Here is a 121896-nt window from a genome sequence, read left to right as displayed (position 1 = left end):
TATTTATCGACGATAATGCTCTAGAAAAAAATATCGATATTTAAAATAAAAACGTAATAACAAAATTATATATTTAATGAAAAATAAAAAAGAATAAGAAACCACGAATTGGTGAAATTTTAGTGACAAGAGATATGAAACACTGACAAGATAACCTGGCAAACAAGCCGCACCATAAAGATCGATGCTTATGTCTCGACCTTGTAACATCACTAAACATTATTTCGACAAAGTTATGTAATTCGGCAAAGTCAAAGCCGTGTAGATAATTGTTTTAAACTTTAATTATATTAGAGTGTATTATTAAATTTAAAAAAATATTATTAAATATATTGTTTAATTTCTGCAACACGCTGCTTAATTAACTCGGAAACCGTATCTAGAGCACTGGATTAAAAATAATACTTTATCCAAGATTAAAATTACATGTTAACACGTTCGGATGACGTTGCTAAGTAATTTTTGCAAAATTATTAAAAATAGACTTCCTTTATGTTTTCCAGTCTTTAAATATCGACTTGCATAATGTATATCATAATATATATGTTAATGTGTTTCAATCACCGGGAGCGATATTGGTCAGATGATTATAAAAACAAATCTTGGATGGTCCGTGCAAGAAGAACTTTGTGACGTGAGTTTTCTCATTATCGGGACGAAGGAGAAAGAGAGACGTTTTACCGCGCCTATTTCTCGCGAGTATATAGTATATAGTATATAGTATAAGAAACAACTTTCCCGATTCCATTCTGTTTTTTTTCTAATAATACAATACGTGTCAACGTGAGGATCGTGTTCGCGGCTACGAAGGTATCCCGTAGACGATGGGCTATTATAGACAATTGCGCAGGCGTCGCCGCTGGTGGGCTTTTTGTACGACAGACTAACTCCGGAGAAGGGAATTTCGTGAGGGAGAAACCGACAGTCGGCGTCGAGCCGCCCTCGTGCGATCTCGCGTTCTCGCAATCATGTGATGGAAATTCGCTGGGGAATAAGACTCGTAGTACGATGACACTCCTTGTTGCTTACGACTTTCGTCGAACCGCGACGTGAGAAATATTTCCTAGTTCAATTTCGTCGAGAGTGCAAAAATCTGTGGCGCACGTTTCCTACAAATTTAATTTTCATATATATATAAATATATATATATATATACATATATTAGTCAAAATTGACCAATTTAAAATTTCGAGAAAATCCATGTGCTCGCAGCATGGCTATTTTGCAATCCTGTTGCTGTTGGCAATCCGTACGCAAAGGCAGCTACGCCTGTGCCGTTTATACTACAGTAAGTAATGCAATGTTTGCGTGTTGTTATACACGTCAGAAAAAAATAATCATTTTCTCTATGTACATTATCTTCCATGCGTAATTTAGCTGGACAAAATATGAATTTTAAAACTTTGCCGTGTTAAAAAATCTCACACGTATAATAGCTATTTTGCATATTTTATATTTTCGCATAGAGATTTAATTTTTAATTTGTTTTTAAATATTTGATTCGATTTTGTATGTATATTATAGTGCTTATTTTTTTATATTATCTTTACTTAACGTCCGATATTAAATTAATTTAAACTTTATTCTATATATTTATCTTTACTTTTTGATAAAATTAAATAGAAAGAATAAAATTTTAGATTTTGCATACATATATATATATATATATATATATATATATATATATATACACACATTTATAGTAAAAAAAATTTGATTAATGCGATAATACCATTATCTTTCATTTAAGGACTTGTACGATAGCTCCGCGTACGCTTAATGATTGATTCTTCCACTTACTCGTTTGACGACTAGACGAAATAGTGGTACGAGTCAATAACAGATGAGGCAATACGTTCTAGAAGACATTATGATTAATGACATTGTATTAATGATATTAGAAATGACATTGTATTAAAATTTTTTTGTTTAAATATATCTCTTTCTGCAATTATATAAAAAAGTAAATATAGTAAATCCACGCAGACTTTATAATATATTTATTCGCGATTTTTTTGATAAAAATATGTCGACACGTTGCGCGCAAATATACCGTATCAAATGTGTGTTTCGTAGAATGTAATATTACGTAAAGAAAATTATATAATATAAATATTACGTAAAGAAAATTATATATTATAAATATTCAATTTATATTATATAGTAATGCAATATTTTATATCGCATATTGCGATATAATTTGCTTCATCGAATTTAACAAATTTAAAATTTATTATTTATTAACATAATAAAAAAGTATTAATAAAAAATATTAATGAAAAATAACAACACATATGTACATAATTAGATCTGATGATAGTTATATCTGATGTGACGACATGATTAAACAATTTTAAAGCTTCCATTCCTAAAGTTTAAATATCATATAAAATGATAAAAATTTTATAGAAGTTTTATATAAAATTTTCCTATTGTTTGTGATCTAATTCTTTTTATTGTATTTTTAAAGTTAAAAAAAATTAAAGTTAGATTATCTGAGGTTAAATTATTGAAGTTAAATTATTTTACATTTGCAAAAATTGACTTAAAGATGAAAATATGTTTAATTATTTTGATTAAAATTTTGTTCTATACACGTCACACACTTTACGTATTTTAAAAAATTATTTAAAACTTCTTATAAAAATACATTTCTTAAAATAAAAAAAATTATTTGCAATAATAAATTCTTAGAATAAGATAATATATTTTTCTCAAGAAACTGCGTTGTACATTAACCTATGATATTAACTGTGATATTTGTTCTTCATAAAATAAATAACTAAGAATTACATATAAATAGATAAAAATGTACTGTAATAAATACTGATAGCTAATATTGGTTGCGTTCAGATGTTCACTGCCAGTTTTGAAGATCTATATATAGTATACATGACAAACTATAGAATTTTAGTACTGGTAGTGAATATCGGAACTTTCATTGCAGTTATATAATTCATGAAGTTGGAAGAGAACTATGCGAATATAATAATAATACGTGACAGATGATCTAAAGTATATTGTTAATGCATCGGCAAAACGCAGTAACGTAATATCGACCTGTTGTCATTATCGCAACCAACAGCAATCGTTAATAAAGACACAATACATTTTAATTGTATTACCAAACCGGCTAACTATAGATCAGCATATTCTGGAAACGTATCTGTTCAATCAAAATATGCATATCTGTGGTATGCGTATGTTATTGCACGCATGCACAAACACACACATGCACGCATGTTCGTACTGTTTGACACAACTTTTCGATTGCATTCTCCTGTCGAAAAACTAGCGACACAATAAAAAAACCAAAATAAATAAAAGTAGCTTTATTTTGCAATAGATGTGCATATATGTGTATCGGTAAAAGTTTTCGTTTACCAACAGGATCACGTTTAATTCAAACACTTTTTAGCTTTCCGGTTACGAAACCATCGCACTGTGCGTTTTAAACTTCTTTTTTAAATCGTTTTATCTCGTAAAAAATGGAATCAACAATGCATACGTATATGCCTATTTTATTAACGCAATTAGTTAATTTTAAAATTTAGTTAAAGTGCTTTTATCTGAATAGGTATAATGAGCTTTATTTTTTAATTAAAATTTTACGACATGCCTGATAAAAGTAAAACATTGTTATATTTCTGCAAGACACAAAAAAATAAACTCTCCATATTTCCAATATTCTGCGCAAAAGTATTAATTTATATAACTATACGTTTTGTGGTAATATATAAACTATATACATATATTAAGTATGACATAAAACGTGTTTATTGTAAAAATTTTGATTGTTTCAGAATTATAAAAAGCGTGAAAGCAAATAGACCGCGAAGACACAAAATAAACTTTGTTAAACTGTTATCGAACATGGTTTGCGTAATTGTGTAAGGGGTTGGAAATTAGTGGTATCTACGAAACCTTATAGCACGCAAAAGTTACATGAAAGTCATTTGTGAGTTTCTATGGGGCTTTAAACCGCAGGAAATTAAACGTATCCTTTAATAACCTTTCTCTTATAATTGCCAAAGTTTCAGTATCTAATCTAATTATCTTTGTTAATTTTTTCATCTCCGATCTCTGATTATTCTTCGGACGAAGAAACGACTTCTGTTCTGTTTTGCTGCTTATTTAGCTTAGTTTTAGAACTATTCAATACCAGCTCAATTAACTTTTGCAGATTTTATTTCGCGGCTACGTAGTTATATCGCTGTTTTATCATTATTGCGAAATGTTCGGCAAAATCCCCTCCAAAAAAACACGCTTTAATTACCTGACTCCGTTAATTATCTCGTTAGTTCCGGAACATAATTGTAGCAACCTCATTACATACTCTATAATGCCGCATCATTGATTCTCTCCATGGCAGGTTTAGAGTGATATCTGATTATATTGTTTATCTATAATATTATAATTTGATTGATACGAAAAATTCAAAATGCCTTTATCACATGAACCCTCTAATTTTATTAATTTTTGATTAGATTTCAAATTTATTTTTAATGATTTTCTCCATTTCTTAGAAATGTGTCACAAATATATTTATAATCATATTTTTACAAAATACATAATAATTGTAAATTGCAATTCAATGCAATGAAATTACATTTTCAGCTAATTTTTGCAGAAGATTAAATTAATTTTTAACTTACAAGTTTGATAACAGTTTGGCACACGTGTGCTCTAACTCGGTAGATCTAATAAAACAAATTTCAAGTGTCTACCATAAATATAGGCCTGAAACGAGGGTTGCGAAACGCTCAGTCAGCGTTTCATGGATATCAGATGGCGACGAGGAGAGAAAAACGTAGCTTCGAGGCGCGTTTTCACTTTTTTCCCTCTTTTACCGGTCTCTGGTGCACAGTTTTAGCGACCCGGCTTGCGAGCCCTTTTAATTGTGTACAGAAAGTGACAAAAAAAAAGAACGTTCAAAATTTAAGGACCTATGGACCAAGAAAATTCAATTTAAAACTTTATCATGTTGAGAAAATCAATAACGCTTATATACATATACGATGATTACGTTGTATGTTAGCTAAGAATAAAGTTCCAGGTAAATATTTGAATAAGACACATTTAATATAATGTGCTTACAATAACTATTTATATTATAGAAAATATAATTAAATTATAATTAAATTATATTAAATTGTTGATATAAAATATATTTATATATGCGAATTAATGATTTATTTATAACTGTCAGAGTATAATTTTAATAATTTTTTACAAAACACACATATATTTTAATAATAATATGCTTTTAAATTAGAGCAATTAAGTAAATGAAAAAGTGGAATAGAATATCTCATTCTCGTAATGTGCATTTTTAGTTTTTATTCTTTTATTATAAAAAAGTATAAATCAGCCTAAAAGCAATTATACAATATTTTGCTCAATTTTAATGCAAGATAGAGAATGCGGAAAATAGATAGATGCGGCAATTGCCGCGCACTTTTATTATTTTTACATAAATTACCATAAAATAATGATATTCCAGAGCAAGTGAATGGATCGAATTATAATAGAGTTTTCCTTGCTATTTACCAGTCTTCTTGATTCTATATTTTTTTTTTATTTTCTAAGTAAACGTCAATCTTTTTTCTTCTTCGTGAAACGAAAATTAACGCAAATGCTTCGTCTATGTGAACTTATAATTAGCCTTCAAGTTTTAATGAATTAAGTTCTCAATGTAGAAAATGACAACAATTTTTTGTAATTTGTAATAATAATTTTATTTACGGTCAAAGCTATAAAAAATATGGAATTTTGAAAAAATAAAAAAAATAAAACAGTTTGCAACACATTAAAGGATCGATTTCATATGTTTATCTAATTTTTTTTCCTGCGATCGATATAAGAAATGAATTTCTATGATTACGAATAAAAAATTAAATTTTAATATTGTTGAAGATAGCATTATGCTAAATTAATGTTAGACCAATCCTAATAAAATTTGCTACTTATAAACAAAGAGAGAGAGAGGGAGAGAGAGAGGGACAGAGAAAGATATATATAGTAACGCAAATATTAATGTAAATTAATGCAATATAATATGAAAGTGCAACGACAATGAATTATCCGACTTTGCATTTAATTCACAGTACCGAATGCGCCGTGATATGCTTACGCAACTTGTTGCAGCATTAATTAATATAGTTTCATGTTTTTACTGTGTGCGTGCTTCTATGAACAAACACTTCGAGCGAACTCAGACCATAAACCCTTGGGAAATTTGTTTACCTAATAAAACATATCGCTCTCCTCCCTCATTTGATCCTTTTTTTTTCAGCTATTTTTAATTTTGATAAAAAATATTCGAAGTTTGCATTTTTCTTTATATAAATATTTTCCTTCATAGAATTTTTAAATTAAAAATTATATAAATCTCGCCTTCTCGATGTTTCAATCTTACATAAAGATGACGTGAACATATTATTTAATAAGTAAAATTCTGTTTCTTTAAAAATAAAAATTACAAGTCTCTCAATAAATTAATATTTTTTAATAAATTTAATAAATTTAAAGTTAACATACATTCTAAATTTCATAATATATTATTCACATATTTATATTATACGCATATTTGTTATTACTTTGTATATTAAAAAAGACAAGCACAATATATTTTAAATAAATTTTCGCGAATAAATCGACACACACATTCGCGTCTATTTCATAAAATAAATATTACTTTTCACATCGGTTCTGTGCAATTCTATCGCAATTTCCTATTTCTTGTTGCCGGGATAATTTACTTCTCTGACTATGTTCACAAATGCATGTTTGATTATTATCATATATACACACACACATATGTAAAATCACAATAATTGCTCATTATTTTGCAATCAGTACTCCCAGCTATTTTTTCGTTGCTGTCTTTTATATTACGATGCGCTGTATATATTCATAAAAATCAGCGATGGACCAATTAAATCACTTTACTGTTTTTTACAAAAAACGATGATCGCCCGATTGTGTACTGTGTACATACATACAATATGGAAAACGGAATGAAATCGCCGATAAATTCATTCGGCTCACCTGTTACACTGGCGATTGGATGGTAAAAAGTTACAAAAAATTACGGGAATGCAGCAAATACGGACGCGACTATTATGACCTTTATCATTGTCTGACGTCAAGGGAAAATCTCTCGTCTTCAGTAATTCGTCTCTCAATAATCCTCCCGATTCTCTCTCGATGTTTGATTACGTTTGCGATTATCATGAAAGGCATATTGATCATCGGAAAACGTCGCTTACGTCAACATTAAAGCAATCTAATGTGCTAATTGGACTCAATTAAGACAATTGCATTTTCCTGTCTCGCGCGTTTATATATATATATATATATATGAAATTTGTTTCGGAGAACGAGATTCGGGAGAAATGCGAAAAAATAACGATGCTTCGATTCGACGAAGAAGTTCAGGATGGACATTTGTTACGAATATTATCGAAAGACACAATGATTGTATTCGCCTACACTAATTAACGCGCTAAAACGATTGACCATCGCAAAACTCAACACTCAGACACTCGTTTTAGTATGCAAAAGATTCGCTCTGGACGAGCAAACGAGATACAGAGCGAACTCGAGGTTTTAAAAGTCCTTTATGATGAAAATCGTGTGGTTTGTAGAAATTTTTCTGGGGAACGTTACGCGCAACTGTGATTTATGAAAATAATTTTAAAACGGAGTTAAAGTGAAAAAAATTCAGAGGAGATTTAGAGTAAAATCGCGGAATATTCATCAGAAATCGATTTCCACAAATTTCAGAAGTAAGATTTCTCGCGCGCACGGAATTTTAATTTAAATGCATAATAACAGTTTAATGTTTCTCGATATTTCGAATTCGCGATTCGCTCTCCAAAGCAAAATAATTTTTTTGTCTTCTTTCCAGAATATCACGTAATAAATGAAAAAAAAATATAAATTTTAATTAAATTTTATTTTAATCATTTATCATAGAATTATTTATGATAGAGAAATAATACCGTAGATCTTAAAATTAAAAGTTCTGAAATCTTTGTTTTTCAAAAAGCAAAATTTGCAAGATTATTCCATATGCTTTTTTATATAAATAAAATATTAAAATTGAATTTACGGCGGTACGTAATTAGTTTCGCAAAAAGAAGAAGAAGAAAAAGAAGAAAAACAAGAAAATGGAATGAGAGGAAAAGGAGATATTTGTTTAATGTCGATGAATTACGATAGCGATAGCGACAATATCATACAATCCTATACGGACGATATCTCCTGCTGACTCTCCCAGAATTAAATGCTTGCTAACGCGAAATCGAATTATTCTCCGGATATTGAACTCATGTCGCACATGCCTGTTGTTTTTCTATCGTGCTTTTATAAAATCCATATCTAGATATATCGAGAGAAGTAAAAGCTGAAAAATCTAAAGATTAAAACAGATCCTAAATATACAACTTAATGGAAGAAGAGATTGAATTACACGTTAAAATATTTTGTTAAAACAGGCAGCTTATCCGGTTTATCAAATTATTCAGAGGCATTACCCAGAATGACCCGTTTAAATAACGATAATATATGAATATTCCTAAAGCTAAAGTTAATTGGAATGCTAATGAATAAATTATCCTTAATTAATAATTTTATCGGAAAATAAATTACAATTCCCTCTCTCATCTCTCTCTATGTACGTTAAATATGTTTAACAGTATAATTTATAATACACTTAATAAGATGCGTGGTTGTTTGTCTAATAAGGAAAAACAAAATTCACAAAAAAATTGAATCTGAGTCTTGAGAATGTCATTAATCGATCTCGATTGAAATGATGTATTTTGTAAAAAAAAAAAAAAAATTAATGGCATTCTTTCTGTCTATACTCGCGGTTCTAGATATACTTTGCTCTACTAGTATTAACTACCGGCACGGTTCTTCGAGAGGAAAGTCAATATCTCAAGGGGAACGTTTCTCTACCGGAGTCATCCAGTTTTCTAGAATCGGGGACCATATCGCCAAGTAAGTGAACAATAAACAACGAATAGTGCTCTAGTGAATTTAATGGTATTTGACTTTTCTCCATTGTAACAAAATTTTCGGTCTTACGCATCATCCTCGAAATTCGTCTCTATCTGAGTAGTCTTTGCTTCTCGCTTAAGAGGATCCTAAACGTTCTTGAGAAGTCCGTTGTTTTTTCCTGTTTTATCAACAAAGTGTGAGATTAGATAAATTATCTTAAATTCTTGAATTCATACAGATTGATAAATCTTTTTCCTGTACAAATTGAAGTATTAATATTAACAAAGAGCAAAGCGCTCTAATTTCAGATAAAAAACACTCCATGTAGCCAATAAATAGATTTATAGTTTTATCCGTTGTTTTTTCCTGTTTTATCGACAAAGTGTGAGGTTAGATAAATTATCTTGAATTCATAATTCTATAAGCTTGATAGATGAGGCTATACAGATTGATAAATCTTTTTCCTATACAAATTGAAGTATTAATATTAACAAAGAGCAAAGCGCTCTAATTTCAGATAAAAAACAATCCATGTAGCCAATAAATAGATTTATAATTTATCTAACCTCACATTTTGTCGATAAAACAGGGGAAAAAACAACAGACGTCTCGAGAACATTTAAGGCTATTGCACATAAAAAAGTTTCAGTTGTAACCATAGGATTCGGCCAATCACGTTGCTACGGTTAAGGATGGCAAATCGAGCAACGTGATTTGTCGAATCTTACGGTTACGACTAAAACTTTTTACGTGCAACGGCTTTTAGGATCCCCTTAAAACAATATTGTATTGCTTGTATTGCTTCAGCCACGGTTTATTTCAACGGAATGCTGCTTGTCTGCTCCTGCTGCGGCGTGTTGTGCAGCCTCCTTCTTTTGTACGGCTTGTACAAGGTAGGGCAAAATTCCAGAGTAAACATTAAAGCGCCGTATTATAATTTCCACTCCTTCATTTCTAACAATTAGATACTGCAGGAGAATTACTTTCAAAATATAGAGATGTACAGAGATAGCGTAAAAGTCTAGATTTTAAAATAGTATAATAATTCCATTCCTTCATTATTTGTGAAAATTAAAAATTGCAAGGATTGATTTGAAAATATAGCTGTAGAATCTCTATTATTATTACCATTATCTCTATTAGATTATTATATTAGATACTATTATTATATTAGATAGGGAAAAGTGTCATCCTACTCTTTTAGATGTCATCATTGTTTTTTATTCTTTCTTTGAAAAGACAACATAATTTGTACGAGTACCTCTTGTAATACTTCTTAGCGTATATTTGAGCAAACAGTTAAATTTGCATTGTACTATCTCTCTCTTTTCGCCTTTCTCAAGACGTAGATTTTCATGTTCTATTACATTTACCACTCAATCCCGTGAGAATGCAGTAGAAGATACTTTTGCTGTCACTTGGAATGTGATAAAATAGTATTATCGCTACTCCCGAATGGATGATATGAAAAGCTACTGGTGTAATATATACACGTTATTCCCGAGAGATACGTGTCATTAAACATAACACAGAATGGACAATTGAATGAACAATTCAAATACGCTGTCGTTAATAAATATGTATGTATCTACTTTTTAATTTAACTCCTAATGGAAAGTATAATCTTGCTAATTAGTTTCAAAATTTTTTATTTATAATTTTAATGTATCCTTAAATAGAGAAGAAAATCAAAGATCTAAGTTTGAAGATCTGTTCATACAGCTATTATTTATTGCCAGACTCAGACATATAGCAAAACATGCGTATTGATTTTTTATTTTTGTTTCTTTCACTCTATGATATATAGATATAGTGGTTTCTTATATTGACTGACAATGAGTGAAGTTTTCATGCAGTAACATATATGTATATATAAGTCGTCAATAAACGTATATAATTTACTTTGCGTGCGCGATATTATTATGAATGATAAAAATCATAAATGCATGAGCGGTTGGCAAAAGAAAAAGAGAAAAAAAGAAACATGGAGCGGAAACGCATTAAAGACCTTCATTATTCTGAGTACCTACTTGACTGTAACTAATATCATTAATAAAACAAATTGTGGCATTCACGCAATATAACGTAACGTAAAGTAATATATTCATGAATATTAATAACTGAACACTGATAACACAGCGAGAGAAAGCTTTTTGCAAGCATTACAAAAAAATTTGATGAAAAATACTTGCTGCGTTTCATATATTCTATCGCTTTACATTTACAGATTTTCCACTACGCTTCGTGTTTTATTATTTTAATATCAATGAATCATTAAACTAAACCGTATAATTAAAATCGTCGGAATTCAGAAACGTGATATGAAGCAGAAGTTCCTGAAAATTTTTTCGTAGAAAATTCTACGTATAATTTCTATATGAACTATTTTATGAATGTTACTCATTTTCCGCGTAAATTTTCAGGATCACAAAATATTGCTGCTTCCATGGATTAGCGTAATTATCACATGTAGCATCGTTGACATAGCACATTCGCTATACTTATTTATTGTTACAGTGAGTATTATAATGTATTCTTTTTTATATATATATTTGTATAATAAAAAAATTTTTTCTAAATTTTTCTTACAATTATATAGAACTTAAAATTGTTTTTTTATTATTTTAAATACCTTGATATATTTAATTTAATAATTCATAATTAAAAATTTATTATTAAATCGGATATAGGAAACTAGTGTATTTTTTGTGTTTCATAATGTATTAATTGATAAGATAATATTTCTTACGTAGAGAATTTTCTCTTAGAATTTACCTTAAAAATCATGGTAATTGTGAAACAACATGGTATTGGAAGAATAACAATTTTGCTGATTAATATTTACCACAGTAAAAAATATTATTTACCACAATAAGATATAAAATATGTTCAATTAATTTTACTATGTACATATACTAAAATTTATTATGTACATATTGATATTTTTTATTGTAATAAATATAAATCAGAGAAACTTTTATAAAAATTTTTGCAATACCTTATATTGTTCCGCGATTATCATGATTTTCAGGGTATATTCTAAGAAATTCTCTCCGTGCAGTTTGACGAAAATTTTATAAAAGCAAAAATTGATGTGAAAATTTGATAGAAAAGGGGCGTAAATATTTGAAAACAAGAGCAATCTTGTAAATATTCTTTAATTACCTTTCTTCGAGCATATAAAATTTTCTAATTGTCAATATCTGTTTCATATTTTATTTGATTTATACAACATTTCTTACTGAATTTATAATCAAATCGATGGTCCAAGAATCCTGTAAATTTGATAATAAATTTTTTTATTTTGTTTGATGTAAAATATTCCTGTATTTTTCCTTTATTCTCATTCTGCCATATTTGAAATTTACGAGTATCGGCTGCTTGAAAGCTTCGTAACTATTTTAGGCAGCTCCGTCCTTTGCGAGAGAAATATCAAAACTAAACTTGGCAGTCTTTTAAAATAAATCATAGAAAATCCAAATATGCATCCAAGACACGAGGACAGACATAAGTATATATTTTACGTCCCTTTTCAAATGTTTATGACATTTTTCAAACGCATTTACATATATGAGATAAGATATTTTGTATATATAAAATGTTGAACAATTTTGATCTATTACAGTCCGAGTTTAATCCAGCAAGAGTTATGCTCTACACATTAAATTTCTTTCTACTCTGTTTAAACGTGAGTACATTCGACTAAGTTTAATTGCCAAACAATTTATTGTAATAATTGTAATTGTTTTATAGTCATTAGAACCTATTAAACTCGTTTAAAGAGATTTATACGTACAAGGTCTTATTACACCAACGTCATTTTGACTTTAAACGAGACTTAAATATGTGTTTGCTTTATTTATTTAGAGAAAAAATAAAGATACATTTTTAAGTCTTGCTTAAAACTAAAATAATGTTGATGCAATCGGACCTGAGATACATATTATAAAAATTATAGTTGTATAAATCATATAAAATAATAATCATATTATATGTATATGATCCTATCGCGCGCTCATGAATAATAATAGGTAATTGAAAAAAAATACTTATTTTATATAAAATAATAATAAGCAGAAAAAATAAAGAATTAAATAATTAATTAAAAATACAAAAATTATTAATTAAAAATAAAAAATTATTAAATTCTCTAAATTGTGTTGAAAACTTATATGCATTTATACGTTGCAAATATTAAAATAACAACGCAAAACAAATCTTGTTACAGATATATTCGCTTTTATGTGTCATCTCGCAGTATCAAGAGTACTCAGCTGGTCGCGGCACAGCTGCGCATGACTACGAATATAGGGTCAGTATTCCGAAAATTTCGCAGAGGAAAGAACAGTGGGATGAGGGACAAAAAGTTAAGTGAATTATTCAGTCGTACTGCTTTATTCACGAAGCTTATTCTCAGCTTATTTGACAAGATGCTGTAAATATAATATATTAAACGCGTGTACATATAATCTGCGAACAATTTAAGATATATATATATATATATATATATATATATATTCTGTAATACTAGTAAATGATCTCTGATATCATTAGACAACAAAACAACAAGGGAGACTAACGAGAAGTCTCTGAAAAAAAATACGACAAATGTTTCCTAAAAGCTAAGAAAGTAACGAAGTAAAAAGACATCCGTAACAACTTTGTTACGTCAATTAGCTCATAATCAATGTCACAAGGGACATCGATCGTGCGTCGGGAATTCTGTTACATTTGCAGTCTTCTTTACGTCGGAGATATCTCGAATTCTTCCCTCGTATAAATTTATATCCCTCTATGTATATACAATGTCCCCCTATATAACTTTTTAGCAATATTCTTATAAAAGCTGACAGTATCGATCAATGTACAAATTTTAGCAAAAAGTTTCTCATTTTTTTGTAAGATGTGATTTCTATCGTCGATTCGCTAAATCCCGCAACCCACGTTCCGAAAAGTTTTCCATTTGCGCAATATATTATTTATGTCTCATAGAATATCTCTCTTGAAGGTTCCAGTAGTCAGATACGTAACGCAACCGCCGACTACGACCGCTACCACGTCGTGTCTAAGTTCGCGAAAAGGTGTCACTAACAATGAAACAAAAGCTACGCCGACTCAGAGTCCCACGACATGTCACAACCCTCTGTTATCGGAGAAAAGTCCCACGGGGGGCCGGTTATCAAGGAAGCACGTTCAATTTCCAGATACAACGACAAGTCAGAGACCAGGTGAGCTCATATATACGCATTTTGGAAGTGCGAAATGACTAAAAATAAATTTATAAAATCTGGGACAACGCGCGAGAAGAAGAGAAATGTCACGTCCTCGATATCAGTTTACCTCGATATCACGTCGCGCTCTCACACATTTCATCACATGTGCCATTTTCATTAATCTGCGCTGAAGCTCGGTACCAATTTTCAGTTGTCACTGCCTGCATCGTTTGTCATTGAAAATTACGTGTGAAACTACATATATTCATATATTTTGACATTTAAATAATCATCAAAAATGCAGCGCACAAATTATTTTATGTAAAACATTACATCTTCGAAATGAAGTTGTCACACGTCAAAATATTTAGTTATTGAGAAAATCAAATTATTTTAATGTTTTTTTTCCTGAAAACTCGTGTTCTAAATAATTCGTAACAGAAGACTCTGTGAGCAAAATATAATAAATAATATCACGCAAATATGTAAAATAATTATACTATTAACTTTTTTGAATAAAATTTATCGAAAAAAATAAAATATGTATCAAGCCAACTCGTGTATTCATGTCTATTGAATTTTGAATGAACGAATGAGGAATGTTTCGAATCTGTTATACAATGTTTCAGAGATACCAATAGCAATGGACCAAACGAAATGTTCGCCGAAAATTGATCGAAATAAGGATCGTTCGAGAACTTGGCTGAAACCTAACGATATAACGATCCTAGTTAGTCAGTCCTCACCGTCAAGCGACGAAGAGCATGTCGATTACTCGTAAACAATATGATTACTCGATACACACACACACACACATACAATGCAATTGTTAACAATCAGTAAATATGTACATATATGTGACTCCTATGCGCGCATCCAGGGAGGACGTGTATTATCAATGTGTAAATACAAAGATCAATTTTTTTATATAAAAGAAAAGACAATCTTTTATAAATGTCATTAACTTATTTATCCTTCTCTTATTTAATAATAGCGCTTGCTCGACAATAATCTCTCATTTTCAGTTTTTGATCGAATCTGAATCGAGATCATATATATCCATATATATCTATAATAAAAGAAGTCATGAAACGCGTGAGGTTTGTATTTTGAGTCGCATGTATCGTTGCCACTTTTCCGCGTGTCTGATTGATAGTCGAGTTGCGCAAGATGTCTCGCAATATATGTGTGATAAAAAAATTAAAATAATATTAATAGCGCGCGCGAAGTAAATGCAATGACAGAACCTATCGGTGTCGCGGAAAAGAGGCAACAATCACTTCAAAACTTTCGATTATCGATATAACATATTTTTTAGAAAGGGACTAGCAACACTACTTCGTTTGAACGTTAGCATATCATTAAATGTTTTCCAAATTTGAACAATGAAATTTTATAGATCTTGACGAGTTCTACAGTTCTGTAGCATAGTTCCGACCGTAGGCTGTCACTAAATATATATTTAACGCAAAAAACTCGTAATTTTAAATATGTGATATGCTAGACGTATTTCGAGCATTTTGTTTATTATAAAATAATTCTCGTACAGTCCTGTGGGCACGTACATTAATTATTTTCGGAGTAATACTAATTTTAATTTACAAATTCATGTTTTACACATAAAAATACCCGGGAAAAAATGAATTACATCTAAGTAGATTTATTACTTTAGATTTATTTAGATCTAAATTTTAGAATAGATCTAAACATTTTAGATCTACTTAGATTCATTTAGATATATTTAAATAAATAAAAATTTAATTAATTATTTAAATATAAGATGTAAAAATCTCTGAAGTCACCAGATGATTATTTAAATATATTTTATTTATTAAAAACGGAATGTATATGTGAGAATTTACGAAAGTACAGTAAGTAATTTTAAAAATAACATAATTTTTATCACAAAAATATTGAAACGTTATTTCACATTTATTAAGTCAAATTACAATGTTACATACATGTAGATCTACTTAAATATACTTATAAGTACATATATAAAGTATTTATAAATGTTTATTTAAATACTATTAATATAATAAATATATTTATAAATACTAATAAATAATATTAGTATTTATAAATATATTTCAAAACCAAAGTATTTCAATAGTATTTATAAATACAAGTCAAAACAAGATCTTGTATCTTAAATATTTTGTTTCGAACTATCTGCCCAACCCTGTATGTATATAATTATATATACATTTATCTGCTGCAACGATTTTTTATTTTCTCAATCACTGCAGTCGTTTCCGCATTAATAAACTGAATAATCATGCTCGTAATAAATAACTATGTTTGCTGGATTCGGCGTAATTTAGATAATGTCATGTCAGCTTTATATGAAACATGCCGACTTTTTGATACGAATTATACATTATTATCGCGAATGTTTGACATGAATAATTGCAAAGTCGCTTAAACATTACAACATATACGGTTTATCGTAGAAAAAAACGCTGCTGATTAAATTTTTTTTTTATTGCATCATCAAGGACATTTCTTAGCTTTTACATTATATTTATATTATAACATACATCTAACAAGATAAATAATAACACACACAGTAATTACAATTAGTAAATATATTACATAATATTCTTTATCATAAATGTCAAAATGTCACGATATAAAAATATTCGCTAATTTTTGTACATTAACAGCATTGCTGCATTTTGTACTTTACAATTCTTTACTTAACAAAAGTAATAGAAGATATAGTTTGCTATAACTTATTATTACAGATCAATTAGAGCAAAACAATTGCAGGAATAATTATAAGATTAACTTACAATTACAAATAAAATTTTAATTATACATAAACTAACTATTTATTGTCATCAAAAAAATTTAACGTAAAAATAATTCTTTTTAGGTTTTTGCATCTGTACTCGACGAGCAGTGCAAAATATTCTGGATCTCCTGCAAAGTCTTGCCTTTGGTTTCAGGTACGTAGACAAATGTGAATAAAGCACCAACAAAACTACATGCTGTAAATATCCAGAATGGTACGTGTATGCCATAATTAGCAACTATAATTAGGTACAAATTTGTCACACCGAAAGCAACAACACCGGATGAAAGCATAGTTACCATGCTGCCAAGAGCCTTCACATTCGTGGGAAATAATTCACCAATCAAGACAACCGGTAACGCGGACAAACCTACAGAAAACATGATTACATACATGATTACACCAACGGCAGGCAACCATGTTAGATTGCTCATGTTCACATTATCATGCTGCAAATGAAAATATATCGCGACCATGGCGGTCGAACAGGCTGAACCGATTAAAGAGATCATCAACAGCGATTTCCTGCCGCTACGATCGGTGATGAACATACAGACGACGGTGCTAACCACTTGTACCGCGCCCAGTATCATGGTTAAATATTTGCCCTCCAAATTACTATTTGCCTGGTCGAAAATTAATTCAGCGTATTGCTCCACGGCCTGAACGCCGCTCATATGGTGAAAAGATCCTAATATTATTAGTATCAAAAGGGCTCTGAAATCAAAATCATCTTTTAAATGCTTGTATAATCAGGATGATAGCTTCAAAATTGTCATAATGATTTTGAGGATAATAAAAAAATAATTATTATTGAAGATTAAGTTGATATGCGAATATCGCTTATATCAAAATAAAAATTAACATACTTGCGATTTCCGGATACACATAAGAGTTCACGGAAACCACTATTATTTGCCAAATCAACTTTTACAGACTGTTCAATCTCATCTGCCTCTTTATAAACATCGTTTTTATCTCTTAATTGAACGAGAGAATCTATGGCCTTTTCTCTGGCGTTGCGTCGCATTAAATGATACGGAGATTCTGGTACCCAAATAAAAGCTACGAAAAACATGCAAGGCCCTGCCAAGGACACTAAAGCGAGATTTTTCACTGATAGGAATGAACCTATCACGTATTCGAGTGTGGTACCAATTTTCGAGACGACTGTGAGCATGGATGCCAAATTACCACGAATATCTGCTGGTGAAATTTCACAAATGTACATTGGTGTAGCCATATAAGTGATGCCTGTACTAAATCCGGCCAAAAATCTCGATATATAAAGTTCCTACATAAGAAACAGAGAAAAAAGTAAAAAAACATTAATAAACAGAATGTGTCAAATTGATTCTCATTCTAATAATTTCCAAAAAGAAAAAAAATTTATATTTAAATCGCAATGTTTTCAAAAAATCTCTAAAACAAGCAAGTTTTATATGTAAAGTGTGTAAGTTATATATATAACATTGTATTAATTAAATTCTTAAAATAAACCCGGAGAAAAATATATGTGAAGTGAAACGAACAAACGTCTGATTCTTAATTAATTCCTACTCTCTTCATTCCTGTTAATTTCAGAATATATTTAAAAAAGACGTTTAATAAATCATTGTGTTCTTGAAGAAAATGAACAAATATAGAAGTTGAATTACCCACGCTGATGTTGCGAAGACAATCATCATCCAACTAATAATTGAAGGTGCAGCAGCGAATAACATGGTGTTTTTTCTACCAATAATATTCACTATAAATGCACAACTAATAACACCAATCAATGTACCAAACATAAGTAAAGATGCCACCCAAGATGCTTCTTCTGAACGCAAAAGCACAGGATATGTTTCATCTTTTCCTTGCATCAGTTTAGGCAAAGATGGCGAAGTCCAACCAAAATATTGGCCGACTGTCAGCATACCTAGATTTCCTGATAAAATAAGTTCACATAGAATGGAAATATGCCTTATTTTAGACATATACAATAATTTTTAATATTACATTATAATTGAAATAATAATATGTAAACAATTGTTGTAATTATAATCTATGAAATTACGATATGTACATCTAAAAATGCATTATATCTATAATTAAATTTAAATGAGAGCAATAAGAATTGTTTTAAATATCATAAGGAATTAGAATTATTATATACAAATTATTATATAAAAAAGAATTAGTAGATACAAAAATTAGACTATATAATATATATTCTCTTAAATACTTTCTATAAAATATTTATGAAAATTATTTATTATACAAACTCAATATAAAGAGAATTTAAATTATTTTAAATACTTACACAAAATAATTTTTAATTTAATATCAATTTAATTATATATATATATATATATATATAAAGAGAGAATTCGTAGCAATATTATATCATAAAATTTATTTATGTGTTTATAGTTAATCCAAGACACGTTACCAACCTGCTACAGCAGCAAGATATATTTTCTTCATCTTTCACAATACAACCGCCTTCACTTCCAAACGTTAAATGACTGAGAGAATTCATAATTATACTAATTTAATTCCGTTTACTTATTACTCATTGTCATATCAACTTTATCTTCAGCACAACTTGCAATTTGATCCATACATACACAATTTGATGTAAACAAAGTATATAACCGCAGAAAACAAGGTTAAGAACAAATTTAATCTTAATTTGAAAAAATTTTGATATCTTATCTTAAATTATATACTATTTAATCTACATATTTTACAGAAAACTTTTTCATGATTCTATATATTACCGAGAGATTTTCATATAAAAGGCATGCTCTATTATTAAGGAATTTAATAATATAACAATATAAATATTTAAGAACAAGATTATAAACTATAAAATAATATGTAAACACATTGTAATTGTATTACCATACTTGTAATAGCAAATACAGTTATATGAATCGTTCAATTTTGAATTCTGATTTATTGTAAAATAGTACTCTCATTATAGTATATTCTTGTATTTTATAAAGAATTTGTAGCATTTATATAATTATTAGCGTTTATATATTATTTGATTTAATCGAGAAAGTCATATCACATATATATGTATGTTAGAAACTAATCGATTATCGTGAATTCTATTTTATTCTAAAATAATTCTTTTATATAATATATTCTTTTTTATATGATTCCTTTATATAATAATAATGAGCATATTCTAGAAATTTCTAAAAAGTTTTAATGCTTAGCAATGGTAATTAATTTTTTAATTAATGCCAGTTTACATGCATTCTTCGCGCGCTCCTTTGATGTCAATTCTATTGTTTATTTTACAACTGTCAAATTGTTAATCTTTACAATGATAGTTGCTTGATGCTATGACCATAATTTTAATTTGCCCAATTTCTATTATATACATAATTTTCATTCGCTGAATTTCTATTACATAATTCTATTACTTAATTTTAATTCCCGAATTTTTATTCTTCTTTACAATGAACAATGAATCGGTCCCGACAAAAGCAATTTTCTCTTCCTACAGCCTTTCCATCAGACTAATACATCCCATACATCTGTAACGCTGCGCGGCTCACGCGAGACTGATTCTCGTGCGAGTATCACGAACGCGGGACCGATGATCACATGACCAACGGTCACATGACCAGCGGTCACATGACCACTGGTCCTCGGACCTCGGTTTCGCGCTCGCGGTATCTCGCACGAGAATCAGTTTCGCGCGAACCGCGCAGCGTGATGGATGTATGGGGTGTAGAGTCTCGCGCGAGTCTAATGAAAGCGCGGATATTTGATTACAGAAGTTTCTTATAGAACATTTTATTTCTTCATTTGTATTTTTTGTTAAAGATTTAAATATTGAATTTTTGTGCGTTGCATAATTAATTAATATATTTATATGCATTAATTGCAATAATAATTTTTGCATGCATGCGTCCTAATTTTTTAGATTTTATCAAAGAATAATATAACTTCACTGTTCGTGCATAATTATATTTGATTAGATTAAACGAATACATCTGATATACATATACATATATGCTACATAAATTTAGTATTTATAAACAGATTTATTAATACAGTAGGAAGTTACAAGTAATTATGTCGATTCATAAATCAAACTCAGTGTTTTGCTATCAAGCTTAATTATAATAGCAAATTATTGTTAGTACAGTAAACTGATAGAATACTAATACAAATTTGAGAAATACAACTCAATATTTCATTAAAAAATAATACAGATATAAATAAAGGTTATATATTAAACAGTTATATTTTAATTTTATATTTTATTATATATTATATATTTTAATATTAATTCTCGAATGTCTATTACGTACATAATTTTATTTTGCCAAATTTTAATTATGTATATAATTTTTATTTCTGAATTTTTTTATATGTATACCAGATAACACAAGCGCGCGCGTTATTGATATTGTAATAATTTTTTATTTTACAACTGTCAAACAATTAATCATTGCAATGGCAGTTGTTTGATACCATTATATATATAAATTAATACAACATACAACGTTAATCGAGACAACCAATGACTTATTTGCATGCCTCTTTTAGAAAGGGACATAGCATATAACTTCTCTTAAAAATTTGTCATTCTAATTCCTTAGCACTATATATATATATTATATATATATATAATTATTATAATATATTTATTTCAATATTTTTAACAATAAAGTAAAAATAAATATTAACAAAGGAATATCACTAATTTCATGCAATATATAGAGTAAGAGTATATTTATGCATAAAAAATTGTTTACAGTTTATTTCCAAATTTTCACAGAAGCAGTACAAGATTAGCCTACTATAGCCTCAACAATACAGATCATTTAAAAATATTGTGTTTGTAAAATAATTCGAGACAGTTGTAAAGGCGACTTCAACAGTGATTGTTGTTCAATTGTAAATATTTGACTAACTGATCGAAAGAAAGTCAACATAAAAATATGCTATCGACACTCATCACTGCTTCGACGAACTATGCAGCATCTCTTGTATCTGTTTTAAAGTCTTGCCTTTGGTTTCAGGTACGTACAGAAGTATGAATAGAGCACCAGTAAGACTGCACGCTGTGAATATCCAGAATGGCACATGTATGCCATTATTCGCAGCTATGACTAGATATAATTTTGTCACAGCAAAGGAAAAGACACCGGCTGAGTTCATAGTCACCATGCTGCCGAGAGCCTTTACGTTTGTGGGAAATAATTCACCAATCAAGGCAACCGGTAACGCGGCTAAGCCTAAAGCAAACATGACTACATACGTGATTACACCAACAACAGGCAACCATGTTAGATTGCTGGTATTCACATTATCATGTTGCAAATGAAAATATATCGCGACCATAGCGGTCGAACACGCTGAACCGATTGTAGAGATCATAAGCAGCAATTTCCTGCCGATACGATCATTGATGAACATACAGACGATTGTGCAGAACACTTGTACAGCGCCCAGTATCATGGTTAAATATTTGCCCTCCAAATTACTATTTGCTTGGTCAAAAATTAATTCAGCGTATTGTTCCACGGCCTGAACGCCGCTCATTTGATGAATAGCCAGTAGCATTATCAGTATTATTAGGGCTCTGAAATCAAAATCATCTTTTAAATGTTTGTATGATTAGAATGATAGCTTCAAAATTATCAAAAATTGTTATAATGATTTTGAGAATAATAAACAAGTAATTATTATTGAAGATTAAGTTTATATGCGAATATCGTTTATACATTATAAATAAAAGATTGACATACTTGCGATTTCCGGATACACATAAGAGTTCGCGAAAACCAGTATCGTTTGCCAAATCAACTTTTACAGACTGTTCGATATCAGCTGCCTCTTTATAAACATCGTTTTTGCCTCTTAATTGAACGAGAGAATCTATGGCCTTCTCTCTGGCGTTGCGACGCATCAAGTGATACGGAGATTCCGGTACCCAAATAAAAGTCACGAAAAACAAGCAAGGTCCTGCCAAGGACACTAAAGCAAGATTTCTCACTGATAGGAATGGACCTATCACGTATTCGAGTGTGGTACCAATTTTTGAAATAACTGTAAGCATGGATGCCAAATTACCACGAATGTGTGCAGGTGAAATTTCGCCAATGTACAATGGCGTGACCGTATAAGTGAAGCCTGTACTAAATCCGGCCAAAAATCTGGATATATAAAGTTCCTTGATTACAGAGAAAAAAATACAAAAACATTAATAGTTAGAATATGTCAAATTGATCTCATTCTAATAATTTTTAAAAGAAAAAAATTTGAATTTAAATCGTAATGTTTTCAAAAAATCTCTAAAAAAAATAAGTTATATATGTAAAGTGTGTATTACAAACATTGTATTAATTAAATTCTCAAAATAAACCCGGAGAAAAATATATGTTAATTAAAACGAACAGACGTCCGATTCTTAATTAATTCCTAAAGCTCTTAATTCCCAATAATCTCAGAACGTGTTTTAAAAAAACGTTTAAAGAATCATTGTATTCTTGAAGAAAATTAGTAAATGTGGAAGTTGACTTACCCACGCTGATGTTGCGAAGACAATCATCATCCAACTAATAATTGAAGGCGCAGCAGCGAATAACATGGTGTTTTTTCTACCAATAATATTCACTATATATGCACAACCAATAGAACCAAACAGTATACCAATCATAAGTAAAGATGCCACCCAAGAAGCTTCCTCTGAATCCAAATGCACAGGATATGTTTCATCTTTTCCTTGCATCAATTTAGGCAAAGATGGCGAAGTCCAACCAAAATATTGGCCGACTGTCAGCATACCCAGATTTCCTGCCAAGATATTTTCATATAAGACCGATGTGTATGTGTGTGTCATTTTATACGTATGCAATATTTTTTAATATTATATTATAATTGAAATTTTATTATATAAACAATTGTTGTAATTATAATCGATGAAATTATAATGTGTGCATCTAAAAATGCATTACATCTTAAATTAAGTTGCAATTAAAGCAATAAGAATTGCGTTAAATGTTATCAGAAATTATAATTAATGCATACGGAATATTTAAACTATGTACAGACAAGACTATATAATATAATTCTATAGAAAAATATGCTTCATAAAATATATGAAAAAAATATTTATTTACAAACTTAATGTGAAGAGAATTTTAATTACTTTAAATACTTAAAAAAATAATTTTTAAATTAATACAAATTCAATTATATATTAATAAATAAGAGAGACTTGAGTCAAAATTATATCATAAAAATAATTTATGTGTTTAGTTAATCCAAGAATAGTATTCCTACCTGCTACAGCAGCAAGATATATTTTCTTCATCTTTCACAATACAACCGCTTTCACTTACAAACGTTAAATGACTGAAAAAATTTATAATAACTAACTGATTTAATTCTGTTTATATAAAAATGATATAGATAATGTTGTCAACTTTATCTTCAACATATTACACAATTTGATGCAACTTATTATCGAACAATATTATCGAAGATTAAGAGAATAGATTTAATACGATCTTAATTTTTTAAAAATCGGTATCTTATCTTAAATTGTACTTTATCTAATCTCATATTTCACAGAAAACCTAAATTAAACATTTCTTGATTCTATTATTGAAAAAGTTGCATATAAATAAGCATGGTATTTATAAAGTATAATAAAAAAGAACGGAACCAGCATGCAGTAATTAGAGAGAAAATATTTTTTAAAATATATTTTTCTTCGATTTCCGATGGTTTAAAAATAGCATAATTTTTAAGATGGAAAAAGTGTTCCATATTTCTTCTTAAATTTGAGTAGTATATATACCTTATTAGATAACTTGTATTGTCAAGGAACATTTGTATCGGAATTTATTCAGCTTATATATAACTCTAACAATAATATAGATCATTTTAATTATTTTTTACATATAATAAATATTTGCAAAATAATTACAGAAGCAGTTGCAAATGCAATTTTGACAAGTAATTGTTCTTCAATTGTAAACAGTTCATTAACTCATCGAAAGAAAGTCAACATAAAAATATGTTATCGACACTCATCACTGCTTCGATGAACTATGCAGCATCTCTTGTATCTGTTCTAAAGTCTTGCCTTTGGTTTCAGGTACGTACAGAAGCGTGAATAGAGTACCAGCGAGACTACACGCCGTGAATATCCAGAATGGCACATGTATGCCATTATTCTCAGCTATGACTAGATATAATTTTGTCACAGCAAAAGAAAAGACACCGGTTGAGATCATAGCCACCATGCCGCCGAGAGCCTTTACGTTTGTGGGAAATAGTTCACCACCCAAGGCAATCGGTAACGCGGCTAAGCCTAAAGCGAACATGATTACATACGTGATTACACCAACAACAGGCAACCATGTTAGATTGCTAGTGTTCACATTATTATGTTGCAAATGAAAATATATCGCAACCATAGCGGTCGAACAGGCTGAACCGATTGTAGAGATCATAAGCAGCAACTTCCTGCCGATACGATCATTGATGAACATACAGACGATTGTGCAGAGCACTTGTGCAGCGCCCAGTATCATGGTTAAATATTTGCCCTCCAAATTACTATTTGCTTGGTCAAAAATTAATTCAGCGTATTGCTCCACGGCCTGAACGCCACTCATTTGATGAATAGCTCCTAACATTATCAGTATTATTAGAGATCTGAAATCAAAATCATCTTTTAAAAGCTTGTATGATTAGGATGATAGCTTTAAAATTATCAAAAATTGTTATAATAATTTTGAGTATAATAAAAAAGCAATTATTATTGAAGATTAAGTTTATATGCGAATATCGTTTATACATCATAAATAAAAGATTGACATACTTGCAATTTCCGGATACACATAAGAGTTCGCGAAAACCAGTATCGTTTGCCAAATCAACTTTTACAGACTGTTCGATCTCATCTGCCTCTTTATGAACATCGTTTTTGTCTCTTAATTGAACGAGAGAATCTATGGCTTTCTCTCTGGCGTTGCGACGCTTCAAGTGATACGGAGATTCCGGTATCCAAATAAAAGTCACGAAAAACAAGCAAGGTCCTGCCAAGGACACTAAAGCAAGATTTCTCACTGATAGAAATGGACCTATCATGTATTCGAGTGTGGTACCAATTTTTGAAACGACTGTAAGCATAGATGCCAAATTACCACGAATGTCTGCAGGTGAAATTTCACCAATGTAAATGGGTGTAGCCATAAAAGTGAGGCCTGTACTAAATCCGGCCAAAAATCTTGATATATAAAGTTCCTACATAAGAAACAGAGAAAAAAGTAAAAAAACATTAATAATCAAAATGTGTCAAATTGATTCTCATTCTAATAATTTCCAAAAAAAAAAAATTTATATTTAAATCGCAATATTTTCAAAAAATCTCTAAAAAAAATAAGTTATATATGTAAAGTGTGTATTACAAACATTGTATTAATTAAATTCTCAAAATAAACCCGGAGAAAAATATATGTGAAGTGAAACAAACATACGTCTGATTCTTAATTAATTCCTACATCTCTTCATTCCTGCTAATTTTGGAATGTGTTTAAAAAAACCTTTAATAAATCATTTTGTTCTTGAAGAAAATGAACAAATTTAGAAGTTGAATTACCCACGCTGATGTTGCAAGGACAATCATCATCCAACTAATAATTGAAGGCGCAGCAGCGAATAACATGATGTTTTTTCTACCAATAATATTCACTATAAATGCACAACTAATAACACCAGCCAATGTACCAAACATAAGTAAAGATGCCACCCAAGAAGCTTCCTCTGAATCCAAATGCACAGGATATGTTTCATCTTTTCCTTGCATCAATTTAGGCAAAGATGGCGAAGTCCAACCAAAATATTGGCCGACTGTCAGCATACCCAGATTTCCTGCCAAGATATTTTCATATAAGACCGATGTGTATGTGTGTGTCATTTTATACGTATGTAATATTTTTTAATATTATATTATAATTGAAATTTTAATATATAAACAATTGTTGTAATTATAATCGATGAAATTATAATGTGTGCATCTAAAAATGCATTACATCTTAAATTAAGTTGCAATTAAAGCAATAAGAATTGCGTTAAATGTTATCAGAAATTAGAATTAATGCATACGGATAATTTAAACTATGTAGACAAGACTATATAATATAATTCTATAGAAAAATATGCTTCATAAAATATATGAAAAAAATATTTATTTACAAACTTAATGTGAAGAGAATTTTAATTACTTTAAATACTTAAAAAAATAATTTTTAAATTAATACAAATTCAATTATATATTAACAAATAAGAGAGACTTGAGTCAACATTATATCACAAAATTTATTTATGTGTTTACTTAATCCAAAAAACGTATTCCTACCTGCTACAGCAGCAACATATATTTTCTTCATCTTTCACAATACAACCTCTTTCCCTTGCAAACGTTAAATGACTGAGAGAAATCATAATAACTAACTGATTTATTTCTGTTTATATAAAAATGATTTAGATAATGTTGTTAACTTTATCTTCAACATATTACACATTTTGTTGCGCGTAATATTATCGAAGACGAAGAGAATAGATTTAATACAACATTAAATTTAAAAAAATCGGTATCTTATCTTAAATTTTATTTTTAATTGTATTTTATCTAATCTCATATTTTATAGGAAACCTATATTAAATATTTTTTGATTCTATTATTGAAAAAATGGCATATAAATAAGCATGGTATTTATAAAGTATATTAAAAAAGAACGGAACCAGCAGGCAGTAATTAGAGAAAAAATATTAAAATATATTTTTTGCCGAGTTTCGACGGTTTAAAAATAGCATAATTTTTAAGATGGAAAAAGTGTTCCATATTTCGTCTTAAATTGAGTAGTATATATACCTTATTAGATAACTTGTATTGTCAAGGAACATTTGTATCGGAATTTATTTAGCTTATATATAATTTTAACAATAATACAGATCATTTAATTATTATTTATATATAATAAATATTTATTAAATAATTGCAGAAGCAGTTGCGAGTGCGACTTCGACAGTAATTGTTCTTCAATTGTGAACGCTTCATTAACTCATCGAAAGAAAGTCAACATAAAAATATGCTATCGACACTCATCACTGCTTCGACGAACTATGCAGCATCTCTTGTATCTGTTCTAAAGTCTTGCCTTTGGTTTCAGGTACGTACAGAAACGTGAATAGAGTACCAGCGAGACTACACGCCGTGAATATCCAGAATGGCACGTGTGTGCCATTATTCTCAGCTATGACTAGATACAAATTTGTCACACCGAAAGCGAAGACACCGGATGAAAACATAGTTATCATGCTGCCAAGAGCCTTCACATTCGTGGGAAATAGTTCACCAATCATGGCAATCGGTAACGCGGACAAACCTAGAGAAAACATGATTACATACGTGATTACACCAACAGCAGGCAACCATGTTAGATTGCTCATGTTCACATTATCATGCTGCAAATGAAAATATATCGCGACTATTGCGGTTGAACAAGCTGAACCGATTGAAGAAATCATTAACAGCGATTTCTTGCCGCTATGATCAGTGACAAACATACAGACGACAGTGCTAACCACTTGTACCATGCCCAATATCATGGTTAAATATTTGCCCTCCAAATTACTATTTGCCTGGTCGAAAATTAATTCAGCGTATTGCTCCACGGCCTGAATGCCGCTCATATGGTGAATAGCTCCTAATGTTATCAGTATTATTAGGGCTCTGAAATCAAAAACAGCTTTAAAATGTTTATATGATCAGGATGATAGCTTCAAAATTATCAAATATTGTTATAATAATTTTGAGTATAATAAAAAAGTAATTATTATTGAAGATTATGTTGATATGCGAATATCGTTTATATCAAAAATAAAATTGACTTACTTGCGATTTCCGGATACACATAAGAGTTCACGAAATCTACTATTATTTGCCAAATTAAATTTTATAGACTGTTCGATATCATCTACCTCTTTATGAACATCGTTTTTGCCTCTTAATTGAACGAGAGATTCGATGGCCTTCTCTCTGGCGTTGCGACGCATCAAATGATACGGAGATTCTGGTACCCAAATAAAAGTTACGAAGAACAAGCAAGGCCCTGCCAAGGACACTAAAGCGAGATTTCTCACTGATAGAAATGGACCTATCACGTATTCGAGTGTGGTACCAATTTGCCAAGCAACTGTGAACATAGATGCCAAATTACCACGAATGTCTGCTGGTGCAATTTCACCAATGTAGATGGGTGTAGCCGTATAAGTGATACCTGTACCAAATCCAGCCACAAATCTCGATATATAAAGTTCCTAAAAAGCAGAAGAAATAGAAAAACATTAATAGATAAAATGTGTCAAATTTATCTCATTCTAATGATTTTTAAAAGCTTTAAAGTAATGTTGATCTTTCATAGAGAGTATAAATTATAATAAATAAAATTAAAATGTTTAATTATTTAAATCGCAACGTTTTGAAAAAAATTTTTAAATAAATTTTATAAAGTATATATATATATATATATATATACATTACAAAAGAGGGATATATCTAAAGCTATTAATTATAACGATATAAAAACCTTGTTTATTTATTTTATGTTATAGAAACTTGTAATCCTTATCTGTTTCATGTTTAGTTCTGACTTATCTTAAAGAGGATAATAATAAAATTATCACTTTGCATTAAATAATGTAGACCTCAGATAATTTTAAGTTAACAAGTAATTAATATTTTCTTTCAAGAACATAATCACAATCTATCTAATGGTATACTTTTAAGTTCTTATAGATAATTTTAATCGACCACTCTTTGTAACTTCGCAGAGAACAATCGTAAAGAAAAATGTTTCAGGCAAAAGTTGTATGGCTCCAAGGGGAACATAAGATGGTGATCTTGGCCTTGATCTTGCAATCAAAGATGTCTGAAACATTTTTCTCTACAATTGGTCCCTGCAAAGTTACAAGGCGATCGATTAAAATGGGACACCCTGCATAGCTAAAATATCGTATCAAAGTTTCGATATAAAATCTGACTGTGAGATAAATATATACCAAGTAAAACGAACAGACTGAGTCTTAATTAATTCCTAATCGCAGAATGTGTTAAAAAAAATTTAATGTATTATTTTGTTCTCAAAGAAATGCCAAATATAGAAGTTATTGAATTACCCATGATGATGTTGCGAAAGCGATCATCATCCAACTAATAATTGAAGGCGCAGTAGCGAATAACATGGTATTTTTTCTACCAATAATATTCACTATATATGCACAACTAATAGAACCAAACATTATACCAAACATAAGTAAAGATGACACCCAAGAAGCTTCCACTGAATTTAAACGCACAGGATATGTTTCATCTTTTCCTTGCATCAGTTTAGGCAGAGATGGTGATGTCCAACCAAAATATTGGCCGACTATTAGCACTCCCAGATTTCCTGATAAAATAATTTCATATAAGATGTTTATGTGTGTATTATAAAAAATAATTGTTAGTTTAATATAAGTTTTAATTATATCTAGCCAGAAATGATAGTTAAATCGACATCGAATCGACGTCGAATTAATGTCGAATCGGTGCCAAATTGATCGAATCGATATCGATTCGACGTCTTTCGACCGATCATTTCTGACTGGGTATATTAATAATAGGGAGAAAGTTCGACGCAATATTATATAAAAATTTATTTATATGTTTAATCCAAGAAACGTATACTTACCTGCTACAGCAATCAGATATATCTTCTTCATTCTTTACAATACGACCACTTTCATGTACACACGTTAAATGATTGAAAGAATTTGTAATCTATAGCTGATAAAATTCTGTGTAGATAAAAATGATTCAGATAATGTTGTCATATCAACTTTATCTTTAGTACATGACGCATAATTGATGCAAACATGATCGCAAAGAATAAATTTGATATAATCGTAATTTGCAATTAATTTGATATCTTAAATTGTATTACATCTAATGTTGTATATATTTTACAGAAATCTTATTAAATCTTTTCTCCATTCTATATTATTGAGAAATTTTCACATAAAAATGTATGGTATTTATCATTAAACAAATTATCAGAAACGTTTGTCATCGAAAAAGTGAAAAATTGTTCTTGTATAAAATATATAATAAAATAATATATAATAATTATATCATAACTTAATATATAATATAATATACAAATATCAGATTTTGATATAATATAATCCTCATGCGATTTTAATTTGAAAAAGATTAAATAAGCCGCAAATAATTGCAAATTTGTACATTGAATAATCATTGTATTTTCATTAAGAGACATTTGCATCAGGATGTTTATACGTACGTATATTTATTTGTCTCTAAGAAACTTAAGATAATGTTTTGTAATAATAATTTTAATAATTTAATAATTATAATTTATACACAAATAATTTTTCATTATACGAAATTTTAAATAATATTTCAAACATTGCATTAAATAAAATTAATATTAATTATAATAATTAATACATATAAAATATAATAAATACATAAAAATATTATTTTACGTACATTATAATTATTTAGTAATGTTTATAATAAACATTAACATAAGAATGTCCACTAATTTTATACATTAATTATAGTCGCTATATACATTATTTTTGTAAAATCAAATATTTATATTAATTTTATATTTTTAACGGAAGCAATAGAAGACGAATCTGCTACGACCTATTTACAATACAGATCATTTCAAGCAAAATAATTGCAAAGTTAGCTGCGAACCCGACTTCGAAGGAAACTTTTATTCAATCGTAAACAAAATTCGCGAACTCGTCGAAAGAAGATCAACATACAAATATCCTATTCTCGATTCTCACTGCTTCGACGAGGCATGCAACTCCTTTTGTATCTGTTCCAAAGTCTTACCTTTGGTTTCAGGTACGTAGAAGAGCACGATTAAAGTACCTACAAGACTGCACATAGTGAATATCCAGAATGGTACGTGTGTGCCATAACTTTCGGCTATGACCATGTACAATTTTAACACGGTAAAGGCCCACAAATGCATGAATGTTAAAATGGTAGTTATGCCGAGAGCCTTCACATTTGTCGGGAATAATTCGCTGGCCATGGTGAAAGGTAACGGGGCCAAGCCCAAACCATACATGATTACATACATAATCGTACCAATAGCAGGCAACCAAATTATATTGCTAGTATCTATATGACTGTATTCTAAATTGAAATATATCGCGACCATACAGGTTGACAATGCTGCACCAGCGGCGGAGATCATCAGCAGCAACCTCCGGCCGCTGCAATCGCTAAGAAACATACAGACGATTGTAAAAATCATTTGTATGGCACCTATTATCATAGTTAAATATTTGCCTTCCAAATTAGTATTCGCTCGGTCCAGGATTATTTGACTGTACTGTATAACGGCATTAACACCGCTGAATTGTTGAATCCAGACCAGGAACAGCAGTATTATTACAGCTCTGTAAAATCAAGTGTATTGATTAAACTCTTCTAATTTAATAGCTTCGATGTTATCAGTAATTTCGAGTCGTTTTTATTTAAATTTTATTATAAGCTGGATCATATATAAATAAATCTAATAATATAAAATAATAGCAAAATTTTCCAATGCTTAACATTTTTATTTACTTAAAACCCCAAATATAATAGAAAAATTATTTTAAAAAATTGTATATTTATTTTTATTAAATTCTTATCGATGATAAATATTTATGTATGCATCGAAATTTGATGTCTCACCTGCGATTTCCCGGCACAAATAAAAGTTCTCGAAAACCAGATTTATTAGCCAAATCAGCTTTTACGTACTGCTCAATATTGTTTATTTCTTCGTGAATATTCTCTTTATTATCTCTCAATTGAATAAGCGAGTTTATGGCTTTCTGCCTGTTATTGTGGCGCAAAAAAAAGTGTGGAGATTCCGGTAGCCAAATGAATACAGCCACAAACAAGCATGGCCCTATTAAAGATACGAAAGCGAGATTTTGCACCGATAGAAACGGGCCTATCACGAATTCTATTAAAGTGCCGAGTTTCCCAGCCACTGTGAACATGGATGTCAAATTACCGCGAATGTCTGGTGGTGAAATTTCACCCAAGTACATCGGCATGGCTAAATAAGCAATTCCCGTACTCAATCCGGATATAAACCTTGATATGTATAGTTCCTGTATAGCAAAAAAGAGATGGAAAGATTAAATGTATGCCAAATTAATTACTCGGAACAATATTATATATTTTCCGAAAATTGAAGCAATAGCATAAAATTTTTATGATTATATTTGTATTTAGATATATTTTTAAAAACCATATGATTTTTTAATTTAAAGGAATAATTTTTTAATTTAATTTATCAATTATTTTTTATTTAAATTTCACACATGCAATAAATTTAAATAAGAAATGTAATATTCAATTAGAGCTGGTGTAATGTTGAAAATCTTTGACTATAAAACAAACAATATAATTTAAATTATTTTTGTACTTACAAGTTACTTTTTATATGTACTTTAATTCAACAAATCTGTAAAAGATAAGTTTTCTCAAAAAATATCATTTGTTAATATTTATTCAATTAGATAATAATTATTTGATAATATATGTTGATAAATATTTCTTTCTCTCTGTACAACAATATTTTTTTATTTCAATATAATCGCATCAAATGCAAATCATTTATCGTACTTTAACACTTTAACTTATCAGATAATATTTCACTTATTAAAAAGAGGGGAGAATTATATCTTTTATAGATAAAATAAATCTTATACAGACTGTCCAGTAATAACCGCACAATTTGTCAAGTGCAGGAAAAGCAGATTAAATGAAGTAGAAAAGTTTGCGACCTTCGCAATAATTAATGAGAAATTAATTTAAAACAACTAAGAAATTAGTAAAACTTTCAATTTAAAATACAAAAATTTTAACCAGTAAGAGCTAAATACGGATATAGTACTATGTTGGCTTAAGTAAAAATTAATGTTTCACTGGAACTGATTTATTGTGCACAAAGCATAAATTTTTCTTGGTGTAATATTAAATAATTAAAATAAATCTCAGTTTTAGTGAAAAATTAATTTTTATTTATGAAAAGTTAATTATCGTTGAAAGCTAAGCACTACCATTTTTGCTTTTACTAGCTCGTTAAAATTTAAAGTTATATTTCAAATTGAAAGCTTTACTAATTTCAATTGGTTTTTAATTAATTTCTCATTAATTATTGCGAAGATCGCGAAACGGTAGAGAACGTTCCTATTCGATTTAATCTGCTGTACCTGCACATGAGAGGTCGTGAAATTATTACTAGACATCCTATATACTGAAGACTGTCTAGATTGGAAACTTGATTATACAACAAAATAGAATGTTATAGCGAAATGAAATTTAAACTAGAAATGGTATTGAATTTAATCAATTTGTCAAGAAAGATTGTATTAGATTGATAACGCCAAAGTACAGTAATAAATCTAAGATTCTAGCCAAATTAAAAATAAAAAATATCGATATTGATAGCTAAAGATTTAAAAAAATACAAAATCTCCCTGATTTTAATTTTTAATTTTAAAATAATATTATATACATATGGTTTTCTAATAAATATTCTTTTGATATTCTATATCTACATATATCTAGCAAAAAATTATTAAATTACCCACGGTGACGTTGCAAAAGCTATCATCAACCAGCTGATTATCGAAGGCAAAGCTGTGAATAGCATCGTATTTTTTCTGCCAATGACATTGACCATAAATCCACAGATAATGGAACCTGCAGTCGCACCGAGCGTAAGAAAGGATGCCACCCAAGAAGCCTCGTCCGCAGTCAAACGAAAGGGATATTTGGCATCGCTACCTTTCGTCAATACAGATAAGGATGGCGATGTCCAACCCGAAAATTGACCGATTGTCAGCATGCCCAGGTTTCCTTCCAGACAAAATAATAGAGAAGACAATTGTAATGCATACTAATCACCTAAATTATTTATCTGATCAATTTCTTTATTAGTATTAAATATAAACGACATTTAGCAGTAAAAATTATAAAATAAATAACCAATAAAAACAAGTAAAAAATTTCCAGATTGAATCTTATGTTATGTATATTACGCGAAAAATTGAAAAAAATCAGATACAATTGATGTAACTTTTAATTAATTTATTTTAGCTGATAATAATCTAACAGTACAGTTTTATCTTGCATTTTTGTATAATTATCAGTTATACTTTCTAATATTAAAGTAGGAAATATAACATAAAATATCTTAAAATTGTATGATTTAAACAACTTTCCCCTAAATAAACAATGAATTTTATTTATTGTTTCTCTCATAAAAGTATCATAAAAAACTTTTCTTTATTTTCTTAAATTTTACTATAATTTAATAAATAACATATAATAAAAGTTATATTTAGATATTATAAGCAATTAGAATTATAAAGAATTTAATATATAAGCTTCTAATAATTAAATTTCTGTTGCATAAAATTATAAAAAAATAAATATTTATTTTTAAAAATTGAATAAAAATAGGAATTATATAAATTTAATTATCGAAAAAATAATTGCACATACGTTTTAAAATCATAATTATAGGCTAATTAAAAAGAAATTTCCGTATTTAATTATGTCGAGTCAATGTACGTATACGTACCTGCTATTGCAGCAAGATATACCTTCTTCATTTTCACAATACAATTGTTTCCGCGTGCAAATATCAAATGATTATTGTAAATAACAGTTGAAAGAATTCTATCTTAATGAAAGCGACTTCGATAATAACATCGTATCAATTTTATCGAAAGCAAAATTTTGATATATTTGTTATCAAACAGATTTTAATAACTTATATGATCTTAATATGGGAAAGATTAAATATTTCGTATGAATGATTGTGCAAAATATATATATCAGATATCTTATGATTTATGACATATATATATATATTGCAGAAAAAAACAAACTATGTTTTATTAAACTTTTCTTATTATTAATTGAGACCAATTCAAAAATATTATAATATGTTATTATTTATCTGTCTATTAAGAACTTATTATATACTTTGTTTTGCATACTATAAACAGTATGCACATATATTATGCATATATATTTATATGCGTCTGCTACGCTGCATGGCTTGCGCGTAACTGATCACGTGATCATCAGTCTCGCAATCGCAATATCTCGAACGAGAGTCAGTCTCGCGCGAGACGCGCAGCATGACGGACGTATGGGATGTACTAATCTTCGATAAATAATTATATACATATATATTATTTATATATATATATATATATATATATGCTACATAAATTTAGTATTTATAAGCAAATTGTTAATACAGTAAAAAGTTATATATATGAAAGTAATTGTGATGACACATAATCAAACTCAAGTTTAATTATGATAGCAAATTATTGTTGGGATAATAAACTAATAGTCGAATACTATAATACAAATTTGAGAAATATAATTTAATAATTTTCATTTAAAAATAATGCAGGTATAAATGATGCTACAGTATTATATTAAACAGTCATATTTTAAATATTTTATTATATATCTTATATTTTAATTTCAATTCCCGAATGTCTATTATGTATATTATTTTAATTTAATTGCCAAATTTTAATTATGCGTATGTAATTTTAATTTCTGAATTTGTGTTATGTACCAAACAACACAAACGCGCGCGTTAAAATGATATTATTTTTATTTTTTATTTTACAACTGTCAAACTGTAACATATCAACCGTAATAAATTGTTAAATGAGTATTTAAGCGTGTACGTGCGCGTATATGTAAATATCTACTTAAGCGAAACTCTTCCGGGCTTTGTTTATTAACGAATTAATTTTTTTCTGTCAGAAATAATCTAAGAGCATGTAACCCAGCTCGTACTTATTGGGACCAAAGACAAAAATGATCGTAATAAATTGTTAAATGAGTATTTAAGCATGTATGTGCGAGTATATGTAAATATCTACTTAAGCGAAACTTTTCCGGGCCTTGTTTATTAACGAATATATTTTTTTCTGTCAGAAATAATCTAAGAGTATGTAACCCTATTCGTACTTTTTAAGACCAAGCACAGGGATGATCGTAATAAATTGTTAAATGAGTATTTAAGCATGTATGAGTGCGTATATGCAAATATTTGCTTAAGCGGAATTCTTCCGGGCTTTGTTTGTTAACGAAATAATTTTTTTCTGTTAGAAATAATCTAAAAGCATGTAACCCTACTCGTACTTTTTGAAACCAAGCACAGGGATGATCGTAATAAATTGTTAAATGAGTATTTAAGCGTGTATGGACGCGTATATGTAAATATCTACTTAAGCGAAACTTTTCCAGGCTTTGTTTATTAACAAATTAATATTTTTCTGTCAAAAATAATCTAAGTGTATGTAACCCTACTCATACTTTTTGGGACCAAACACAGGATCAACCGTAATAAATTGTTAAATGAGTATTTAAGCGTGTATGTGCGCGTATATGTAAATATCTACTTAAGCGAAACTCTTCCGGGCTTTGTTTATTAACAAATAAATTTTTTCTGTCAGAAATAATCTAAGAGCATGTAACCCTACTCGTACTTTTTGGGACCAAGCACAGAGATGATCGTAATAAATTGTTAAATGAGTATTTAAGCATGTATGTGCGAGTATATGTAAATATCTACTTAAGCGAAACTCTTCCGGGCTTTGTTTATTAACAAATTAATTTTTTTTTGTCAGAAATAATCTAAGGACATGTAACTCTACTCGTACTTATTGGGACCAAACACAAAGATGATCGTAATAAATTGTTAAATGAGTTTTTAAACATGTATGAGCGCGTATATGTAAATATCTACTTATACGAAACTCTTCCGGGCTTTGTTTATTAACAAATAAATTTTCTTCTGTCAGAAATAATCTAATGGTAAGTGTATGCAACCCTATTTGTATTTTTGGCACCAAACACAGGATATATTTGTGTTATCATTTAATTAACATATCTGTATTATGTTAAATTAACACATTTGTAAAATATAACAAATTTTTCAACTGGTAAATAGAAAATATTTTTGAAAATTATTATATAAAAATACAATTATCCTATAAAAAAGAGAGAATGGAGATTGGTGCATAATTATTCCCCGCAAAGTTAACTCTATAAATGAATATAATATATAGAAAAGATATTTTTGAAAATATTTTTTATCGATTTATTAATGACAGTAAATGAAACTTTGATATCTTACTTTGATAAAAAAAATTAACGGCGCCAAATTAATTGTACACAAGAGCATTAGATGCTTAGATTCAATTTGCATTTGAATGATATTTAGATAATAATATATATAAGCACATATATATATATATAGGTACGTGAGATAACGCATATCAGATCAAGACGTAATGTTCTTACGTCTTTTTCCACACGTGTGCAATCTAAGAGTTTATCATTAATAATTAAAGTGATATCATAATTATGCGTGCTTTATCAATGCTTATTTTAATATGATGCATGAGGCGCTTAATAAGATTTTGTTAACTATACATATACAACGCATTAAACATGTTAAGTAATTTATATATGCACAACAAAAATTAGAAGGAAAATTATTTAAAATATGTTTAGCACTTCTGTATTTGCAATTATTGAAGTTTAATTTAGCAAATGAGATATAGAATAAATAAAGAGTTTTTTCTATTTTAAGCTCAGCAATAATAATTGTATAATACAATAAGATCAATATAAAATGCTATATACCTAGACTATTTGATAAATTAGAATAAAATGGAATTTAAAACAGATAAACAGCAGCATAATATAACACAATATACTCAATATAATTTTTTCGTAATGTTTTATGGTAGCAAATTTATTATAATAGATACAAAGATTATATTAATGTTTCAATGAGCGATATTTCACACACAAGTAGTATTAAATATTGTACAATGCTAGATATTGACAATGAATGTAGATCATTTAAAATATTTAACTACCCAAATTTTAATTTAACATTAACTGTATTATTAATATATTATACAATCTTAACATAAATGGTATATTTATATTACAAATAAAACTCAATATTTCGTGAGCTTCTACCACAGTGAATACTGAGATGAGAAAATTAATATTTTATCAATTTGATATAAGATTATCACAGTTTAAAATGTTTTTAAAGAATGTATATAATATATACACACGTGTATGTGGGGAGGTATTTTTTATTAAAATAATTAATATTTTATTTAAAAAATTATTTAATATAATTTACTATAATGAACAATAAATTCGTTTTCTTAATTGTAATTTTGAGTGCTCTTTTTAAACTCTATGTGTTAATATAAATTTTAAAAGATTGCCACAAGTTTTAAATAATAGGTTCTTTATTAAGGGTTCTTCGAAAAAAAAATTTTAGACGTAAATATCGCATTAATAAATAAATAAAATATACAATGTATGGCATACTTAGACAAACATTGCATATATTGTAAAAAGATGTATACGTTTATATACGTATATATACTTGATTTTATATTAATTTTACTTTATAAATTACATCTTTACAGCAAAGTGCGTTTAGTAAGCTTATAAGCAACGAAATATAACAACTATAACAGTGTTATATCAGATAGTCTTGTATTTATTAAATACTGTTTCTTCTCTTTTTTTCTCTCATTCTGTGTGTAATAAAACAACAAATGTACAAAAACCACAGCCGATTAAGTCGTATTTCTCTTTTTTTTTCTTAATATTTTTGTAACAAGTCTTGGTAACTTTACACAAGTACTCCTTAGATGCGATGTTCTTTAATAAATATTAATGTTCTAAGTAGTAAAATTCGTGACATAGTATTATAAAATTTGCAATAATTGTCGATTTTCTAGTTAACGACAATGTCACGATGAGTCTACTCATTAACATCAACAATATACTGTAGTAATTATTTAAATTACTTATAGCTACGACAGGAATTCACTTTTACAACTCATATGCAGAGTGTGTTACAAAACTCTATCAATATAGAGATACTATATATCTATTGATAAGACACATATCGAGAAAAAAAATCTATTATTTTTGACGATAGAATTTTGTAACATTCTGTATATATAGAGTGAGGCACTTGCTTTTTATTTGCTCACCCTTAATAATGTATCTGATTAACGTTTCTAATATCTAAAAAATAATTCAGACAAAAAGTTGTCTTCGAAAAAAAAGATCAACGAGAAGCAGTTTTTTTTCTTTTTTTTTCCATCACACTAGATATTCAAAATAAGACAACTGTTGTCTGAATAACCTTCTATAAAATGTAATAAATAAATAGCTGCTTTAACAAAACAAATACGAGTATATCTTTAAAATTTACTAAATAAAGTTGCTTAAAATTTTAGTTTTATCGAAAACGTCAAACATTTACTGAGGGTTTTTAAAGGAGTAATTTAATAATGTACACACATACACACATGTCCATACATATACACACTCACACATACGCACGCACACAATTAATGTAAAGTTTTATAAAAATAACATTGTGATAAGAAAAGAAAAGCTTAAAATGTTGAAGAGTATATCGATATTTTCTTTAGTGACATATAAAACTATTGGATAACACATAAATTTAAAAACCACTGGAGATAATGCATAAATTTAAAAACAATTGAACACAGTCTTTTATATACATTATTAGTGAATGGAAAATAGAAACATGAATTTGTTTAGCCTTAATACATACACTTATCTCTCATGTACATAAATGTATCTGCTTGCGTTTATATAAATATTACTCTCATATATTCATTTATATTTTATGTATATACAAATCCGTTTTGCACAGATTCAAGTTCTGGATGACGTTTACACTTCGTACTCTAATTCGTATAGCTGTAAGTTTTTTTTTCATAGCTATCGTCGAGTTACAGTAGTATGATGAAAATGTACAGTGATGTATATTCCGCATTGTAGATATAAAATGCAAACTAATACGAATTCTCGAATACAAGTTTCTTCCATAGCGATATGATATGGTGTAAAACCATAAAATGCGCCTTTCTAAAATTACTTCGTGATGATTGAATTCTTTTATCTATACATATAAAATACTTAAGGCTCCGGACACCTCATTGACCATGTTGGAATTATGATGGCAGAGGCGAGAAAACACATGCTAAAAATTCTTAGGTGCCATTTCGAAATAAAAAGATATTTCGATAAAACAGCACTTCTTATTGCTTTAGCACACTCTTAAAATACCTCGAAAACTCCTTTTCCCTTTATATTTAATCAACAATTATAAAACGACTGTAATATAAGACCCAGTCCGTCTGATCTTTGCACATGTACAGTCATTTAGCATGACAAAGTCTGATCTCAAGATTATTTTACAATTGTTGATTAACTATCAAAGGAAAAGAATTTTAAAAATATGCTAAAGTGATCTGATATAATGTTTTGTCGAAATAGCTTTTCATTTAAAAATAGCGCGTAAGAATTTTCAACGTGCGCTTTCTCGCCTCTGACGTCATAATCTAGCATAGCTGTGACGAAGATCTAAGAGCCTTGAGAAACAAATACAGAGTTATTCGCATAATTTGCAAGATTTTCACCGTCTTTTCATGTAATATAATCTCTAGTTTAATAAAGAAAACGATTCGCCGGGATGTCGATCGTACCACGACAGCTACTAGGTGGTGGATTATCATCGTCGGAATTGTTATGCTGTCTCAGAGATCTTGTTGGAAGTTGGCTGCGTTGTGACGCTGTCGCTTGACGTCTCAGTTCCTCTATGTAATCCGTGGTATCGTTCGCTATCAGGTTTTGTATGCGTTTACTCAGGGTCGCCAATTCGGGTTTGTCGTCTTCGTAGATCCCGTCGTGGGCCCCCGACTTTTCGTAAAACAATATGTAAGGGGTGTCGGGAGGTTTCAGACTCTTGAAATCCTCGAACGTAGTCTGGGTCACGATACTGTCGTTAAATTTATACCAATTCTGCTTAGAATCACAAGCGTACGTGAAATAGTGTCCGTAATCCATACTATAGCCAGAGTGTACGACGGCGGCATACAAATGATACGTCTCGGCTGCGGTACAGGGTATCGCCGACACTGGCAATCTTATGGTATCGTTATACGTGACTTTGTGCCGAAGTTTCGTCCTCAGCCTGGTATCGAAATCATACCGGAAGTGTTTCAACGTCAGAACCAGGTGCCCAGGTGCCTGCAGAATAGTGATAATCCTCTGCGCGTCGCACAACTTTGTACATTTGTCGCATCGATACTTGTTCTCGCCCGTCAACTTCTCCGGCGTGAGATAATAATTGATGAGATCCTGTACGGAAACTTCCTGATTCTCCTGTATCTCTTCAGGGAAGCACAGTTGCAGATCGCGAAATTTGTCCGTGTTGCGAGAACTAGTGTCACATTGTGCACACTGATACGTGATCTGACACTCTCCGCCGAGTACTTTGTGTACGAGCGATGTATACCCGCCTGTTTCCTCACCACCTACAGATTGTATACCGCTGTCCGTCGAATCGGAATGAGAATCGCTAAGCCGCTGTCCTAGTTCTTCGCCTGTTGGAAGAATTTTTATATAATATATATATTCTAATTTATATATTTATTCTATTTCTAAAATTCATAATATTGTTATATTAATATTATTATATTTATTATATTTCTATAATTTATAATATTGTTATATTAATATTATAATATTTATTATATTTCTATAATATAATATATATATATATATATATATATATATATATATATATACATAAATATATATTATAATAAAATAGCATAATAAATAGAAAATCGAGCTACCTGGAACATAATCTATTTTGATGTAAATATAGAAATAAAATATATAAATAAATAAGAATAATAAAATAAAAATATATAATAAAAATTATTACCTCGTGTAAAATCCGCCAATGACTGCGTTTTTCGTTGCAACGCCAAACCTTCCGTTAGGTCTTCCTCAGTCGTCCAACGCTTAATGTGCCTTTGCATGCCTTCTTTCGTTTCTATCGGCAACATTACATTGTCTTCTTGCTTCTCAATCTTATTGACAGTTGCTGTGTTATCATTTCCTCCACAATTTGCATTAGCGGATTTTTCTTGTTCATGTAAAACATCCAACAGATGACTATAAAGGAAACAAATTTATTAATTATAATTCATGTAATAAAATTGCACTTAATAATAATTAATTGCTGTAGAATTGTATTTAGTAATAATTTCTAAATGTGTATCATTTTGTTACAGAGATGGTAAATACAAATTTTCCTTCAACTATATGTTGTATTAAAGAGTACAAAAAATATTCTTATAATAGAAAAAAGTAGTACGCTAACCAGAGAAATTCTGAACTGTCCTGCTGCTGTCCATGTAGAAAATATGTAGGTCGCGAGGCTCGCAACACTTCAGTAGGCTCCAAATATATTCTCTTAGAGTATAATAATAATGCAAACAAGTTTTGCAACCTCTCGAGCAAGGGTGTCTTTCCTGCTTCATTTAATGGATAATTCAATACTTCCTGGCAAAATTGTCTGGTCATTAATAAGGCTTGCAGCACACTGTTCATATAGCAAGTGTTTCCAAGATTAAAGAGTCCAACTTTTCCAGACAGTGGTCTTTTCGGCTCCACAATCGGTTCAAACTCTTTTGTTTCGTCAATCCATACCGGCTCCCTGTAAAGTTCCTTAACAACCTGCATCCGTGGCAATACAGGATAAGGATAATTCTCCGTGCCTCCACAAGCCGGTATACACGTTGAAAATCTTTTACTATATACTTTCATAATGTCGACTAAATTCTGTATGCATTCCTTACTGGAATCCGACTCTTCCTTCATCAAATCTTTTATCAAACCTGGTATCCTTCTAACTATATTTTGAACAGTTGACAATGAGCTTTGCCTCTTCAAGATGTAAAATATAATATTGGAAGCATTCTGGCGGATTATCGGTACCAGTAATACTTTACACATCAACATTACTATGTCCACCGAGGATTCTATGAGCTCAAGAAGGGTGGAATATTTGTGCTGTTTCTCCAAACCACGTATAAACTCCATTATCCAAACGCTAAGTCGATCTTCACACCATTGCGGAAGCCAATTGCACAGTACTTTCAACGCCTGTACCAACTGATGATCGGAATGGGATTGGGACAGGATCCAATCCACTGCCTGTGGAATAACACAGGAGTCTACCAGCTGCAATATAGCAGCGAGGCCTGGACCCGGCTCCGGCTTTCTGTTTGTATCCGAGATAATATTGTATAAGGTTTGGAGACAAGTAAACATTAGAATGTCACGCTCTCCGTTTTTTGTGTTCGAGCATAGTATTTTGAGAAAATGCTGAATCTTGGTGGTGTTGTCGTAGAAGTCTAGAATTTTTTTCGGCTCCAAGGGCATTTGGAAGGAAGACAGGCTCGTGACGATAGCTTCGCAGAGCTTCGTGTGATTCGCCGATCTGGGTAGGTACACTCTGTTCTCCGCCAGTGCGTTCAAAAGCTCGGTCAGACACGACATGTCGCCGATGTCGGTGTTTCGCAGTAAAATCGCAACGTCGTTGGAAATCGGACTGACGTTAAAGAAACGTTTCTCGATCACGTAAGGCGACATCCACGTCAGGATCCTCGGCACCTCGGACACGTTGCGTATGTGACACTTGAGGAGATCCCTGATCATATCCTCGCAGTCGATCAACTGACCGAATTCCCGACTGTCACGCAGATTCCGCAGCATCATCCAGCTGTCGTTGACGGCCGCGTCGTTTCCCGAAACGATTAATTTCAAACAACGTCCGATATCATTCTTCAGTATGTGTTCGGTATCCATTTCGTTTCCACGGCAATCCGGCAAAAGCTCGAATCTCTCCGTTCTTTATCCTTCGTTTTGAACTCTCGGGATATCTCGACAACGGAGAATTACCATTAACCTTCAATCGATGATGATTCGCGTGAAAATCAAAATGATTTCATGGTGGTGAAAAAGTATGAAGAAAAAAAAATAGCAAGTACTGCAAGCCATAAATCATACATGTCAGTTGAGATGATCCTTAAATGAAAAAAAGACGCTCCCTAATGGAGGATGTTTATGCATCTGACAGCCAATAAAAGAAGTTGTTTCCTAGGGACAAACATGTCGGCTTAGATTCCTCGTTTTCTATTGGATAGCCGAAATCAGTGCTTCGGATCAACCTTACTGTCATTTTATTTTAACAATAAATTTTATTTAACAATAAATTTCAATGAACAATATAAATCCACACAAAGAAATATATATATATATATAATATTTATATATAATAGTATATTTTATATATTATTTATATATATTACATATATAATATTATTTATATTTATTATATGTATATATATTAATTATATATATATATATATAATTTAAGGTTGCTTTCCTTTTAGGAGACACAATATATTGACACAAGCATATATATCATTCTATCTTTGTTCTCATCAGAATATGATGCTTATGTCGATTAGTGTCTCCTACCCAGATAGCCACAGTAATTATTATGACATCATTTTGATGTCAAAATGCATCATTTGATGCATTTTGATGTCATAATAATTACTGTGGCTATCTGGGTAAAAGGAAAGCTGCCAAACTAATTTTATAAGCAACTATAACTTTAAGGAGATCCTTCAACAAATGACAATAAACTCCGACAAAATAGCAGCACACATTTCCAAAACATATTATGCACAACGCACCCGAATCGTACGTCTAATTACAAATTTTTATTAGACTTCTAATCTACGTTTAGAGGATAACAGACCGATTTCTTTCGTGTCCTCTAATCCCAGGAAATGTGCATTTTTATTCGTACAAAGTGCATATATATGTTTTATATCATAATAATTATTATGATGAGATTGACAGTTCGTTGCAATTCGAGATGTCACATCGAGATGAAAATAATAGATAAGAAAAACTGTTATTTCTAATTTTTTATGTCAAATCAAGTTTTCCTGGGATTATTGATGCATGTATTGCAATCGTAGAGAAGCATTTTTAATTCTATCAAATTAAGAAAAAGATATACTAAAATACGAAAATCTACTGTGTTGATAAAACAAAAAATCATTAACTTACCCAACCCTGATTATTAAATACATATTTAATACATTTAAATAATATTAAATTAATTATAACACAAATAAAAAATATAAACAAATTTTGACATTTGCGACCACGTGACTTTCTTCCACCGAAATTGTCCACCAATCGCAATGGCGCGTCCCAAAGAGTCTTCTGGCGAGGCGGGAAAACTCCCTATATCATTCGGGAACACTTTCGCTGGACGAAGTTGGCAGACCTGCGATTCGAGTTTCGAGCTCGACATGGAGCGCGAGAGAGGAGCGGCCAGGAATAGCAGAGAGTACGCGAGTCTATTCGTTCCGTTAAATGAGTGTTTCGTTCTCGGCGGAGGAGGTGTTCGACCGATTGTAGTGCGTGCGCTCGCTCGCTCCGGTCAAACTTGAAGTCAAACTGAAGAACCCGGGGGTCCGAGGACTCGACTCGACGAATCAAGGATCCGGACGACGCGGGAATACGCGGTCGCGCTCTCTCTCTATCTCTCTCTCTCGCTCCTACATCTATATATATGGAGCAGACTCACTCAGGGAAACGCCTGTTTCACGTGCCGAATCGCGCGCAGTGAACGCGAAAGTGCGCGTATATGTGTGTATATTCCGTCTATGTGTGCGTATCGCATAGTGGAGTCGCCGCCGTCATCGACGACGTCCTCGTCGTCTACGCGAGAAAGGGCGGCGAGGAGATAAGATAGAGCTCCGAAGGAAGGACAGAGAGCGAAAGAGGGAGTGAGCTGTCAGTGTGTGCGTGTCAGTCGTCCGTTTGCATGTGTGCGCGGCCGCGTGTGTGTGCCAGGCAAGAAGACGAAGAAGAGGAGGAGGAGAAGAAGAAGAGAAGAAGAGGTGATTATAGGAGAGCTGCTCCGTTCGCCGCCTTCCTAGAGGCGGAGCGCGTCGTCGTGCTCTTTTCCCGTCGTCGTCGTCGTCCTCGGGGCAATGTCTATCGAGACACGCTCGACCTCGGCCCTGTTCAAGCGCGCCGAGCAGCTCAAGCGCTGGGAGCAGTCCGAGACGAATCGCGAGCCCGCGCAGCCGCGCCAGGTCGCGCGCAAGATCAAGTTCTCCGCCGACTGCGTGTTCCTGGCGGCGTGCGCGGCCAGCGACAAGGAAGAGGTCGTGCGCCTGCTGCAGAAAGGGGCGGACATCAACACCGGGAACGTTGACGGGCTCACCGCGCTGCACCAGGTGAGGAGGGGCTTTTGACAGTTTTCTCCTCTCGACGCGTTCTCTGTTTCTTTCTTTCTTTCCTGCGAGACTGGAACTTCGCAAGATGGCTACAACGAGCTCCAGCTGTCTAATTGGAGTATTGTTTCGTCGATATCTCGTGGATTTGACATGTGTCAAATGAGAAGGGTTTTTTTTTTTCCTTTGAAAAAGGATACTTGGGTAATGGAGGTTTTTTCATTGTCAGTTTGATTCGACGAATGGATCGCTCTTAGGATGTAATTAATATTAATTCACTGTTATATTTGATATTAATTACTATTTACGTGTATGAGTGTAAAGGCAGACTACAATAATAGATTGTGTAACGAAAACACGTTATTTTATAATGATACTTTGCGTGTGACACGGCTTTGAGTCAGCTAGTGTGATTCAAAAGCATCCGTACAGTATCTGAAAATATTTTGCTTATATTGATGTTTAATCTGTGTAATTAATATTTTGTTAATTCAATTTCTATTTAATTGCACAAGGAAAAATTATTATACATCAATTGTCATTCATTTTGTTTATCTCGACAATAGTTTAATGTTTTATAAACTATTTGCGCAAATATAATTTATTTTTATACATTTAAATTATTTATATACATTAAAACTAAATTTTGTTACACTAAATTCTTTAAAATTCATGTTGTTTTATGTTGAATGTAAATGCTGCAAAACAATTTAATTGAAGTCAGAATAAGATGATAAAATCTGAAACACGCTATACATTTCAGAAAAAATTCATTGAGCTTTATCTCAGAAATATTTATTTATTTTCTAAAAGTTATTTTTAATTATATTAAAAGCGATATGTCATGTCAATTCTTTAGAAAATATTTATTTCTCTGCATTTAACAAGATACTTACATTTGATAGATATTTGATAATACACCTACAATTCTTGAGTAAATTTTCAAATTAGAAAAAGTTTAATTTTTTTATGAAATAATAAGAAATCAATAAGAAATTAATAAGACATAATAATTAATTAAGAAGACATTTTATTATTATTGTGTGAATTTTGTTATTTTATTTTATTTTAATATTTTTATGCTTATTGAGATATTTGTTTCATAAATCACAATTTGTTTTTATCTTTCTGAAACATGCTAATGATTGAAAATTTTTATTGTGTAAGTGTCTTGTGCAATCAACATGTTCATATATTTTTCAACTTATGTTTTAAATGTCGGAGTAAAAAATAATTGCTAAGCCCAACATATTCTGTTATCACTTTGAAAATTGAATGCATATTATACAAATAGATGTATGTAACATTTGGTTATTAATAATTTTATTTATTATTATAATTTACTTAATCATTTAAAAGTTTGTTAATTATCTCAATATTTTTCTAATTTTGCAAAGGTTTCCTAAATGAGTCAATTATGAAAATTATTTTCTAATTTGGCTTTAAATATTAAAAATAAATTCCCTAATTATTTTATTACATATTTAACGTTGAAAATTATTAAAAAATTTTACCAAATTAAATTTTAAGGGTCTAAATTGCTAATAAAATCACGATTAATTTTATGCTTAATTTTTATATAAAAAAAATTAATTTTTTATCTATTGATTTTCGAAGATTTCTAATGGAGCTCTCTGACAACTCACTGTATAGAGCTATTTCCTTGCCACACTGGCAACGATTTTTTTTGCGAGTAGTAAGCTTTTATGAGCAGCCTATTTCTGGATGTTTCTGAAAGCTGGCGCAACTGGGCAATCCGGGACAGCTTGTACATACATGCCATAACGGTTATTACAGTATCTAGGTAATTAATGAGGATACATTAACGAGAAGACCCAAGAAGAATTTCAAATGTAGAAAAAATAATCGTATCATACGTCGAGAAAAAATGATTTAGTTCAATAAGAAAATTTTTTTGGGGAAAGAGATCATATTTATTTAAAAAAAATGATAATATGACTATTAAAGACGATTGTAAAATTACAAGACAATTATAAAAGATATATTTGAGATACAATATGTGTATAATTAAATCCATTTAATTTTTATCATTAAAGTTTTATATTTTTTTCTAAGTAATATATTTTTAAATCCTTATTTTTTTGTGTCAATTCAATTAAGTAACAATTATAAGTATTTAAGAAAATAAATTAAAGTTTAATGTAATATAATGTGATGATATGTATTGATTAACTTATATTTTTCAGCTTATTTTGAAATTATTATATATTGTTAATTAATTTAACTGGCAAATGGCATCAGAAATATATAATTTAATAAATAAATAAATAAATATATATATGTGATAATAATAGTCATAATAATAGATGAAGAATTATCCGGGTCTTATTCAATGGAATAACATTTTCCATAAGGTGAACCGATATTTATGGCCGTTATTTAAGTAAGGAGGAAGTTAAGGCATTTCATGGATTTGCGAAAATAGAATGTGAAAATACATCAGGCATCAAATGCTATTTATAGCTCTCTGTTAGAAGTCACAGGCTGCAGCATCTGTGTTCAGTTTAAATCCTCTATGTCTAGCAATGTGTTGTAATATGTATTTACTTTTTTTTCACTTTGGTAATATATGTCAAAACCGTAGGAATTTGTGCACATTGATGCGAAGAATGATTTACAAAAATATTTTTTACTATATATATATGTATATATATATGCAGGCTTAACAAAGAAAGATAATTTAATATTAAGTAAATTTATTTTTGTATAATAAATATATTTTATATTTCTATATTTTGTTCCTGAAAAATAATTCTATGTACTTTAAATATTATATTTAAAAAAACTTAATTTTCTACAAAATCTTTTTATGAATTTTATCATCTAAATTTGTCATATATCTTATCGCAAAATTTATTCAATATCATATATATTGCTATATATGGAAATGTGTGATATTCGTGATTAATAACATAATCGAAACTCTAGATTTGTAACATCGATTCAAACCTTGGATCTCGACCAGACCGAGCAAAATCGGCGGTTCTGATGTCGGGATCTCGAAATACATCTTGCCAATCGCGCACGCTTTTCATCCTTCTCGTTTGACTCCATGCATATCGATATATAATTAGCATACAATATCACATTCATAGTACATATTGTATCGTATGACTGTAATCGTAATTGTGTTAACAGGCCTGCATCGATGATGATCTGGATATGGTGGAATTTTTGGTGGAGCAAGGAGCGGATATCAATCGTGGAGATAACGAAGGATGGACACCCTTACATGCTACAGCATCATGTGGATTTATATCTATTGCCAAGTGGGTTAAAGTTTTTACACAATAATAAAAAAATATTTATATATATATTTTACGCTTATAAAAGCATTAAGATTTTCTAATCATAATTTTTCGTTCATATTTATTATAATAAAATATTGAGAAAAATGTATATTTTTTTTACAGATACTTAATAGAACAAGGATGTAATCTGGCAGCAGTTAATAACGATGGTGAACTGGCGCTTGATATTGCAGAAAGCGACGAGATGGAAGACATGCTCCAACAGCATATAAATAAAGCAGGTTTGCATTTATATATGTATATATTTGCAGGATGTATCTATGATGAGGCCTACTGCGTAAAACTTTTAATTATAGATCTCTTCGAGGAAAATCGGTGCTGGAAATCGTAGTAGTACCGAAATATCCGTGCTGCGATAATTTAAGCGAGCAATCTAATTGCGCAATTGGCAAAAAAATTAATTATTCGCGTTTTTTCTCTATCTATTGATACGATTTTTAAACATGTGTAAATGATAAACTACACATCTGAAACTCATTGTCAATAATTTTGCTTAAAATTCGCGCTCTCAGACACAGCATATTGGCAAAGATTCCTTCTTTCATTGACCTCTTTTCGTAATGTTGATATAATTTCACATACAATGCCGAATACCAAAATAGATTCTTAAACGATGTCTGCTTATATATGATTTATTCTTATTTTGCATATTTAAATATTAACTCTTCAAATAGAAATATTGGATATCAAAAATCAAATAGAAATATTTGATATCTTTTAAGGTATTTTTTTTTCTATAACATCTTACAGTTGAATTTGTCAGTAAAATTAATTTTACTGAAATATATTTTTAAAATATAAAATAGAATTTAAAATTATTAGATTATAATACAAGATCGTTGAATATAAATTATATAATAAATTTAATTTTGCAGGTATCGATTGTGACCAGGCTAGAAGTGAAGAGGAACAATCAATGCTGACCGACGCGAAAGCTTGGCGTTCAGGCGCGCCAGGTAAAGATTCTGTACATCCTAGATCAGGAGCTACTGCACTTCATGTTGCTGCTGCCAAAGGCTACATCAAAGTTATGCAGTAAGATATTATTTAAATTTAAAAAATTATTTATATATAATGTGACATATTGCTTAAAGAATAACAAATTATTACATATACTTCTTACATCGAAAGTATTATGTATGCAATGCAACAATGAAACAAAAGTTTCTTTTTATATTATAATTGTATTACATTATAATTAATTATATATAATTATATAATATTAAAAACAGGTTTTGTACGTGGAATCGAGTTTTGTTATTGAGTTTTTTTTAATACTTCTGTGCAGCATATTACTACAAGCTCGATGCAATGTTGATGCACAGGACTTTGATGGGTGGACGCCTTTGCATGGTGCGGCACATTGGGGTCAATTGGAAGCTTGCAAACTTCTTGTTGAGAATGACTGTGATATGGATATGAAAAATTATGCCGTAAGAGAATAAATGTTTATAATAATTGTGTAGCACAGATTAAATCTAGATCAGTTCAAGTTGGTTCTAGATTGATTAACTTCGGGCTAATTCAATTTACATCTAAACTGGTTTAGGCTGTACAACACAATTATTATTATAAGATATCTTTCTTATTATTATATACTCTTATATCTTATCTTGTTTCTAGGGCCAAACTGCTTTTGATGTTGCTGATGCAGATATCCTCAAAGCTCTTGAAAATCTAAGAGAGCAACAAGCACTTATAATAAAAGAAAATCCACAAACAAATAATAAGAAGCAATCATCTATACCAAAGAAACGGTACGCGACACAATAATCGTAAATTTAAAAAAATGTGAGATATAATCTTTTATTTTAATGTATTTATTTATCATTACAGTGTCTCAACGAGTGCTGATAGTGCAGTAACGGCGCAAGAATCTACGGAGATCTTTGAAGAAGAAACACCAAATAAAGTTAAAAAGGTTGAATTGGAAATTCAATCTGACAAAGAAGATTCCAGCACTAGTACAAACAGTGATGTTGGTAAGTTTTTGTTTGGATATTATATCTACATATTATCTAATCCGCACGTTTTTGTAAAGAGGTGATTACATTAATAACTATCTACAACTCTCTGTAACTTCCATATTTATTTTTTATGTGGAAAAGGGGAAAAGAGAATAATCATGTTTTGTGCAAACTATTTTCATGCCTCTATATTTCTCCTATTGTCTAATTCTACGAATCTAATCTTTATGTACTGTTAACTGTAATCTGTATTTCTTATAACATTTGCTGCATGGACAGAAGCAACGCGTGAAACACACATGGAAGAGAGTGATGGTGAAGGTGAATCTGAGACTAGCTCAGAATCACACTCTTCCACTTTCTCCAATCAATCTGATAAGTCTAACCACGCGACATGTCTTACAGATGACGGTAAGTTTGATCTGTAAGACCGTTTTCTTTTTTTTTATATAGAACACGAATTATATTGCTTACTATTATATATTGCATGTATTCAAATTTTTATATCGGAATATCTAAACAAAATACTGGATTTTGGTTATGGTGTCACAGAGAGTCAAAAACTTCAAATATTTCTTCTAAAATTTTTTTCTAAAATTAATAGTGTAATAATTTTTAATTAATTATTTTGCAGAGAAGAAAAATAGAGTAAACAAAGATGAAAATGCACTCCACAGTCCAATATCTCCGGTTGAAACTACTAAAGTTCCTAATCAGGTAAAGTAAACTGTTTCTACAATAAATTGTTTGCTATATGATAAATTGTTTTGTGTTCTCTTAAATAATTTTCTACTTGTTTTTCCAAGGCTCCAATATTGCCACCAAAACAACAGACTGATAATAATGAAGAAGGTGTTGTACCATCTTGGAGACGTTCAGGTTCCTTTCGAAATAAAATGCAAAACACTGAAACTACTAATTCTGTATCTACAAGTAAGTTTCTTTAATATTATATTTTCAATTACATTTCTTAAAATTGTGTTTTTTTAATAATCTTATATGTAATTACTTTTTAGAACTCGAAGATAAGGATAACAACATTAAGATACCAACAGTACCAAATAAAGTTAGTGGAGAGCCTGATGTGGTGTTAAGAAGAACACATAGTTTTGAAACAGACGAAAAGTGAGTATAATTAAATCTTTGCTTAGCGTGTCATTATTATTATTGTTATTATTATTTTTTATACACAAGTCTGCAGCTTTATATTTTTAGAAATATTGAGTGTTTTTTCTTCTTTTTTTTTGTTAATAATTAGCTGATACTTAATGCTATTAACAGCTGTGCTGCATTCCAACTAAGATATTGTATTATATATCCACACTTCATATGTTTGCATTTTAATTGCGAATCTTAGTGTCTCTTTGTAACGTATGTCCCTATACTATCATGAAAATTAGTGTAGAGATATGCATGGCACGGTAATGCATGTGATGCAGGTTTTATGAACAATATTTGGCATTACGTGCTCGCATCAAGGCGTTCTCGTGCCCTAGCCTCCATCGCTGCAATGCAGCTGCTCCTACTTACACCAATTCTACGACTCGTTCTGCATCTCTACGCGAAACACCCAGGTATATGCCGCGTGCTTCTAATCAATGTGTTACAGTTTTTAATTTTTACAAAAATTGCAATTGTGTTAATTCTATATTTCAAGTTACCTAATATAATTATTCTCTCTATAATATAGGGGATATACTCCTGGGAAAAATCTTGAAAATCTGATATTCTCGGAATTTGATTGGAATTCAAGGAATTTAAAAAAAAAATTTTTTTTGTTAATTTTATTCATATTGAGCACTTAAAAAACATATCTTGACAATATTTAATTTTTTAATAGATAATATTTAAATAAACTAATATTCCTTATTTATTTATTAAATAATTAAATAAATAATAATTTAATCAATAATTAATTTTAATCAAGTTTCCTTGAGGAGGGAGATATTTATAATAAATTATTTTTGTTTTATATTTTTATCTTTTTATTTTATTCTTTTATTTTTATCAGGTAATTTTCAAGAAATTTTTTTACAAAATTTGAGTAGATACCCTGTAATATGTAAAACATTGCAACACATATTGTATCATTTGTATTATTTGAAAATATGTGTAAACCTGTAAAAGATGTGATTTTAATATTTTTTTTATACATTTTTGTATGGAATGGGCTTTTAATGTGGCTTGCTATTAATTGTCTTAGAGCTTGAAATATTAAAATGCTTTAATTGAAAACGTATATAATAGTGTTAATCAAATTAAAATCTTAACTCTTAACAATTTTTTAATTATTTATAAGAACTTAAATGTATATAAGTTTAGTAGAACTAATTTTCTTTAATATTACATTTATATTAATATTATATTAATATTACACTTATAACCCTATCATAATTAAAGTAAATATAATTAAATAACTCAAATACAAAGATAAAAACTTGAAATTTTGTATACTTCTTACATCTTTTTGAGGTATAAATCTTAATATATTGATCAAATAGAGAACTTTCAAAATTTTTACTGTAATATATTATTATTATTATTAATTATTATTATCATTATTATTATTATGTATTATTATTACATGTTTAATAGTTTATTATTATATATTATTTCTTTTTAATTATTTATTTTGTTCTTACACTTCAGAAAAAAAGACGTGAAATTAAATTTGGAATTATCAAGACTGCCACAAGGAAGCAATACACTTTCACCAACATCTGCATCTAAAACATTGGCCTCGAGTTTATTGTCATCCATCACAACAACTACCACTGCCACTACAACAACAAGTCCTATTCCAGTCAATCAAATTCGCAGGTAAATACATTTTTATATTAAATATATATAAATATATTTAAATATAAATATATATAAATATAAATATATATAAATATAAATATATATAAATATAAATATATATATAAATATATATATATATAAATATATATATATATATATATATATATATATAAATATATATAAATATATTCTTTATATATACATCTCTAAATATATATTTTTAATTTTACATATCTTAAATTTTTTTTTATACAAGAGGTTGAAAATGGATTGCAATATTTTTTACGAAACGTGTAAAATATTTGATTTAAAGTTTTTTTATTACAATACTGCGTTAACTGTTTGATTAAAATGGATTATTTTCGTGAGATTTTTTCATAATTTTGATAGTGTTATAGATTAATTTTTTTATATACCAAGTAAAAAATTATGCAATACTTTATGCTCCAGAGTTCTTAATATGCCTTAAGTTGTAAAGATTTCAAGTATATGTATATTTTTTGCCACATAATTGATATATAAAAATTCGGGTATTTCCAAAACGACACACTTATTTACAACATCAAACATTATTACATACACATAATTGACATCTATATTTTTCCATTTTGTATTGTGCGTTATATAATATGAATGTGGCTGGATAGTGTTCAACCAATGGAAGCTGCATCTACAGTTGTATCAAATACAAATAATGCAGTAGCAACTGCTCCTGGAACTCCCACTACACCAGGCGGGAGCAAGCTAAGTCCAGGAAATATCTTCAAGAATTTCTTCAAGTGGGTACTCACTCTGCTCGGAAGATCCTCCTGAAATATGACTTTTGCATACATATATATCTCTTCAGATGTTTACGTGTAATTTACGTTAATTTGCTGGCAGTAGCATGAAGTTTTGCTTTTGCAGTGTGATTATTCCTTTTATTTGCATATTAATTGTTCTATATATTTGAATTTTACGATAGTTGTCTCATTCACAAGCAATCACACGTCTGAATTCACCAAAAGCTGAAACGTTACACACGATTATAGTCGATAAATGGATTCACTACTACATATAAATGCACATTATTTGATTTTTGTATCGTTAAATATGTAAATTTGTGAACGCACTGTGATACTCGCAACAATCCACTAATTACACAAAGGTCCATTAATATTCTACAGAAATAATTAAATTATAATGGAAATAAAACTCTATCATTTGTAACGTTATTACATAACATCTTTATTCTGTTAATTTTCTAATCAATCGAAAAATTAATACTCTACTGCAGGGAAAAAACTGAATTCTCATATAATAATTATACATGACACCAAAGCTACATCTGGAACATACAAAGAAGATATATTACAGGCATATTTTATAGGGATATATATACATATATTTTTGCTGTTTTCTGTGAAATTTTTGATATTGCTTGATATTGATATAAATTGCAATTGAATATAATGCTTACTAAAAGTTTGTTCCTACATTGCACAGATAAAACGACCTGACGATATTGTATTTTTTTCTGTTGCAACTTGTAAGCTCGCGAGTATATTTTTCCATTTAATGTATTATTGCGTATATATGTACAGATCCTTCGTTCCGCCGGTACGCGATGAGGAGAGCGAAACGCAAAGGAAAGCTCATGCGAAGAGAGTGAGAGAGACCAGAAGATCAACTCAAGGTGTGACGTTGGACGAGATCAAGAGCGCGGAACAATTAGTCAAGAAAAAGCAACAGAACAACGAATCGCCAGCAGTAATACCATCCACGCAGGTAAACATCGTATCGATGATTTTTATCATACATGGGGGAATCGTCTTATCAACTGATTAGAGAGGTGACTAATCGCGCGAAGCGAATCGTCTGGAAAAAATTTTCTCAAACAGTGTATAATAACGTTAAGAGAGAGAGACGTCTTTTCGTACTTCTAGTATAACTGAGAACATTGACAGTGAATATTAAAACGCAGTGCGGCATATTAATTACACAGTCAAGAAAAAATATTTTTTTTCAACGCAAGAAAGAGGATTATTATTTCTCACAGTGTTTGTTGATGATGACTATGTTTCCGGTTTTTAAATTTGTAATTTGGATACCGGAATCATATTCAGGGTAAAAAAACTATTAAGAAAATGATTATTCTTTTTCTTATGTTTGAAACAAAAGTTATTCTTGAACTGTGCGTAATAAATTAAATGACGATCTGACGTAATATTAGATGGCTTCCAAGTACCTGTGTTGTTTAAAATTCAAAGTCCATGTAATATTTTATTTTTTATTATATTCTTATATACAAATATAATGTAATACGACAATTATGTAAAGTCGAGACGAGTAGTACGAGAAGTCGATATATTTCTTCATTTTTTTTTTTAAATAATATAGCCTACAACTACCGTCAGCAATACAGCTTCGATCACAGCTACGATAACAACCGCAACTTCGACTACCGCTACCGTGACTACTGCGAATAAAGTAGAAGAATCTAATTTGCCTGAAAGACGACCATCTTGGAGATTAAGGGTAGACAATGGAAGCAAGGTCTGTGCGGTATTTCTTACGAAATTTATTATTTATCTATGTTTATTCGCGCGATTATTTATCCGATTACTATAGTCGGTGCTACAGGATACAAGGTGTAATGAAATTCAATCGCGAATTTAATGGAAGCGAAGCATTACAAATGAGGTCATTGATGGAAAAAGGGCACATACGCTAAAACTATTTCGACTTCAAAGTTTTTATTAAAGTATTACTTAATGAAAAATAATGCATTTAAATCAATTTTTTAAAGATGTAATAACCATGTTCTTCAAACGTTCTAAAAACAGAGATTGTGATTTGAAGATATTTGTTTTTTCATGAGTTTTAAAAAATTGGTGCCCTTTTTCCATAAATAGAGTGGTCTTTTTTAAATTAAATATAATTAAATTTATTAAATATAATTTTATTTAATTAATTAATTACTTAGTTTACAATTTTTTTATATATTATTTAAATAAATATTAAAATAATTATATAATATAATATATTATTATTATTATTTATTATATAGAATTGTTACATTAGAGGAATAAATACATATGTCCTTTCTATATTATATAAAACATGTCTGAGTCGATTTCAACGATTTATGGGAAAAGGGCATAAGCCTATATCAATGGCCATAAATGTTATCATAAATCAAAATTGATAATAACATTACATTTTGTCATATAGTTTCAGTTAGAAGATGCTAATAATAAACCTACCGATAATACTACGGCCTACATGAGAAGACCGTCTGCTGGAACTGGTATACCTAGACCATCATCAGCGCCAGTAGAGACTATTGCTACCAGTAGTACAGAAACCACAATTACTTTACCCCTTAGGAGATCGTCAAAGCAACCTGACGACAAAGGTAAAGATCTATAAAATAATTAATTAAACAGCATAACTCGTTATGTGTTTTTTTAATGAAAAATTTAATAGTAATTGATTTGTGCAGTATTGACAATTATTTATTTTAAAAAATCGCAATTGTGTTATGTTATAGAACAAGATAAGGAAAATGATAGTAGAAACGCACAAGCTACACAGGCGGTTATACAAAGGAGGCGTAGGCCTAAGAGAAGATCGACAGGCGTGGTTCACGTAGATATGGATGTTAGTAACAATTTTGATAATAATAAAGAAGTTATCAAAGAAGTTACATTTCTCAATGAAAAAGAACTATATTTTGAGAAAAAAACGCATAGATTTCAAAATGATAGCATTAAAACCAATCAAAATGTAATGAAATTTCTTCTATAAAAAATAAATAAATATATTTGAGAATACATTTAAAACGACATTTTATCTTTTCTAGGAAATCGATCCAGAAAAACAAGATGTAACTGCTGGTGGGGACTGCGACGATTCCAAAATTAATCATAATGAAGTAAGTAATTCATCTTTTTCTATAGATTTTTGTTTAGATTTTTTCTTGCACTGTCTGTTAACTCTAACTTTAATAGATTATTGTCGGAAATATATCAAACATTTCTTTAAATCGAAATAATTCAGTTCAAAGTATAAAATAATATTACATATGCGCGAATAATAAACGCTGGCTGCTGCATGATGAATGGATATCGTGATCTAAAATATATCGTTTCTTCGTTTTATCGATTATCTTCGAATTTTTTATTTATCAAATCCTTCTGACGCCAAAGTGTCTGTCCGAATTTCAATTTACGAGTCTCTTGTCGGATTTACTAGAGTAGCCAAGAAGCCAATATTGGATAACGCGCAGTTATGTGACGCAGAGGAAAACAAGAAGCTCGTAGAAAAGAGAAACAGAGAGGGTATATGATGAGGCATCATCTCATTTTGACCTAGATTTCTGGAGCTTCGATTGTTGAACAGATCGGATAATTGTATCTGTTCCTGTTGAAGCCTAAGCAAAAAGACGAGCAGATAACGAGAAATGAATAGGTGTTCTCCAGTATTTAATGTTAAATATATTTTTGTAATTCTGGAAGAGAGAGTTCGCTCTCTCACACAGTTCCAGCGTAACTTTTTTTTCATTCGCCGGGTATAAACGGTTTTAGTAGGCTACCGGTGCTTGGTGTTATTTTTAGTTTCTTGGAAGAATAACTTCTATATTTCGTACGTTTATCCTCGACAAAAATAGTTCAAGCTTTGTTTGTTCTGTCATCTACGCGTTTGATGTTCTATATGTGAAAAAGTACAACATATAACTTTGTTCAATCTTCATAAATATTTCTCTCTCTCTCTCTCTGCTCTTTTTTTTTAATATAAAATTATCGAGTTGACTCTAATAAGGTAGCATGGCAAAGTTTTATTCAGGAAAGTCGATCGGTAATTGAAGTAAAAAGAGATGATCGTGAACATGATCCGACCGTGTCTAAAAGTATTCTATCAATCCGGAAGACAATTCTAAACGCTTTGACATTTAGAATCGTTTGTTTGCTGCTGATGAACATCGCTAAACGCCTTTCAATCTTTTATCGATGACAGATAGATCAGCCAACGCGTCTATATAAATCTTGCACACGAGGTTGCTAAATGTTATGAAATTTATACTCCCTTGCTTTTCGACTCTTAGATTTATTTTCCCAGTATAAAATTAGATGTATATCATATATACAATATACAGGGTGTCCCATAGGAAATTGCTGAAATTAATCAACTGTCATTTTTTAATGATTATATGATTATTAGTACTTTTTTCATTACTTTTTTTCAATAAAATAAACTAGTATATAAACATTTTATTTATATCCATTAAAAACTGTCTTTCCTTTTTTTAACACAATTTTTGTTTTCTTAATAACTGCATGCATTAAAAAATGACAGTTGATTAGTTTCAGCAATTCCCTATGGGATATCCTGGATTTGCGCTTATAAACTCAAATCCACTTAAATTATTTTTTTTATCACGAGCTATCACGTATTAAGATGCGCTTAAAGCGCGATACAAATTGCATTTCTTCTCTGAAACCTTGATATTTGTGTGCGTCTTCGCGTGCATTCCAAAAATAGCGCATAGTAGTGATGCTTTAAAGCAAACTGGCCGAGAGAGAGAGAGAGAGAAAGAGAGATCTTGGGTTCTTCTGCCCAGTCTCCGTCAGTCTATCATCTGTTCTCCGCAGTCCTGGATGTACAGCTCTTTGTTCTTAGAAACTATAAAGTTTTCGCTGTCGAAGTATCGCGTAAAGGCTGCGATAAAAGTCTTTACGACGTCAGCCGTATGAATAACGTGTGTAGAAGTTGAGTGACGAATTTCACGAAAAAACTCTCCCGATGCTGTAACGTCTCGTAATAGCTTCGCACGTGACGCAAACTATGTCTTCGTACAGAAAGGGAGCACAAGCTAAGCCAACAACAGCTGCGGGCCTGAGAGCTCAGGCATCAACAAATGGGAAATCAATTTTTGGAAACAGGTCACGAATCAGCGGATTGCTCTCGCTGAATCAGAATAATCTAACAACGTACAACTCGGGTTTATTGGGCGCGAAAAGTCCCAATCTGTATTCTGGATCGAGTTACTTGAATAAAGGCGCGAAGACTGCCGATCTATTTCGCACAAGTCCGTATGTGAAATCGACCAACAGTCCGACAAGTTACCAAAGTCTCTTCACGACGTACGGTGGAACGAAAACCGGATACGGTGGTGTGACCGTACCCTCTCATACAGTCGTCAATCCCTTGAATTTAAACACATCTCCCAGTTACAACTATCTGAATCTAAATGTTCACTCTCACGTGCCAAAAACGGAGAGTTTTAGCAGGTCCAAAGTAAAACCAAGTTTAAATATCAGGTCGAGGAGCTCCAGTCTAACTAGTCTAACTAGTTCCGAGGGATACGCTGTGAGCGATTTTTCCTAATATATATATATATATATATATATATATATATATTTAAAAAAAGATGCTCTTGTAATATTCTCGATGGTGCTAATATTGCGAAATCTATAACCAGAATTTTTCTTCAAGGAACTTAGGCGATGATGCATTGAACAAAAATTAATAATGTTATTTTGTCTGTTTTAGAGTGGAAATGATCGTTCTGTGAGGGCTAATAGATTAGGCTCAATATCTTCATTATCATCAGAAGCATCATCAGCGCCGATCAGATTAAAATCCAATAATTCCGAAAACGGCGAATTAGACTATAAGAAATTGTACGAGGAATCTCAGGGCGAGAACGAAAGATTAAAGGACAGATTGAAACGTTCCGATGAACAGTTGAAGGAAGTTAGAAGTTTATTGGAGAAATCGCAAACCAACCAAAACAAAGTAATTCTCTCTGAGGCGGAAAAGAGAGAAAGGCGAGCAATGGAGAGAAAACTTTCGGAAATGGAAGAGGAATTAAAGGTAAGCTCAGATTTCCACGTATCATTCTCTTCGATTTCAACAATTGTTATTTATATGTGAAAGCAAATGAAACGGAGACGCTTTCGTATCTTAAATAATGACGAGTCTGGACCACAATTTTTCTCTGTGATTTTTATCTCTGTGTACGATTATACATATATCAGTATATATCTGTATACTCACAATTTTAGATTTTTTAGTTTTATTTAGTTATTATACACCCGTCATCTCTTTTTGTTGCGTTGCTACGACCAGTAGCGGCAAAGAAAAACAGCGACGATCCTTTTTTTTAATTAAAAAGCAATTGCTTTTCGGTGCATCTATTTTGTATGCTTTTCCTTATCTATCATTTTTTTACGGCGCTTTATTCTCTTTCTTTATTCTCTACTCAGATTAGTCTGCTGATTGATTTTTCAATCGGGAAATAATTTCTGTTCACCCGTTTATATATCTCTTCCCTTGTGTTCCGCTTTTCAGAATTTCTAGTGTGTAGTCTAATCGGGGAATCGCACGCGGTTTTACTTAAACCAGTGTATGTTTTGGGACTATTTTTGGGGACTAGTAAAAAAAACAGTGGCAGGGTTTTAGGCTAATTGTTTAACTGTTTACAGCAATTGCAAAAGCTCAAAGCTGAAAATGAGAGATTGAAAGCCGAAAATCGGGCACTTACCCGTGTCGTATCCAAACTCACCAATACTAAATAGGTAAAGAACACAATGACAGCATCTGCGTTAACGATAGACATCGTATCTCACGTATAGCATTAATTGATTAATTAATTAATTAATTAATCGAATGATTGATTACAATTTCGTGTTCCTCGACCGCCCAGTATTAAAACAGAGACGATACTACTCATTTACTTATTGTATAATTCAGCTTTACAATGTGTTTATACATTCCAACGCGATCGTTAATTAACTTTTAACTAAACGACAGCTTAGCAACTTATTCTTTTATAATAAAAAAAAAAGGAGAGACTTTAGGTCTCTATTATAAAATACACACGAATATCATAATGAACATTATACGATCTTACTTAGTGTGATACTAATAGTACTTTAATTGTGGCAATATCAACGCGATTTTTAATGCGAGAAAGATCACATGTATAACATTATATATATATATATATATATATATATATATATATGTATACGAATTATTTAAGAGATCGCTGTGTAAAGTTTCAATCGTGATAATTATATACGCGACTGTTTGTGTGATGCATGTTATAAACGCGAATTACTTAATAATACATTTACTAAAAAAATTAAAAGTAAAAAAAACATTGCATAAGTTTTAACAAAAATTAGGAGAACGCAGTCTGTCATATGTTAAGATGCATAGGAATGAATATAGATTTCGCAGTTTTATATAACTTTAGATGAAAACTTTTTTCCTTCATCAATAAAACCATCATTCAACATGCAATATAACATTTGTAAACTGAATGCGCCATCACCAAGCATCGATAATATCATCATTTTTGGCACGTGTTAAAAACATGAAAAAAAACAAAATCATGACTTTGCAACTGATTATTCTTTTCTTTTCGTTCATTCATCTTAATTGTAATTGTGTGACAGTTCCCAGAAACATTTTCAATATGTTAAACTCAAACAAGCTACTACACTCTTATTAACTTAGATCTTTACACCTTTCTCTCTCTCTCTCTCTATCTCTCTTTCTGTCTTTCTCAGAAAGCATGTTAAATGTTAAATTGTTGCATTTTTATTGCACTTTATTTATTGACATATACAATAGATCTACTTTGCAAAATGGTCAATCCACATACGAGATTGACATTAATCCCACTATAATTTTTATGTATATAATATTATATATATTTATCTATATGATATGCATTAGAAAGCTTTCATAATCAATGATATTATTTTGTAGTGTTCTAAAAGTGCTCGATAAGAAAGTATGTGACAAATGATTATTAGTTGATAATACACGATTTATATAAACGCTCCTTTGATATTTTTATAAAAAATACTCCTGAAATTATTGATTAAATCTACGCATCTTTTAAAGGACTACTAAGTTTAATTATCTGGTAATTAAACTTGGATTGTATACGAGGAAGAGAGATTATTATTGTCTTCCAAGCACACAGATAATTTTATTGTGTAAGATATACGTATAAAAATTTATTACTTTTAAGTTTAAGTGTGTGTCAGATCTCTACAACTCTAGTCTACAGATAAATCATGAAGAGAATTTAGTAATTTAGCTAGTAATTTAATAGTAAAATAGTTCATAAATATATAATTATGAAGAGAATACTTGTGTACAAATGCATTGATAATAATCAAAAGAAATAAAATCTATGATTCTGCTGTTATATGTAATACGAACATCATAAATTGATAAAACACTACTTGCTCGATTCACTCTATCATTTTTTAATTCCTTTATAGCATCTGAACACATTTATTAATTTCTGCTAGTATACAATATATCCGAATATACATAGGGTATCTCAAAAGTCCTGCAATAGTTAAATATCTAAAAAATAAAGATTTTTTAAGAAAAATGTTGCAAGTAAAAGTTGTAAGACTTTAGTGGTTATTAAGTAGTAATATTAGTGTGACTATAAATAGCATTAAGGTCATGTAAAATTCACTTTGAAATTTTTAAGTAGTCTAAAATAGGCGGGATTTTTATTAAAAAATTTCAATGTAAATTTTATATAGCTTTAACGAGGCTGTGTATAATCACATTAACATTGCTATTTAATACGCCACTTAAAACCCTACAACTTTGATTTGAAACATTTTTTCAAAAAGTCTTTGTTTTCGAGATGTTTGTTGCAGGATTTTTGTAACACCCTGTATATATTTTAATAACTTTTGGTTGCAGTAATACTTGTGAGTGCCTCTCTTTTTTCCGTTTATCTTCCTGTTTTTTTTGTGAGCACTTATTACTCCGTCTATAATGGCATCATTTCTCTTTGTACTCCTCTGTATAATGTATAACTCCTCCGTTGCGTTTTAGATTAGCACATAAGAATTAGTGTGACATTTTTTTTCTAGGTGATGGAGCAACTAAAATGCGAAAATCAGAGGCTAAAAGATGAAAATGGTGCCTTGATCAGAGTAATCAGCAAATTGTCCAAATAAAGTCTTGTAGTCTCAACACTGCACATTGTAATGAAATTTTAAGTTGTTGTATGTTATGATTGTATATCGAAATGAATTGCTTTAATTATCGCAGCATTATTATTATCGCTAGTATTCTTACAAACGCGCATCACGCTATCGATGAATTTATCCTCATGCTAGTAATTTAACTTATTCCGATGATGAGATCAAATTATTAATCGCATGGCTGTGCCAAAGGCGAAAAAAATATGTTACTTCTATTCTTAGACTGTGAATATTTGATTGTAAAAGACTTAGAGAAATTTTACTTTGCGGAATTATTTTTTAATGTCTTATATATATATATAGAAAGATAAATTTTATAATCCACTATATAAAATTAATTCAATGTTTTACAGTAAAAAAATTCTGATTTACTTTGTATTCGACTTATACTAGGGAGAAAATCTGTTGATTTTTTACATCTTTTTTTTTTTTTAACAAATCACGTTATCTATGTTGATTCTCTTTATAAGGACATTTTTGTATAATTATAGACAACAATGATGTGGCATTTTAATAACTAGAAGAGAGAATTTTAAGAGAAATACTCTGACTGCAGACAAATAAAACTACAGTAAAACGAGTCCATTTGCATTATCGAAGAGCAATAAATTTGATATATATTTGTTTTGCTTGATTAAATTATGCAGCTGATAAAAAAGGATGGAGTCACAAAGAACATGATCTTGCTACTCAAGTGGCCTTTCTCTGAAGACTGCAATTTATAAATCCTTCCATCATTGCCATTTTTGCAGTATAAGCAGAATTTGATGCATGTACGGGAGAATAAATGTTTTTAATTTTATTCTGTAATATTAATAATTTTCTTATATAATATCACAGATATGTATGTAAAATATACTTAAGACACATCAGGATTTAATCTCCTTAAAGTGCTAAAATTACTATATGTTAGAGCTGTGGCTGTAAAAAAAACTTGAGTTCGAACTGTTGATGTGGTAGAATCTGTGTTATTATTTTTAACTATTTGTCTAATGTATGAAATGCTGTTATCTATTATTTTCTTATAGCATTAATAAAATTATTGTTCAATATACACTTTGGATAAAAACGAATTTATAAATATTGGATTATGGAATGTGCAAACTGACAGTTGGCATGTTTTTTAATGATATTATTGTAAACAATTGTAAAAAAAAGGATGACTCAATGTAGTTATTTCGTAATGAAATTTATTAGAAAATAATACTTGTGTAAATATTTAATACATAACTTACACAACACAAGAATCTTAGTTTTATTTTATTAGCTTAAGTCACACATCACAATAAAATTCCTATACATATTTATATATATTGTAATAACATGTTTTATAAATATTTATATTTAAGAACCGCGTATGTGCAAAAAGCAACTGCATCGTACATATTTATTAAAAGGTAAGTAATCACTAGAATTCTTTTTACATATTTTATTTTTATTATGTTTTATTTGCTCTCGAATATACTATTTTATATTTACAATATATTTCTGTATAGAAAATAATTCCATAAATCAGCTATTTGTCTTATATAAACTTCATTTACTATAATTTTAATAATCTTTCCATAATTTTTGCAACAAGAGCCATATCTGCACAATCATCTGTAACCTTTGCCATTTCTCCCAATAGTACGTTAAATAATTTTTTCTTTCCATTCTTATATCCCGATACAATTTTCGGATTTTTCTCAATAATTTCTAAACACATCTTTTCCAATTGTTTCTCATCTGATATCAAGAACCAATTGTGTTCTTCAACAATCTATAATAAATAAAAACAAAAGTTTAATAAGAAATACTCATTTATTAAATACTGCATTTTTTATATGAAAGAAACATAAACTTTACCTCTTTCGGAGATTTCTTTGGATCAGATATTAATTCATACAAAATCTTCTTAGCCTTCGTTAAATTAATTTCTTTGTTTTGTAATAAGTCAATTAATTCACCAATAAAATCTTCATGTAGTAAGCTAAAAAAATTGTTAAATAAGCCTTTTATGCAATTTAGAATTACGATTTAAAGAAAAAGAATCCCTTACCAAAATTCAACTGTTAGTTTATTTTTATGAAGAAAACCCAACAATTCCATAACGAGAAACTTGGCAACCAATTGTGATTTACGATTGCCATCTTTTCTTATTATTCCATCAAATAATTGTAACAATACAAAGTCACTCTAACAAAATGTGAAATATTAAAAACACTTTTCTACAAATTTATTTGATTGTAGTGCACTCACTCAAACTTACCATTAGAGATATAATTATTTCAGGAGATATCTTAAAAATGTTCTTTAATCTCTCACGTATCTGTTCTGGCAATTCAGGCAACTGTCTTTTCAATACTACAGCATCGACTAAATTGTCTTCATTTGGTAAATCTTCTCTGACATGTATACGCAGAGGTGGCAAGTTTGTTTCAGGCATAAATCGATAGTCCTGAAAGTAAAAAGTTCTTTAGAGCAAATTCAAAGATAAATTGAGAGCAACATAGAAACGAAATGAAATATTACTTCTTTATCTTCCTTTTCACGCATAGGAATGGTTGCCTTGTTTATAGCATCCCATGCGCGCGTCTCGTTAAATATTTCGTTGCCAGCTTCGAGGATACAAATTTGTCTACTTATTTCGTACTTAATAGCGGCAGCGACCGCACGCACGCTTCCGATATTTTTTATTTCCGTCCGAACACCCAAATCATCGTCTCGGCTTGTCACAGAAACGTTAGCATCGACACGAAGAGCTCCCTCTATAATTTATAAGAATAATAAAATATGAGATATTGAATCTGCAAGTAACAATTTTTGAAAATCAAGTAATTTCTGTAAATAACCTTCCATTTTGCCATTACAAACACCCAGTAACTGTAACGTAAATGCAAGTTCCTTCACAAGTGCGGCAGCTTCTTCGCCATCGGTTAGATCTGGCTGAAACACGAATTCCATCAAAGGTATTCCAGCACGATTGAGATCAATAAAGCTTCTAAAAAAATATTAGTGACACATTTAGAATACTATATTACAATTTTTATTATAATTTTAGAATGCTATTATATTTTTTAAAATTAAAATTAAAAAATATATACAATTGGCTTAATTGATACCTTGCTAAATTTTGGTCATGCAAGCTTTTGCCACTGTCTTGTTCTAATTGAATCTGCTTGATTTTAGAAGACTTTAAATATGGCGATTTGTGTATTCCTGGAGTGAACACATGAAACTTAATTTCACCATTGACAGCAATAGGTTGTCCTTGTTGAGTAATTTGAAATCCTGCCTAAAAAAAATAATTAAAATGATTGAAAAGCATGCCAAATATAAATTGACAGAATTATATATTGAAGGAACTATTTTGTGACATTTACAGGTAAATCTGCATAAAAATAGTGTTTTCTCTCAAACAGAGAAGTCTCGTTCAATCGGCAGGATAATGCTAAACCCGTCAGCACTGCAGATTCCACGCATCTTTTATTTAGTACCTGCAACATATTTGTATCTGCAACAATAATTAATATTTATTGAAACAATTTAGGCAATTTTGCTAATTACCAATAACTTACAGGTAATGTTCCTGGTGTAGCACAATCGAAAAATGAGACACATGAATTGATAGGACTGGCAAAGTCAGTGGATGCGCTAGAAAATAACTTTGACTCCGTTGCAATCTGGGCATGAACTTCTAAGCCTACGATGGATTTCCATTTCTTTCTGAAATAATCGGAAAGACGTAACAAAATTAACGATTTAATTATATTAATTATAAATATATAAATAAATAAATTATATTTTGTTGTATATATTATGTTTATTATTATTTGTATATATACTATTTATATTTATCATATTATGTATTTATTATATTAGATATTATTTATATGTATTATGTTATACATTATTTATAATATTATTTATATATATATTTTTTAGAGAGCAACAATAAGAGAATTGTTCACATCTTCATATGCAAATATATTTTATAATCTAATTGCTCACCGCACTTTTGCTTCTTTTTGAATCTTAGATGAGAGAAACCGCAGTGAAAGATTGTCATTTCGCTTTTTAATCCATTTATTTATAAAAATGAAATGTATTTGTCTCGTTGATAACATGTTTTGTTAATTTTTCAGTATATTTTGAGAAAAGATTTAACGTTATAAAGACAGGTTATGAATTCCCAGAATTGCCAATCGCAGAATAAAAAATTTTGCATAAATACCAACCAATAAAATGCAGTATCTGTCACCTGAAAACTGCACTTTTTTTATTCTCAAAATATACATTCATGCAAATATTTATCGCCGTAGAGTTAGCAAAGAAATTGAATATTTTTTATATAATATATTTACTTTTAACTTTAATTATATAATCAACAAATTAGTTTTTCGTTTTATCTCTAGAATAGAAATAAAGGGTTTTCATTGGTTGAATTCCTTATGCTTTATACATAACGCATTTTTTATAATGTATAAATTTATTTAAATTGGAAAAAGACTTTTCCTAAATAAAAATAACAATGAATATATGTTATTCCAAAATGATTCCTAATAAATTTCATTTATAATTAATGTTAAATGTTTATTACTATCTGCTATATATAACTTGACAGTTGATAGTTTTGTTATTAATAAAAAACATTATTTTTTAAATGTTAAATATTTTTCTAAACTTTTCCAAACAATTCCCAAATTATATAAAATAATTAAAAAATATTAAATTCCTCTGCTAATTCTATACAGTGGTTGTCAAAATCATGTTTTCTATCAAATAAATTAATAAATGCATCTATTTGCAATTTACATAGTGCTTATACCTGTTTATTTTTTTTGTTTATTTAGGATATATATATAATATATAAAAAATATATATACACAATTCAAATTTATACAGGAATAATAAAATATAATAACGTACACAATACTTTAAACAACTTACATTTATTCGTGAATGTAGAAAATCTGCTTATATACTGCGTATAAAATTTCTTGTGCAAGTATACATAGCTGTAACAATTGGAATGGAAACAATCGTTCCTATGACAACTTATGTACTGAATAATTGCTTTACTGAATGTTTTATGATTCTATAAAATGCTGCATTATTCTTGTGATCACTGCTGATATGGCATGGATCTTCTATCGATAGATCAATCGATTGCTGTCAAACAGTTGAGTATCACAGCGGAGAGAGATTGAGATCGTACAGCTATTATTCACACTTTTATGAAAGCTGATTAATAAAGATGTAGGAGCCAAAATTCAAAAAAATCAAATTTTTGTAAAAATATTGACTGTAAATAATAGTGAGACCTATTTGAGTAAACACTAGTATTTAATCAGTAGCATCGTCTTTGGTTACGCTAAATGGCTCTGCTACAATCTCTGCACCACTATCGGCGATAGTAACATCCTCCTGTGGTCTATCTCGCGAATCCGTGTTCGTTTGCTCAATTTTACGAACTACATCCTGAAATATAAGAATAATCGCGTTAACAATTAAACATTATATTCCCACAAATTGTTATAATAACTGCATTCAATAGAAAAAGCAGCTTTGTATCTGTTGTAAAATTGTAAATCTGACTGGTGTATACTCTTGATCTTAGCTGGATCTAAGAGCATATAACGATCAGATTCACGAATTTTGCTGTTTTACAGCAACAGTTGTAAAGCAGCTTTTTCTGCTGAATGCAGCCAATGTTACACAGATTTATCTCGTACCATTCCTTTGATAATTTTGCCAAAAACAACATGTCTACCATCAAGCCACGGTGTTTGCTTAACTGTGATGAAGAATTGAGACCCATTGGTATCCTTGCCAGCATTGGCCATGGACAACCATCCAGCACCGTAGTGCTTCAGTTTGAAGTTCTCATCAGCAAAACGATCTCCATAGATACTGCGACCTAATATAAATAAAATAAGTCGATAGAGTTTAGAAAGACAGACTAAATAATACGTATAAAAAAGAAGTAAATTGAGCTGAACCTCCAGTTCCATCTCCCTTTGTAAAGTCTCCTCCCTGGATCATGAAATCTTTGATCACTCTATGAAACATGCTGCCTTTATATCCCTCACCCTCCGGTTTCTTGGCGAGCTCCACGAAATTCTTGACTGTCTTTGGAACGGTTTTGCCGAAGAGGCCGATTTCTACTCTCCCCGCATCGACACCGCCAATCTTGATGTCGAACCATACCTAACAAAAGAAAAATCCTTTTAAACGCTTATCAACATACTTGTCTAGTATGCGTCTCAAGGTCCAGCTGTACTGTTTCAAATGTGACATATGGATTTGTGCAGCAGAAATATTATCGGATACGCGATAAAATAACCCAAAGTGCCACGTATTCACGAGATGCCTATTATCGGTTCGCTCTTAATTAAGATTGCGCTCGCAGGATGTAGGATATTGTATACCTTGTCGGTGACTTTCGGACCGTTTCCGTTCGCGCAGGAGACCGCGGCCACCAGACCGAGGAACAGTAGCAGCTTCATGGTGCGAAAACAAAGACTCTTCACCGCCGATTTCTCGTAGAAGTCTGTCAACTCTGTCAGTCTCGGGACTTCGGGACCGCCACCGGATGCGAGTACACAAGTACACGCATATAAGTACGTACGTAGGCTTGAAATGTGGGAGCGTCCGATTGGCTGATTCCATCGACATAGTGAAAGGAGCGTGACGAGAAACTTTTAATTTGATATTCTTTTCTATCAAATTTAATTTGATATTTAATATTTAATTTGATATTCTTTTCTATCAAAAAATTATAATCTGGTTTCTCTCTTTATGCGTCTTATATATATATATATATATATATATATATATATATATATATGATCTGGATCTTTTTAAAATACTGATAATTTGAAATATTAATAAGGTGGAATTTGAGTATTTTTCTTGTTTTTTAATTTTACACACAATAATTTCTGATGTTTAAATTTAAATATATAGTCTTTCGGAAATTATTGATAAGTATATACATATCGATATATTAATAAAAAAATAAAAATAATATATATACATATATATATAATATAAAATTTAATAATAAAAAGGAAAGAAAATAAATATATAAAATAATATAAAAAGGATAATAATTATATTAACGATTGCGTTAAAATTTAATAATATTAATAATGTTATTAATATATATAATTTTTAATAAGCGATATTTTTTGGCAGACTCCGAAGCTTAAATTGTTAATTTTGTTATAAAATACTATTAATTTTTTTAAATTTTGATTAACTTTATTCAGAATGAAATCTAATAAAGTTTTAATGTAACATTTAATATAATATATGTTATAAATGAATTAAAATATGTGTTTTTACTCTTATAAAAAATTCCTTCCCTGTAGAAAACAATTTTCACGATTTATTATATATTTATTTTATATTTATATTATAATGTAAAAAATAAAAATAATTTGAATATTTGAAATACTGAATAAATTCCGAATTTAAATGACTCGCATCTGCGCATGCGCGAGATCTATCTGTGTTTCTCGTTTCTCCAGTCACTTCCTGAAGTTCCTGAAACCTGAGATCTTATTATTGGTCTTGTTCGGTTTTGTTCTTTATCATTTTTTTTAATCTTGCGAGATAAGAAGTTGCATATTTCTAATGGCTGTAGATACATTCGAAGACGCTAAACAGGAAAAAGTATGATTTTTATCCTATTATCGATTATATTTTACAAATAAAGTAGGATTTAAGATCGGTCTATCACGCATTGATTAAACATCATTGCATTATTGCTTATTCATCAATGCATTTATTATCTTTGACCTTGGACTTAATTGAGCATAAACGAGAAATATATCGTTTTCCATAATAATTATTTTTAGTTTATATTGAACGTAGAAAATAAGTATATTCATAATTTTAAGTAACCTATAAAAAAGTTCGATTATATAAAAATTAATTTCGTTTGTCAAATAATGTCATAATTCTATAAAATATAAAGTCAAACATATTGTAAATATAATTCTTTAAGCTTGATTTTGATATGTTTCAAAGACATTTAGAAGTTTATACATAATATATAAATATAAATAATATAAAAATTGTGAGATAATATACATAAATTATAGAGATAATAATGAATTATAGATAATATAAAAATTATAAATAAAATACATAAATTATAAATAATTATATAGATTATCCATAATAATTACAAAAGATTTTAGTTGTATACATATTATCGAGACTTCTTTAATCTTTATTAAATTATAATATTACAAGCGAGAAATTGAGAATTTTCTATTAAACTCAATTGAATTTCATATTAAGGCTGCAACAAGTAGGAGTTTTAAACAATTAAAATATAAATTTATTTAAGATGGACGAGGATATATCAGATGGAAGAACACAAGCTGATTTTGTTCGCGAAGAATTAAATTTTGACATTGATCCTGAAGATCCTGTAACTAAGGCTTCTTTAAATGATCATCCTATAGATGAGTGGATAGACATACTTGGTAACGGTCAATTGAAGAAGAGAGTTATAAAAAAAGGTGAAAATGGAACACGACCAAATAGAGGTGATATATGTACATTAAACGTTACTGGCAAATTTGAGGATAAAGTAGTGGAAGAATATGAAAATCTTGTGATACAGTTGGGAGACATGGAAGTGATACAGGTATCATATACTATATTATTGTCAATATTTGATCAATATTTATTAATATTTGGTTTGTAATACAATACCGACATTCTACATTACAGGGATTAGACTTAGCAATTGCATTGATGGATGTAGGTGAAGTTGCTGAAATTGTAGTTGATCCTAGATTTGCTTATGGCAATCTTGGAAAAAGACCTATACCACCTGATGCTACCATTACGTACACAGTTGAATTAAAAGCATCAGAGTTTGAGCCTGACATAGAAACATTGAGCATTAGTCAAAGAAGAGAAATAAGGTAATGAATACTAATAATATTTTATAAATTATATAATAAAGATTATATATACAATATTTTTTATATACTTTCTTGGGCTCTAAATACATACAAAAAACAAGACTTAGTCTATTTAATTATATTGGCATAAAAAAAATCATTAAACTTATTTTTTTAAAGCAATAAGAAACGTGAACGTGGAAATTGGTGGTTTGTTCGAACGGAACTGTCTTTTGCAATACAATGTTATCGGAGAGCACTGGAATATCTGTCATCGACAAAAAGAAGTACAAATCATGAGGAAGCAGAATCAGTTAGTGATGCTGAATTGCAAATTTTATTAGAAGATCGCATAAAAGTTTATAACAATTTGGCAGCTGCATTAATTAAAACCGAAGCTTATGATGCAGCTCTGGAAAATGTGGAACATGTTTTAAGATGTCAACCACAAAATATGAAAGCACTATTTAGAAAAGGTAAGAAATCCTCATCTTCAATTTACTATATTTATTAATCATTTTTAAATAATTTGTACATAGTCTTGATTTATATTTCACATATAGAAAATTCAAATATGTATTGCAGGAACAATATTGAGACTTAAAGGAGAATATGCTAAAGCTTATGCAATTTTTACTGAAATGCAAAAATTAAATCCTGAAATGAAAATATGCGCCACAGAATTATTAACTTTAAAAGATAAAATTGCTAAAGATGCAAAAAAAGAAAAACATCTGTATCGTAAAATGTTAGGCGTTGAAGATATAAATTCAAAAGATGTGAAAATTTATGATGAAAATAAAAGAAAATTTGCTAAGAGAGTTTTCTGGACTCTAATTGGAGCAGCATCTGTTGCTACTATTAGCATATTTATACACAGATTTACGTGAAAAATAAAAAAATACAGATATAATAAAAAATAAATTAAACTTTTTATGTTCAAAGAAACAAAATAGAGTCCATGAGCTTTAGCTGCATAGTAGCATGTATAATTAAAAAAATTTTTTTTTTTTTTAAGAAATGGGTATGTGATGAAAAATAATAGACAAATTATGGTAATGAGAACTGTCGAACTTTTTGTTTATTTAAGAAAATAGAATAAAATTGTTCAATCTGTAATTACATTCTTCTATTTCTAAATATTTTAACTATATATACATATATATGTGTATATATACTTAATATAAGGTTAACTATTTATATACATAATATAAGGATATGTAATAAATCAATAATCACAAAAAATATTTGATCTTTTTTGGTCATTTATTAGAACAATTTACATTTAGAATGCAAAGATTTAATAATTAGGCGAGATAATTTGTGTAAGGTGCTTGTGATATACATAGTCCAAACATTTTAAACACATAACATGCATTTATATTTTATATATTACGGTTTTATAATTGATAATTAAAATTTGCAAAATGCAGTTTTTATATTTTAATATGCTTTAAGAGAAAGATCAATGATATAGTTTTATACAATTATTATTCATGTTGAAGTTGGATTAAACTCTTTTTGATTTTACACGTTCTCTATATGTGTGCAAAAACTAGTTATTTTTACTCTATATATTTTTTCAAGTAGCATATATGAAGTAGTAAAACACTAAAAAATATTCAATCTAGTTTGATTGAATAGAAGAACTATATATATAAAATTTACACCAAAATCTGACAAGAATTTAATGTTGAGGTTTTTTTATATGTTGAAAAATAAATATAAATAACTGTTCTCATATACATAAATAACCATTTAATGCACTATTATATCACTGTAAAATTAAGTAAAATATTTAATGTCACATACTTTATATATTTTTAGCTATACTTTATATATTTTTGTTCTTAGAAAATGAGAAAGGATAAATTTTACACATTTATACGCATTTTAAATTAAATTTATATATGTATATGTATAATGTAATAAGTTTTAATAATAGAAATTAAAAATTTTCTTATTTTATATAATATATATATATACATATGTAAGATACTACAACCCTTCTTATTTTATTTCAAAAAATACAATTTTCACATCTTTAAAAACGGAATGTTTTTTTATCTACTTTTTATCTAATGTTAGATTAAACAAACTTATAACATAAAAAATATATTTTATAAAATTTAATAACATTCTTGACATTAACAAAAAAATATTTTTGTATTAGTATTCAATAAAATGCTATGTTGTATACTTAAAATTTGAGCAAACACAACTGTATATTTAAAGTATATGTGTATATATACATATATTATATTCACATGCAGTTTATTCCACAAATCCTTAAATATTAAGAAACGGTGGAAATTCATTTGTTAAATAACTTTCTATAGTTTCCATCTTATTATTACTGTTTATAAGCGAGAATGAACCTTCAATATTTTCTAATGATACTTCCGAATAATTTGTATTATCCTCTGATATATTTGTACAATACGTTTGATTGGCATTTAAGAGATTATTGTGAAATTCTATATCTTGATAATCTGGTAAATTCAATATTTCACTGCAATTTGTTTCAAATTGATCAGCGAGCTCATCAGTAGGTAAAAATTCCGGGTTGGCGACTTCTACAGTAAGCACTTGTCCCGTATTTACATCTACTAATGAAAGAATCTGCGGAATAGAATCGATAACAGATAAATTTGTATGTTCTAGCGACAGACTTGAGCATTCAGAATTTCCCTTGGAGTTTAACGGTGGCTGTATTTGCAGCTGCGAATCAACATTTATAACTTGTTTATCTGTATTTGTAATTGAGCTATCTGTCTCCTTGGTCTTCACAATTGCTTCGCACTCTTTTTCGATCTTCATTTTATTACAGTCTAATTTGTTTGGTTTTTCCGGCACCGGCACAAGATGACCATCTTTTGTCTTCATGAGCTTCACCACCTGTGATTTTAAAACAACAAAATTGTGTTGAATAAATATGTAGACTAACTAAAATTATTGCAGCATTATACAATTTTATTTATATTTACATTATATAATTATTATAATTGAATATTACCTTTTTCCTTTTTTCCAGTGTAATCCTGTGACAGGTTTCCATATGACGAGTGAGATGATGAGAACGTTTAAATGCAGTGCTGCACTGCATGCAGATAAACGGCCGATGTTGCTCGTGTGATAATTTATGTCTCTTAAGTAAACTGTTTCTCTTAAACGCTTTACCGCACACTTCGCAGATGAATTGCCGCTCTTTACTGTGAATATAAAGTACGTGATCCTTAAGAATACTGACGCTAGTAAACGTCTTGCCGCAATGCTCGCACACGACGTTTCGCTCCTCTACGTGCAGCTGCTTATGCCTATCCAGATCTGTCTTTCTGGCACACTGAAAGGTACATCCATATATATTACACACGAATCGTTTTTCACCCTTGTGAATACGCCTGACGTGTTGATCCAGAGCTCTTTGCGTGATTAACTTTTTCAAGCAGATTGCACATGAAAATATAGCTCGTACAGGTGTGTCCCTGTTGATTTTATTTTGATGCAATGCAGATTCCAAGTGCCGGCAATAGTCATCCTTCTTGATAAATGTGTGTTTGCAATCGGCACAAAAATATGGACCTGTAATATAAAATTATTATATGATGATAAATGATGAGAGAAAACTGATCTTTTATTTTAATTAATATTAATTTTAAAAAATCAAAATTAATTTAAAAATTTTTAATCTATTTACCACTATTATTTATCGATTCCGATTTATTTAATTTTGATACATGAACTGCCTTGAAATGCTCATGCGCTTTCTTCTTCGATGCAAAACTGACATTACAATTTGAACATTTGTAATTATTGTGATTCTGAATATGGGACAAATATGTCTGCTCAATACTGAATGTTTGTAAACATTGTTGACATTTAAACTGCTTTTTTTTGCAATAATTTTCATCATGCTCTTTTTTATCTATATCTGCACTTATCATTTCTCCACATTCAGAACAGACTTTACCATTTTGATAGCTATGTTTAGCTCTATGGCGATTCAAGAGGGAACGTTTAGGAAAACTTTTGGGACACGCATCGCATAAATGAGGATGCCTGACCACTCTTTCTCTGTGAACACGAAATAAGTGAACCTCCAGATGCTTCCGTCTAGCAAATTTTTCATCGCAATGAGAGCAATTATTTTTCTGATGACCTTCTAAGTGACGATCTAAATGCCTTTTATATCTGAATGTCATTAGACACTGTTCACACTTTTGAACTTCATTTCCATTTGATGGCTCCAGAGAAAGATTATCAATTTTTATTTCTTGTTTCAATTTTGATGTGACATTTTGACTTGTACAACTGCTATCTTCATTTACATTAAGCTGTACATTTTGATTATTTTCTATGCAAAGCTTGATGGAATAATTATAATTCCCTATTATTGGCTTTCTTTCTAAGCATTGAGTTGTCAGATCTTTGTTAAATGTATAAGATTCATCCTTGTTAGTAGTTATTATTTCATCTGATTCCTTGTTTGAATTACATGAAAAGGTGTTGCAATCCAGATTCACCGTATCAAAATTTGGAATTGAGATAACATCTGATGACTTCTCCTGCTTTATCTTCTTATTCTTCAAACAACTTTCAGATTCTTCAGCATTTTGTAAGAGTAAATTTTCTATTTTCATGAAATGAAAATCAATGTTATTCAAATTAACGTCATCCAAGTTATCCTGTAAACCAATGTCCGTATTCGTAGTTGTATTAATAGATAAATTAATCCCAGATTCTTTATTCTCAAAATTACTGATGCATTTTTCCAAATAGTCATAGCTTCCTATTTCACAATTCTCCATGCATATGTTTGGTATAGCATCTAAAGTCGAATAATCCTAAAAAAAAAAAAAACAGATAATATATAACATAAAAGTTGGTATAATGTATAAATTATATATATAATACATAAAACAATTGTAATATAAACTTCTACGTAAAAATAATTTTTGCAATCTTACCTGATTATCAAACAAACGAAGTGCCATTATTTCGGACTGTCAAGTTTCAACAGTTGACAAGTTTCCAAATATTCGCACAGGAATATAATTGTCGTGGTATTAAACATGACCAAAAAAAGTTACATTTTTTAATTCATTCATTTTTTCAGATAAAATTCACGAAAGCATTTGTGAAGTAATCATAATGACATCGCGTAACCTAAAAATCGCGTTGCGCAATGTTATCGAAAATACGATAATTTACTATTTTATCCACAGAAAAATGTTATGTAATAAAATTAATAACAGATGGCGCCACTTGTGTCTATCGTTCCGGGAGTGGAGATCAGTTTGAAAAATGTTTGGATCAAAAATTAAATTGTATAAATAACGAAAGATGAGATAGATCTAATTACACATTTTTATAGTTATTAAAGTTTGCTTAGAATTTAATTTTGGCACGCAGGTTCCGCGGTTTAGAGTAGAACGCGCAAAAAAAGCAGATCTTTGAACGAAAATAGGAAAGCGCGCGCTTGAATTATTTGCAGTCACCTTCAGGTCGCGGTTCGGTGAAGACGTACTATCGTAGTGCTCGCGGTTTCCTTATCATTTTTCGTTATAATTTGGAAGAGACAACGAGACTATTGCATACACAAGGTACATTACGTATTCGAGAATCTTTACAAATGTATAGGGATACGTATAACGCGATTGAAAAGAATTGCATTTGATAAAGTCCTGCATTCGGTTGCATTTCTTTCGATTTTCATCTTTTATCTTACTTTAATTTTTACAGACACACAAAAAATGAGAATAAGAAAGATATATAATTGTCATTTTCAAAATCGAAAAATGTTTTTATCCATATATATTTATGATTTTAAAGTATGTGTGTATATATATATATATATACACGGATAGCTATATATATATATTATATAGCTTTCATAAAAATTAATAATATATATATATATATATATATATATATATTATTAATTTTTATGAAAGCTATCCGATTTTTAAAAAATATCCTGATTTATTAAAAAAAAAAAAAAAATTTTCTTTGAAAAAAATTGTTTTTATTTATTTAATTTATATTTATTTTTTATTACAGTGTTGTTAGTGTTGCCTGCCTAAGTAATTGTCGTGATCTGCGCGCCATGAAGAACAACAGAAAATGGTAAGTACAAAAATACAAAAAAATATTGCAAATTTTGTATATTATTGGATTAATATTTTATGTCGATCATATAAAAATGAGCATATTCGAGGAGAAAACACTTGATAAACAGAAGGAGTGACAGAGAAATATATTCATTTTATTTCATATGCACCATCATGTATTTCACATTTAGCTATTAGAACTCTTTTTTTTTAATATTGTAATTTTGAACGATACATTTATATATACGTCATACACATAAAATTTTACGCTGGGATTAATTCTTACGACAGAGGTACTTTCGACTCAAGGCCAAGTGGCCGAATTTCCCTTAAAACCTGCGATAGCTCGTACATATGTATGTATCTATTCATTACCATATCATATTCCGTGTTTTGCGAACGTGCATCCGAACTTCCTTACAAGGCAAAGAGTCTTACAGGCTATGATATGTAATTTTTTGTGTGCAGTTCACAACATTTCAACCATTTTCCTTAGCCCGACTAATTGTAAGAGAAAAGAGATGTTCTCACAGCAGAAACAGAGATTTTCGATAAAATGTATATATAAAGTTATATAATATACCACACACAAACACACACACATACACACATAGATACACATACATACATACATACATATTTACGAAATAATATAAACCATAAGATATATAAAATATTTGCAGACGAATTGTAATATTGTTTTATGTCTAAAGAGAAGATGTATAAGCACATATATATTGCATAAATAATTATAGATTCAATATCTATTTAGAATTTTTTTTACATTTACACGGAATAATAAAAATTAAATTTGAGAAATGTTTTTATAATATTTGCCATTGATCTTATATGCATATTAAAAAGATAGATTCTCAGATGGTATTATACATAATTAGATAGAAATAAATTTGTGATTAAAAATTGTCGGAAATTTAAAATACTATATTATTAATATATTTTTTTAATTTATAGTTTGTGACGCTAAATAAAATATCATACATACATAAAAATACATATAAAATACATAAAAAATACATTAAAAAATACATAAAAATTTTAAATTAAAATAGATTATAGCAAATTTTTACAATCGATCATTGATCCACAGTTACAAATAATTTTATAATCCATAATTTAAGAGAACAATAATTTTAGAGGAAAAACGCGCGTAAAAGATAGATAAAAAATCATTATCAAGCGCTCAAATTCACATTAAAACATAATATGCGATATAATAGAACGAATATATGTGTATATGTGTGTGTGTATATGTATGTATGTATATATGCATGTATGTGTGCGTATGTTTGTATGTTGTGTATATACGTTATTTTTTGTAGATATATATATATATATATATATATATATATATATATATGTATATATGTATATAGATATATATTCGAGAAAATATACGAATATTATGTAAATATATAGAGCTTATAGATATACATATGGATCAAAGATAAAAATATAATTTTAATAATTTGTATATATGTATATATATAAATATACATATATATCGTAGTTAACATTGATATTTAGAACTCTCTTAAATGCATTAGGCATTTCGCATGATATGTTTTGAGTTTCCTTACACAGGTAGGTTAACGTTTTGGGAAGTACTCGAGAACTCTAATAGAGTATTAATTGATAATATCAATCAGAGATTCTCTTCAAGGGACTCTCTTGACGATCACATAGCACCACCAGTCGCGTAAACAGCGAATATTTGTTGCGAGTTTCTTTTTCTTTTTAATAATAAAACAGAGAGATGGTACTCTAATGCATATTGGGATTAGAGCATTATTGTTGTTGTTATTTACTATTGTTGTTGTCGTATGCGAACGTGTGATTTCAAAAAACTTAACATTAACATTGTCTCTCACGATTATCCTTAAAACATCGTGCAATCGATCTTTCCAACGATTATTATTTAACATTGTACTTCTTCCGACGACGTTATAACGATTAATATTATAATGAATTTCCACAGAGTAATATTTCACATAGCCACAGACTATACATATTGTGTATTTCGTATTACGATTTCATTATTGTTAATACAGTTAATAGAGCGATTTCCACGATATTATTATGCAATAGAGCGATTTCCGCGATTAATGCTTAACAGAGCAATTTCCTCTTTTTAATAACTTTCTTTTTCTCTTAATATTCATTCGGGATTTTTTTTAAACGAACAATACACATACTTATATATTGTTTTTTTTACTAAGAGTTAACGTGTTTCTTTCTTTGTTTTATCATATATATTAATGTATATATTTATATAATCTAATACTATATATCTCTGAATATAAGCTAGCGAAGCAAAACTTCTCCCTCTTTGATATGTATCGTTTACAGTGTGTAATTAATTTTCCTATATATTTTAAAATATCTTGTTTTGCAACTCCACGACACGATTTACATTTTATGAATACATATACATACCGATAGAGAGTGTAAAGTTCTTTTTGAAGAGGAGAGTAGGAATCAAAAAAAATGTGTCCGACATAGTCGAGCAAACGTCTAAGAGTACGATTTTTAAGAATAAACTTGAAACATCAATCGAATTACAAGATACACACATTTTGCGCCTTTTTCAGCTCTTCCCCCTGTAGAAAATACTTTTCCATTGAGACTGTCCGAACGATACTTCGCGTTTCGTTCGCTAGACGATCGTTCGTGAAATAAAAAAAAACGAATACTTATATGTGCGTTTGAATAATTAACAGAACGTCCAATAGCGGATTTATAGGTAACGAGGTTTTCTTTTAAGATCTGTTAAAAAGCTTCAATTTAATTAATAGGTTTTTAAGTAACTCTGCTAATTTATGATTATTTGTGCTTTAGATATTTAAAATGATTTTTTCTCAGGAATATAATTGCAATGTGTTTTTGTAATGGAAAATATCATTTCACTAGAAATGTTGTTTCCAATTGTGCACATTTATTTTTATTTAGACCTTAAATCCGCCATTGCGGACGTGTTTCTCTCATTATATTCTGCAAAACTGCTGGCATCCGCGGATTTGTTGGGATCTTTTAATCTCCAACTAAAAATATAAATTACGATTTGCAACGCATTGATAATAGCTCTATTCTTTTTAGCCGCATTTTTACTCTTTTTGTTATTTTGTTAAATATTTATGATAATGTAATTTTATACATAAATTGATACACACAGATGTGTAAAAAATTTTGATAAAACAAATTTACAAGACGCTTCAAAATTTGAAATTGATTTTAAATTATTCATATCATTTAGCTATTTATCTTGTCTGAATTATCCGTTTTAATATATGCATTAATGTATAGAAATAGCTTTTGCATACAAAGTTGTTTTTTTTGTTATAGAGAAACTACTTTAAAGTTATATATAATGTCTATAATTGTTATACAATAATTTCCATTAATGTCTCATTTACTTTTGAAATATATTCTGAAATAAATTTTTAATTTTGCGATACATGTCATATAACTAATATGAACGTATTAAAAAATACAGTTAAAAAGTACAGACTTGTTTGCGTTGCATCGTATAATTTGAATGATATTATCGTTCGCAATATCGACATTGAAATTTCTCGTATAATTGAGAAAATTTTCTTTCGCGATACAACAACATCGTTGTATCAACAGTCGTTGAAGATAATAAATTTCTCGAAACATAACAACCTTCATCGATTGATATTCTATAAAGAATATGGTAGATTAAACAGAATAAAATTATCAATGTTGACACTGCGACGATATTAAGGACTCTTATTCTTCACTTCTTCGTTTGTGCACGCCTCGCCATCTTATTCTCGTTTATTATACTTATCTCTATAACCACGTATGATTTATATCACGAACAATTAAGTGTGATCCACTAATCTCTTGCTACAATACAATCCGGAAGAAAAGCTCAACCGGTAGACCGGTATAGATGAGCTTTTCTCCAACGTTCTGTATATATTTTACCCCCTAAATCATTAAGAAACATCTTCGTCGTACGGCGCTTTTTATTCATCAGCGCGGTTCTTTCTTAACACAACTATTCTAGCGTGTCTCTTATTCTTAGAGAGACCTACGAGACAGGTTAGATATATATGATATGTGTTATAGGTGTTTTCAGTCGCGCTATGTACTCGAAGAGGAAACAACCTCGAAGTAACATCTTTCCGAATAACATTTAGTTTCATTTTTTACCGTATGATTTTCTTATATTTCTATCGTCTATACTTCCCGATGTATCGTTGACGTGGAGGAGATAGTCGGGACTATAGGAAGGAAATCGAGACAATGTCGAATCGACAAACTTAGACCTTCACAACGACTAAAGGATTTGATTTCTTTTTTCTTTTTTTGGTAGCTTATCTTATTTTTATATACCTCACCTCCGTCGCGTGTTGCCCAGGTACGACGAACGGGTTTAGGCGAACGGCATCCGCTTGAACAGACGTTGGCCCTGTCCGGTGATCCGTTTCTCGCCGGAGGTGTACTGGATCACGGATTTTATCTGATCCGTCGCCACCGGACCGATGCAGACCAGAGGGTCTTTGAAGTATGAGCAAACCTGCGGAAATATTTTTAAGAGAGAATTTTATTAAACGGAGATTATATATTATTGGAAATGATAATGTCGATTTTTTATTTTATTTAAATTTTATTTTCATAAGTTTTAATATTATGAATCGATGTAATAAAATATTCATTTTATTTTACATATATACACAAAGAAAATCAGGGATGAATAGAAATTAAATTTTTAAAAGATAACGGAAAGCTCCTCTATTAAAAAGATTGAACTTTTTAGATAATTTAAAAAAATTCTAGATATGTTTTACAATTCAAACAATAGATTAGTGTATTACCTTTCTAGGAGTTTGCCGATGTCGCCTTTGTAGTTGACAGCATAGTCCACGACTGATGTCACACTCACTTGACATAGTGCACTCTTCATCTGTAAAAAAATATGTATCATTTATGGATGAAATTGATTTATTTGCGCAGAATTTTGCGCAGAAATTTATATATACATATATATTTTTATATTTTTCAAAGATAAAATGTGCTTGTTAACGCACTGTATAACTTGTTCGAAGTAGTTGGCGGTTGACACGATTTTGTTTCTCGTCCAGACATCTCGGAGCACATTAAGCCGGTTTCGCAATCACTATCTTGCCTGCAAAGCTCGCCTTGTTTCAAGCCGAAATCGGAAACGCATGTTCCAATAACTAAAACATCATACTTGCGATTATCTTTTTATCGATAATACGGAATATGAAATGAGAAATATGTGTCTCTATTATTTTTAATTATTCTAGAAAATCTAATTAATTTTTTACAAATTATTAGAAAGTTTTATTAAGCGTGCTTTTTATTTACCTCCAATAAAATTCATGCAAATGGAACCTGGGCAACAATGATCATTGTACACGCATTTCCTTTCATAGCAAGGTTCTTCCGTAGGTTCGCCTCCTTCTCCGTATATACCATTATATCCCTCCTGAGATAAAAGAAAGAGCTTTATTTAAAATAGATTTTTTTTATCATTTTCTAAATATATTATTTAGAATCATACGAGAAATATACAAGACCAAATATTATCGCATTTTTTACAAAATAATTTATTATTCTTTATTATTAATTTTTAATATACATTTTTATTATAATATATATTTACTATTTATTATAAGCAAAGTGATAAAAAATTTATTCCATCTTGTTTTAATGCCTAAATGTTTTAGAAATTTAGATGAAAGAAAACTTTATTACTTTAATTTTATATTTATCGAAAATTTCATAAATTACAATCAATTAAAATTAAATTCGGATTTGTAGTAAAAGATTTTATATGCTAGCTCCAACTGTTACATCGTAATCTGTGATGAATAGTAGCTTTTCTTCGTTAATGCCTCATCGATTTTCAACTTATCGCACTTACTCAATATTCGTAGTTTTAATCTTAATCAATCTTTATCGCGTGATGTGTATTTTTTTCTCACAGAGAAGTCAAAGTGATAAATGCACTCATTTACGGATCATTAACATAAACTAGTCCGATTACACTTTGCACATTGTTTAAATAATTACACATTGATAGAAAATAATTATACATAAATTTCTTTCATGTTTATTAATAAAAGGAATCTCGTTAGCACGGGCTCGCTAATTATTCATGCGATGAAGGAGATTATCTTATGTAAATAAGTAAAGATATAAATCAAGAAAAAAGTGCGGATATTATCGGTCTTTTGAATAAAACCAAGGTACTATAATTTTATTTATTTATTTTAGTGTTGAAACGCAGTAAAAAGTTTTTACAGTAGCAGCAATTTCGCGCTGCGGGGGTAATTCTGCTCAATCTCCGAATCGCAATCTCGAGATTAATTTACAGGCAAAGAAATATATGGGAAATAAACGGTGCAACCAGGAGAGTTCTTCTCGCAACTTTATATAAGTGCAAGTGCACGCGGATAGAAAATGTAGTATCGATCGTGCGTGACCTGTACTGCGGTACGATGTTGCTAATTAAATCAAATAATAGAAAGTACAAATTACGTCTAAAAAAAATTAAAAAGGGTCTGGAAAGTTTTCTAGATTTTTATCTCTGACATTTAAAATATGTCTGAAGTTAATATGTTCTTTAGAAACATATAGTTTAAAAGTCAGAGATAAAAATCCCTAAATTTTTTTATTTTTCCTTTTATTGTCTGCTTTTTAGCAAATCTGAGATCCGGATCTTTATCTTTGACATTTAAACTTTACAGATAAAAATTCAAAAGATTCTTTCTAACTCTCCGAATATTTTTCAAATGCAATTTAAACGTTGAAAGTAAAAATAAAAATTTATATGACTTTTTAGATTCTATTTTGAGGAAAAATGCGGTTTCAAAAAGAACGCTTGAAAAATGTTACGGAACATATTTTACGCGCGTGTAAAAACAAAGTACGGAAATCACGCGGGGCAAATTTTTACAAGAAAGATACGCTTTTCTAGATACCTGTAATAGCCCAGGACGATTTATGTAGCCTCCGTGACTACCATAGCCGAGGTTAGATAGCATCTCAGGACTAAAGCGGTTGAAGAGGCCACCCCATGCCTCGACACCGATGTAAGCGGTGTTTGCTACAAGCACTAGCGTTATCGCCGCACATACCTTCATATTGTTGAAGATGTACTAATCTCCGGGCACTCTGTAATCATTCGAGGGAGAAAGGGTTGCTCATTACAATTTCTATTTAAATATATTATAAGGATTTTTTGCGCGAGATATAACTACATGTTATTAACAAATGAATCTTAGTTTATTACACATTTTTGTGCAAATACTTTATTATGTCTATAATTATTCCAAAATGATCGAACGAGGACTTAATCTCTCTCTGTCTGCAATTTATTAAATTATATTTTTTAACGATGCAAGTATATATTGTTTTTAGTACAAGCGTGATTTTATTTTTTAATTCATAAAATTTTATATAAGAAATAATTTTATCATTTTTACATGTCTTTTGCCTGTTTGAAAATATTTAATAGTATATATATATATATATATATATATATATATATAAATATTAAAATTTTTTACATGATTGCATTTGCGGCGCAGCTCGCGAGGATTCATTAATTAAGATTGAAAACAGAATATCTGAATTGCAAAACAGATTTAGAAAAAAAGAAATTGTTATCATTTAAATTGCAACAAAGTTTGCGTGATTATCTCTTCTTCGTGCTTCCCATGAACATACAGTTTATCCCTGAATATTTTTGCTGTAAGCAGTGATCCATAAGATGCGACTAGCCGTTAGCATCGCACTCCTTTTTACACGTTGCTTCATCAATATCAGATGTCGATGATGCAACGCTTTTACTATCTTCTCGACATTGCTTATAAACGGTTTCATAACACAAAAGCGATAAGAGCATTCTTTATGCAATTTATCAACGTCATTATTACTTGAATTAATTTCCTAAGATTACTATTTAGCAAGAAATATCGCGGCTCGGATTGTACGTAATTATTCTGCGCTCTGCAATGTTTGAGTAATTAGCATTTGAATACGAGAGCAATCGATTGCACTTGTTTAATATACATAAGTATTCAAAGTGATATAATCGTGATATAATATTATATAGTATGTTAATTAAATTAAATATTATTTTTATAGTAGATTATTATGGTATTATACTAAATATTATATCGCGTAAAGCGGAAAATTAAATGCTGTGATATTAAATTGCTTGTATAAGATTGAAAAGTATAAAAATTCCTTTTATAGTTTGATCAAGGACTAATTATAATTAATGGCAGTGTACAATATAAGTCATGTTGTCGATACCAGCAATATAATTTCGAGTATACGATCGATAATTCTCTTTCTCCGAACTTACCTCTTTTTCATTTACAAATGAAATTTCTTTATAACATTTAATGCGTGTCATTAAATTTAGATGGGACATAATGGATAGACATTATAGATAGAACAGTTAATCAGTGAAATGAATATGTGAATCAATGAATATAAATTCTATTTAATTTAATCTGCAAATTCCAAATTTTTCAATAGATTAAATTATCTTTTTTGTCAAACTAATTGGGCCGCATATATACCATATATATGTATATATATATCCAACAATTTTCAAACTCTATTTCAGCTTTAACTCTATAAGACAATTAATTCAACCCCATTTTTATTACATCTTGCCATTATGATAAGCGAGTATGCTTTATTCAGGAAAGATGTCGAGGACGTATCAACGTCAAGGACAAGTTTGAAGGATCGCGATGTCGGGAGAACACTATGGCGAAACACTTAACGTCTACCAGCATCGTGACACTCTAAAACGTCCAAAGCACTCTTTCTACTATTGAATTTAAGTTGAATGGCTCACTTACAACACGTTCTCGCGCCCTGATTCACCTCTGGATGAACGCCTTTGCACCTCGGCCGGGGGCAGGATCGGCTACCACTCGATAGGATAGGTTTCGCACAGGATCAACAAGTCCTCGGTGGAGTTTGCTGGAGGACTGAGTCCGTGCCGCGCTCGCTTCGGCAATCTATACTTCTACGTCGTTCCGGTTGCCGTCACACGGGCGCATATACACGGTGGCGCATGCGCAACCCTCCGCCGGCCCGCGTCTTCTTCCTCTCTTTTTTTTCGCGCCACCCGATCACGACCTACGTGACATTTTGTTCATTCAGATCTTCGGCTTCCTATCTATCGAGCGGCTTGAGATAGCAGGCTGAAGAAGAGTACTCGAACGGTCCAATCCCGATCACTCGAAGCTGCTCGTACTGACAAATGCTGCACGACACGCTGACAATGCTACGTTTGAGATAATTGAGTCGTTGGTCCATTGGAAATAAAATTTCTCTCGGTATTTGAATTAAAATCTAATTATCTTTTTTCACTGTATAATATCTTTGTTGTTGTTGTTTCTACAAGGAATAACTCCAAGCTTTATATAAAAAAAATCACTTGCAAATGCAATTTTCCTCAACCTACACTATGTATACAATAGAATCGTCTTTTTCTCTTAGATCCATAACATCCACTATTTTGCCGGTAAACACATTTAGGAAGCGCAATATTCTGTAACATCCGCGAAGAAATGAACATTCTGATCTGCGAAAGGTCAGGGATATAATGGAGATAAGCTCCTCGTGTCTCGCACTTTATTTTGAGGAGATACTTTTTGTGACAGTTTGTTTTTAACTCTTCATTATATAAAAGAGAGAGATTAAATCGTCATGACATTATCTTAGGATGCGTTTCTCGATGATCGTGAGAAAAGTATTGTACTTTCGCACCTCGAGACCTCAACATTTTCACCTTCATCGGGCTTACCTTCGCCCGCTTCAGGTCGCTCCTTTCGCCACCGGCGTAGTTTCGTTCTCACTTGGCCGTATTGATCCAAGGTATCCTGATGTGACCGCCGGGCGGCTCGCTTCTGCTCCATATACCTGCTCGCGAACCCCCGCGTACTTTCTCACATACACTGAATAGTGACGAAGCAAAAACGACCGCGATATGCTGCCTGCCGTTGTTCAGCCTTTTCCAGTCTGAACCGCTGGTTTATTGATAGAAAGATTTGAATTTTTCATGAGAAATGTTATACGAGAGACTGCAGACGGTTCGAGATTTTTTTTTCGAAAGATTTAGGAGTGATTTAAATCTGAAAAATTATTTTCAAATTTATTCAAGCCCGATAAAAATAGTGATATAATTTTTTTTTTCGTATTAAGATAATTATTTGATTGTGTTATTGAGTTTTTTATAGACTTGCAATGATACTCTTGATTTATCTCTAAACAGAGACTTAATTAAAAATTATAATTATAATAATTTAAAATTATATAATATTTTTCTGTACACGGAGAGAATTTTCTCTTAGAATTTATCCTGAAAATCATGGTACTTGTGGGACAATATTGGAAGAATTTTATAAGAATTTCTCGGATTACTATTTACCACAATTTTTTACTATGTACATAAAATTAATCGAATATTTTATATTTTATTGGTAGACACATTAATATTATTTATTGTGATGTAAATATTAATCAGAGAAACTCTTATAAAACTCTTCCAATACCAATAATTGTGCATGCAATATATACCTTTTAAGTTACATATTGTCTTTAATAATTGTAAAATAATTATAAAAAAATATAAATTATTATTAAAAAATATATTTTGATATATGCTCTAATGTTCATGTAACTTTTCTTCCATTTATAGATTATTAGATCAATTTGATTTGATCATCATTTGCCGGGAGATTTATTTTATATAATCTTGCATAGCGAAGTTTTCAAACCTTCAGCTTTAATATTGTTTTGCAATTCTGTTGTTCTGATAATTAACCTTGAAATCTAATTACAGCATATTATTCTTCTCTTTTTCAGAAAAGGGCATTCAGCGGATATTTTCGCGGAGGAGGAAATCGAGACAGCAGACGCTTTCGCAGCGGCACGTCGCAGCAAACTGCGTTTAACGTCCGTCTACGATGCAACCACCTGTGCGACGAAATGCCAGGAGTGCACAGGTGAGTACAAGTATATACAATATATATATATATACATGCATCTTCGAGTCGCGCCATACACACACATGTATACACGCGCCATTAAATTGCCACGCTTGTTTCCGCACCAACGTTTCGCGGCATATTGCTTCGGAAACGTTACTTTGGCCTTGCGTGTCGCACGCGCAACTAATAGGTCCCAAACTTCCGCGAAACTTCGTCCATTACGACAGAGTAAGCATCGTATTATAAGACGCAATAGTGCGCGTGTAAACTAATCAGGGTGATGTATAGGTTTGAGGTGATCCTCCTATTACTTTACGTAAATTTGTCAGGTCTATCACGCCATTTAATGGTGTGTCTGACCTAAGCCGGTGTTTTTCTACTGGACGAAACTATAGCGTAGTCGTTTACGCATACGTGGACATTTACAAAGAGTTAAAGTTTCACCTAAAATAGCAATGACAAACTAATTCGGTTATTTCAAATTTTACTTTTTATTTAAATTTTTTATTTTCATTTATTAAATAATTTTTTGATAAGAAATTTTTAGTAATTTCTGGATAAATTGTTATTTTATTTATATGTGCTAAAAATAAATTTATTTCTTCTTGATCCAGTTTTATCAACTTGTGATCTCATTCAATTATTTAAATGATGTATACTCTATCTCTATATGATCTTTTTTTAATGCAACGATGCGTAATAAACAAATGCATTTTATTTTTTATAAATGTAAATATGCGTCATTCGTTGTAATATTTGTTGCGTCATTCATTGGAATATTGATAACTTTTTATTTTGGGATACTCGAATGTAGGTTTTGAATTAACTTTATGAATATTTTTAACAGAATTAACATTCAAAGAGATTTCATTACAAGATACATATGACATTTCGTTCCATCACGCTATCACAACGTTATACTAGAATGTTATATAATCTTTTCATTTATCATATAAATATATGATTAAAGTAATGTGTAAATTTATTTTAAATTAAAAAAAATTTCTAGTTTTTCTCATATAAAACAAACATTACAAAATGCCCTAAAAATAAATCTTTCGTGATTTACGTGTAGTTGAAGATTTTAATCAGCGCTGCAACCTTTTCAAATCAAGCGATAAGAAAAGTTCTGGGAAATACCGGAAACAGTATTGTCACCAGAAGTGACATTATTATCGCGATGACGTTGTTCGTATATAATGATGAGGAGGATATTAAAAGTTCGATCGATTTGGAAAGTATTTGCCGCTATTTTTAATAGTATTGTAGAATCACCTTTCTTGAAAAGGATTGTGACGTACGATATACGCATGGCATGTGATATCAAAATATCTCCTTTCATCAACGATGCCTTTTATTTCCGTATACGGAGTGTTATTGATGGTGAATAAAACAACCATATATGTTGTTATCGTATAAAAATGTATTTAATAAATAACATCTAACAACGAAATAAATAAGGCTTGGAGCTCATCTTTATGTACTTATGTACGTATCGCAGAGCCGGCCTACGCGAATATTTATGGAACAAATGTGCTTCTCCAACAGAGACAAAGATATAAAATCTGCTGGGAAATATATATAGGGCTTGACATTTATTTGTGTGTCGTGCAAAGTAATTTAATGAAATTTGCATGCGTGATAATGAGATTTTTTGAAATCAATTTACTAAGATCGATTTTTTCTTACACACTGAAAAAAAAATTATTAACCTAATAAATATTTATTTCAATACTGCCTAATAAATCATTTATTTGAAACAAATAAATATTTATCTGTTTAGAAAAGGATTTTCTTATATTAAATATTTTTCACATCAGATCAATCATATTATTAGTTTCAAATAAATGATTTATTAGGCAGTAGTGACATAAATATGCGTATTTGAATTCAATAAATGTTGTTTTCAGTGTAATCAAACTGCTGCGCGTTCAAGATTAAATAATATCTATAAGTTTGGAATTATTTAACGAAAATATAAATTTTCCTTTTCATGAGGACTATTTCTGTTGAGAAAAAAATAACTGTTCCGAATCAGCTAAAGAAGCTACTTAGAGAATGACGCGAATCGTCAATTATTTGCATTCGTTTCTTCGATTGAAAGAAGGAATGCTAAATAAATGTATAATGTTATCGTGCCGAGAGTAATAACGGTTCAGGGCTGCCGGTTGGACATCTGAATTCTGCCGCAAAGCCGACTCTGCGAATACTCCGTGTGACACATAAGGACGAGTTTAAACATTGATGCGCATAAATGCAACGTCGGGCACGCTGATCGTGCGCCGAGAAGCAGCGTCTCGCCGCGGACAATTTTACACAGAATGCCATCTTGAAATTCAAATAATTCGAGAGTTGTGATTTATTTTCCCTTCTCTCTCCCGCTCTCGCGCCGCTTGCATAAAATGATGAATATCTTGCCCGATGTAAAACAAAACTTATACAAGTGTATTACTTCCGTCGCGCTAATGGAAAAAATATATAATAAATGCGTCGAGAGAAGAGACTTTTCTCGTTATTATGCAAATCTCGAGATAGAATTCCGATATTTCAAGTCCGCGGTTACTGTTCCGCGGATTATGTTACTTAATTGAGCTTCGTACGCTCTATCCCGAGGTGAAATAAATTAGGCTTCCTTTGTACATTTATACAGAATGGCATCGGGTGCCGCTCATACACGTAATCACACGAGGACGTGATGATAATGGTCGGGTTTCCTCAGACTCCGGTAATGCTGTGCAGCCAGGGCTTGAAGTAGGTCGTCCTCATGTACACACCCGGTAGATACGGAGACGCGCATTTTATACCGTGAGAAACGGTCCCAACCAGAAACCATCTGCCGTCCGGTCGTTCCATCACCAGCGGACCGCCGCTGTCACCCTGAGCAAAATCATTAACCGCTATCTATATTGTTGTTTGCCCGACAACCTATTGTCGACATTAATTCCGCAGGATAATTATTGTAGTTGATAGCAAGCTGAAGGAATAATAATTAATCGTCGAAATATTAAAGGGTGCACTTCACGGAAAAATAACAAATCCAGACATAAATAAAAAAAAAAATAAAATAAAAATAAATCAAGATTAACATAATTAAAGCAACCTATTGTCGACCTTAATTTTGTAGGACGAAAGATAATTATTGTAGTTGACAGCGAGTTGAAGGAATAATAATTAATCGTTAAGATATAAAAGGGTGCACTTGACGGAAAAATAACAAATGCAGACATAAATAATCATAAAAATAAATGAAGGTTAAAATAATTAAAGCAACCTATTGTCGGCATTAATTTTGCAGGACGAAAGATAATTATTCTGGTTGACAGCAAGCTGAAGGAATAATAATTAATCGTCGAGATATTAAAGGGTGCACTTGACGGAAAATAAAAAATCCAGACATAAATAATAATAAAAATAAATGAAGGTTAAAATAATTAAAGCGATTAAGTAAGAATATTGTGACACGGAATTTTCATAATCGAGCGAATAAACGTGTTATTTAGAATGGGATAAAAAGGAGTAGCGGTGATAGAAGCTTTAATGTTTGACGTTTCCCTCTATAAATAAAAAGTAAAATCTTCAATTCTACGTAATCTAGTAAAAGACTAGAGCATAAATGAAATTACTGTTACGCGGACTACATGCAATCGTGTTATTTGCCGCGAGATCAAAGGGGCACCTGCCGATATCTAGAGAATGGTATTAATTAATTTAATAGAGAGTACGTAGATAAATCCCGCAATAAGATTACCTCGCAGGAATCCTTCTGGCCGTTCGCGTATCCTGCACAGAGGAAGCTCTCCAAGATCAATTTCGAGTGTCCACCCGTTTGGAACATCTCCTGGCAAACCGCGTTCTCCATTATAGGCACCTGGACCTCTTGCAGCACCGACGGAACGCCACCATCTGTCGAAACGTAACCGATACCGTTATAGTGTAAGATCTCGACAGCGACTTGAGACGCGAGAGAGAGAGGAAAGTCGTGAGGCAGAATCGCGAGCAGAATTCGGACGCGTAGGAGGCCACGCGAGAGTCATCGTGAAAGTTGTTTTACTCCGCTCTCGTCACGGTAACCTGTTCCATTTTGTACTTTCTAGTCTTGCGGGAAATTTGCCACATGACTAGCGTACACGATATACACACCCACGTGCGAGTTGGTGTAGCCGCGATTTATATAAATCGGGCGAGGAAGAATCGATATACTCACTGTATTTAAGACGGCCCCAGCCCGTGACAGTCGCCATCCGTCCGGTAAAGTCGATCCCGTCGTTGGGCATGCAAATTGGCACGATGTGCTCATCGAATTGCACCGGCGACTCCAGCTCGAGAAGCGCCAGGTCATTCTCGAACGTCGCAGGATCGTAACCGCGATTCACGATGACGCGGCGAACATTCTTCGTTACGCTGCGCTTCGACTCCAACTCGCCCGAAATGTCAAACTCGCCGAATACCGCGACTAGGGAAGCCAGGAAGCTGCGATGTAACAAAAGAGATATAATATATGTGACGTTTTAATCTTCTTTTTTCTTAGCTCATTATATGCAAATTTTCTCCTGTGAGAATTATTTTAATCTAATACTATTTTTTTAAATAAATCTAAACACTCATTTAATCATTCTATAAAAGGAAAATAATTTACATATATATATATATATATATATATATATATCTGTTTATATATTATAATTAATTATTATAAATATATTAATTAAATTGGATATACAATAAGGGCCAAAAATTATTATAATCACTGAAAAAATTGTTAGTTTGACTAAATCGTTCAATTAAATGATTTTATTAATTGAACATATAGAAATATTTAAATTAAATACAACATATTAAATCTAATAAATACTAATATATGTTCAATTAACAAAATAGTAATTTAGTTGAACGATTTAATCAAGTTTACAATTTTTGGAATTGTATAAGTATAAAGGATTAATGCGGCATATTTCTAAATAAATAAAAAATATATTTGTCTTGCTTTCTCGAATTTCCGGTGCAGCTTTGCACGACTTACCCTGGTTGACAATGAGCTGCTGTAATCACATATTTGTCAGTGATAAGAACACCCCCGCACTTGTTTTTCGTGAACAAACCGAGCCAGGTCGCTTCGCGAACCAACACCTGCCAGGGCCATTCTCCAAATTGCGCGCCCTTTCCGCCGACTATCTTTCCCGCTCTGGAAACCAGAGGCCTCAAGCCACATCCTGTCAATGTGTCAAATCATTACTATAATAAATAACAAAATTTCGCGCATGAAATTTTTGAAAGAAATTCAAACGACAGAATCATAAGATTTAATAGACAGGGTGTCTAGCGATCAGGGAAATCTGGAAAATTGGGTATTGTCAGGGAATTTTATAAATCTTGAATTGTCAGGGAAAGAGAAATTTTATTATTTACCTGGATTTTTTCATATTATTCTACATTTGTCTCAATTATTCGAAATTTTTTATTAAATAAATATAAACTTTTCCTTGACTCCCAGCACGCTAATTTTCTGTGTTGTTAAAAGTCGATTCATTTACAGCGTGTTCGTTAATTTATATTTTCATCGTCGTGTTATTTTATTTCAATGCGTTTAATAGAGACGAAACTAAAAAATTTGATATAATATAAATAAAAAGGGTGATTATTTAAATAGTTTTTAGTAACATGTTTGTTTCGATTATCGTACATAATGCAGATTGTATAATTGATTAAACTTTTTTGTTTTTTTTACTTCCGAACCTTTTTTTTGTTGAAAAAAATATCTCAAAGGTTTCATGATTTAACATTTAATTAATTTATCATATAGATATATGCAAACGATATATTTGGAAAAAATAATACTACAAAATCAGGGAATTTTTTTCATTGAGTCTGTTGGACACCCTGTAGATTAGCAAATATTTTTTTATCGCAGAAATTTGTACAGATACTTTAGAACTTGCTCACTTACGAGTCCGAAATTCCGGTTGGTTCGTGTCGCTGCTCTCGGTCGTGTTCGATAAGGTGAGACTTTGTTCTTCCGGTGGAATCGTCTCCGTGCTGCTGGACGGGATAGTCGTGGGTTTTCTGGTCGGTCTCGGGCGCTTCGTCGTTACCTGAGGTTTCTTGGTCGTAACATTCTGCGAAGTAGTTGGTTTGGATGGTCTCGAGGTGGTCGTTTTGGGACGCGTCGGCTTCTCGGATGACGTCGGTTTCTGAGTGGTACGAGTCGGCCTCTTCGTGGTCGCGGCTGGCTTCTTCGTCGGCCCCGTTGTCGCTGACAAGGACGTCGGTTTGGTCGTGGGTTTTCGCGTGGGTTTCCTTGTCGTGACGCTTCCGTTAACCGGTCTTTTTGTCACGCTAGAAGTAGAAGGCGCTACTGAGGCTGCCGTGGTACCATTTCCACTGTAGACCACCTCTTTTAAGTTCTAAAAAATAATTGGAAAAAAATTACACACAAGAACTCTGATATCTCCCTATATTGTCGGAAATAAAATATTCATTTATATATTTTTTTTTGCATCGTTACTTCATATGTTATTCGTTTTAAATATTATATAATATTTTGTATCGTATTTTTTTTACATTAATACATTTTTTACATTAAATTACAATTATTTATTTACTTATAAATGGAAAACACGAATATCAAGAATTCAAAATTCAAGGATTATTGCGCATTATACGAAAATATTCCAAAAATGTTCCAAAAATTCAAAGAGCGTAAAAATGTACAAGTAGTAACAACAAATAATTATAATTAAATATTATATAAAATATTAAATTATATATATAATTAAATTAAATAAATAGAAACTTTGAACGTTACAAATAAATGGTAAAACTTTTATATGAATTGTAAATTCCATTACATTGATCAAACGCGAGAAAGATAGAGAAAATCCTCAAAGCTTGGATCGAAAGTTAAATTGTCGTATAAAACCCGGAGCGATCCGGAACTTGGTCAAACAGCGAGTAAAACTCTCGCTGGTTAAACGAGTTATCTCTCGTCGTTACCTGGAAGTTTCCCTGCAGCGACTCAACGAGCTTGTTGACGAAAGCATCCACTTTATCCGTCAGAACGGCGTCCTCGAGGAACGTGGGCGTCGGGATATCGTTCTCGCTGATCAGCTCGATCTCCGGATACCTCGTCTTGTTATAAATCTCGACGATCGTCGGCTTCTCCTGCTGCGAGATTGGCGCGGAGATGTTCAGATTCGGGTTCCGCACCGGCGGGAAATTGATGAGGTCGTCCGGAGCCGCGGTTTCGTCCTCGCACGGCACAGTCGTCGTGGTACCCTTGATGTACTCCTCGTTATTCGTCGTGTCCTTGAATATCAGGGTACTAACCGGAGTGAGATTCTCGACCGACCAGCTGAAACTCGGAGTGGACGGTTTCAGGTTGAACACCGGTTTGTTCGACCACGAGGACACGGTGGTCCAGATCACCGGCTTCTTCGTGCTCGGCCGCTGCTTTGTCACCCCAGGTTTTGTCACGAAATTCCCCGCCTCGGTGTTGACGTCGACCGTCGGCCTCGCGCTGGTCCCGTCCTTCAGGTTCACGCTGATGTAGCTGGTGGACACGACGTTGTTCGCGGCGGCGTTCGAGATCACGGTGTTGATGTTATGGGTGATGGTCGTGGACACGGTGGGCTTCTTCGTGTTGATCAACGTAGGTCTGAGAGGCGTGGTCTTGATCGGAGTCGAAATTGGTTGGACGGTCGCGCCGGTGGGTTTCCTCGTAATGGGTTTCTGGGTGGTTTTCGTGCTGAATTCCGTGCCGAGTGGGCCGAGAACTATCACCGTCGGCGCCGGAGGGTTCGTCGTAGGCCTACTTCCGGCGAAGCTGCTGGAAGCGCCAGGATAGGTTGTCTGCGCAGCCGGACGCGAGACGTACGAGCTACCGGAAGTCGAATATTGCGACGGGTAGGTCGTTTCCGTGGGAACGAGTTCGTAGTTGTAGTACGTCGAGGACAGCTTGGAGGGCTGAAGAGAGCTGGGTTTGTAGTAGACATACGGGAAGGTCGAGGGCGCGAGAGTGGTAGGTCGATAGTTCGAAGAGCTGACCTTCACGTGATGGAAGGGTTTCGATGTCTCGTCGATGCTCACCCAGGCCTGAACCGGCGAGGAACTCGCGGGAACCGTCACGGATACGTCGGATTTCGGCGTGGTGTCGTTCAGAATGGAGATTATATGATTGATGGCGATCTCCTCCTTGTCGAGAACATCGTCCTTCTTTTTATTACCCGACGGCAGGTCGTATATAATCGTTGGTACCTTCACCAGCTCCTCCTTTATCCCGGATACGCTCATCGGAGTAGTGGCTTCGAGCGTCGTCGCCTCTTTCGTCGACATCTTCTTTTCAACCGTGCTCGCCTTCTCGAAGGTGTTCTCCAAGGTCAGTTGCGTGGTAAGTGTGTCGCTCGTGGGTTTCTGCGGCGCCTTCGTTATCAGGGACGCCGTCGACTTCGGCAGCTGCGACGTGGACGTGAACTCCAGCGTGGAAGAGGCAGGCCGCTGCTCCGGAAACTTGATCCAGATATCCGACGTACTTTCACTCTGCGTGATCCTTTCGTCAATCGACGTTTCGGTGGACGGTCGGAAGATCTCGTCCGGGTTATGGGTCTCCACCAGCATCGTGCCGTTCTCATTCAACAGTATCGTCTCCGGGTCGGAGATACTATGATTGTGATCACCCAATCCCTGAGAGAACAACGACGGGAGCTGATCGACCGGGTCCGCTATCTGTAGGATCTGATCCGGGCTCAAGCAACGTGGTGACCGGATTCACCGCCGAGGGATCCTGGTGATCCTGGATATCGTTATTGGAATCCGAATGTGTCAGCAGTCCCGGCAAGCCTCAAGTCATCAATGATGCCTTGCTGACCCAGAAGAGCCGGGAACTTGTCCGCCAAGTGACTGACGTCCGCTTGCTGGACCACCTGCGTCTTTTCGGCGTTGTTCTCCGTCCCGGGCAACGACGAGGTCGACGAGGAGCCCTGGTTCGAGCTGGAAATTTTCGTGTACGTGGTCTCGCCGCCGATCGGTCGGTCCTCGGTCCTCGTAGGCTCGTTGCTGGGGACAGACATGCCGAGCGGCGTGCCGTCTGGGTTCAGCAAGATCGGTATGTCGGGCACGTGATCGAGCTGGTGAAGCTGAAGAAGCCCCTCGGCGCCGGACGGCTGGTCCCCGTTCTCGATTATCGCGCTCTTCGGTGGCAGTTGACAGCACGCGCCGAAGAGGAAGCCGTCCATGCAGGCGCCGACGACCTCGCCCTTGCGCCGGGTGCATTCGTAATTGAACATGCATATCGGCGGCTCGCTCGATTTCATGCGCGACGGCAAGGACGGCCGGCACGTCTTCGGGACTATCGTATAGCCGCCAAACAGCTTCCTGCCTAGAAAATCATTCGAGCGAAAGGTCAATTTCGTAGAACAATTCTTTTTACCATTCTTATTTCAATATTTATATTTTAATTAGAAGGGCGGGAAATTATATATATTAGGTGCATCGAGCTTGTTAGAAAATAATGTTCTATTTAAATTAGTCTCAATTTAAATACTTTATACATATAAAATATAATCTATGCTGAAAAAAAGTTTATTGAATTTGAATAAATATTTATTTCAATATTGCTTAATAAATCATTTACGTATATTAGAAATATGAATAAAATAATGATTTTATGTGAAAAATATTTATTTATTTATGATGTGTAAGGAAATCCTTTTTAAAACAGGTAAATATTTATTTGTTAATCTAATAATTTTTTTCAGTATACAAATAAAATACTTTTCTATAGATTTATATATTCTCAGTTTAAAAAGAGAAGTAGTTTATAACAAAATCGTTGCGTCTTAGCTTTTATTAGCCTTTATTTATCTTGAATTTATAATTTAATTGTGGGACAATTCTTTTTTATTTCCATAATTAGCAAAAACGAGAGAAAATTATGTAAAAAAAACGCTTGAAAATTTTGAATTCTAAATCTGAGGAAAGGTTAAAATTCACCGAGTATTAGAAGTTTACGCGATTCTATAAAAATGCGTCCATTTTTTTATTACGCATAATATTAGAAAATGTTTACAATTCTTTACAAGCAGCGATAAAAAGAGCCATAGAAAAATGAATAATTATTATTCTACGGACACATAAGCATATCGTATGATTCCTGAAGATCGCTCCGTTTGGTATTTGGGTTGATCGAAAAGCATCGCGTTCACGTTCGAACGCTGCCCTAATTTCAGCCTACCCTCGAAGAGAAATCGAATAATATCGTATCGAGGATTTATCGATCGCGATATACGTATCCGTGTAGCGAATGAGAAGTGAAACACCAGTTTTCGCGTCGGCCAAAAATATATACGCGGAAGCGTGCCGTTTATCTTGACGAGCGAAGCGAGAACCGTACAAACAGAGTTTCCTAGTAGACACTCGCCGATTTGTTTGCAGAGAGAATAGAAAGAGAGGAAGCTCGTTCCTCTTCGACAAATTATGTCTTTACAGCGTCTTCCGTTCGTAAACGTCGCTGACACATCGACTATATGTATATAGGTGTGTATAAGGTAATACATCCTTCCTGCTGGCTCTCTCGCACGCGAGAGAAAATATGAATCATCGACGATACATCGAGTTAATACGGCGAAAAAACAGCGAGATGCACCGCCCGTTTCTCGCACGTCCGCGTGTGCTTGTATACGCGGTTATCTCTTCCGGTTACGCTTAGCTGACCAAAGCATAGACGAGCAAGCATGTAGGCTTTGCTACACGTGCATTCTACACACACCGCGCCGATGTATAATGACCTACTCCGCGATCCGTCCGCGATGCTTGTCTGGATCCTCCACGACCGGCGTTCCACATTTTTCCTATATATGCGCGGATTCTCGCGTCTCTTCCACATGTCGCGTTTATCATCATTAGTATACCGCATTTCCTCGCCATTTCTAAATACCACATATCCGCGGAGAATGTAAAACCCCGTGCCACGTAAAGTCGTCTGAGAGAGATGCGTCCTAACTTTTCGTCCACGAGAAATTCTCCACCCATTTTTCCCATATTTCAATTCGATGGTTCGGAAATATGCAACGTACACTGAACAAAAATTTGTTAACTTGACTTTATTAAACCTTTCATCTAAATTATTATTTTGTTAATTGAACATATATTAGTATTTAAGTCAAATATACGTTTTGTTAGATTTAATATGTTACGTTTAATTCAAATATTTTTATACGTTCAATTAACAAAATAATATTTAATTGAAAGGTTTAGTCAAGTTAACAAATTTTTTTCGAAATTATAATTTTATGACACATATAATAGTGATAATTATGATAATTTTATAATATTAATTAATAAAATATATTATAATAATTTTATAATATTAATTAATAATATAATATAATAATAATAATATAATAATAACAATATTACAAATAATATAATATTAAAGCAAGGTACGCACGTGCACATGGTGACAATATATGACAATGAATGCAAATTATAGACAGACTGCAAAGTTTTAATTCTAATTGGAGCCTTGAAGGGTTAAACGCTCGCCGTCTCCGCACACATTGCGGCTTTGAAAATGCAAAAATATGCTGTTGCGCAAAAGAGCTTCCCTCATTTTTCGCGGCGTTCTCCGCGCGACCGCAGGCTATTCAACTTTCTTTTCTATGCGCGCCGGGAAAAAAAGTGGGCAATTTGCAATTTAGATTAACCGCGGGATTGTGCACAATATCGCGAAATATGGGTTGGCTACGTGATTCGCTTGTGGAAGCGCGCGATTATATTCACATTGTGGAGCACGTAAGGCGCGCCACTTATAGTTTAGTGGACGCGGTCTCTCTATACGCAATCTTTATGAAAGCGGACGCGAAGTGCGTAGCGCACTCGATTGATCACTGCGGGGTCGCGTGACGTAATCGCGTAGCGTTAAACGCTCGTTGTCGATTTCATGTATAACGCAGTTCCGTTTAAAACGGGAAACATCTCATTAATTATGCACACTCCCCAAAAACTCCGCCGCGAGCTTCGTGAATTAATAAATTCTATCGTATCGCGTTCTTTCTCCAAGATCCAGGCTACTTCGTGTAGATTTATTTCGATTATTATATCTCGAATACCTTCCTCTCTCTCTCTCTATCTAAAGAGAAGAAAGATAGTATTAATACGATACCTCGATTGAAAATCAAATTGCGCGTGAAAATGGATGGACACTTTTAGAAAGAGCATATTTATGACAGATTAAAATCGCGAGAGAAATAACGCGCAATTTGCAGTTATATATCAACTGGCTTTTCTCATTTATTTTATTAAAGCATCGGACAAAATATACCCAGGAGACACAACTGGTAATAATAATTAGCCCCCTGCGGTGTCGTACTTTCTGCTTCCGTAAGCATTTCCCACGGTACGCATATTTCTGTTCTCTGGCAGAGATACGCTTTGTATCAGAGATAAGGTGAAAGCAACGGGAGAACAATACGAATATCTTACAAAAGTTTCTATGATTAAGAAGATCCGTTATTCCGCATCTCCGTATTAGATGTTTCATTTTACATGTGCATATAAAGTTTTGATCGCACACAGAGGGAGAGTGTTCGACTTTCCGCGTGCGGTTTCTATGCAAGTTCGGTATAACAAATGCGTACAATGAGAAACGTGATATATGGATAAATTATTATTATTATTATGGAACTGTAAATGTCGCAGATCATATAAATATGTTATACGCGTCGCAAATTTTCTCCTGACACAAATCAACGCGCGAAAGTGGAGAAAGGTGAGTTTTTTGCTGATATATAGGGCAAAGGTGTCATGCATATACGCTAATGTGCATTTAAATGCATATTCGGTATGCACCGACTGTCGCGGGAATAATTTCGAGAATATCGAGTCGAGAGAGAACGATCGATCCTTCCCTTAAATTCTTCCCTTATGAAAAATATTGAAAAATCGATATTTCACCAGAAATGACATTTCTGCCGCCAATTTATTATACAAAAGTGTTCTAAAATTACCATTTCTCAGAAATACAAGTTTTATTTGAAATAAATGCTTTCTTTGCAAAGGTTGTGAAATCATAGTTTATCGCAAGTTTTTTTTCAGAATTTTTTGACATTAAATATTTTTAGTTAAATAAATTTAAATGTGATCTGTTCAATAAAAGTAAATGCATTCTAATATTTTTTGAGTATGTCTTGCAGCTTTAATTAATTTATGTAAAATTAAATTAAATTAATTTCTGTTAAAATTTCGCTTAAATTAACAGAGAAGAACAAAGTTTTGTTATATCTCGGTGTGTATTCAAATTTAATTGCCAAGTTTTAATCTGCTATTTGTTTACTACATCAAATATGCAATCGGTCATTCAAATAATCATCGCGTGAAATGTATTATCTTTATAAATTAATGATATTATTTACGATGGAAAAAGTATTAATCCAATTTTGAAATACCTATGTAAATTTTGATATAACGATAAAATTTTGGTTTGTCTTATTAATACACGAAAAGAATTTTCTCTTAGAATTTACTCTGAAAATCATGATAATCGTGGGACAAAAAATTTTATAACTGTTTGTCTGATTAATATTTACCACAAAAAATATTAATAGTTACATAATAAATTGTACATATAGCAAAATTAATTAAACACATCTTATAATTTATAGTGAGATACATCTTATAACTTATAGTTAGATATTAATATTTTTTATTGTGATAAATATTAAATTAATCAGAGAAACTCTTCTAAAATTTTTTTAATACGTCTCACGCGATTATCATGATTTTCAGAATAAATTCAAAGAGAAAATTCTCTCTGTGTACCAAGCAGATCCTCGCAGGTGTGTCTCTCGCATGACTTTCGCAACGGGACGTATAAAAACTAAAAAGCCTTAAGTAGAATTTGATGTCAATATTTGCCGTGTCAGAAATTCGCAAAAAAAAAAAAAAAAAAAAAGAAAAAAATATAAAACCGCAAAGACTCGTTAAAACGTAAAACGGCGCTACGTTGCTTTTCTCCGGCGACCCTTGACCTTCCTCTCACGCTCGCCGGAAGGTACCGAAAGCAGCTTGCGAGAAACATTGATATTCGCGCGGCTCGGCAGAAAATCGAATTTCACCTCGTACGAGACGCGCGACAGGAATAAAATGGCGAAAAGCGTCCTCCTCTACGACATCTCTTTGTTGGTTGATTTTCCTCAAAGAAGGACGGAAAGTAGAATTTGGTGTCAGTAATGACTGCTGACTTTAACGTATCATTTTGCGGCACGAACCGCGCGCACTGGCATGCATATTAACGAGAATATATATTAGCGGGAATACAATTTGTAAAAGTAGAAATTCAAGTTTGCTTTATTTCTACGTTTATGTATCTACTATTCTCTATAATGCATTCTACGGGGCACGTAGATCTATTGTGAGAAAAGAATATCTTTTCCTATTTTTCAAGTAGGAAAAGATATAAGGTATATGCATATATGAACATGGTTATTTTGTTTTCACATTAAGCTTACCATATATATTCCGTGTGTAATATATTTTCTCTTCAAATATATATACGATTTTTTTAGAATAATTAAATATTGAAAAATATTTACTTGGCAAAAAGTTGGAGAATATTATTAAATACTTTGCGTAAAAATAAATGCATAATAGATAATATCAATTGTTGTAATTACCTTCATTTTGCGGCGTCCAGGGGTGAGAAAAGACGCATGTCAAAGTGAGGAAGATGAACAACAGACAGACACTTTTCCTAGCAGTCATCTGTAATGATAAAGATCGACATATTAATTAATAATAAGACATTTCTGTCTTAAATAATCAATTTATCACACAAAATATTAGAGAGAAATTAAATTAGACAAAATTTTAAAAAAATTCTTTTCATACTTAAAGATAGCTCTGCTTTAAGTCAACGTTAATTTATTTATAAAAGCGGCCCTTGGCACCAGTTCAGCGATAATCTTAAAGTACTCTTCAGTTTCAAGCCAGACTTTGAGAGATAAAAGGTGACGTAAAAGATATGTGTGTATATGTGTGTGTACGCTTATATATACCTATATTTACGAGAAAAAATGAAGATAAATTGCAATTTTCTTTGTGGACATGAATTTTCTCTTATAATATTATGCATTAAATGTTATTTCAACCGAAATTATTCTTCATTCTCGCGTAATAAATAAATTATATTTACGATTTATATATTCATATATGCATAGCACACGTGCATACATACATGTGGTATAAGATATTTATTCTATTACTTTTTTGCCATTATTTTTCTTCTGCATTCAGCAGCTTATAAAGACAACTTTTTCAGCGAACTGAATAGAGCTCGCATCTTTTTAGGTTTAATTCCAACATACGGTAAGTCGTTCAGCAAATGTAACTTCCTAGATCTCATTATCAGATCGATGTACATATTTGTCCTTTGTAACGGTACAGAAATATCAGCCTCTTGCACGTATATGCCAGAAAAACTGGAAATTGTAATATAATGAGTTTCTACTCTACATGTTCTTTCAGTAAATCTTTTCTTACAAGGTGATAATCATCTAAATTCCGTGGCAACATTTTTCTCCGCACATTGAATAATATTTCATTCAAGACGTAGCAACTTAATCTTAAAAATGAATTAAAAAACAAGAATAATATAATAAAAAAATAATTTACCGACGGTCTTTAAAAAAATAATTGTCATTCATGAAATATTATGTCACAGTATTTTAATATTATAAATATTATTTATACAATATATATGGAAACAGAAGCAAATAGAATTGTAAATCAAAGTTATATTAAATTTAACATGATTATAACATAATACCATATTCAAGAGAAAATTTATGAAAAATACGTACATCCAATTTGTGAAAAATAATTTTATCGCAGCACATGTTTTATTACGCTTGGTTTATGTACGTACTTTCTCATCCTAATTTACAATTATTGATTCACAAACAACGAGCGAGTACAACGGCTGAAATAATTTAACGGTTACAATGGACGGATATATATGCGCAATGGATTAACCAATATTTCACAAATATGGATCAATGCTTCTTTTATAAATGTGCGCGTAGGTGTGCAGCGCTTATCGTTAGATACGAAGAGAAAAGAATCGCCATTAATGAATGTAAGCGCGAGAAAACGCTATTAATAATTTTTGCAAAAAAAGGAAAACGAAAGGTCAAAAAAGGTTTTCCCTATATATGTCGTTACAATTTATAAAAATATATATCCGCGTAATTTAATCAACATAGAAATAACGAGAGAAAATTAAAAGAGAAAGAGAGAAACATAGACAGAGGAAGAGGAGAAACAGAGAAATAAATAAGACGAAGATAAAGGTAAATAACAATACACTGTAAAAAAATATGTAATATATTACATATTTATTACATAAATAATGAAAAATATGTAATATATTACATACAAATATATAAAATTGCATTATTATTAAATGATGAAAATGTATGTAGCTTTTCATTATTCATCGTGTACTTTTACATTTATTATTTATGTAATTTTACATATTTTTATGTAATATTACATATTTTTTAGTGTATATCGTCGAATACTCGCGGAAGAAGGAATATATATATATATTATATTATAATTTTACATAATTTTATGTAATATATTACATATTTGTTACAGTGTATTGTTATCTTGCCTTCGTCTTACTTATTTCTCTTCCGCTTCCGCCGAGGTCTACCTTCGAAAGTCCCTTGAAAATTCCACGAAAATCCCAGCGTTGCACGCACCTTTGACACGCGAGTCGTGCGAAATAAGGAGGCGCATCGCCCTGGACCTATGCACATATCTCTCTTCCAGCTTCGGAGGAAGGTTCACGCTCACACGCGCGTCGCTCGCACTGGACAACGAGCTGGTTGTGCATGCGTGTATCCCGCGGAATCCCGTTACAGTCATGCAGTCACACGGGCCCCCTTACGTATATAAGTACGTATATATATACATATGATAGTCGCGAAGGCGAGTCGGAAGGAGGACGAGATATCGGTGGAACCTGAAGGTAAACGTCGCGCCGGGATATCTTCGATGAGGGAGAAAGAGAGAACGATGAAGAGACGAGGAATGAACGAGCCGGTCGCTCTTTAACGCAGGTTCACCAAGGCACTGCTAACCCAGTTTATACCAATTCGCCGACGTTCTGTCCCATTCTCGCTTACGGCCTTGTTAACCCGTTAAAACTTACTGTACAACTGTAGCATATATACTGTCGCCATTTGTCCAAGTGTCTTGCTATAGAGTTGGAAATTCGGAAAATACGTTTCCTTCGGTTTTTTTTTATTTTACTCCAAGACTCTAAAAAGTGTAGGGTGTTTCAAAACTGGCGGAAATGTTTTTATTGACAGATTCGGAGACGATTTTTCCTCACCGAAAATGTCGAGATACCAATAATTTGCGAATTATAAGCGGTTGAAAATAAAGGCTTTTTTGGAAACTAAGCCTTGTGGAAATAAAATATTAACAGAACTACATTCTTTAGTTAATTTTAGATAGAGTTTGCTTTAATATAAGGTTTAGTTATAAAGATACATAATAAGCAAAAATTGAGAACATGCTAAAAATGACCTCTCTCAACATTTTCATTAAGGAAAAATCGTCTCCAAATGATACCAGGAATATAATAATCTTGGATTTTTATAGAAACGTGAAGATTCGTAAATTTAGATGACATAAGCATTTATTTTTGTTGAGATCGATGGAGGGGATTTAAATACACGAAGGCTTGATTATCGAATGATCGCTTGAACGTAAGCTATATGATAATGATTTCGTATATAAATGGTTCGTTCGTGCCGCTCTGATTTTTAATGCGATCCGTTAAAATGAACTGTTGTTTCATTCTCTCTCTCGCCTGTTAACCTAAAACTACGGAGCGTTCGGTAAATTTATATTATGTCGATTAAATGTAGCGTAATTATGCTAATCTTATTAAACACGCTGGAATATTATGTTAATTAAATTAAATGTACCGGAATTATATATATTATATTATACACGCAATCGCATTTTAAATATTATACTGCTTGACATTTAAAATATATAATTTCGAGACTGATTGATCAAATTAATAATTGAAGAATACTTTTAACGATAAATTAATTAATATGTTAAATTAGAAGAATAACAGTAGAAATTCTAGAGAGAAGAAGAATGAATAAATATATATATACCTATATTTTCATTTATTTTCGCAGGTGAAAAAAAAACGGGAAACGATCATATATTTAATATATTACATATAAACAATGTCTCTCTTCCTACAACTAATATTAACATAATTTATAATCATGAATCACTCGATTTAAGTATAGCATGAACGTACACCACTTCATTATGCACAGTTACCTTGATTCAGGGTCGACGGAATCACGATAACGCCGTTGTGTCGCGTAATAGTTACATACCTATACACACACACACACACATTACACAAATTACGTCTTGAGAATGTGTGTTACATCGCGCTGTTAACAGAGATGCAATCCTTTCGTTTGCCCTAAGCACGGCCACGAAGTCACTTTCGTTGCGAGTGTTCCGTTTTCGCGTTTTCACGTTTCCGTTCGTCGTCGAGAATTTTCTGCTTTCTTTTTTTTATAAGAAATATTATTAACATCGTATGACATTTCTTGTTCGTCTAAGGTCGCTTATACACCAAGAGAATTTTCTCTTAAAATTTCCCCTGAAAATCATGGTAATCGTGGGAGAATAATTTTATAAGTTTCTCTGATTAATATTTACCGCACAAAAAATATAAATATGTATGCGCATAGTAAATTTCTTACTACTCAATATTAATATTTTTTATTGTGGTAAATATTTTAATTGTCCCACGATTTTCAGATATTATATGTACATAGTAAATTGTACCATGTATATAATAAAATTAATCGAACACATTTTGTCTTATTGTGGTAGATAATATTTGTCATATTAATCAGAAAAACTCTTCACGTTGTCCCACGATTATCATGATTTTCAGGCTAAATTCTAAGAGGAAATTTCCTTTATATACATTAGTCACTCTGCGGTTTTTTTTCATTAGTTTCAAAGATTTTTCACGTTTCCCTGAACTTCCCGGATGACTATCTGCCGCGGTGATCAAAGACTCGGCAAAAGAGTCCCTTTCGACTTGCTTTATTGCCCGACGGGATTCTCTGTATATCCAACCGGAAAAATGTCCGGTTGGAAAACGCGAAGGATCCCACGCTCGCCGCGAGAGGATCTTCGCCAGAGGGAAGATCCTGCGCCAATCTCGAGGTCAACCCCCGACGAGGTCAGAAGAACCGAAGCCTCTTCCGCGTTCATTGGCCGTCCGTCAATGCCGAGGAAATGCCGGTAGCGTGTGTGCGTGGACGCATTACGTGTATAAAGCCATGTATACTGGACCTCGGAGAAAGCTCAGTTTGACGTGTCTTGATTATTGGATCTGGGTGACCCGATTGCTTCGCGCTCGACAGTAGCTTCCTCGACAATCTGTCGCGGATTCTCGCGAAGAATCTCCCCGATGATTGACTGCTGCTAACGGCGATCGATCATACAAAACATGTAGGTGATTGATGACACCGAAATGTACATTGAAGTGTTCATTTAAAAGTCTCGCGTCAGAGAAGCTAACAATCACACACACGTATATATATATAGATTATATATGTCAAATTCAGCTCTTCTAGGAATTGAAAATTTTTATGTATACATTTGAACGAGAGAAGGATCCGAGAAGAAATGTTTTCGCACGATTTTTTTCTCTCAACCTCGTTTCCGCGATTCACTTCTCGCGGACAGGCGCGGATTCGAATTAATCCAGCAGGTCGGAACATCTTTGGCCTCCATTTTCTCTTCGCATGAGCGTCGATTATCGAGTCGACGGTGATTAGCGAAATAATCCGAGAAAGTAGGAGATCCGTGCTGTTCGAATGGAACGCAGAAGTCCGCGCGCGGAAACTTCCTACTGCGAAATTAGACTTTAGGGTAAAGATGTAATTGCGAAAAACGGTCTTCTGCTTTCACTCGGGCGCTTAAAATATTTCGTGCGATCGTTCGTGCGAGACCGAACAATTCCTTCTGCGCTCGATTCAGTCGGAAGACTTGGGAGCCTCATATACAGCCTCGTTATACGAAATATCGAAAGTGACATTTATATGTTAATGTGCCAATATTGATCGCACGAAAGAACATTTATTGTAATAACAGTTTACGGTTTAGTCGCGTGATTCTGTTGCAAAGAGGCTTCGTCGACGCGAAAATTCTGTTTTTATAATGAAACTTCGCATGAGGCTTGGTATTAAATATAGATATTTCCAGCTGTCAAAAGGATTTAAACTTCTTTGACAATTTGTTAAATATTTTTTCACAATTTTTTTTCTCTTCATATATGTACGCGATATAAATTTGATATGCTAAAATCTAGAGAGATAAAAAAGTTTGATATATTTGAGAAATATATGAAAATGTAGTAGTATTTTATCTTTTCTGCCGTAAAATTTGCCAAAGAACTTCCACTTGCGTCGAAAGTAATCTTAAAAGACGCGTGCAAATTTTCTCCTACTGGTTCGAAAAAACCTGGGTAAAAAGAGCGTCACGTAAAAGCGTTAAATGTACAAATGAACCTACATGATTGGAAAGAGCGACAACGAAGCCGTCGACAACCGTTACGAGACCCGCCGTCGCATACCTGACTTAGGTACACTGATCGGACATGGTGTGCACGTGCGTAAAGGATGTGTGCATTAGAAGCTGTTAGGGGTCAACGGCGAGAGATCTTTCGCCTGTTGAATCTCTCGCTAGACAGTAGCGAAATTACACGGAAGCATCTAAAAGTGAAAATATCCCATATCGATCTTACAACTCTCGTAAAATCAATCGTTTCTTCTCTCCGCAATTTTTAAGCCTTTTAATATTTTTTTAAATTTAATATTCTTCAAAATATCTATATATATAATACATACATATATAAAATATATAAAATATATCATATAATAATGTATAAAATATATTATATAATAATTAATATATTTTTATATATGTATATAAAAATATATATATAATATATATATTTTTTAAAGAATAGTTAAGCTTTAAAAATATTGCAAAATAAAGAAATATATATGTATACGATATATTTTTAATTTATTATACTAGTAGGAACTAATGCAAAAGAACGCAGATATACAGGTATTATTTACTACTTTCTTTTCTATCAGCCTGATACATTTTTTTTCTATTAAACATAACTGTGTTATGTACGGCATACACTGTATTTAAGATTCGCCAGTTATGTGCGTGACGGTGGCTGCGTGCACGCTAATTCGCGCGATGCCGATTTCTCAAGGTGTTTGGCTTCACGGTCGCCGCGTCTCGCTACGCATCTCGTCTGCTGGCGAACGAGGGCAGGTCCGACACAACGAGTCAGGTCGACGATACCTGTTACTTGCGTAATCGATTTCATACGCGGAGACCTGCCCGCGACTTTTGTCGTTTAACGAGAACGGAATGGAAGATACGCGCGAACTTGGGAGATGCATTGAAAAAATCCATGCACTTTTACGTGGAAATTATTTGTTCAAAACTGGAAAAAAATTACTTAATTATCACTAATTTTTTTCCATATTTTTTAAAGTGAAAATTCATATTAATGTAAAATGTAGGTAAAATTACTACTTTTATACAATACTCACTTGTAATTTTATTTTATTAGAACAAGAATGTTTTATTACTAGCATTTTGTATGTGCAATTCCATGGTTAGTGGAATATTTTTAATTATGAAAATAAATAAGGATATATTTCAACATTGCGTGATAATGCTGGGTCGAAAAAACCGAGCATAATATTGTATAATTTCACACAAATAGAGAGGAAAGAAGAGGTCGAAATGTCACGATGCAACGGAGCACATGCTGTCAATGCAATTGTTTTCTACGTGTATCGGAAACGCTTTGTTTTAAATCGTCGGCTATTTCTCGAATCCAATCTCCGCGAGATTATGCCGATTTCTGATCACGTCTTTGCTTTGATAAAAAAAGTCCGACTCTTGCGCGCGCGTTCTTTTTTATCAGATATTGAATCTCGCAGATGACCTTATGTTGCACTTTCTCCCACGAGATTAGAACGAATCTGCGACGGCGAACTGATGTCATAAATAGAGAATCACGTTTTTTTTGCACGAGCTGTATTTTCAATGCTTTCATAAATAATATAAGTATCATAAATAACTTCACTGAAGTGTATGAGCAATTGTGCTATGATATACGTTTATAGCATTTGAATTTGGAATGGATATAAATTAATTAATTTTTGTTTAAAAATTCAAGGTATACGGATTGCGTAAAATATTGATTACGGTTGTCAATATATTGAATAAAATGAATTATTTAATAATACATCTGTTTAAAACTCTCAAATCATAATTTTATTTATTAAATTGAACATAATTAAACATGTTTGTACAATTTGTCACATTCAACAGAAATTTATTTTCTAAATTCTGCACTAACGACGCGCACATATATTAATGGTGCAATTAAAAATTCCGTTGTAATTAGAAGAAGTTCGAAGAAATATTTTGAGATACACGATACATATTTGTATGATTAAAATTTATTCCAAAACATTGAGAATTAAAACACGCGAAAACATAAATATTGCAAATTATTCCATATTGAGAAATTTTATATTTATTAAATACTTATATATCACCTATAAATAATAAGCGCAATTTAATTTCTCAATTTAAAAGAAAAATCTGAAATATCTTTGTATCTTTAAACACAGATATCGAATAGAAAATTCTCTCTTATAACATTTTTTCTACTTACATTCGAGTATTTCCTGATTCCTGAGATTGAATATTCTCATAGAAAAATTTTTCCTACTCCGCGCGTTTATTCCTGCCTGATTATATTTACGTACAAGGTACTCGGAATAAATTACTCAATTTTGCAATTCACATCGCGCTAAATGCAAAAGTTGAGGAATGCGATGCATCATGAAGACGGAGCAACTCGACGGAGTGACACGAGGGAAATTACCTCACGCCCGTTCCGCCCAGAGTCGTATCATCGATCAAACAACCCCCTTAAGGTCCGAAGGTCACTTACCGTGCAGCGCATTAACCTTCGGGGTGCAACACGGGTCGAGAGTGGGCCCCGTTAAGCGCGTCTCATAACGTCGTTTTAATTCCAGGCAGGTCCGCTCTTTTTCCGCTTCCTTCCACGAGACAGAGAGAGAAAGGAAGCGCGACCTTGCCCTTGCCGGTCAGATTTAGATCGTCCCTTCCGCTTCTTCGGGCTTTCCTCCTCGGGGTCACTGATCCTCGTCCGACACTTCTTCACTGAACTCGCCCTCGTCGCCGAGATCGAATTGATATGAACCGATCCGATACCGATCCGATACCGATCCGATACCGATATACTCGCGATCTTATCGAGTTTTGCGCGCGCGTCTCTCGCACTAATATCGCCGACCACTATCAGTCATATCGACGATACCTGCGATATACTGTCGAAACCGATCTAACCTGGAGATCTGTTCTCTATGACTCTTTTACGCGCTCGCACCGATCTGTACCGCACGATCGTCCATCCGGCCAGCCAACGGGATGGTATCTATCTGATCGTCTTGCCACGGCATGTGCTGCTGGAGTCGCATGGCTAAGTCATAAGCGGCGCCTTCGAGGATCGGTAGTGGTGGAGGTCGTTTATGGTGGAGGCAACATCGCGTTCGACGGAAGCCCGATCGAAAAAGAGGAAGGGGCAACACCGTTCTGTGGTGGACAGGGGCCGTCGAGGGGACAGGTGGAAAAACGTGAAGGGGGCCCGAACTTGGTCGAAGGGGAGGGAGGAGAAAGAGAGGGAAGCAGGAGAAACCAAAGTGGGTCAGTGGCCAGGTCACGTGGAGAAGAACGGGCCCAACGTGCAGGACGGCGACACACTGTCCTACTCATCCAGCGGCCGCTCTTGGCCGCTCCAGGTTCTGTCTGCCCATTCAGGAAACGCCTCGCGATACCATCGTGAAAATGAGATGCGATCCATCTTCCTTCGTCGCCGATCCGTCCCGAAAGAAAGAGCCTCTGATGAAATCGGCTGATGAGAATCGCACGAATATACATGTGTATATAAACGAGTGACGAGTGCGTATAGTCAGCTGATAAAATCGGGATAAGATTGCATTTTATATAAATGGCGTTTACATTTGTCGCTGGTTATTAAAAGTTTTATGACGATGAAGCAAGCTGGAATAACTGCGAGCGACCCAAATTGATGCCAAGTAGTTTCGCGGTGTTAAAAAAAAAATATTATCAAATCCTGAATTTTAATTGAGTACGCTTTATAGAAACATTGAAATTTTAAATGATCTTTATATCTGGAGTTTTTTCAGAAAATTCATTTCCGGTGGCACAGAGTCAAAATTCCAGCCATTTGTCTCGATCTAAATTAATATCTGTGAAACGATAATCGTCGAGATATCAGTTGTATTAGATTTCTCATTTTATTTTATTTGTTTTTTTTTCTCAATCAAATTTATAGAACGACAATTCTATGCAATAACATCTGATATTACTGTATCATGATGGCACTTTACGTATTCTAATTAGAAAAGAGGTATAATAGTACACATTGCCTTGTAGATTGCAGTTTGAAAGAGATAAACGAGTTTCCTTTATTACATTGAGAAAAAAATCCATGGCGCTTCGTCTCCGTCTCACGGGAATTAATAAGTTTTCCTTATTAAGAAGATATAGAGCGGAGAAGCAAGCCGTAATGTAAGCGTAATTTTTCTGGCGGATTACAACGCACACATTTTCGCGAGCAAGCGGTTAAGTAACATTGATATTATCTAAATAGTTGATTATAAACCAGAGAAAAATTACATGATTTTTATGAAATGTAGATGTACACCAAATTCACATTTGAAATAAATATTTTATTTTTAATCAGTTTCAACAGACTTACAAATATCGGATGTTGTTCAAGTTTTTCCTGTTGCAATCGTTCTAAACTTTTCGCAGAGAGAGAAACCTGCAGTCGACAGATTCTTAAATAAATAGCTTTCCTGCAAGTTTTTTGAAAAATAATTTTTCTTTATCGTGACTTTTAAAATTTATCTTGCATATTTATCTCGCAAAAGTTGAGCTTTGAACTTTTTACAGGCAAATCCTCGAGCCTTAATATATATTAACTTTTTTTTTGTTGCGCGTAGAAATCTCATCAGAGCAGTTAATAACAAACGTTCAATTTCCGGCGTCTGTGGTTTTCCTCACTGAACATTAAATGTTCCTACTTTCAGATACAAGATAATTACAATAGAGCTCGTGTGTAACGAGTTGTATTACGAGATAAATACAACTTCTATAACGCGCGTTTGTCGTCTATTTTATATATATAAAGGTCCGGCCACCTAATGTTCATTACCTCATTACCGATAATCATGCGCATTTATTAATGGAATAATCGGATGAAAATCATATATATAGATAAACATATATTGCAGTGAAATCAATTAGCGGATTAATTATCCTGCGCGCGTAATTGGCAATTTTTTTTTGTAATCTTTTTGAGCAAATTCGCAATAAAAATGTAACCAACCGGATAGTATATAGCCTCGACTTTTATGATGCGTCGCAATACCAGAAAAAGCTCGTACAAATACTCATTATTGTGATAATAACGCCGTCAGTTGCACGTGGAAATTGCAGTATCGCCTGATTCCGATTAATTTCGAGCGAGCTTTAGCTCGCGCGTGCAGCGCACAGGACTGCATAATGTAGCGAAATTATCAATATATTTGCATGCATTTGCACATACATCACATTTTGTTTTATTGGACATGTATGTTAGCAAATTTAGGGGAAAAAGTACTTTTATCATCCCCTGCCTCTCTTTTTCTCGCTTATGTTTCTAATAATATTTTCTGCGCAGTGTAAACTTGTAAAGTCGTTACGGGAAGATTAACTTTACTACCACTTACAGTTGAACGTTGATTTTCAAGTTTTACAGCCATTAAGTTTTAAATCGTATAACATTCACGTTTGTCCCACTGCTTATTTATAATATATTCCGCCCACATTGGAAACAGGTTACTTGTAATCCTATTTGTGTAATCGGAGCGAGACGGAACATCGACAAGATACATTATTGCTTTAGCGAATGGCAATTCGCTACTAAGAATTTTAATTGAATCGCTCGTAGCCGAATTTCACTTCCTTCGAAATCAGATCGTTGTGCCTGCTTCGATAATTAATCATCTTAAGTTTGACAGAGATCTACAAAATTATATCTATTCATACACGATATATAACATATTATTACAATATTTATACATAATCGGTGTTAGACAGAGTGATAAGATATATATAATAAAATTATGGACAAATTATTAATATTTACAATTATTTGAATATTTTTTGCTGAAAATTTCGGAAGATGAAAAATATTTTAAGAGATATTTTCTATCAATACAGATAATTCATTAATAATATAAATTTTTTATAAAATAAATATTTGTTTGTTATAGCAATCTAAATTGATATATTAATATCTAGTTAATTTTTCAATAATGTTTAGATAATACATATCATTATGTAATGTTAACTACGTTTACGAATATTCATTCACGCTTTCGATAAGTACTTCATCTTCAATGTAATGATTATCGTTATCAATATTACCGTTTTACCAGACGATAGCGATGATTGATTATTAATAGAATTTGATTAGGCCTCGGTATAAGAAGTATAATTCTGCGACGAGCGCCGTCATCGAGGACATCCGTCAATAATTGACGATTGTATCTAGTAATTCGTACGAAATGGTGAAATCACGGAACCATTTATTGCTCTTTCCGTGTAATCATGGTGAAATTATGACAAGTCTCGATAAATCCATGTGTGGCTCTTTTAAACGCAGCTATACGCAGCCTTGCAACGTAGGTATGCGTAATTGATAACGGTCTCGGTACTTATAACTCTTTCTCTTCAGGTACTGTTTTATATTAATGCTCGACCATGCATTCGAATAATATCGCGAAACCTAATTTCTCCATATTGTTACCGAATCTATACGCGAAATTTATTTCTTTGCTTTTTCGTCAATGTTAAATGATACGCAGTAGGAAAGTTTGTGTTTTCTTGTTAAAAACAGTCCTCGTTAAAATTTTTGTGTTAAATATTCGACACATTCATGTGTTAATTTAACATATTTCTAGTGTGTTAATTGAACTTAAATGTTATATTATTAAAACAACTGAAAAAGGATGTAAAAATAACACAGTGTGCATCTATTTTTAATTTTACGCAATAAATATGTTCTGTTTTTAGCGACAAGATTTATCAGTTAAAATTCACAGAAAGAATTTTTTAATTTTACAATACAAGTGGGGATGACAAAGTATAAAATTTATATAATTTTCGTTAATTTTTACATTAAAACTATGTTAGTTTTTACACAAAATTTATTTTAAATTATTTATGACATTTTACATTTATTCTGTGTTAAAATATTAACACAGTATTTGTGTCTTTATTTAATGTATATCCATGTTATGTTAAATTAACACAAAAATTTCTGTGGACCGTTTGGGACATGTGATATCTGTGAAATTTAACACAAATTTTTCACCTGTGTATCAAACTTTACAATTTTATAACTTTATGGAAAATTTAAAATTTGGAAAATATTGCAAAAAAATTAAAAGCTTTGCTGTTATACAATAATCAATCTCTCATATATTTTTATGACATTGTATCATATGCAATTGTTTAAGATTAATTAATTAATTATCAATGCTTCATAGAATATAATATAATTTTTTTTTATTATACTTTGAATATATATTATAAACCGCACTGATTGAATATGCCACTTTTCCACATCCATACTTATAAATATTTAATATTTGAGAAACCTCAATTACATATTGATTTTATTCAGCAGCCTTGTATAAAACAATTAAAATTAATCAAGCATAATAACTCTCGGTCAACACAATATTTATATGAAATATCAGACCACAATTCTTTGCTAAAGCAACACAACGTTCGAACGCTCGTTATTTTTTCGGTGTCAAGATGATTCTGAGAATAGAAATTTACGATCTCATAGTATGTGTGTGTGTGTGTGTTTTGAGTTGTATTAGACTCGTACGGTACTTCAGGCTCACCCAATGACTTTTGGCAGAAAGAATTCCAGAGAGATGACATCTCATCTAACGTCTCTCTCTCTCTCTTCGCACTTACTTGGGAATAATATCTCCAAGACCACCAGTCATTATCATCGAAATCAGCCTCCTCTTGAAAAAAAAACACGTATATGTATATATATATGTCTCTTTTTAGAGAGTACGCAAAGTTCAATCCTTGAACGTGACCGGTTCGAAGTAGGTCAGGACCTGTATCTTTCGGCGCGCGTTATCGTCAACCACTGAATGAAATCTCATTTACTTGCAAGTAACACGCACACGCCGTACATAGCTCCTCGTTATGCCGCATGTTTTATGCGCGCGAAAAAAAAAATGCGAGAAAAATATCGCGCACGACGCGACATTTTTTTGCGTCTCTTTATTTCCGCAGATTCGAATATTAACAAAGCTACGCGCATTAATTGGCATAATTATATATATATCATCCCCGGCTTAGTATCCGGAATGTATCCGATATTTTATTTTAATACTATGCGTCATATATATATGTATAAAATATTTATATAAAAAAAAAACGAGTTATTAACGTAATCTGTTACAGCTGATCCGTCGATGAGTGAAACTCCATAAATTATCGGGCGATTCTCTCCAACTCTCCGCGGACGATTCTTTTCTCTCAGGAACATGACGCATGCTGTAAGATTGAGCACACAAGCATTGGCCGTGATCGTGACTTTCGGTAAGTGGGTTAAAGTTGCTCCGTGTATAAATGTAATTTATAGAACCGAAAAGAAATGTAGAAAGCAACACATGACACATTATGTTTATTATCTCGAAAACTCGATACTTCCCTCGATCGCTCCGTATATAAAGGCAATACATACGATACAATAATAACGAAATGGCAGAACATAAACTGCCGCATTATTATTATTATTATTATTATTAACTTTCGCCTCATGATAATTATGCACGATGATAAGACCGTAGGCAACGTTGTGTGTGCTTTGAAAATGCCAGTAATAGATTCATACCTACTATTATCCTAAATAAATTATTACACGTCAGCTAGCACGTTATGCGCTGATTAATATGATATTAAGTTATAAACGTTTAATGAAGTATATACATATGTATATATTCGAATTTATCTCTCCACTTATCTGCTTCTTGAAGCTGTATATTCTCATAATGAGTGTTTTTTGAATAAATATGATATCGTATGTCTGATAGGAAAAGAGCCACCCACTTTGCGACACAATCATTTTTTAATTAAAAATAAGTAAAATTTACAAATTATTAAAGAATACATTTTTCTGTAACACAGTATAATGTTATAATTTTTCCACTCTTTTAATGGAAGATTTTTTAAAACATTTTATTATAACTTTTTTTATAAATTACTTATTTTTATAAAAACATTGTAATAAATGTTTTCAAAAATCTTGCATTAAAGAATAGGAAACCTTATAACATTACTATGTTACAGAAAAATGCATCTTTTAATATATTTAAAATTGTACTTTGTTACTGAAAATGAAGTTTGAGATGTAGCAATTGAATCTTTAAATTGCAAAAATTCTCAGAATTTAATCTTTGCGCCGATGGCGACTTCTCTAAATAGAAAGTGCAATATATAATGTCTAGCATAATTTTGAAAAACGTCGATAGAAACTCCTTTCCCTCGTTTTTCCACTGAAAAACAAAAACTCTTCTTAAAACTAAATCTTTCAATAAAATTATTATTTCGTTAATTGAACATATATTAGTATTTAAGTTAAATATACGTACGTTTTCTCAGATTTAATTAATATGTTACATTTAATTTAAATATTTTTATACGTTCAATCAACAAAATAATATTCAGTTGAAAGTCAAAAGTTAGCAATTTTTGTTCAGTGTTCTTGCCCGATCATCCGAATTACAATTCGCGTGTAAAAATTGGAATAACAAGTTTCAATGAAAAAATTGTTCTTAGAAGCAAGCTTTCGAAGAGTATCAGCGAAATATCCGGAAAGACCGCAGTGCCGACATAAATCCTAATTAAACCGCTTCATACGCGTCGGTCGGAGACACTTGTAACCGAGCTAGCCGACCAGATCCTAGCTGCGATATAAATTGCCATTACTCGGAAAGAGAGAGATAGATAGTGAGAGAGAGGCGGCTCTTTTCTCTTAAAGCGATA

The 121896-nt window shown here is 31.5% G+C and overlaps 14 protein-coding genes and 1 long non-coding RNA gene across 26 annotated transcripts; 4 read left to right on the top strand and 11 right to left on the bottom strand.

The window, feature by feature from the left end:
* The first annotated feature begins 930 nt into the window (after positions 1–930).
* Positions 931–15171, top strand: LOC114941635 (uncharacterized). Of its 3 annotated transcripts, none has more exons than XM_029316675.2 (8): positions 931–1288; positions 8886–9009; positions 9817–9902; positions 11433–11525; positions 12635–12697; positions 13238–13321; positions 14018–14237; positions 14852–15171. In XM_029316675.2, the coding sequence occupies exons 1-8, from the start codon at positions 1214–1216 to the stop codon at positions 15001–15003; spliced, it is 897 nt and encodes a 298-aa protein (XP_029172508.1). In that variant the 5' UTR covers positions 931–1213; the 3' UTR covers positions 15004–15171. The 3 variants fall into 3 exon arrangements, with proteins under 3 accessions (XP_029172508.1, XP_029172507.1, XP_029172509.1); XM_029316674.2 differs by having other exon boundaries at positions 13238–13375; XM_029316676.2 differs by lacking the exon at positions 12635–12697 and having other exon boundaries at positions 13238–13375.
* A 1517-nt stretch (positions 15172–16688) lies between these two features.
* On the bottom strand, positions 16689–19541 carry LOC114941634 (facilitated trehalose transporter Tret1-like). Its single transcript, XM_029316673.2, has 4 exons — positions 19458–19541; positions 18678–18949; positions 17889–18313; positions 16689–17736 (listed from the first exon to the last, which is right to left on the bottom strand). Exons 1-4 carry the CDS (start codon positions 19486–19488, stop codon positions 17097–17099), a joined length of 1368 nt encoding a protein of 455 aa, XP_029172506.2. The 5' UTR covers positions 19489–19541; the 3' UTR covers positions 16689–17096.
* Positions 19542–21762: 2221 nt separating this feature from the next.
* LOC146721346 (facilitated trehalose transporter Tret1-like) lies at positions 21763–24384 on the bottom strand. The gene is made up of 4 exons (XM_085486991.1): positions 24319–24384; positions 23558–23829; positions 22782–23206; positions 21763–22615 (listed from the first exon to the last, which is right to left on the bottom strand). Exons 1-4 carry the CDS (start codon positions 24347–24349, stop codon positions 21988–21990), a joined length of 1356 nt encoding a protein of 451 aa, XP_085343117.1. The 5' UTR covers positions 24350–24384; the 3' UTR covers positions 21763–21987.
* Positions 24385–24891: 507 nt separating this feature from the next.
* Positions 24892–27580, bottom strand: LOC114941636 (facilitated trehalose transporter Tret1-like). The gene is made up of 4 exons (XM_085487006.1): positions 27407–27580; positions 26648–26919; positions 25868–26292; positions 24892–25701 (listed from the first exon to the last, which is right to left on the bottom strand). The coding sequence occupies exons 1-4, from the start codon at positions 27435–27437 to the stop codon at positions 25074–25076; spliced, it is 1356 nt and encodes a 451-aa protein (XP_085343132.1). The 5' UTR covers positions 27438–27580; the 3' UTR covers positions 24892–25073.
* A 369-nt stretch (positions 27581–27949) lies between these two features.
* Positions 27950–30845, bottom strand: LOC114941659 (facilitated trehalose transporter Tret1-like). 2 transcript variants are annotated; one of them, XM_029316714.2, is made up of 5 exons: positions 30783–30845; positions 30229–30500; positions 29331–29370; positions 28946–29246; positions 27950–28783 (listed from the first exon to the last, which is right to left on the bottom strand). In XM_029316714.2, exons 1-5 carry the CDS (start codon positions 30811–30813, stop codon positions 28156–28158), a joined length of 1272 nt encoding a protein of 423 aa, XP_029172547.1. In that variant the 5' UTR covers positions 30814–30845; the 3' UTR covers positions 27950–28155. The 2 variants fall into 2 exon arrangements, with proteins under 2 accessions (XP_029172547.1, XP_029172545.1); XM_029316712.2 differs by having other exon boundaries at positions 28946–29370.
* Positions 30846–31910: 1065 nt separating this feature from the next.
* Positions 31911–35760, bottom strand: LOC114941660 (facilitated trehalose transporter Tret1-like). Its single transcript, XM_029316715.1, has 4 exons — positions 35730–35760; positions 34731–35002; positions 32819–33246; positions 31911–32538 (listed from the first exon to the last, which is right to left on the bottom strand). The coding sequence occupies exons 1-4, from the start codon at positions 35758–35760 to the stop codon at positions 31911–31913; spliced, it is 1359 nt and encodes a 452-aa protein (XP_029172548.1).
* A 3938-nt stretch (positions 35761–39698) lies between these two features.
* LOC114941674 (Deubiquitinating apoptotic inhibitor) lies at positions 39699–45126 on the bottom strand. Its single transcript, XM_029316729.2, has 3 exons — positions 43440–45126; positions 42999–43231; positions 39699–42651 (listed from the first exon to the last, which is right to left on the bottom strand). Exons 1-3 carry the CDS (start codon positions 44927–44929, stop codon positions 41714–41716), a joined length of 2661 nt encoding a protein of 886 aa, XP_029172562.2. The 5' UTR covers positions 44930–45126; the 3' UTR covers positions 39699–41713.
* A 1327-nt stretch (positions 45127–46453) lies between these two features.
* Mbs (Myosin binding subunit) lies at positions 46454–66709 on the top strand. Of its 8 annotated transcripts, none has more exons than XM_085487112.1 (22): positions 46454–47391; positions 50548–50678; positions 50823–50941; positions 51596–51755; positions 52009–52153; positions 52344–52477; positions 52557–52702; positions 52967–53098; positions 53322–53404; positions 53494–53620; positions 53704–53812; positions 54127–54261; positions 55337–55507; positions 56137–56268; positions 57073–57256; positions 57869–58024; positions 58703–58886; positions 59022–59131; positions 59334–59405; positions 62024–62347; positions 65392–65505; positions 65997–66709. In XM_085487112.1, exons 1-21 carry the CDS (start codon positions 47143–47145, stop codon positions 65476–65478), a joined length of 3090 nt encoding a protein of 1029 aa, XP_085343238.1. In that variant the 5' UTR covers positions 46454–47142; the 3' UTR covers positions 65479–65505; positions 65997–66709. The 8 variants fall into 8 exon arrangements, with proteins under 8 accessions (XP_085343238.1, XP_085343236.1, XP_085343237.1 ...); XM_085487110.1 differs by lacking the exon at positions 65997–66709 and adding an exon at positions 62959–63051 and having other exon boundaries at positions 65392–65455; XM_085487111.1 differs by having other exon boundaries at positions 65392–66709.
* Positions 66710–66782: 73 nt separating this feature from the next.
* Positions 66783–69695, bottom strand: GatB (glutamyl-tRNA(Gln) amidotransferase subunit B, mitochondrial). 2 transcript variants are annotated; one of them, XM_029316839.2, is made up of 10 exons: positions 69499–69695; positions 69066–69213; positions 68871–68984; positions 68610–68782; positions 68340–68488; positions 68020–68255; positions 67757–67945; positions 67547–67683; positions 67354–67477; positions 66783–67267 (listed from the first exon to the last, which is right to left on the bottom strand). In XM_029316839.2, exons 1-10 carry the CDS (start codon positions 69612–69614, stop codon positions 67049–67051), a joined length of 1605 nt encoding a protein of 534 aa, XP_029172672.2. In that variant the 5' UTR covers positions 69615–69695; the 3' UTR covers positions 66783–67048. The 2 variants fall into 2 exon arrangements, with proteins under 2 accessions (XP_029172672.2, XP_029172673.2); XM_029316840.2 differs by having other exon boundaries at positions 68871–69001; positions 69066–69209; positions 69499–69563.
* A 725-nt stretch (positions 69696–70420) lies between these two features.
* On the bottom strand, positions 70421–72126 carry Ppib (peptidylprolyl isomerase B (cyclophilin B)). Its single transcript, XM_029316696.2, has 4 exons — positions 71919–72126; positions 71490–71697; positions 71223–71407; positions 70421–70968 (listed from the first exon to the last, which is right to left on the bottom strand). Exons 1-4 carry the CDS (start codon positions 71994–71996, stop codon positions 70834–70836), a joined length of 606 nt encoding a protein of 201 aa, XP_029172529.2. The 5' UTR covers positions 71997–72126; the 3' UTR covers positions 70421–70833.
* Positions 72127–73012: 886 nt separating this feature from the next.
* Positions 73013–75533, top strand: LOC114941668 (peptidyl-prolyl cis-trans isomerase FKBP8). Its single transcript, XM_029316723.2, has 5 exons — positions 73013–73167; positions 73850–74152; positions 74239–74435; positions 74595–74890; positions 75000–75533. Exons 1-5 carry the CDS (start codon positions 73129–73131, stop codon positions 75302–75304), a joined length of 1140 nt encoding a protein of 379 aa, XP_029172556.1. The 5' UTR covers positions 73013–73128; the 3' UTR covers positions 75305–75533.
* A 1035-nt stretch (positions 75534–76568) lies between these two features.
* Positions 76569–79607, bottom strand: LOC114941669 (uncharacterized). The gene is made up of 4 exons (XM_085486996.1): positions 79382–79607; positions 78112–79258; positions 77431–77996; positions 76569–77312 (listed from the first exon to the last, which is right to left on the bottom strand). The coding sequence occupies exons 1-4, from the start codon at positions 79406–79408 to the stop codon at positions 76704–76706; spliced, it is 2349 nt and encodes a 782-aa protein (XP_085343122.1). The 5' UTR covers positions 79409–79607; the 3' UTR covers positions 76569–76703.
* A 248-nt stretch (positions 79608–79855) lies between these two features.
* Positions 79856–81222, top strand: LOC114941602 (uncharacterized). Its single transcript, XR_003821681.2, has 2 exons — positions 79856–80017; positions 80475–81222. It is a non-coding gene; the product is annotated as an uncharacterized LOC114941602 (long non-coding RNA).
* On the bottom strand, positions 80659–89578 carry spab (space blanket). Its single transcript, XM_029316615.2, has 6 exons — positions 89419–89578; positions 87520–87712; positions 85901–86021; positions 85600–85749; positions 85387–85475; positions 80659–85088 (listed from the first exon to the last, which is right to left on the bottom strand). Exons 2-6 carry the CDS (start codon positions 87679–87681, stop codon positions 84945–84947), a joined length of 666 nt encoding a protein of 221 aa, XP_029172448.2. The 5' UTR covers positions 87682–87712; positions 89419–89578; the 3' UTR covers positions 80659–84944.
* A 3380-nt stretch (positions 89579–92958) lies between these two features.
* flz (transmembrane serine protease filzig) lies at positions 92959–115243 on the bottom strand. Its single transcript, XM_029316610.2, is given in 10 exon segments — positions 92959–94434; positions 95306–95460; positions 95762–96027; positions 96578–96767; positions 97502–97958; positions 98548–100299; positions 100301–100390; positions 100392–100927; positions 106221–106308; positions 114674–115243. Coding segments are annotated over 10 exon segments (3708 nt in total). The 5' UTR covers positions 114686–115243; the 3' UTR covers positions 92959–94272.
* Positions 115244–121896: the final 6653 nt, after the last annotated feature.

This window comes from Nylanderia fulva, unplaced genomic scaffold, assembly GCF_048542155.1.
Source record: "Nylanderia fulva isolate GAGA-0341 unplaced genomic scaffold, ASM4854215v1 Scaffold5, whole genome shotgun sequence".
Classification (NCBI taxonomy): domain Eukaryota; kingdom Metazoa; phylum Arthropoda; class Insecta; order Hymenoptera; family Formicidae; genus Nylanderia; species Nylanderia fulva.
This window is presented reverse-complemented; position numbering and strand designations above follow the sequence as displayed.

Coding starts and splice junctions, on each gene's coding strand:
- LOC114941635 (XM_029316674.2), top strand. CDS start 1,214: ATGGCTATTTTGCAATCCTGTTGCTGTTGGCAATCCGTACGCAAAGGC. Junction 13,376..14,017: donor AGTGGGATGAGGGACAAAAA/GTTAAGTGAATT, acceptor TCTCTCTTGAAG/GTTCCAGTAGTCAGATACGT. Junction 14,238..14,851: donor AACGACAAGTCAGAGACCAG/GTGAGCTCATAT, acceptor ACAATGTTTCAG/AGATACCAATAGCAATGGAC.
- LOC114941634 (XM_029316673.2), bottom strand. CDS start 19,488: ATGAAGAAAATATATCTTGCTGCTGTAGCAG. Junction 18,950..19,457: donor ATATCTTGCTGCTGTAGCAG/GTTGGTAACGTG, acceptor TTATTTTATCAG/GAAATCTAGGTATGCTGACA. Junction 17,737..17,888: donor TGTGTATCCGGAAATCGCAA/GTATGTTAATTT, acceptor TTTTGATTTCAG/AGCCCTTTTGATACTAATAA.
- LOC146721346 (XM_085486991.1), bottom strand. CDS start 24,349: ATGAAGAAAATATATCTTGCTGCTGTAGCAG. Junction 23,830..24,318: donor ATATCTTGCTGCTGTAGCAG/GTAGGAATACTA, acceptor ATATCTTGGCAG/GAAATCTGGGTATGCTGACA. Junction 23,207..23,557: donor TCTTCGCAACATCAGCGTGG/GTAAGTCAACTT, acceptor TCTGTAATCAAG/GAACTTTATATATCCAGATT.
- LOC114941636 (XM_085487006.1), bottom strand. CDS start 27,437: ATGAAGAAAATATATGTTGCTGCTGTAGCAG. Junction 26,293..26,647: donor TCCTTGCAACATCAGCGTGG/GTAATTCAACTT, acceptor TTTCTTATGTAG/GAACTTTATATATCAAGATT. Junction 25,702..25,867: donor TGTGTATCCGGAAATTGCAA/GTATGTCAATCT, acceptor TTTTGATTTCAG/ATCTCTAATAATACTGATAA.
- LOC114941659 (XM_029316712.2), bottom strand. CDS start 30,813: ATGAAGAAGATATATCTGATTGCTGTAGCAG. Junction 30,501..30,782: donor ATATCTGATTGCTGTAGCAG/GTAAGTATACGT, acceptor TTATTTTATCAG/GAAATCTGGGAGTGCTAATA. Junction 28,784..28,945: donor TGTGTATCCGGAAATCGCAA/GTAAGTCAATTT, acceptor TTTTGATTTCAG/AGCCCTAATAATACTGATAA.
- LOC114941660 (XM_029316715.1), bottom strand. CDS start 35,760: ATGAAGAAGGTATATCTTGCTGCAATAGCAG. Junction 35,003..35,729: donor ATATCTTGCTGCAATAGCAG/GTACGTATACGT, acceptor TTTGTCTGGAAG/GAAACCTGGGCATGCTGACA. Junction 33,247..34,730: donor CTTTTGCAACGTCACCGTGG/GTAATTTAATAA, acceptor TTTGCTATACAG/GAACTATACATATCAAGGTT.
- LOC114941674 (XM_029316729.2), bottom strand. CDS start 44,929: ATGGATACCGAACACATACTGAAGAATGATATCGGACGTTGTTTGAAA. Junction 43,232..43,439: donor GACAGTTCAGAATTTCTCTG/GTTAGCGTACTA, acceptor TTTCCTTTATAG/TCATCTGTTGGATGTTTTAC. Junction 42,652..42,998: donor ATTGGCGGATTTTACACGAG/GTAATAATTTTT, acceptor TTCTTCCAACAG/GCGAAGAACTAGGACAGCGG.
- Mbs (XM_085487110.1), top strand. CDS start 47,143: ATGTCTATCGAGACACGCTCGACCTCGGCCCTGTTCAAGCGCGCCGAG. Junction 53,621..53,703: donor TACTAATTCTGTATCTACAA/GTAAGTTTCTTT, acceptor ATTACTTTTTAG/AACTCGAAGATAAGGATAAC. Junction 58,887..59,021: donor AAAGCAACCTGACGACAAAG/GTAAAGATCTAT, acceptor GTTATGTTATAG/AACAAGATAAGGAAAATGAT.
- GatB (XM_029316839.2), bottom strand. CDS start 69,614: ATGTTATCAACGAGACAAATACATTTCATTTTTATAAATAAATGGATT. Junction 68,783..68,870: donor ATTTTTATGCAGATTTACCT/GTAAATGTCACA, acceptor TATTTTTTTTAG/GCAGGATTTCAAATTACTCA. Junction 67,946..68,019: donor GTGAAAAGGAAGATAAAGAA/GTAATATTTCAT, acceptor TTTTACTTTCAG/GACTATCGATTTATGCCTGA.
- Ppib (XM_029316696.2), bottom strand. CDS start 71,996: ATGAAGCTGCTACTGTTCCTCGGTCTGGTGGCCGCGGTCTCCTGCGCG. Junction 71,408..71,489: donor AAAGGGAGATGGAACTGGAG/GTTCAGCTCAAT, acceptor TATTTATATTAG/GTCGCAGTATCTATGGAGAT. Junction 70,969..71,222: donor GCAAAATTATCAAAGGAATG/GTACGAGATAAA, acceptor CTTATATTTCAG/GATGTAGTTCGTAAAATTGA.
- LOC114941668 (XM_029316723.2), top strand. CDS start 73,129: ATGGCTGTAGATACATTCGAAGACGCTAAACAGGAAAAA. Junction 74,153..74,238: donor GAGACATGGAAGTGATACAG/GTATCATATACT, acceptor TCTACATTACAG/GGATTAGACTTAGCAATTGC. Junction 74,891..74,999: donor GAAAGCACTATTTAGAAAAG/GTAAGAAATCCT, acceptor TATGTATTGCAG/GAACAATATTGAGACTTAAA.
- LOC114941669 (XM_085486996.1), bottom strand. CDS start 79,408: ATGGCACTTCGTTTGTTTGATAATCAG. Junction 77,997..78,111: donor GGAATCGATAAATAATAGTG/GTAAATAGATTA, acceptor TTTATATTACAG/GTCCATATTTTTGTGCCGAT. Junction 77,313..77,430: donor CACTGGAAAAAAGGAAAAAG/GTAATATTCAAT, acceptor TTAAAATCACAG/GTGGTGAAGCTCATGAAGAC.
- spab (XM_029316615.2), bottom strand. CDS start 87,681: ATGAAGGTATGTGCGGCGATAACGCTAGTGCTTGTAGCAAACACCGCT. Junction 85,750..85,900: donor TTGCATGAATTTTATTGGAG/GTAAATAAAAAG, acceptor ATGATGTTTTAG/TTATTGGAACATGCGTTTCC. Junction 85,476..85,599: donor TACTTCGAACAAGTTATACA/GTGCGTTAACAA, acceptor ATTTTTTTACAG/ATGAAGAGTGCACTATGTCA.